The following is a 144,179-nucleotide window of genomic DNA, read 5'->3' as shown; positions in this document are numbered from 1 at the left end:
TACCTGCAAGGTCCTGGTACCCCCTTCATGAAACACAGCAAGAAGTCCAGGGATTGCCCTTGTTGGTGCCGGACAAGGGTCCTGGGGAAGCTGGTACGCTCCTAGGAATCACTGCAGAGCAGAACTAATAGGAGTTTGCAAAGGACATCAAGACAGTCACCTCCCTTCTGCAAACAGGAACAGAAGAGGAATGATTTGTCCAGAGGCAGCAAGCTGCCTGATAGCAGTGTGATGTGGTGTTGAAAAGACATATGTGTTTATATGTAAGTAAAACTGTCCTTAAAAGGACAGTTTTTTAGCTGTCCTTAAAAGCCCACACTAAGATTTTCTCTACATGGAAACAGAAATTACAAAGCTCATCCTTCTGATAATGGTAGCTCCATATCTCAGTAATTCATCTGTACTTCTAGTATTACCACTGTAAGTCCATTATTACTTTTAAAATCTGAATTAGCTATGCAAAATATCAAAGTGTAATAATTCAGCTCCAAGTATAATTTTTTCAGCTTAAGTCATGCCCATTTCAAAGCCATCATTTGCTGTCAATAAAGCAAGTTCAAAGCTAGTTGAACCTTGAATGTGTTAAACTGATGGGACGCAATCAATTGAATGAACAGACAACATCCTGATCAGGTTTTGATTTCAAAGGTGGCAACAAACTTTTTAAGTAGCGGTGAGGCATTTTTTCCCTTCAGAGCTCTATCATTTTCTCTCCAAACCATAAGTGCTCTTTTGCAGACGTCACTCTTTACCCCCTAAAAATAGCTCCCAGGGGTCAATTTAAGCTATGGACCATTGGCATAAAGCCAGTAGAGAGAAGATAAATGCCTGAGAAGTTTTCAGACAACATCTATGTAAACAATTACTGTTGTCTTGTTTTCATTTCCAGGCAACAGATCCTCAGAGACACATACATAGCATACAGACAATATCTGGACAGCCTTCCAACCACTTCTCTCCAAGCAGGCTGTATTTTCTCCATGTATAAAGGAGCAGTATTTTACAGATCAGGAATAAAATATATCTTCATTTGGAAGACAGTAGTTTTAAAGACTCCATGAAGTGATCATTTCATGTCACAGAATTAATTCCTTTTTGTGAGATTCCTGAGCAATCTGCAGTAAAATTTTAATATGGTCTAGAGTCTTTTAGACAGGAACACATAATTAACCAATAAATACACATTAATCTGCATTTGCTTTTTGTGCTGCTCAGTGGCCCAGAGCTGTCAGTGTTTTTGATACTTTCCAAACAAATCTGATCTGTGCATGGAGACTCCCAGTCTATGTGTCAACTTTGGCAATTTGAAAGAGTGATATTTGTATTTATTCCTTTATTCAGTTCTCCAAGATAAACCTGCAATTAAGACTTCTTTGATCTCACAAGAAAGGTAATGCTAATGTTTTCAGAGTATTTTGCTTTTATTTTGCTTTATTTTAACCTCTCATCACAGGAAGAATTTATCCTGCAGTTCTTGAGGCAAAAACCTCTGTTATTTCACTCATGAATATTCTCCCAGGTCAGGTTAATTTTGATAATTTCAACTGTATTTGTTTTCTCTTCAGCAGAATAAGGACAGATATCGTCACCCCTGACGCCTTCTCGCCAGCCTGAGGGCCTCATACACATTGCTGGCCAGTTAAGTTTGAACCTGTCTCCAACACCCGAGGGATTTTTTTTTTGTGAGAAATTGTTTCTTACACAAAACTAAAGTTATACTGGCATTAATGGTGAGAACATTGTAAAAAGGTTCTTTGCCAATTTGTGGGGAGCAGCATTATTGAGTTAATCGCAGTTCTCTGTTCCTGACTATGAATTCTGTGCAACCTGCTTTAGTGTATGGGATGGAGGCAGTGTGTGGATCTTGTTTTTGTAGGTGTTTTAGGGATCATGAATTGATCACAACTCACTTCTGGGAAGCTTGGTTTGATCAGAGTGTCTGCTGTCAGTCAGAGCACTTTCATAGCTGCAGTATGGTCAGGAAAAAATGGTCTGAAAGTTCACGATTCCTGCCACAGGAAAATGGAAGTGAGTTCATTCACTTGTTGGTTCATTCATTTATTCTACATTCTAGTTATTTTCTGGACAGTCTGGAACAAGAGCAGAGGCAGAGTACAGCCTTGCAGATAAGAACATCAGAAGACAGTTCCATCACAGTTTGCAAAGATAGATCTTACCAATAATAGCATGAGAGACACCAACCATGTGTCTTTTTGGTGGCATTAATGCCTTCCCTCAATCCAAATGCCACACTAAAATTTTTCTTGATGCAATATTTAGTAGAATCACCTTTAAAACTTTATTATCTAAATAAAATTCTGAAATGTTTTTACTGGACTTTGAACTTTTCTTCTCATTTTTAACGTTGAGGTCAGAGTTTATGCATACAAATGTTATGCCATGTTTAGGAGCCAGCAAGCTTCTTAAGAATGTGTGTGTCATGTAATTATAAAACATATAGAGAGAAAGCCTTTCCCTTTTTGACCTTGCTGAAACTTTATATCTGAGCCTAATTTGCAAGGATTTTATCAATTCTTTATTTTTCATGACGTGCTTAGGCTGCATGTTAGAGAAGCAACAACTACAGCTGTAACCTGCTTGTGACATTTTATGATTATAAATAAAGTAAAAGAAAAAGAAAAAAATAGTTCCTTAGAAAATGACACTGCAATGCCAAAATTGCTTGTCTATCTGAAGAACAACATTGCATTCCCTAAAAGCAGTTCTGCGCAAGATTTGTATTAGGATCCACGAAAGATTGAAGGCAAAACTGTTTCAGAAACTTGAATAGTTCCTTCCAGATATTTATATTCATCGAGTCTTCACTTGAGTGCCAAGTTTTCCTTTTGAAGGATGCTATGAAATATTAGAGACTCACAAATAAGTGTTTTAAGGTTTTTCAAGGAATCACCTGAAAGGTATTGGCAAAGCCAGGTGTAATATAAAAGCGACAGCATGCTAACATTTGTTGTTTACTACTTACTAGACAGTTTTAAAACCCATCGAGAAAAAGCAAATGAAAATCCAAAATCAATCAATCCAGACTGAAATAAGCCCAAGCATGTCTCTGTGGAGGCTGGGGGGAGAGGGGAAGGAAGAGAAAAGCATAGGAAAGGGTAAGGATAAAAAGGAACATGGAAGACCCTCTTGCTGAGTCACAAGGTTCACAGTAGACTCCCATGCTAAACTGAGCCTGGACCTGCCCAACAGTTTATGCCTAAAGGCCCAACCAACATCACTTAAACTTTACAAAACAGCACTTAACAGTATTTAACTTACAAGTACTTAATTAATAAATGAAACTAAACAATTTAGCAAAAGGTTCATATAGAATTTACCATATCACAACAGTAACTCACTTACAGGCCTGACTACAAATTTAAAGTATTTAAGAATCTGGGAAAACATTCCTGGTACATTCACTATAGCATATTCACACTTCCATGCAGGAGTCTGTACAAGGTACACGTATGTGAAAAATTCCCCTTGAATTCAGTGAAAATACTCACTCCGGATCCCTTTGCATCTTCTCAACCAGCAAAGGGTTGAACCTGAAGGAGTTGTGGCCATCAACCCAGGATCCCTTGCTGTGGTTCACCAGTCTCCAAGTGTAGCAAACTTGAGCATTCACTGGCTCTGAGAGGCCCCACTCAGGGAGATGCTGATCACAGCTCTCTGCAGTCCAGGAGAGATCAAAGGGTCTCACTTTGGACTGCTGTTTATACAGTCACAAGAGAGCTGGCTTCAGTCATAATAATTTTCCATCCTGGTCACAATTCAGGTCAATGTTCTTTCAAAGTTAGATAACAAAAATATGAATCCACTTAGGTTGTTATTCAGGCAAGAGAAATAAGCTTCCATGGCTATTCATTAAAAAGCAGGAGATAGCTGGACAGCACTAGATCCTGGGAACAGGCAGTGTTTCTGATGATCCCAAGAGGACCTGAACACAGGTTTGCCAAAGCCTAGGCCTAAAGGGCACTTCTCAGATCATAGTGCAGCCTGGGCAGGGAGGGAGGATGCACTACCACAGAGGCCTAAAAAAAGTCAGTAAAAGAGCAATGATGTGCTGAGCATGGATCTTCTGAATCTGCTGTTGCAACTTTTAGGATTGTCTCCTATAGCCTCATGCCTTAATCCAGAGGCAATGGCAAACACCTCATTCATAGATGACATGGTGAGAAGCTGCTGTCAGCCCACATTCACATGGTGGGTGTCCAGGGAGCTCCAGACCCTCAGATCACTCACCGTCCATCTGCAGAGGGTGGCAGGGAGGGAAGGAACCACATACACCATACACAGACAGCACCAAGCTTCCCTTCTCCTTCCAAACATGTATCATGGTTTTTATAAACAAGTATCCCAATCCTTCAGTGAACATCTATGTGAGAAGCCTCACGTAGACTTGTATCAACTATGCAACATCTCACAACACTTCTCACAAATTACCACTGGCAGATCAGAAGTGGAACCAAAAATAGCAGATTCTTTTTCCAGACAAACACTTCAGCAGTCACTGAAGTCCCAGAATGGTGCCAGAGCCAGTACCAGGACTGTGGAACATGAGGGTTTAAAGCTTGCAGACAGCCCCAGCATGTTGGGAGCCACTGGGTGAACTCTGACAAGACCTACATAACTTTTGAAGTCAGTGTAATTTAATTATGCTTATAAATGAGGCTCTTCACACACAACAAAAAGATCATTCAAAATAAAGAAATTTGCTGGCTTTTATGACCTTTCCAACAGATACTAATTTGAAGGAATCTTCTCTTCTTTACAAATCACATTATTTAAAACTGCAGTTCATATCTGAAAACTCAGATTTCCCACACCAAGTGAAGGCTGAACTGGCAACTTGCGGCATTTATTAGAGTCAGCAACACCAGGCATTTTATAATCACAGATCTTGGCTATTGCTGATTCCTGCATTTAGATGCTCAGTCATCCTTACTGAAGGGAAGACCAAAACAGTATTAGAGCTTTTTTTATTTCTTACAGAGTCCTCAAATAGCCAAGGGAGCTGGTTACACATACAAATATATTGAAAATGGACAGATACAGACTCAACAAAAATAATCTTAATAACCTCTCAGAAAAAATCAAGTATTACTTTACAAATTCAGAGAAAGGTCATATCACATTCGCAAGTGAGCCTGTAACCTGCATTTAAGTTCAGCATCACTTGGGAATTTTCCTTCTAGTGCAAGTTGAATATTTTCAGTTAGTTAGTGCACTGAACTTGCACAGTACATTGTTTTTCAGTATTGTGAGTGGGTAATATTGTACGTATCCAAGTAGTAACAACAGTGGCTTACTCTTCAAAAGTCCATTCACTTCACCAAAGGTGCATTATTAGACCAATAGATGTATTTAATAATTATAATTGTCACATTACAGCTTCTCCTATTTCACTGTGACAATTGTGGAGTTAAAAAATTAATTTTATAGCTAGAAAATCTGTATAAATGAGGGAGGAAAAACAATCACTAGAGATTTGTTCAAAATGAAAAATCCTTATGTTTCTCTTAAATAAACTATGATCTGCTTTTGAAGACAGATTGGCTTAACATTTGTAAGGTGGTTATCTTGTAAAAATATACTTCCTTATTCCCCAGATACAACAAAGAGTAATGGGTAAGAGGATAGTGTAAGCCTAAATATTAGGAAGAAATTCTTTAGTGTGAGGGTGATGAGGCACTGGAACAGGTTGCCCAGGGAAGTTGTGGATGTCCCATCCCTGGATGCATTCAAGGCCAAGTGGATGGGTCTTTGAGCAACCAGGACAAGAGGACATAACCTCAGGCTGTACCAGGGGAGGTTCAGGTTGGCCATGAGGAAGGATTTTCTCACTGAAAGACTTGTCAAGTATTGGAACAGACTGCCCAGGGAGCTGGAGGATTCAGACATCCCTGGGGGTGTTCAAGGAATGACTGGATGTGACAGTGCCATGGCCTAGTTAACATGGTGGTGTTTCATCAATGGTTGGACTCAATGGTTCTTGAGGTCTTTTCCAACTTAAATCATTCTGTCACCTATTGGAAGATGTCCCTGCCCACAGCAGGGGGGTTGGAAGATGATCTTTAAGGTCCCTTCCAACCCAAACCATTCTAGGATTTTATGCTCACGTAATAAAATCCCGCCCTAACACACAGCATTTAGGATTAGTTGTTGGTGCTGGGAAAGTTTAGACATTTTATGGCAAATATTGTCCTGAACTGTTGAACCCGTGGAGGGGAATCAATACTTCTCTTCAGCACAAAAGCACAACAGCAATGTAAAAACATCAAATGGAGAGTTTGCAATCTGGAAAGAAGCCAGCTACTGAAGGAAAAGGATAATCCTTCTGGGCAAAAAGATGCTTTAATTGTCAATCCCAGCTTTACTGGACGAGCACATTCTCCATTTTTACCGTGATATATGTATTAAATGTGCTTTCACTTTTCTTGTATTTATTATTGCAACAGCTCAGCCTGTAGTTTGCATTTTATACACATAGAAAAGTAGTATCCAGTACTGAAGTCCTGTATTTTGGAGAGTGCATGTGTAAGAAGTCAAGATTACTTTCTAACACCAGCTTGCACTTGGTGTTTTTCCCAGCTGTGAGTAGGTGCACAGTTGCCAACACTGTGCGATCAGGAAAACAAGGTCTTGGACTTCCAATTTAAACATGAACCAGCCAACACACCCCCTTTTACTGCCTCGCCTGCAAACCCATGGTGTCACTTTTCAGTACTGGAGTGACATGAGCCCATGCGTGGCATTTGAACAGTGACAGTTCATTCCCTTAGAAAACCCAGTAGCAAAATTCTGCAGTTTCATTTTATGAATACTAAAGCTGGACGCATCCAGATGTAGTCCAAGAATATTTTCTTTTACATATTTTTGTAAGGCGAACCACAAAGATGTATTTGGCTGTATGTGAACTCTAGAAACTGGAAGGGACCAATTAAAATAGTTACTGATCACAACATTTCTCCTGAAAATTGCTACAGAATCACAAGATCCACACCTGTTAGCTGCCAGCTAACAGAATTGAAATTTTCACAGAAGTTAAAATGTTTGCAATTACCCAGTGAATTCCAACAAAGGCAACCCAACACAGACTATTTCATAATTTTGCAAGATTTTATTTCTTTGCTGTACAAAGGCAGAAATGCAAACCATCTCAATAAATCTGCATCAGTAACTACCTAGACATGATACAGGTATGTACACAAATCCCAGTTACTTCACTTCAGTGTTGATACCATAGTTCATGCAGAGCTGGATGCAAACAATGCAAACAGCACCCACACAGTGTAAGGCATAACTCTCAGGATATTTACATCTTGTTCCTTATAGCAAAGGCTTCTGATACACCAGTTCTTTGTTCAACTTGGAACTGACAATCCTGCTTAGTAGCGCAGCCTCAGAATTGAAAAGTGCATTTCTTCATTTTATACATTCCCACAGACTGTGGACCGTTCCAGAAATAGTTTTCCAACCTTCATTTCAGAAGTAATTAATTACCTGTGTTTTTTGTCAATTAAAACTATTTTATGAGTTAAAATACCTTTTCCCCAAAGCTCTGTAGATCACATGCAATTATGAAAACGAAGGTTCTAAAAGCAACTCCAGGAACTGTTGGCTTTTGACTTGGGAAGACAAGTAATCCCATGAAAGTACTCAACCAATCCACTGCTGTTTTTTAAAAACACTTTGGAACATTTCAGATTATGAAGTCTGCAGATCCAAGCAGCTTTGTAAAAGATCTATAACATAGATATTTACATTCTGTATTAGATTTTTATGTTGTAATTAATCTGGCATGTCAGAAGAGTTCTTCCTTTGGAGATCTCACTTTGAAAGGAAATTTAGAAAGAAACATGATTATTGTCACTGTAGAAAATAAAATTCTGAGTTCATTTACAAGCAAAATAAAGTAAAAAAATGCCTAGGATTAAAAAGTCAATTTTTCCCCTCAACTATAAAACAGCACTGCTAAAAATAATTTCTCTTTTGTGTTCTGAGCTACTGCAATTCCTGCCACATTTATTTTTAAGACACAACATCCTGCAGCAGTGGGGCTCCTGAGAGACAGTATTCCATCCAATCATGTTTTAGGAGATCAAAGTACTACGTCCCCTCTTCTTAGTCTTCCCTCTCCTACGACAGGGCAGGAAGAAGCAATAGCAGCACACTCTTGTTTGAAACCGCATCGTAACTCTCATGCAACAGTCTCAGTGAGCTGGACTCTGTAGTGCAGCAGCTGAGAACTGACACACATTGTTCCATCCACAGAGTGCAGCTCCAACAGGAAACCAGTAACGAAAGAAGGAAGGAAAGGGTCAGGGGACAAGAGTGCCGTGCTGGATGTGCATGTGCCTGACTCTCAGACCTCCTGCTGCCGTAAGGTAATGCAACAGAGACTTCTCTTCCAGGCATTTCCTATACTCCCACACATCGTGGACCACAAACTATGCTCAGAAAATTATTCTTTTGTACAACAGTAGAGTTTACAAATGCATCAGAATGGTATGACAATCTTAAAAAAAATATGACACTTGGATAAAAATGTAAATGGAGGACATTACCTTCCCCAGGAGGAACTGATGGCTCACTTTCGGAAGTGACAGTATCCATATCTTCACAAGTTTTGGCACCTGGCCTCTCTTTTTCCACCTCACATAGATACACGTCAATGGGCCCTTTTGTGCTCTTCACATGTACTTCTATGTGATCCTATAAAACAGCAACTTGCATATAATCCAAAGAACAAAACTTACACATTCCTTATTCTATTTTTGCACATATTTTAAAGCCAAAAGATTAAGAACAGAACAAATACAGGAATGATGTAACTACTTAAAATTGTTTTACTACTTCCAAATAAATTATGACAATTACATGCATTTTTAAGACAATTATTAAGTAGCACTAAGCTAACGAGTTTTCTTTTTTGCTGAAAATGCACTTAAGTATTCATTTAGTCTTTCTACTGACCTGTAGGTACATGACCAAGATTTACTGTATGTTTAGAAAGAGTAACAAGATTTAAAACTTGACAAATCATGCACCAGAAATTACAGTATGCAGCATTAATAACACAGTAAAGCAACTAATCCCTGTCATTGTTACTGCTTTCCTTCAACAGACATCACATTGCACAACACAGCAAATAGAATTCAATGGACAACAGAGAGTAGATTCCATTCTCTTTAAAATACAGCTTTTTAAATTCTGTCTTTTTATTGCTTTAGGAAGCCTTTGGAATTTTATCTTTTTCATCTCCACTGGATGACAGCCAGCTCATTTTACCAGGGAAACTACTGGAGATCTGTGCATTGGATCTAAGTCTTCGTATTCTACTGATTCATTATCTCCTTTTCATAAGATATTACCACCACTTCTGTGCACACAGCAAGGCAAATCTGATGATTACACAATTAATGCCCATGCAAAAAGAAAGCAGAATTAAAGCTTCATCTGTTATCTGAAGCTTCCTTCCAGGATTTCCCCCCTCAGAGCACTACTTTCAACAGTGGGTTCTGAGTCTACAGGCCCCAGTACATGGCACATTGCTGAATGCAGAGGGAAAAGGTCTTGGCTGCTCTGTGTGACCAGAATAGGGCCTCAATATTACACCTTGGGGTGAGGACAGGGCACAGCCCCCACCTCCATGAAAAATACATCTAGATATGATCTACTAGAGTGACAAATGTTTTCTTTTTCCAACCACACTGTACATTTCATACTTTATTACAGCTGTTCCATTCTCCCTAGAAAAAACAGGTAACTAAAGCTCAGATACATTTATTGTTTAATAATTTAGGTGAAAAGAAAAATACTGCAATTAAGTTTCTAAGACTATTATCCCTACAGCATTGTATAGCATAACACAAGAACAATGAACTACCAATATCTGGATGACAAAAAAATGGAAGTCAATTACTGACTGCTGCTGCAAAAAGTCAGATTTGAGAACTTACATCTTTAGGAACTGGTATTTCCAATTTGGTTTCTTCTGGAGCTTTGATTGCAATCACAATCTGTTCTTGAAATGTTTGAATGCTTCGGATATCTTGGTATGTCACATAAGCTAGTGTGTACATTGGTCAAGGATTCTGTAATTTGCTTATGGGCAGAGGCAAAGAGTGTGATGTCAAGATATGCTGAGGCAGAATACCAACTTAAGTGATCCACAATGGTGCTGAAGTTACTTCGTTACTAGCTTTGTAAAATGAAGGATTAACTAACAGGTGGAAAAGCACTTTATTGCAAGGAAGAAAAAAAGCTTGTAAAAATATAGTCAATAATATAAACAAAGAAACCTAACACATTTGAGGGTTTTCCCAGTGAAGTGCTGAGGTGTGAACACCAGGCCCTGAGCCAGAGCTGACCTCTAGATGAACCCTCCAACCTAATGTTATATTTACACACGTATCTGCTTATTAGCCAAAGTTCCGCTTAATTACTGTGCTTGATAGGAATGTTTCTATCTTTCTGTATTTAGAGATAGTCAAGGCCATGGAGGTAGATGGCTGACCTTATTAGATATGAATGTATCTATCTTTATACAACAGTGGTTGGTTCACTTTGACTCCCTGATTTTCCTCTGAGCCATGGTCAGGCTTTGGGTGAAAACTAAGGACAGAAGAAAGCCAGATATTTTCCACAATAAGCAGGTGATGTGAGTTAGCTTGTTTAACAACATAAAAGCTGGACCCTTTCACAGCAAAGTTGGAGACCTCACCTAGGAGTGGTCACACTCATAGGATTTCCCAGTTCCCAGCAGTGGTTCTCTGATCCCTCACTGTGATCAGGGCTCCCCAGCTGATGTGCGGGTCTGGATGATGGGAATGTATTAAAGGGTAACTGGTGATGTATCTTTCTTAATCACTATAGACAGTCTTTGTAGTAATCACTGGGTACATTGCAAAGCTTATTCTTTTATAATTCTTTGCTTCTTTTGTAATTCTTTGCTGTTTTGCACTATAGTAAATTTATACACTTTAAAGTTTGTGTCTGGCTATTTTATGCTGACCCCTGTCCCCTGGCAAAACACCCAGATGCTCTCACAAGTCTACAAAGCAGAAGGAATCCTGCCCTTGAGAAACTACTTTCTGTTTTGTAATAGCATGAAAGTAATTTCCTGCGAAAATACAGAACTATTTTCTTAAATAGAACAAGGAGGTGTAAAGAAGATGGGCACATTTCATTTGAGCACAGACCTTAATATTCTGCCTAACAAGGAGCTAAGTAATATTTTATTGTAAACCTAAAGCCAAAATTCAATGTTTATGTCATATATTAAAAGAAATCTCTTTTCTATTGCCAAAACCCACCTGAAAGTCAAAACTGCATTGAGGCCTTTCTCAAGAGGCAGAACAGTATCAGGACACAACAAATATACCATTTTATCTTTTTGGCAACAGGCCACTGGGACTCTGGTTTGAGTTCTCTTTGTCATCTCACTAAGCAACTCGATCTCACTGATAGGCCAAGACTTGCCCCTGAGAAAACTTTATAATGGAGAGAACAAGGTGATGGTCAGGGTACTAAGACTGTTGTCCCACTTCATTCTTCTGCTGTGGAAAGGTCAAACAAGCAGCACTCCCCTGAGAACAGGCTGGACTGTGCAACATACTGCAAAGCAAGGCACATGACTGGCATACAAAAACATAAAACAACAAAAAAATTTGCTATTGTAAAACTCATTATGAAGCATTACTGTGCACCTGTGGTATTGGCCTACACCTACTATTAGGTATGCAAGTACCTGCAACCAAAACCATGTGTTAAAGTAATGCATGAGTTGAAAGGATATTTTGCATTTTCTTTGTCATCTGTTAGTTCAAATATCTGATGAGCACAATTCTTGATTAATTCATCCAAAGCTTCTTCCATGGCTGACAAGTCAGAAAGTTCATCTTTAAGGTTTTGCTGCTCTGATGTTTTTCCAAAAACGTGGTGAAGATTAGTACCTCTAAAAGAATACGACAGTTGTCTAGTATGTTTACATAAATAAAAGCCTGTTTATTGAACATCACGTGTACTAACAGAAAGCAGTCAGGAACTCTGACATCCTTTACTGTACTGAAATACGTTTCCAAGTGCTTTTGCACTTGATACTTGTTGACATATTAAGTAATTTGCACAGCCTGAGGACACAGAACTTTAAATATGAAAAGTAATTTAATATGCTTAAAAATACTCTCAAAGTTATAAACATTACTCAGTACTGTTGGATTTTACAGTTTCAGAAATTAGAAGTTTCAAAGCCAACTCACATCCACTGGATAAGATTCTTAGATCTTTTCTGAATTAAGTCGATTCCATCCAACACATTGGTGATGTCATACACTCTTCGTTTTCGTACCCCAAGTGTTTTTGCTACTTCATTTAAGTCAAGGACACCATCTGGAGCTTTTTTGAGAAGAGCCATAAATCTTCGTGTCAAAAGCACCAAGGATGCATCAAATCGTGGCCTTCTGACTGTCGCAGCTCCTGTAAAGTTTTGATAGGACATTTAGGGTAAGCTACAACTTAAGCATGATGTGTTTCTGAAAAAAAAAGGTGATATGAAATAAAAATGAAGTCTGGAAGCACTGCAGTTTTTAATGCTGACATTGCAATGGCATAATAAAATATTAACTACATATACTTCTGTTTGTTTGCAGTGATTGAATCTACATAGCAAGCATACACCTCTGTGCTTTCAACATTCATGACTTCACACTGTCAGTAAGGACATTAATAGCTGAGTACATGTATGTTCCATAGAACATGAGATGGGATCGCTGAACAAATACCAACGAGACCCTCAGTTAACTACAGTCAGTCAGTCAGGGGCACTGCCAGAGAAATGCTCTGCTCCATGACATTTTAACAGTGTTAATGTTTTCTCATACACTTTTGGCCTGGATTAACAATCAGATCTCCACAACAACAATCAGACATGGTTCAGGAATCAGCTTCAGGACTGTTTCAGCCTAGAAACAACCAATCTGTTCTGGACGAGAACTTAATATGTGGATGAACTGTGTTTGCACTATGGCCTCAGAGCAAAAGAACTGGTCATTCCATTGCTTGATTTACCAATGGAAAAAAGATCTATAGATACTCCAACACCACAGGTTTAAGGGAGATCTCTGTGCTGTGTGTATCTGTTACCAACATATTTTCAGAAACAGCGTAGAAGTCACTGATGGACAACTTGTTTAACTTGAAATTGTTATTTATGTATGTAAAAAGCACAAAAAAGCACCTTGTTTTTGAGGCACAAAAAAGACATGGTACACACACACACACACTCATTTGATGCCAGAGCCAATGACAGACTGTAAAATTCTGCTGTCACTTCTTTTCTCCTGTAAAGCAAACCAGGTATTTCATATCTGATCAAACTGTGTTCCTGAGCAATATTCCAGTCCAGTGCTTCAAGAAAAGGTGAGTGCAAATGTAAACAAGCCTCCCTAGAAAATACTCTACTTCAAACATTAGTATTTTTCCCAAGATGAACAACATGTACTTTCACTCATCATGTATCACACCCATTCCATGTCTGCAAATTTGTGCACTCCAACATGAAGTGATAGGTCCAACAACTCAGTTTTAAACTGTTACTGTCAAATGTGTGAAACAATTCAACTGGTGAGAAAAAAAAATCACCCCCAGACACACAGAAATTCACTCAAGCTTGTTTTTACATTAATACAAGTTGAAAACCAACATTCACCAACATGATGTTCCAGTTTTCTCTAACTCACTTTTCTCCTTCATTGCTTTCTTTATAGCAGTGGGAGGTATACTACAGAAGATTTAAAGAGGAAAAACTATGAAGAAGTATTGCTTCACAACTGCTATTTTGTGTTCAGCATTTCTCCTGCTCTGCTGATATTAGATACATTGGATACATTACAATTTCTCATTTGTTTACAGCATATACTCACATTGTAAAAAGGTATGAAATCATTCAAGAGTAATTTCCACACATGGAACACAGCAACTTACTTTTCACAAGCTGGGCATCTCTGTGCTCATTCTGGTTGATCACTGGTGCCTGGGGAAAGTAAAAAAGAAAAGTCCTAAAATGCTATTTACAGGGGAACCTTCTTAAGAAGAAACCCCCAAATCAACTTTAAATGCTACAGCCATCACAGTGCTGACAATTCAACATGTATTACTGTGAAGGAGTGTCACTAGATAGAAGGGATACACACTCATTAATTTCTATCAGAATTTTCAGCCCTTAATCTCAGCACATCTCACTCTGTTTTGGAAAGCAGGAAACAACACTGGACACCCCAGTGCTCAGGCAATGGTCACAACACAGATACCTCTATAATCTCTACAAATACAACCTTCAGCTACTCCATGTAGCAGCTCATATATGGAAGATACACTGCTATTACACAGCACTACAGTTCTGTTACAAAGACTGGCAACAGAACCTGCTCTGGGCTAGATACTGACATGATGAGCTGTGATAGTTTTGGCTTTAGTTTCAGTTTAGGCCTTGTTTAGGCCTCAGTTTTAGCAGGCCTCAAAGGATGTGACATAGATTAGAAGGGACAAACATCACCTGACTTAACCAAAAAGGTATTTCATATCATCTGACATAATCAAGAAGTGTCAAGGGGTATAAAAAGAGAGGGAGGAGGAGTTTCTGTCTCTTTCAGTCTCTGCTCCTGACCTGGGAAGAGATGCTGCTTTGACTCCTGAAATTAAGCACTACTGCCATCCACGCTGTTGTTTATCTAGGGAGGTGAACATTTTCTTGTTAATTTCTCTCTCTCTTGCTGGGAGGTTTCTCGGGAAGAGTTTTGTGGAGGTTTTGTGGGGTTTAGATGGTTGGAATCTGTGTTATTAACTTGGGGGACTCGGTGGAGGTGTTATTATTTCTTTTCACATTTATATATATAATGTGTTATATCATATTCTGTTTTAAATTTTCTTTTCTTCTGTGTAAATATAAAAACCTTACCACTTCAAAGCTTTATTTCTAAGTTTGTTTTTTTCCTCACTCCCTTTCCCTGGGAGGGGACCCTTTGACTCTGTATTGGGCAGTTGGCATTTTACCAGCTCAAAACCATAACATGAGCTTAAGCAGGAACTTCATTACACTCTTCTCCCCAGTTTAACAATAGAAGCATTTTTAAATTCGGACTCATTCCAGTTGGAAGAGACCTCAGATGGTCTCTGGTTTAAGTGCCAACTCCAAACAGGAACAGCCACTAGATGTGAGCAGCTTACACAAGGCTTTATCAGCTGGGTCTTTAAAATTACAAGGGATGGAGGCTACACCTGCCTGGGCATCCCACTCCACTGCTTCCCTGTCCTCACAGTGAAGAAGTTCCATTTTATATTGAGCTGCAACCTCTCTTGCTTCTTTCCTTTCAAATCATGACCACTTCCTGTGTCAGAGGAGGTTTAGGTTAGACATTATGAAAAGGATCTTCCTTCAGAGGATGGTTGGGCACTGGAACAGGCTTCCCAGGGAAATAGTCCCAACACCAAGCCTGAGAGTTCAAGAAGCCCTTGGATAATGCTCAGGCATATGATGTGATTCTTGGGGTTGTCCTGTGCAGAGCCAGAAGTTGGACTCGTATGATCTTATGGTTCCCTTCCAACTCAGAATATTCTACGATTCTACTGATGAGCTGCTGTGACTTACCAAGCCCCCTCAGGAGTTTATTAACACCCTTCCCATACTACTGGGCCTAAATTGGGCACAACATTCCAAGGGCAGCCTAATACAAAGAATGAGTTCCCTCAATTATACTGGCTATTCTCCTGATAATACAGCTTCATGTATCTCAACATTAGGGCACAGTGCAGGTGCACATTTAGCCCCCTGTCTATCAGGAACCCCACGTCCTGCCAGGGTGGTCTCCCAGCCTGGTACACTGCAATGTACAGGTGTAGGACTTCAAACTTCACTTTTCAACTTCCATGGCTGAGGTTTATGAGGTCTTTGATAACCCCTTCTTCCAGCCCATAAACATCCTGAGGGAGCATCTCACATTCTCCCATCAACAGGACAGGTCCTAAGATAAATCCCTGAGAAATATCACTTGTAACCTGCCTCCGAGGGACGTATGAACTACTAACCATTCTTCTTTGATCCTGATGACACATCCAAAGATGTTTTTACTCATCTGGTAGTTTACCATCTGTAACAACACAACTCCAAGAGGATGCTGCTGAAGGACACTGTTTCAAAAGTCGTGCCTAAGCTAAGGTAGTTGATATCCAACGTTTTGGATCTAAAGATGTAGACATTTCATCACCAAGGGAGTAAGCAGGTTGCAGGTACAGCCATGCTGACTTTTCAGTAACCTTCATGTGCCTAGAAATAGTTTCCCAGACCATTTGCTTCATGGCTTTCAAAAGGACTGAAGAAAGGCTGACTTAAGCTGTAGTTGACTTCTACAACCTCTCAAAAATAACAAGAGCAACCTCACACTGACATCAGCCAGCACTCAGGATGTATCCCAAGAGGGTCTTACAGACTTGTTTGGGTTGGGTTTTCTCAAGAGGTTCCTAATTTGCCACTTTTCCACTGCTGGTTGTTCTTTTAAGACACAAAGTCTAGGAGACATCAGCTCTGAAGAGCCAAGTACTGCAGCCTTAGCATGTCTATTCTTCCTAAATCACCTGTGCCATTTAGCAGCAGGCTCACCTTTTCCCTCTCCAATCCTCCCACCCCTCCTTCCCCTGCTTTTCTGTTAGGGTAGCGATAAGACGTTGCTGATGAGGAATATATTCAGTGCAGGTAGCTCAGTGAGCAGCTGCAGTGCAAGCTGCAGGTTGAGCTCTGGGGGGAAACCTCCAGGCAAGAGGCCGTGAACTGCCAACCCTTAGAATAGCAAAAGGCCTGGGGACCGGTGGCCCTGTCAGAGGACCAGACAACTGGGGACACTTGGAGACAGGGCAGGAGCCAAGGACTCCAGACTCTGGCTCCCCTAGATGGTGAGGGTATAAAAGTCCAGGGTTTCCTTTGTTTGGGGTCCCTGCTTGGAGGCACCAGCTAGAGCTGTTGTTTTGTTCTTGCACCAATATTAAATTATATTAAGGATACAATGATGTGTGAGACTCAGCTATGGGAAACCTGAGGTCAAGTCCGTAAGAAACCCTGGTCTGACTGTAAGGGGGCATGAAGGGTTCTCTGTCCCAGCTCAGGTGGTGCCAGAGTGACTCCCAGAGTGGCTCCTTGTCATCAGATGGAAATTTCCTTAACATTGTGACCCTGGACATTCCTTGCAAGTTTCAATATTACAACTTTGGCTTTTCAAGCATCATACCTACATGTCCAGCTTTTATCCTTTTATATAGTCTGCCCTTGCTTCCAACTCCTGTGTATTTTTTTCCCCTCCCCAGAGTGCAGACATAGCTGTGTCTATCTGTTATCACAAGTACTTGTCATAAGGATCAGGATGAAATGTCTCTGTCATTACTGCCCTCTACCTCTTTAGCTCCTCCAACTTTCAAAGTTGCCTCCCCTCAATTACCTGTTGCCTGAAACCTGAGTAAAGCAGAATCCAGGTTTTGTACTCTGCTACCAGCCTTCTTCACTGTACTCAGGGTCTTTAACTCCACTGTTAAGGAAACTTCCCAGTCACAGTCCCAATGCCAGAGACTTTCACTGCTGGGACCAAAGCCCCATCACAGCAGGTGGCTCCAGGGAGCCGATGGGAGCCCCACTTGACTCCCCACATGCCCCACTCCCACAGTCAGATCAGGTCTCCTTACAGGCTCAATCCCAGGTTTCCCTCAGCAGAGTCTCAGATGTTTAGCAGCCCGAGCTGGTGCCTTCAAGGAGGGATCCCCAACAAAGGAAGCTCTAAGCCTACTCATGCCCAGGTAAGTCTTGCTCTTCCTCCTCAGTCCTATGCTCCTGTCATCTCTCCCAGTGTTCATCCACCTCACTGGCTCCACCTGTCTTTGTGCACTTTTGTTATCCAAAGGATTGACCCTGAGATAGCTCAACTGGTTAAAACTTAGTTGTAATAATGCCAAGGTCATGGGTTCAATCCCCTATGTGGGCCACTGACTTTAGAGTTGGACTCGATGATCATTGTGGGTCCCTTCCAACTCAGAATAGTCTATGATTCTGTTTATAGTTTATGGCTCATGCTGTGTCCATTCACTTGGACAGTGTCACCTTTCTTCATGTCATTTGTTATCCAAAGGGTTGGGCAGCCCATGGCCTCATGTCTCTCTAGGCTCCCACCCAGAGCTCAATCTGCTGCTTGCAAACTGAGCTACCTGAACCAGGTGTGTTCCTCAACATCCATTATTCCATGGTCTAGTGGGCTGACCCTGGTTGGGTGTCAGACACTCACCAAAGTCATTTATCACTCCCCTTTTCTCAGCTGGATAAGGAAAAGGAAATATAACAAAGGTTCATGAGTTGAAATAACAACCAGAAGATCATTTACCAAATACCATCAAGGGCAAAACAGACTTGAACTGGGGATATTAAATGAATTTATTACTAATTGGATCAAAGAGGGATAATGAGAAGTAAAATAACTCTTAAAAACATCTTCCATGCCCCTCCCTCCCTCTTTCTTAAGCTCTACCTCCTCCTCACCAGTGGCCTAGGGAGATGGGGAACTGGGTTATGGTCAGTTCATCACAGGTTGTTTCTGCCACTGCTCAGAGAGTCCTTCCCATGGGAGACAGTGCTTTGTGAACTTCTCCGATGAGTCGATCCCGTAGATCCCAAGGGCAACAGTTCTCCATGAACTGCTCCAGTGTGGGTCACTCTTCCATGGGGTGCAGTCCCTCAGGCACAGCCTGCTCCAGTGTACAAGTCCACAGGGTCACAAGTCCTACCAGGAAACCTGCTCCAGTGTGGACTCCTCTCTCCACAGGTCAGCAGGTCCATTCCAGAAGCCTGCTCCAGCATGGGCTTCCCACAGGTTCACAGCCCTCTCCCTGGCATCCACATGCTCTGGTGTGGGTCTCCTCAATGGGCTGCAGGTTGATCTCTGCTCCACCATGGACCATCATGGGCTGCAGGGGGCCATCCTGGTCTGCACCAGGGGCTGCAGAGGAATCTCAGCTCTGGCACCTGGAGTATCTTCTCCCTCTCCACTGACCTTGATGTCTGCAGAGTTGTTCCTCTCACATGTTCTCACTCTGCTCTTCTTTGACAGCAATTACATCTGTGCAAGAACTCCTTTTTTGGTTCTGAAATTTGTTAATACAGAGGCATTGCCACCATTTCTGAATGGCCCAGCCTTGGCCAACAGCACATCTCTCTTGGAGACACTGGTTGTATCGGACATGGAAGAAGCTTCCAGAAGACACACCTGTAACCTCCCTCCACACCCCTGCCTCCCGCTACCAAAATCTGGCCACAAAAACCCAATACACTTGGCCATCACAGCCAAGGCTGTTAATGATTACCACATCCTTGACTTTCCTGTTTATAAAAAGGCAATTCAGGAAAGTATCACCGTAGTTGACTCATCTTGACACCTAGATAAAAAAGCTGTGCCCAACACCCTTTATTTTTTACAATCGTGAACTCCAATGATAAGAAATTTGCAGCGTAAAAATTCATGTGAACTTTTTCATGGCTATGAGAAAATACTACCAAGCCACATTTAGCCAAACCATCAAGATTAATTAAAAGAAATAACAAATTTTAAAAGTTTCACAAGGTAGGCTTGTTTTCTGTTATCTACCTCACAGCATTACTGTAAGTAGTGGCAGCTGCATGTGAAATTACCTAAACACCACAGATGCTCACAGAAGAGAATCCAGTCACATTCAATTTTTCTCGAACTTGCAAGAACATATTTAGCTCGAGAGGCTACAGGCAACAGAGGTAGGCAAAGCCATCCCCCTGCTTTCGCTGCTGCAGTGGCACAAGGGAGGGAAGCGTCTCGTGTCTCCTTTCGGGTACCACGCTGCCCGGGCCCGCGTCCCGCCCTTTCCCCATGCACAGGAAGCGCCGCCCTGCATGTACCTCACTCACGCGCAGCGCGGCCGGCTGCAGCGGCTTCAGGCGCTCCCACTTGTCGGGGCTGGCCATGTCCGAGGCTCGGCGCCGGGGGAGGGCGGGCGCTCAGCTCAGTCTCCCTCGGGCCGAGGCTGCGGGCCCGGCCGGGGCGCGGCGGGGCCGTTCCCGCGCTCACCGCGGCCCGTCATGGCGCCGCTCCCGCGCGCGCCGCCAGCGCGGGAACCTCGCGCACGCGCCCCGGACCTGCCCCCGCGCGCCGCCACCGCCCCCCCGCTACCCATCGGCCCCCGCGGCCCGGCCCGGCCCGGCCCGGCCCGGCCCGGCCCGACCCGACCCGACCCTTCCTTGCCCTGCCCTGTCCTGCCCTGCCCTGCCCGACCCGGCACGGCCCGGCCCGGCCCCGCCAGGAACGAGCCAAAGCAGCTCCTTTCCCCCCGGCCCGGCCCCGCCGCCGAGCCCCGGCAGGAACGAGCCAAAGCAGCTCCTTTCCCCCCGGCCCGGCCCCGCTGCCGAGCCCCGGCAGGAACGAGCCAAAGCAGCTCCTTTCCCCCCGGCCCGGCCCCGTCGCCGAGCCCCGGCAGGAACGAGCCAAAGCAGCTGCTGTCCGCCCGCTCTCGCCACCCTCCCAGAGCGGCGGCGAAAAGGGTCTCCTCCCCCCCCGTTCCCCCTCGCCTGTGCCGGCAGCGGGAGCGCTCGGAGCCCTGCGGCGCCCACGTGGGCTGAGGGATCACGAAATTGGAAGGGATCCACAAGGATCACAGTCCAACTCCTGGCCCTGCACAGGACACCCAATAATCACACCATGTGCCTGAGAGTATCATCCAAACGCTTCTTGAACTCTGCCAGGCTTGGTGCTGTGACCACTGCCCTGCTCAGTGCCCAACCACCTTCTGGATGAAAAACCTTTTTCTGATATCCAACCTAAACTTCCCCTGACACAACTCCAGCCCACTCCCTCGGGTTTTGTCACTGATCACCACAGAGATCAGTGCCTGCCCCTCTTCCCCTCACAAGGAAGTTGTAACTGCAGTGAGGTCTCCCCTCAGTCTCCTCCAGGCTGAACAGACCAAGTGATTTCAGCTGCTCCTCATTCAGCTTCTCCTCTAGAGAGCGACAGTCCTCAACATTTTGGTTACTACAAGGGGGAGACTTTTCTTCCTTCAGTGTCCAGCATAAGCAAGGAGAGAGTGCCCTGCCCAAGCATTGCTGTACAAATATGTCCAGGAATAATTAGTATTGCTTTCTTGCCAAATAATCTGCTTCTGTCCTGGGTTGCTAATATGAGGCAGCCAAAGCTGTGTGTGTTGCTCATGGTGCAGACATGGATAGAATGCCCGTGTCAAGAATAAGTTCATTATGAGAGGCTTGTGGGTGAAGGGCCAGGTGTGCTCCTCTTGGGCCAGACAGGAGCCAGCAAATGTGGCTTGTCCAAGCTCAGCCTGTCCTTTTACTTCCCAGCAATATCCTTACCCCATTGCTCCTGCCCTTTCTTCCACTTCTGATAACCTTTCACAAGCACTGACACTCATTTGCAAACATCAGCAGTTACCTCAAAATTTCCAATTGAGCAGGTAACTTCTGTTTGTCAGACAAAACCATTTCTTTTAAACACAGCTCCTGGTTAAAAGCCCATGTGTTGCTTGCTTGCTCTTTATGGCAATTAACTCTCCTCTACAACAGATTAGTTTGTCATGGAGTCCTTTTGCTTAAGGAATTTTGCTTCCTCATCTACACTTCAGGTGAAATTTTCTGTCACTTCCCTTCCCCAGTTTTGTCAGATGTTGTGTAAATTTGCCAGGCTGATATGAGGAATTCTGAGCCATGAAGAACTTTGCTCATATTTTAATCTGTCATTCTGAACAGGTCAAATAACACTGATACTTGAAAAAAATAGTGAAGTGGGTTTCATTTACTAGGTGTTTCATAACCCTTCCAGTTGGACAATCCTTTGGAGTAGCTTATGGTATCACCAGTGATACATCAGAAGCCTTGATAGAGGATGGAGTTTTCTTCATAGCAACCAATTTTCAGTCAAGTACTTTCATGGTCATAATTGTCCTTGGAGAAAAATGTAGAAATAAGGTGAATTGTTCTGGCACTCTAATGAATTAATAAGAGTAAAAGGGAGAAAAATATGTTACAGCTCCTTAAAGGCATGATGTGTGTCTCAGGAAACATGAAGTCTGGAGCTGTGAATTTCAAGACGTCATGTAAATGCTGATTGTCAGTATTGCAAGGCAGGTTAGCCTGCTGTGGAAGCAGAACGTTCTTCTGTCATGGAAGTGACCCATGGAATCATAGAATCAGTTGGGTTGGAAGAGACCTCCGAGATCATCAAGTCCAACCCTTAATCCAATGATTGCTAGATCATGATACTCAGTGCCACGTTCAGTATCACCTTAAAAATTCCAGGGTCGGAGAATCCACCACCTCCCTGGGCAGTCCATTCCAATGCCTGACCACTCTCTCTCTAAAGAACTTCTTCCTGATATCCAACCTAAAACCTCCCCTGGCAGATCTTAAGCCTATTCCCTCATGTCCTACTGTTGGTTGCCTGAGAGAAGAGACCACCCCCCACCTGGCTACAACATCCATTCAGGGAGTTGTAGAGAGTGATAAGGTCTCACCTGAGCCTCCTCTTCTCCAGGCTAGACAATCCCAGGTCCCTCAGCCTTTCCTCACAGGACTTGTGCTCAAGTCCCTTCACCAGCCTCGTAGCTCTTCTCTGATACACTGAAATGTAAAAATGCTCATTTTTCTATGGGTAACATAATCTAATTGCTAACTATTCTGTGGTGACAGTCTCATAAGGAATGAGTATTTCTCCCTCTGTTATATTCTGGAAGATTAATCATATCATTGCAATTACAGATTGTATAAACCCACTGTGATAAAGCAAGTTTTTTCCAGCTGGAACAGCAAACTGGTTTGGAGTAGATGTCTTTGCCCACTTCAGTTTGAGGTGATGTAAGGAGTGTGCAGTATAAAAGTCATTGAATAGGATTTGGTGACTGTTGGCTGGTCAGATATTAGGAGGGAGGCTAAATCATAATTTGAGGATTAGGATACATGAATTCCTGTATTAACCCATGTGGAAAACATTGCATCAATATTTAACTATGCTGTTGTTCCAGCCTGTCATAAGATCAAATCCTGTTGTTCCTGTGCTGCTCTGTCCTTGTCTGCCAATGTATCTAACGGAGCAAAGAAGAGCCCCACATGGATTCAGATTCAGGAAGAGTTTTCTATATTTACATGAAAATCAAAAAGACCAATTATTCTTTTAAATGAAAATTAAATTTTGAAGTAAATCACTTGAGTATCAGGATTTTTTCTGTGTCATTCTGCTGATAAAAGAGTTTGCTTCGTGTGTTATATATTTATATTTTATAAGGATGATAATTAAACACACATTCTTTATTATTCCTGTAGATGAAAATGTAAACTGTGCCCCATTTACTCTTAATTCATATGAAAATGCCTGTGCATTCTTTTTATATCTCCAGACAAGATTCTTAAAATGAAAGATTTGCTTATTTATCTGATTGGGGGTTTCATTGCATTGATTCTTAATGAGCCACCAGGGGGCAATAATTCCATTTCCTAAATTTTATCTTTTACCATCAAAACCTGCCAGAACAGTGGGTTCAGTAACATTTTTGAGGGATTATATGTGAAATTCAAAACAACTTCTAAAAAAAATTTCTTCCCTTGTGTAATTTAATATTTCATCCTGCACTACTTAAACATGTAGGTTTTACTTTTATTTTAAGCAACTGAAATTAGACTGCTTTGTAAAAGCTTTTACCAAAGAACCTCATGCAGCATTGTAATGGTGCAAGGTTTGGATTTCCTCAATATAGGATTTTTTTGTTGTTTTTATATTGCCATTGTAATATCAAAAATTTGTTTTGAGTGTCATTACTTTCCTATTATTTTTTTGATACACTAATATCCTATTAATATTTATTAGCCTATATATGTGATCCTGAAGTTGGGAATGATATCTCCTGACCAGTACCTTTATATCCTTTTATGATACGTTGTTGTTTTTTTTCTTTATGCACATAGTAGTTCCAGCTCACTGCAGTTAAAGCCAAAATTGCCTTCTGTAAAAAATCTTTACAATTCTGCATCAAATGCAATCTTTCCTTTCATAATAATAATCTCATAACTGGGTCTTCAATTAGGTGCATCTATATTGTTGAAAAGGTGAATCAGAGGAAATATCTTCCTGCAAAGATGCAAAAGTACATAATCATGAAAGATAGCAATAGCTGTAAGTATCTTTTTAAACTACATGGAATTATAGAATCATCCATAATTTTTGTATATTAATCTGTCTATCTGTATAAACTTCCAAGCCTCCCTAAGATCCTCACCACTGTATAACAATTAGGCATAAAGGTATACATTTTTATGCTGTAAAATGTAATTACTTAAATCTGTTTCTGGCAATAGTAGAGTCTTTCTTGATGTGCTCAGCTTAATCTGACTGAAAAAAAAATTGTTCCTGTATATGTGGCAAATAGTCATCCATTAATTTATGAAGACAGATCTCTTTATTTCTTCTCCTTCTTGTCTGAGTCTGAGGAATATCAAGTCAGTTAATCAGATCTGAACAGCCCAATGCTAAACAGCTTTCTTTTTTGTCTTGTCTACAATATCACTTAGAAGTCGTGGATTTGGTATGTTGGGTACACAGGGTTTGGCTCATGTTATAAACCAAAGTTCTTACTTTTTGTATCTGAAATTCAGAAAAGAAATTATATAGATAAAAATATACCCTCTCCAGGTGACACTAAGGGTTTTGTAAATAGCAAGTGCTTCCTGCATATAAACACTGGTGTCTTATTAAAAGGGTTCAGTGAATATTGTGTTTTTAGTAAGGTTTGGAAATCTGGCAGCAAGCCATCTGCCAGAGCCTGAGGTTTCTAAGCAAAGGTCTTAGCAGAGTCTGCTGAAGGTTTTCATCCATGCTAAGGAGTTTATAAACAGAAGGAGATTCCTGTTGCATAAGGGCATTACTGTATTTGTTGTTTGTATCTTTTGAGTTACAGAGGAGGTGCAAAATTTCCTGATGTATTTAATTTTGTCAGCTTTAAATGTATGAAAAGGTTGAAGTATGTCCTCGTGAAATGGTTATCTTTATATCTTGAGTTACAAAGTATCTTTGAAGATTTTTTTTTTTGCTTTTTTTGGTGTTAGTTTTTTGTCTTTTTTTTTTTTTACTTTAGGTGACGATTTCCCCATTTGTAGTTTTGTATTATTTACAATTAATTTTATTATTTAATTTTATCTCATAATATGAAAAAGTATTCTATAGCATCTACTTGAAAGTAGAGTAGCTTGCTGTTATATGTGCACTGAGGCTTTTGATTTAGCAGTCACTGTTGGTGGAGTTGTCTCTAATTGCATAAAAGTCATTCAAGCCCAACAGGGAAGTGTCTGGGTTGGCCACTGCCATCCTTTCTTCTTTCTCACTTTCTTATAGCAGTGAGAACTTGAAATGGATGAGAAACGTTGGGGTACCTGTTTGTGCTGAGGAAAGATAGAGGAGAAAGAGCTTCTGGGAAGGTGTGTTACCTGCCACTGGGAGACAAACTGTAAGTGGATGCTGGAAAAGCAGAAACCACTGGAAAAACTCGGGTAGTCTTTTTAATTTTGGAGGCATCTGGGTTACAACCATCCATGCTGTGCTGGTCCAGCCCGGTGCTTCCATGTCTCACCATTAGGGAGTAACCCCCCTTGTGAACAGGTCCCAGTGCTTCAGCAAGATCAGAGCACCTCTGACCCCAGAGTATCAAAGCTAAGCAGAATTTTTTGCCTCTCTTCTTTGCCTTCCCTTCCTCTGTCTTTGCCACTACAAACAAAATAGAAGGTTGCTATTACCACTGATAGCACAAAACGATTTGCCATTGTGGAATGGCAAAATTCAGTTTAACTACAGTACTGAGGAGCTTTAGAATCAACAAATCATTGAGGTTGGAAAAGACGTCTAAGATCACCAAGTCCAACCATTAACCCAACACTGCCAAGCCCACCACTAAACCATGTCCCTACATGCCACATTGGCACATCTAAATATCTGCAGGAATGGTGACTGAGCCTTTTCCCTGGTCAGCCTGTTCCAATGCTTGGCAACCCTTTCGCCAAAGACATTTTCCCTAATATCTAATCTAGACCTCTCCAGGTGCAACTTGAGGCTGTTTCCTTTCATCCTATGGCTTATTATTTGGGCAAAGACATCAGTACCTCCTTCACTACAACTTCCTTACATGTGATTGTAGAGACTGATAAGGTCTCCCCAAGCCTCCTTTTCTTCACCTTGGTGTGTTTCTGATCAGAAGGCGAATTCTAATAATGATAAATTATTTGATTGCAAATGATCTGATTATAAACCCTAGGAAAGAAAAGATGATCAGTTGTTACATTCTGCAGCAGTGAGTTCTACAATTTTGAGTTGTTTGAAAAGCACAACGTAATTTTGTTTCAAATATGCTCCCTAATCATGTCACTGGGTGCTCTGTAATTCCTGTGTTAAGGGAAACAGGGAGAACTTCTTTTCAGTTCACTTTTCTTCATACTATTCTCAGCATCACAGGTATTTAAAAGGTCAGTTATGTATTTTCCAATCTGAAGACTCATAGCCTATTTAATCTCTTTTGTGTGGAATTTATTTCAAATCCTTAGTCACTCCTGTATGTTGCTTTTTTTGTTCTGCTATAGCCTTTTCAAATGTGCCATTCAAAAGGAATAACACTTTAATTTGAAAGAAAAAAATAATAACAGAGGAAAAAGAACTTTTTTTTTCCCACATATGAGAACAGTAAGGCAGTGGAAGAGGCTGCCCAGAGAGGTTGTATAGTCTCCATCCTTAGAGGTTTCCAAAACACAACTGGATAACCCCCTGAGCAAACTCACCTCATAGCTGGCCAACCCTTCTTTGATTGGGACATTGGCTTAGACCCGTCCTGTGCTCCCTTTGAACATGAATTATTCCATGATCCTGTGAAAGATATCCAGGTAGAGTGCAAGAAGCCTACAAGTATAGTCTTAATACAATGTCAAACTGGTATTTCTACTTTATTCTCAATTATTTTCCTAACATTGTGTGTGCCTTTTTGATAACTAGTGAACATTGAGCTGTTGTTTTCAGAAAACTGTCTACAGTGCTCAGAAACGTCTTCACTATGTGGGCAAGAGCCCATCATTATGCACCAAGAGTTGGCAGCTGCAGCAACAGCAGGGTAAAAAGCATCAGAGGGTGGTACTGTGAATTGTGGCTTTGGCAGCAACATCCTTCCATTTTTGCTTTGCTATTTCCCTGAACCTGGACAAAAGGAGAGGAAGAAAGAAGTGTCTTTGGTATTGCCTAGTTCTGTGGCTGCTGCTGTTGGCTGAAGCAGTCGCAAAAACTGGTTCAAAGAGAAAGAGTCTGCTGTGAGGGGAAAGGATTGCACTTCATGGCACTGGTATTGCTCGTATAGTCCTGCACTGGAGAGACTGAGCAGAGCTGGAGCAGAGTTCTCTGACCATTCTTTCTTGTCCTGCTCTCTGGACAACTCTTTCTGGTAATTCTTTCTGGTCAGCTGCTTTTGATTTTCCACTGATCTCTAAATCTCTGTAAGTATCCATACTGTCAGCATCTTGGCTCTGACTTCCTACCCTGAGTGCCACTATGGCTTGTTAGAGCACACCCATTGTTTTTCATTTATTACTACTTAATGTATCCTGCCTTTTCAGTCATCTACTTCTGTGAGATACACCTGAATATTTCAGTTTTGTATTTGGGTATCCGGAATGATTTTCTGTCACTTCACTGTTCGGTGTTGTACAATGTTACAGCATTGTTGCAGCAGCATTCACTGTACCAGTCAGCCACTGGTGTTCCACTCATACACAACTCTTCTGGCACGGGTTTAAGCTATAGATTACATGCCTTAACCTTATAGCTAGTAGTTCAGCAGCTTCGTATTTGGGTGATATGTTACTTCCAAATGATCTGTCAATTCTAAAGCTTCCTTTGCTGACCATTAGAAAGTTCTGACCTTGAAAAGTTCTGATGTGACATGTCTGGAATGTTCTAGAAAAAGAATCTAGATGATTTTATAGATATATTTTAGTACCAAAAGGGATGAGAAATCTGTTTGTCTCTACTCATTTTAGCTGATTTTAGTTTCAAAGTTTACCTGTTGTTAAAATAAAAACTCTGCCTTAGTCCTTAGCACAGCTTAGGCGTGGTACTGTTGGTCCTTACGGTTTAGTAAAGGCTATTGAAAGTAGTGTGTATATTGGAAGTTGAAAGGGAATATTTCTCTACATAGTGCAAGATGGCATTAGTTTTTAAAAAGCCCATAATTGAGGAAGGAAAGTTTTGATTCTGGCAGCCTGGCTGTCAAAAGGTATCCAGTTCAGGTCTTTACTCTGGCTTGAGTTTTGAAAAATCTTTGCACTGGTTTGGAGATGGGATCTTTAAATTATGTGAGACATGCTGTGGTGCAAGTCTCTTGATCATGGAAAGAGGCAGCTTGCCTTTTTGCTGCAGCACAACACTGTAGCTCATTCTGAATTATTGTATGTATCAGATGTATTTGGTTAAGTTTAAAGTTTTCCAGGAGTTGCCCTGGCTGAGCCTTCAAGTGGGAGAGGGAATAGAATACTGCTGGGATACAGGTCTTGCTGCAGGGGAGAACATGGAAGAAGCTGCTCCTTTGAAGCACATGCTGGGCATATGAGATTTCACAAATCTGGATTATAACCTTTTCTGGGCAAAGTGACTGAGATTATTACGACAGAGTAAATAGATAAGTTTCTTAATTTCAGTTCATTAATTTAGGTTATCATTCTCAAGCTGGACAAAATCGGCGTTGGTTGCACTGGTTGCTGAGCTTGTCCTAGCACTGAATGAAGATAAAGACTATGTTCTGATTATTTTCAAATTGATCAAGAGTTTTATGAAGATTGATCAATAGATTGCTTTGATTTTGTGGATGTTGCTTAGAAGGTATCTTTTATTTGCTTGATGATCCAGGCATGGTGAGTGTTGTTTCTCTGGCCTGTGGACCACGTCTCTGCATGACCTTAGACTTGTCATGCCTCCTCCTTGTTCTATGAGGCAACTAACAATGAAGAAACCTGGGCTAGGATATCTAAAGTTTTAAGATGACTTGTAATTATTACCCCTTCACTGTGCCTGACCTTGGCTTTGCAGTAGCTAACTTGCTGCTTAATTCTAGGTACTTGGTAAAAGAGCCCTCATGAACTGAGTATCTAATGCATCTTCATACGTCACTGGGGAGAGCCAGGTGCCTCTCAAGGCCTCCAGAGGGAGATCCTTTCCACCTAACTAAGGTATTTAACCTTAAGCTGATAAGATCTTTTAGAAGTCTTCAGCATCACCTACCTCTCTCCACAGTCTCTGTAACAAACATAAACACTTCAGAAGGTCTATTTTATCATGTATCTAAAATTAGGTCATTAACAAGTACATGCTGGATAGCTGTAATTATATGTGATATTTGGGAGCCCCATGCTGGTTACCTGAAAGTGTTTCTAGTCATCATGACTTTTGAACATGAAAAAAGATCCCTTGAACACATTTGTCATTTAAGCTGAAAAGTCAGAGGACTTGTGCATGTGTTTTCTGTGACCTGATGGGATGATTTCATAGGTCATAATCTTAAAAAATACCTCTTGTTACTTTTTCACTTTCATTCTCTGTTGCATCATCAGATTATGTTGGTATTTAAGTTTGACTTTGTGGAGAAAAAGTTTGGAAGCTTTTTTTAAAAAAACAACTATTTAGAATATGGATTGAGAAACAAAGAACATAACCAATAGGTAAGCTGGATTTAAAAGATAACTAGCTATCCAGGGCACTTTTCTTTATCTGTATAGATTGCTTAAACTAATCTCCAAATGGCAGGCTTTGGCTACTGTGACTAGACTGTTTTTCACAGGCATTAAAAACCCCAAACTTTCCTATTTCTCCAGAAGACTTCCACTTTCCCTTCCTAGCCCTGGTCTTCCGTCTGCATCTTCTGTTTTGTAACTTTTTTTTTCCTCCCCCTCAGGCTGCTGAAATTGTCTGCACTTTAGACCCTAGAGCCACACAAGGCACGTCTAGTTGGGAAGATACCACATTGAGTGGGAAGCAGGGGTGAGGATACATGAGGCCGGAGAGGAAAAGGCGGGGGGAAGGGTGAGGGGTTGTATTCTTGACCTTAGGTAGCTGGTGCTGAGAGGTAGCGCATTGTGTGGGAGCACAGACAGAACTAGAGCTTGTGGCTGGGAAGGAGGGAGCAAGGAGGAGGGAGGAGGAGGCTGGAACAGCGAGGGGGGAGGAGGACGAGAGAGCAGCATCTCTATCTTTCTTTGCAGACCACGCTGCTAAACAGCGAGGGGAGGTTTATGCTTCCCTAATATCCATCACTCCCTGCTTCCAGCGTGGTCGCAGACTGAGCAACAAAGAGGGTCTCAGAGGTAAGATCCATGCAACTTGCAAAGCTGTAGCATCTGCCAAAATAAGGAGAAGCAGCAGCACCAACAATAGAGAGAAAAGATTATCAGCACCTGGGAACACTCCGAGACGGCGGGGGGGTAACGGGACGCCCTGAAGGTTAGGGAAGTGTTAGTCCCAGCACCAACAGGAACGGAGTGAGAGGGGAGCAGGTCCGAGGAGATCGGGATACCAGCCAGCAATATTTAGCAGTGGGCAGTTTGTGTCCCAACTCCTGTGTAGGAAGAGGGAATAGGGTAGCAGCACAACTGATACAGGGATAAATGAGATTTGAAAGAAGATGCAAATGGTTTATTTACCCAAAATACAGTTTTGGAGTGAACAAATCAATTAATTAATTTGTGTATTTCAGAAAAAAAAAACAAAAAAAATAAACCTTGAAGTTAAAAACTGAATATTGTTTTGAATTGTTTTTTACATGAAAGTTTGCTTTTTCATAATAGGACAATGTTTCAGTTCAGAAATGCATTTAATAGCAACAACAAAAAAAGGCAAAACTCCCAAATTAAATGTGGGAAGTTTAAAGTCAAATAAAATGGGCTGTTTGACAATTATTGTAAGAAAATATTTGTGATCCCTAAACAAGGTATGCTGTTTGACCTAAGAAAAACTGTTTCATTTTATTTAGAAAAAACCCATAATTTTGTGCTGGCCTGAAATGAAATTTCTAGTTGGGTGTAATTCATGCACTCAGACTAAACAATCAGCAATTTGGTTAGGTTTATTTATAAAGTTAACTGTTTATTTTTAGTTGTGGGTAGTGGAAGCTGAGATGAAAGAGACGGAAACTACAGCATCTATACAATAGGGACATTGATGCTTGCTGTTTGCTTGTGCTTTGTCTCATTTACTTTACTTTTTGAGGTATGGGCTGCATTGGTTTTGATGTAATACCTCATAGACTCTTCCGAATATTACTACTTAGTAAAATCTGTAGGGTCAGTGTTTGTTGTTAAACATGTTGAACCAATTACAGAGAAAATTGGCAGCGGTTTGGATGTCTTATGAATGAGAATCTTTAGAATCTAATTTTTAGATTTTTTTTTGCCATGAAAGACAGAATCATTCTGTAAAGGTGGACATTCTGGAATAATAGAATAAACTTCCATTCTTAATTGGAAGTGTCTGTGTTTTCATTAGGTAACTAGAATAGCTATAATGAGTTGGTTTAGTGTCTGAGTGAGGAAGTTGGAACCACCATTCTCTGCTTCATTGGGGAATTTGAAGGTGGGGGACCTGAGTTTGACTTGCTTTTTTGTCAGGGTAAATTTGGTGGTACCAGTGTGCATCTGGGTTCTGTACTGGTTGACTTTGCTGCATTTTTCTACCAAAAGAGGGAAAATACACATCACAGCAATGGGACTTTGCTTCCACCAGTTTTTACAATGCTCTTAATTGCTATTTCAGGGCTTATTTCATTTATATTATTATTTTCTGACAATAAATAACAGTCTGACATTGGTCACTGTGTCTGGTGTGGTAGTTGTCAGCTCCAGCTCTGAAATTTACTTAAGTCAGTAAAGAGTCAGAGGTTTTATTATAAAAGAAAAAACAAAATAACTTATTTTCCTGTCAGCCTGCCCCCTTGCTTACAAAACTAGTTTGGGTTTGTGTGGTATTTTTTAATCTTTCTTTTGTTTGACTAAATTCAGGAATGAATGATATATTTTGAAATCTCTTGTTCTGTCTTGTTCTTAATGTACAGCTGTTTAAGAAAACATTGAGTTAATTGAGACTTTAAACGTGATCTTCTGTTTCTTTAGAAAAAGTAAACATGCTACATACAAAACTGCCTATTTTTTAATTGATTTTTTTGGTTTTGATTACAGTTTTGATTTTCTGTGGCTTCTGCTAAAGAAATGGCATGTTGTCACTTTGGAAAGGTTTAACTGTGCTATGTGCATAAAAAGCCAATAACAAAACAAGCTAACACAAATCTACTACTGCAGGTAACTTTCCTTTGAAGCTAACATGCTTTTCTTGTTAGGTATTGTAGGTATTGTTCTCTTAAAACAACCTTCTGTGAATCGTATTGTTCTTGAAGTTTATAAGGGCTGGATGCACAGCTCCCTGAAGTCAGGAAGAGACATTCCATTGACTTCAAATGGCTTTGGATCAGGCCTGTCACGTGAGATTAGCTCCTGACAGAAGATGTTATAAGCACAAGCCTAGAAAAGAGTGATTTAGGGATGGAATTTCACTTATGCTGTGATCATCTTTACTTTGTTAGGCACCGTGTTTTTGAAGCAATGGTTCATTTGTTTTCTGTTAAAAATGGTGTATTTCTTGGTGTTGGAAATATATAGTTTTGCAGAAATTTTCTTCTAACTTAGATCTTGAATCTATTGTGTATTTGTGTCTGTATTTAAATACCTTGTTAAAGTAGTGTGAATACAATAGCTCAGAATCTCTTAGATGGGATTTTATAACATCAATACTATCCATGATATGCACAAAGTTAAGGAAAGACTTTTCTAATGTGAATTCACAAATTAAAAACAGTGGTTTTAATTCTGTTTTTATGCTGTTAAACTAAAAGAATGTATTCTGTATAAGAAACTAATGACTTCCATAATTACATAATTACTCTTTTAATAAAACAACACCTGCCCCCGAAACCCAGAACAGATTACTCTGTAAAATGTGAAAAGTGGCAAAGTCAGAACTGCTGCTTTTCTGCATTTGAAATGTATGGAAATTACACAATGTAAAAGTAACCACAAGAAAAACAGTATAATTTTGTATAACAAAATAAAGTGGGAGCATTTTACAGCATGAGTTATATTAGGTGAAATTTGGACTAGGAACTTGTGAACTGTCAAATGTGATTCTTAATAAATCAAAGCCTGTCAGACTCCCAGACCCTCTAGTGATACAGGGCATCATTATCTATAGGTGAAAATTACCTTTGTTTCTTATTGACTATGGCCCTTCTAATGAATACAAAGTCTGCACAGTGAATGATAAGTGATGTCACTCCTTTTTTTCACCTTCATACAAAATGAAGCATTTACTTCCAGCGGAGATCATAATTTCTTTAACTGTAGCTGAAGATTCCTTGCTTTTTTCCTCACTTAGACTGTGGTTAATGATTCAGTCAGTCAGCAACTCTGCATAACTCTTCAAAGTATCTCTAACACAGACTGTGGTTATTTACTAAGGAAATCCAGTCCTGATGTTCACTTTATAGACGTTTGCAGCTGTACTTTTATAATTATACCTAAGGATTCCAAAGAACTTTATTTTGTTTTTCAGTTTGCCTTCATTTGCCATTATCAGTGCCTTTCATGCTTGAATGTTTTTCTGAAGAATAAAGAAAGTCTAAAAAGTAACACTGCCAGTGGTGTATCTCTGAAGAAACGGTTATATGAAACTTGCCCTTTAGACATTGCATACCATAGAAAAAGTGCTGTAAAGTATTGAGTATTATATGAAGAAAATACCCTTTTTCTAGCTAAACAGCACAGCAGTTCTCTGTGTACTAAAAGCATGTAATTATATTGATGTAATATTTATGTAATTATGCAGTAGATAGAATTGAAAAATTATTTATAGAGAGTATATTAACATCACAGTCATAAAAGTAGTCAATACTGGCAAAGAATTGCAATCAAAGCTGTATGTATATAGGTATGAGAATTCATCCCAGTACTTAACTTATGATTCTTTTAACAATTTTTGTGTTGTTTTAAGTGGTTGCCTGCAAAATGTATCCTTGTTTGTCATCTAGCTGTCTTAGTTTTTAGAGTTTCTTAGTGGGAAAGTGTTTTAATGAGAGGGAGAAAATACATAGATTTTTCCTTTTGGATGGGAAGGTTTTATTTCCACAATGTTTCTTATTCCTTTTCCAAGGATAAATGTTTATTTAAAATAAAAGTAACAATCCAATCCTATCCTATCATGCCCTGTGAAGTTCTAACGTCATTTTACAGTGCTTGGATATGATAAGCAAGTTTCTAATGGTTATGACTGTTTTGATCATACAAATCCCTATTTACTGTGTGTCTGTATTAACTGGAAGATGACCTGAATGGGGATAGAGGCTAGTTTGAAAGCACCCATTTTGCTTCTATCAACGAGAAGTTTGGTGCATTAAAAAAAAAAAAATAGAATTTTCTGACTTGGAACCACATTTTCACATGTTTTCAAAATGTCTGTATTCTCCCAGTTTCTCTATGCACTAGAGATCAAGTACAAAGGCTACCACAGAGGTGTCAAACCGTACATAGAATGGTGGATAAAACTACATTTCACTGGTGTAATTGTTCAGGAGGTATGAGTAGTGAAAATACTTTTGAACACAAGGATGATTTGGAAGTTACCAAAAAATTGTAAAGATTGTTTCGTTCTTATCTGATAGCTATTTTCATTATTTTCACTCCAAAAGTAACAAAATTGTTGATTTATTATGTAAATGCATAATAATTTTTTTTTAAAGAAAACATATTTTACTTACTAGACTGCAGTGGAAAGGATGGTTTAGTTAAGTGAGAGATCCAGATCTTAGTGGCATTTTTGTGTAGGCAGAGCTATAAATGATTTCAAAGAATCACAGAATGGGTCAGGTTGGAAGGGACCACAGTGGGTCATCAGGTCCAACCTCACTGCTCAGGTGGGGTCATCCTAGAGCATGTCGCACAGGGTTGCATCCAGACAGTTCTTGAGTATTTCCAGTTAGGGAGACTCCACAACCTCTCTGGGCAATCTGTTCCAGTGCTCAGTCACTCCCACAGTAAAGAAGTTCTTCTTCATGTTCAGATGGAACTCCTTGTGTTCCAGTTTCTGCCTGTTGCCTCTTGTCCTGTTGCTGAGATAGGTCAAGAGTGGTCTAGCAATGATGTCTAAGGGAACTATCATTCCCTCACTTCTCATGGGTGCTTCCCATCGGGGCCCATGGACTTGTGAATGTCAAGTTTGACAAAACAGTCTCTTACTCAATCCTCCTTGACCGAGGGAAGCCTTCCTCCAGGGCTTCTCTCTGGTTTCCAGGGTCAGGGATTCCTGAGAGCAAACCTTGCAGTCAAGACAAAAGCAATGAAGGTGTTCAGTATCTCATCCTTCACTGCAACCTGTTTTAAGGGTCCCTTTCCCATTCAGTTGTGGACTCATATGTTCCTCAGTATTCCTTTTTGTTAGTGAAATATTTGAAGAAGTCTTTGATGGGTAGTGTTTAGTTTTCATTTTATTCTATGAAAACTCTTCTATCACAGGTGCGTATACTGCTTTACATTGTCGTTTCCCCCTTCATACTGTTATATTACCACATTTTTTGTCATCTGTCATTTTTTGTGTAAGGAAGGGCACAGCATTCACATCAGTGGTAAATATGTCTCTGCTACTGAGAGGACCTTGGAGAAACACAACCATAAAGGAAAGGAGATAAACCAAGTCTCACCTTCTCAGCATCAGACAAACATTTGACCCAATATCCAGCCCCCCTAGCTATGATACAAGCATCTTACACACTTTCTACACAGTGTTGTGGTATATATCCTGCTTTGAAGTTCATGTGATACTGAAAAAGTAGGAGAGGAATCTTGATGATGTACTGGAGTGCTCTGCCTCATGGTGGGGTCCTCATTTTGAACACAATTGATAAGGAGTATGTCCTAAGCAGTTGCATTAGTCCAATCCCATGTGTGTAATACATGGCTGAGCATTGTGGGGGTCATGAGATATCAACCAGGTCTACTCATGAAAGATGGTGGCTGAGGAAAAGCCAATGCAAAGTGCACATTCTGTATTTAGAAGACCTTTCAAAGACCTGGAAATGTCCCCCTAAACGCGGTGAAGCAAATCTGGGTGTAAATCACAGAGGGTGTTAGGAAAGCTCTAGTCTTCTACTGATACTGCAGTCCATTCCCTAGGGACAGATAGGCTTCCACAATATGAAACAAGAGTGCAGCTATAGTTTTATACAGTCTGCATAGTAGTTAAATTAAACTGACTGGGGGTAAGACCACACACAAATAGTTACATCAGGTCCATGGAGACCCAACAGAGGCCTAGAGGCACTTTGGCCAAGCACCAGGTGATGTGAACAGGGCCCTGCAGTCTGGACACAAGCAGTTCTCCATCCCTTGACATAAAGGCCAGGCATCTCTTCCTGGGTCAGATGCTTGTAGCAGTGGAGGTGTAAGGTCATGTTGACAGGCCAGTCTGGGTGTGAAGTAATGGCGTGTAGGATGGCACCAAGAAAACAAAACTTTATGGATGGTGCCATTCTCACTTCAAATTAGCTATATTGCTTCACTGTGTTTTCACTGCTAGGTGGCATTGCTTTTGCATGTAATGTTCTCTGGCTATGTCTAAAGAGACACTTTTTCTAAAGGAAAAAGGCTATCTTGAATTCAAGCTAAATCTTACTGAGTTGGAATGATCCCTTTAATCTTTGCAAATGAGGTCTTAATCTAGATGGATTCCTGAAGTTTGGGGTTTTTTTCCATTGTGTGTTTCTGTGGATGCAAGATGAAATTAATTTTTCTTTTGAAGGTGCAATTTCTGGTATATCCAATTAGAAATTGCTTTCACAGTTGTATTTTTTAGGTTATGTGATGAGAGTCTGGAAACACCTGATGACTGACAGAAGGGAGAAAGAAGTCTGACAAAGAGCAGGACTGCAAAGGAATAATCTGTTCAGTTTTATGTGTTCTACCTGCATCAGAATTAAGTGTAACTGCAGGCAAAGAATTGGCCTGTACTCAGGGCTGTGTATAAAAGCATGCACATGAAAAGCTAGTGTGCTTTACTAAGGCCTTGTTCACACGTCTTCTTCTGACTGCTACTGTGCCGACTGAGAAAGTTCCTGTCCCTCGTTACTCCTATTGCACTTCTGTCACAGGTTGTCACGGGTGCCTCTGCCAGGTGAGCTGCTCCTCTGCGTGGCTCCTAATCCCTTTTGCTTGAAATGAATGGGGTGGTGAAGGTCTATTACTAGAACAGTGTTAACCTTTTTTTACTAAAGTGCATCAGGGACTGCTCACAAGAAAAACAATGTGGGTAAAACCGGCAGGGCAGTAATTTCCAACATCAGAGCAGTAATGAACCTGTGTAAAATAGATTGTCATTGTTGAGTAGACACTGCCAGAAATGGAAGTCTTTTTTCAGTCTTTTCCTCTTGTTACATAGGTATCACCTTAGGTTTTTATGTATGTTGCCTGTTTGGGGATAGTTTCTTTTCCATGGTCAGGATTCAGTTAAATGAAAATACTTACATTCTTGTGGTTCATGAGAGCTTTTTTTACCCTGATTTAAGTTGATCTGTTTTACATTTGTGTTGGAGCTGCTCTGAGGGCTCTATACTGATTCATAAGCAAGTTCCCAGTTTTGCTTAAATACATGCAATTTATTTTAAACATAACAAGAGTAATCACAGAACAAGAATCCTCAGGTTCTGGTTTAATTCAAACCCCACCAAAACCAGAAAGATCAATTCTAACAGCCCTTAAATGGCTATCATCAGCATTTGTCTTGACAATTGTATGAATTCTAAAACTTAAAAAATGCCCCCTTTTTTTCCTTGTTAACTACACTTTTTTCCCCTGCTGGTATATCTTTTTATGCTAGTAAATTAATATAGAGGAGAAGGGAGTTTCTAAAGGTGGCAAGACTCTTGGTCATTCAAATCACACTCCATTCCTTTCCTGAATTCAGTTTCACTCTCTTCTGACAGACATCTATAAATAGTAAAAAGTAAAAATCTATAAAAAGTAAATAAACATTGGCTGAGGTGGGTAGACAATACTAGGTGATTTAGAACTGGCTTTAAAACAAGCATTATAAATCCCAACATTTGTATTATAAATTATTAATTGTTTTATTTTTAAAATGTTGACATGTATGCTTCCTTTATCTGTTGTGTTAATGCTGATATGTCATTGACTTTTAAATTAGGAGGATTATTAGTGTAGAAAAATCGTATGGGTGCCCGTTAAAAAAAAATCAATGAAAACCAATTTACTCCTTGGCCATAATTCATCAAACTTAGTTTAGAAGATTGTATACTGTGAAAGGCACCAAATTTTCGACCAAACTTCGTCCTCATTAGCAATAGAAGTGCATGGCAGGGTATTATTTTAGCCGTGTGCTGCAGAAGTTGTTGTCAAAGCACAGGAGACCACATACACTACTTTGGCTAAACTCCTATTTTGTGCATACTTATGGATTGTCAGCAGGTTGGTCTTGTTTGACTTATTACTTATATATGTGTTTTGGCTTACATATCTAAAGTGAGTTTTCAACAGGACCTCACAAGGGAAAAGGTTGTTTCTCTAGATGTTTTCCTGAGTTCCCAGTATCTTGCCTAGATATGTATTAGTTTTATTTGACCATTTTCTTCAATTTTAATTCCTCAGAAAGGGTGAAAACAAAATTGCTTGAATAAAAGTACTTATGGTACAAAACTATGCTGGTAGTTTTGTGGAAAATGTATTCTTTAAATATTCTGGGAAACAGTGGGAAACGGATCCAATTACTAATCACACAGTGTGTAGAGAGGAAAAATGCTTGAAAAATGTTAAAATCATGTTGCTGTTGGTTTTTTAATATGAATGGATAGAAATTTGTATCCGTCCTTAAAATACATCAGACACAGCATTTAACGTGTGTATTTATTGAGTGAAGTTATGTTAGTAAGCAACATCTGCATGGCAGTGGACTTACTGCATGTAAGTAGAATTCTGAATGACACTGACTGGGTAGAAATATTGTGGGCACTTGTGCACAACATGGCACCATCAAGGCACTCTAGACAGAGTGGTTTTCTTTTAGAAAGTAGATGTTTAAGAATGGTTTAAAAACCAGCAAATTGAAATTTTGCTTCTTGATACTTTTCTTTCTATTCTCTGTAAAATTTTCTCAGCATTCCCACTGGTATATTATAGGACACAAAGCAACTATGAAAAGGAACATAAATCCTTAGTTTACTGGCTAAATTTGGAAAGAATTTTTGACATTTCTGACCATCCTTCAAATAAGGATGTCAGAGTGCAGAGGTCAGGGTATAGAAGCCTTGGGATATCAAAAGGTGGTGAGAAGAATGGCTGGGATTTCCAGCAGCCTCAGAGAACTCTTTTGTCTCTAGTGGTCAGTTGTCGAGGATGATGCCTGTGGACATCAAAGAAATGTCTAAACAGTGTTATCTAGGCCTGTCCTTTGCCCCCTGCCATGTAATGGGCCTCTTTTCAGGAAAACATTGGGAAAGCTGAGAAAGCGAGTTGTCCTATCCTAGTGCTATTAATTCAGCAAGAAAGCAGATCAATAACATTTGCACTAACCAGTAAAACAATCTGTTAGTTTCTAAAAATGCAGATTAGTCAAGCCTATAAGTTAAACATTGCACATCGAAGAATCAATCTTTTTTCATAATGTAAACATAATGAGACCTTACTTTTAAAGAATTCCTTTTTTGTCCTCTTGGACATATTATGGAGAACTGTTCTGAGACAATGAAACAAAACTAACTCCCCACCTTTCTTTAACACTTGCAAAGAAGTTTGGTTTGTGGATTTTTTGTTTGTTTGGTTTTATTTATGGATTGTATGTATTGGGAGAGAAAAAGATGATATTTTATGCAATTCATGCTTAAAATATTGACTTTGATATCTGGAAGAGTTATGCCTCACTTTCAAGATGGATTGCTTTCTTCAGCAACAAGTAAAAGTTACAGTATCAAAACCTGTACCTAATATATTTCAAATCCTGTATTGCCCATTCACCCTTTTGTTGTACTGGTGAAGGAACAGCCATTGCAAGCTGTTTGTATTAAATGCAATAAAAATATTCTGAGAATGTTATGAGAAAAAAAAATCCTGTTTGCTCCTTGTCAATTTGGATTTCTTTTTAGAGATCAGAGCTCTTTAAACCCCCAGTTTTGCAGAGGTATCACAAGTTTTAGTGGCAAACAGCTGGGATAACAGTCTGGACCCCAGTCATGTGAGAGCTCATTAAACCTGAAATAGGGAGCAGCAGAGAGGAAGGCAGTCTAGAAATGGGACTGTGCTGGTGATTCCTGTGAACCAAGCTGGTTTTTTCAGCTAATCCAGAGCCAGTGATAGTGCCTGTATCATTATGCAATGCTGCTGCCATTCTTGAACTAAGTAGACAAAATGTAAAAAACATTCTTTACAGGACTGAGGGCTGAGTAGAACTTCTGGCTATGGGTCAGACTCTAGGAATATGTAATAAAACGTGTTTTTAGGATTCATTGCTGCACACATTTGGCTAAGAGTATAACATTAAATAGAATATACTTGTAATCTTTACTAAATTTAGACCACATCAATACACATAATTGCATTATTGTCATAAGGAAACTGCATGAATTCAATATGAAGATACTTAAGCCAAATGGTAATCTAAGTATTAAAAGTAAAGCTGAGGTTGAATCAATAACACTATTAAATAGAGGAAATTGGAGCTGGGATTTGCCAGCACGTAGTTACATGACATCTTTAAGTAGAGCTAAAGGTGTGATCTGTTTTTGAAAGCCTGAAATTAAAATGTTTAAGGAGCATTTGCTTATATACCATATTTCCTTTTACTGTAATTTAGGACTGAAGAGAAAACTTTGATATAAATGTATGTATTGGGATTCTGTTGCAACATTTTTGTAACAGGGGGCCTACAGGGATGGCTTCTGTGGGAAGCTGCCAGAAACTTCCCCATGTTCATCAGGGCCAATGCCAGCTGTCTCCAGGATGGACCCACCACTGGCCAAAGCCAGTCCAGTCAGGAGTGATAGTAACACCTCTGTTGATAACATTTTTAAGAAGGGGAAAAAAAAGGTTTGGGGCAGATGAAAACTGCAGTTGGAGAAAAGTGGAGTGAGATTATGTGAGAGGAACAGCTCTGCAGGCACCAAGGTCAGTTGAGAGGGAGATGGAGGAAGTGCTCCAGGTGCTGGAACTGAGGTTCCCCTGCAACTTGTGGAGGACCATGGGAGTGCAGAGATCCACCTGACCCATGGAGGAGACTCATGCTGGATCCTAACCCTAACCCTAACCCCCATTCCCTGACTCTCTGTGCTGCTGGTGGGGAGGAGGTAAAACTTGGGAAGAAGGGAGGCATGAGGGGAAGGTGATTTTAAGATTTATTTTACTTCTCATTATCCTGCTCTAACTGTTTGTAATAAATTTAATTCATATCCCCACTTTGATTCTGTTTTGCCCATGGTGGTATCAGCAAGTGATCTCTCTTCCAGTCCTTACCTCAGCTCAGGAACCCTTCATTATATTTTCTCTTTTCTGTCCAGTTGCAGAGGGGAGTGATTGAGTGGCTTCGGTGGCTACTTGTCATCCAGCCAGGGTCAACTCACCACGACGTAAGAGTTAATTTTGAGAATGTTTATAATAATATCACTGTTGCTACACTAAAGTTTATATCAAATAACAAATGGATCTTTGTGATTTATTTGGAGGGATATTGCACTTGAAAACTGGCATTTTGGGCAGCTAGATGATTCATCTTTACTTATCTTCCTATATCCTCATCCAGTAAAGAAGATGAAGAGCTACAGATTTGCTTGCATGCCTGAGTGACCACAGAGAGGCTACATGCTGTGTTCGTTTTCATTGCTATGCTTAAGAGTCAAGAACAAATGTTTTTCACTCTTATTGTATGGATCTTGAACACCAATACTGCAGCTTGTGTATTCCACAGTTAATACATTTTATAATATGTAATACAGTGCTACTTCTAGAAAAACACAAAGTATTGCATCTCCTATAATGTTTTTGTAACTTTTTTCTTACTACACCTGTGTTCTTTCTTGTCATCCTGATTTTGCCAACATCTCTGTCCCTAGCTTTTCACAAGGCAATATTTTCAATGACTGAAGAACATCCTTCTCTCTTAATTGGAGAGATATGGGTTTGATAGATGGACTTTTCAGTGCATGAGGAATTGGTCCTTTAGCAGGGCCTGTTGCCATAGGACAAGGGGTAAAAGAGGTCAAATGGAGATTAGATATAAGGAAGATTTTTTTTTATTATGAAAGTGGTGAAACACTGGCACAGGTTGCCCAGAGCGGTGGTGAATGCCCCATCCCTGAAAATGTTCAAGGTTAGGTTGTACAGGGTTCTGAGTGACCTGAGCTAGCTAAGTATGTCCCTGCTTATTGCAGGGAGGTTGCACTAGATGACTTTTAAAGGTCTCTTCCAACCTGAACTATTCTATGATTCACTGTTTTTCCTCATAAAAGGCAGAGCAGCCACTGGAGTTATCATGTGACAGAACTAAAATGAAAAATAGCTGTCTTTTAGTATTTGTTTTCCTGTGGTTTTAGGGATTTTTTGTTTGACTTCCTGTGCTTTTGCATAGTACTCTGTCCTATGCATATGCTTGTTTTCATCATAAAAGGTGGCCTAAATCTCACTTCTAAGCTATATCATGTATGAAACCTGGGTGTATGTGATCTGGCACAATTACATTAAATAGTCAATCTTGAATTTTGCAGTAATTTCTGAAAAAGTGGTCTCCTATAGTTTAACAAGTTTTTGTTCTGACAGTCTTTCAGAAGAGAGTTTTGACTGTGGACAGCTAGAGATGCATTGATTACTGATATCTTTAAATTTTGTCACAAATTTATGAGAACGAACTGTATGGAAAATGTGTTACTTTCCACAGGAGAGTGCACAGGAATTCGAGTAACATGAAAATAATAAGTGCTGCTGGGTAGTACAGGTTTCATGTTCAGAGAAGTTGCAGCCTAAGTTCAGATGATATTTTGCAACAAACTGTATCAGCTCCCATACAACAAAGAAGTTCTTATCTTTAATTTCTTTATTTTAAATTAATGCTTGTTACTACTTAGCTCTTCTTTTTTATGTGTGCTGAGTTTCATGTCTAGTCTGATTTGCCTCAAAAAATGAAGAGCAAAAGTTGAGCAGTGCTCATTGACACTGCACAATGACGAGACAGAGTAACAGATGAAGTAAAAGCAATTTAAAATACCCAAACTAATAATGATACACATAAAAAATGTGAATCTCTTTGTGAGGAGAATGGGAAAAGCCTAAAGACATTTGCTGCTGAGTGGCCTGAGCAGCATGTCACCTTCAAGTGGTGGTGTGTGTAACCAAAGGCAGGGAAGAAAGAGAAGGCTTAAATCACAGTTTGGACAATCTACTCACAGAAAATCAGGAGCTGATGTAGAAGCTTTACCAAGATAATGAATCAGATATTCAACTTTCTCATGCATTTACTTAATCTATGCAGTTGAAAGGTAAAAAAAATGATGTCTCTTCTCATGGTTGCATGGATATATGTGCAGCTGCAATATAACCACTGCAGTGCCTCTGGGTTTACAACAGTCTCAAAATGCAACTTCTTAATCATTCAGAACAATAGAATTTTAAACCCTAATGGCATCTAAGTGTCGGTATTAGTTGTTTCATTGCTGAACATTCCAGTTCTTGGAAAGGAAAAGTAGGTGGAAGTGGAGTGTGTATATCACTTTCGGGGAGGGCATTGAGAGTAAAAAGTTTTAAAAAGATGGTGAATAGAAAAGAAGTCAGAGAAAGTAGGATGAAGAAAGGAAAAGTGTGAGCAGAGTGCACATGGACTCAAAGGCAGAGCCTGCAAAACTAAGTAAAACAGTTTGTGGTGAGCACAGGGACTTCCAACTGGAGTGGTTCCTGGTGCAGTTTTGGCCTGTGGCAGGCAAGAGTCTTCCAGGCAGTGCCAGGGCTGGGAATGGCAGGCACCAGGGATTGTTTCAGAGTGGATGAACCTCACATGCTGTCCCAGCAGTCTTTTCCCCACTAAAACATTTTCACAGCCGTTCAGTTTCATGCTGTGAAAGCATCACTATGATGACTTGCAGCACAGCACTGACATTGATTAAAAATTCTGACTCAAACCATGCTTAATAGGCCCACAAAACCATAGAACACTACATGTGTCCAAAGGAGCAAGCACGGTTGTGCCACAGAACAACCAGTGGCCTTGTTTTATTCATCCATATAGACATGGCAAAGGGTCAACATTCCCTGTTTGGATGTAGCTGGCTATTGGGGTTCCTGTGAAGCTGCAATCTCATGTGAATGGGAGTGCCTGCCTTGTTGAGTAATGGCAGGGGCTTCATCTGTATAGGCCTTCCAATAAATGCATTTCTGTGGAGTCTACTGCTAAGGACTGTTGAATATGACATAATGTTACTGATAACAATAATTATATAGTTATATTACTGCGTAAGGGACATATTTTGTCTTTGCCTCGTGCAAAATCTTGTGAGGTTGTGCAGGTAGAGTCATCAGTCTCAATTGGTGAAGGAAACTACAGTATAGGCAAGTGTCATATTATGCACTAATGACTGAGCCTCAGCCTAAGAACATGTAAGACCGAGTGTGTAGATGTTGATGGGTATGTATGGTAGTACCTATCCACCTGATTTATTTTTATCCATCACTGGGATATAGCTATTGCTTAAAAAGAGCTTCTAATAGCATACTAGGACATCATTGTCTGAAAAAACTAAGGAAGTGATAAGCCTAATTTATTTAAGGGAAGCAAAGCTTCAAAATTGCTTATAAAATGAAAACCTATTCAATCAGAAGAAGGTCTATAAAGCTGTCCTTTGGTAAAGGATATCACCTTAGTGGAACAATGCTATTCATATAGTACCTATTCATGGGCTGGTACCTGAATAGAAAAGATGATGAAGCAAAGATAATATATACAATTTCTTAGTCCATAATGTCAAACACTGAAAGAAGTCATCAGAGTGTTAGAAGAAAAGGAAGGACTTCGATAACAGAATTCTAGTAGAGGTAGGGTTTGCAGTTATGTGAAACAGTTATTCCTGCCTTTTCTTCTTCACAGTTTTTGGCACAGGAGACAAGAAAGAAAATTAATATTTCTAGCAGAAAGTGTTCTGGGCCCCTTGTGGTCTTGACTCATACTCTTGAGATGATGTTCCTGAGTCCAAGACACTTTGTAGACAAGTAAAGAGTTATGATTATTCCTCAGTACTTACATAGATGTTTCCCTACATATGATGAATTCTTGAGAATTCTTAATTTATAGTTCATCCCATATTCTGTCATAGAGCTATTGTTTGGATACCTTTAATGAATTTTTTTAATTATTCTTCAAAATTTGTAATGCAGTGCTGTTTCCTAAAAGTCAAGTAGTAAGTTTACAAAATAGGCAGTACTTCAGAATCCAAGGAATTTTCTAGGAAATTTTTCACTGTTTTCAACAAGTAGAATTATCTGTATTATACAGTGAGAAACTATATATAGCTCTAGAAAAGAAAACTTGAGATCATAACATTAATGTATCAGGATGTGTTATAAAAATAAGGATAATCTTAATTCACCCCAAATCAGAGATACGGAACAAAGTATTGAGTCCAGTGTGCCATATGGTGGGCAGGTGAAGTGACCTTCTTGGAAGCAGAGACAATTGTGCCTTTCAAAGTTTGTATTAGAAGTTTAAATGTTTCCTGCTGATTTTGTTAACATTTCTGAATGCATCTTCTTCATGCTTTCAAATTATACCATAACCTAAGATATTTTTCTGAAAGAAGCTTTATCAAATGTCTAGGAAAAGCACTGTCTTTTATATGAAATATTTACTGCTATTGGACAAGTGATATGTGTGTGTAAAATATACTGGATGCATAACTACAGGGAAAATGGATGCTGTCAGATGTGTAAGAGCCACCCCCTAAAGGCAAGAAAAAGCCACCTTAAAGACAAGAATACTGCTGTTACATAAAAGCTTGTTTCTAACATGTCAATTGGTGCAATATGTCCAGTTGTGGTGTTTCAGGCATGCCATTTTGTACTGTTCATGCTCTCTGTTTAGAGGGCTGTTCCATTCTTTTGTCGAGTCACATGAACTCTGTTCTTTCTCAGTCATGAGAGACTGTTCTCTGCTGCAGGGACAATGTACAATGGGTAACACTCAAATGTGAGAGCAATGCCCAGTGTTTTTGAAAAATATGACACATGATCAACCAACTCAAATAATGGCATTGAAATCATATGAATGACTGTACTAATTTTTATACTTGAAGATACAGTGAACTGTCAGTCCTTATGCACCACTGATGTGCCAGTTATGCTTTTGTAGACTTTCAGTATATGTCTCTTAAGTAATCTCTTTTCTATTCTTAAGAATCCCAGCCAAATAGGTAGTCCTGAAGCTTGTTAATCCTTTTGGTCTTTCTTCATGTCTTTCTTTGCACCTTTTCAAGTTTTCCTGCATCCTTTTTGACACAGTGGACCTAAAGTGCACACAGTGCATTCCAGAATAAGCAGATTATAGAATCATAGAATCATTTGGTTTGGAAAAAAACTTTAAGTACATTGAGTCCAACTGTGAATCCAGCACTGCCAAGTCCACCATGGAACCATGTCCCTAAGAGCCACATCTAAATGTCTTTTGAATACCTTCAGGGATGGTGACTTCACCAGTTCCTTGGGCAGCCTGTTCCAATGCTTGACAACCCTTTCTGTGAAGAAATCGTTCCTATAATTACATATATAAACACCATAGTCATTAGGACTATATAATACATGTGTATGACAGACAGAGAGAATGTGATTGTCATTGTGTAGTATACAATTGCTGTTGTGCTGTTGTTAGATTTTTATGGAAAAAAATACTACTTGCAATTTATTTTAAAAAAATAGATCTATTGCTCTGGTTTGCCTTTTCTACTAGTACTTTTTGTGTATATGTTGCAGAGCATGCAGTAATGATTTCAAACCTGAGAAAGACAAAATGTCAAACAGGGCTTGATTCTGGTAGGTGTTATTCTGTTGTACATTCACAAAGGTAGCAGCGTTAGGATTGTTCACAAGCAGCCCAACAAATCAGAATAACAGAATCACAGACTGATCTGAGCTTGAAGGGACCCACAATGATCATTGAGTCCAACTCTTGAGTCAATGGCCCATACAGGGGATTGAACCCATGGCCTTGGCATTATTACAACCAAGTTTTAACCAACTGAGCTAATCTCGGGAGTCAGCATTTGTATTGTCCAATTTATATTGTGTTTCTCATGTTGGAGCTTGTTCCATAGCTTTCCAGATGCAAATGAAAGCAAGTGTTGCTGCTTACCTTTCCTTGGATGAAACAAGGATTTGTTCATTTTTAGTAGTTTTTGAGTGATTTTCAAGGAAGTAGTATTCAGAGGACTCTGTTGCTATCCTGCCTGTCTACTTGGGTGCCTAACACCTACTGTGACCTCATTATTGCCGCATTTTAGCATCTTTGGATTATTAGCCAACTAATTTTTATTCCACAGGTAACAGTATGTTATACATGGTACGGTAGGGCTGGGATACATGGGTGATGAGAAATATGGAGACTGCAGTGCTGGCTCACATAGTGTAGTACCAACTGGAATAGCTTGGTATTGACTCTCAGTTCAGCAGGACCTGTACAACTCATAGCAGAGTTGGGATGCTTATAGTATAGCTGTGGTTACATGGCCCACGCTTAGCCTGGTAGGTTGAATGAGATCTATGTTGGCTTTGCTTGGGAGTCACACTGAGAGCCTTTATACCTCTGGCATAACAAACACTCAAAGCATGTGAGACTTGCATGGATATTTGGGCGTTGCTAATCATTTGGTCCCAAATCTTTGTTTGCAAAGCCTAGCCATGATGATGAATCTTTTGACATTGTGTTTTGTATTGTTTCAGCATTCCATTGTTCCAATACTGTCAACATTTTTAGCTGTGAGTAATTTTTAGTGTAAAAATTTTCAGGATCTGTTCTGTTTGCTAGTGCAGCCTTATGACTGATAAGTATGATCTTGCTGGATTTTGATCTCTACTCTTATTGCAGATCAATTAAGAAACAGTAGAGGAAGACACCAGGAGATGTGAAAACTGTACTTTATTTTTCCTTATCTATAGCTTATGATTACTCAAAAGTTACAGGGGATTTCTAGCACCATTTACCTAAATAAAGAAAAAAATCTACTTTCTCTCAGAAAATTTATTTTGAAGATTATTTCTACCTGGGCATATAGTTTTCCAAGTAGAATTACAGAAATAGAAAGATTAACTTCTTCACACCCTCCAGACATTTAACATCTTCCAACATTTAAACTAAATAGTAAATATTTAATGAGCTTCATTCAAATCTGAGCTTTTCCAAAGTTTGACTTTGACTGAAATATTTTCACTTAGACTCTTGAAAGTATTTAAATAACATTACCTGCCATGGATTTCAGTTATAATTAGAGATTCAGATGCTCATGGGAGCTATGCTTATATCACTTCAGACTGTAAATATGAATGCAAATCAGTAAATTGGAGGAAGAAGAGCATAGCCTTACTTAGCTATGAGGATGATATTTATTAATCACCAAAGTGTTCAGGAATTGTGATAACATAAATTGTGTTCGGAAGGAAGAGAAACTGGAGATTTTGGTGATTCTCAAAACTAAGGTGGCACAGTTTTTATATAAATGAGATTGAAAACTATGCTGTTGTGAGCATTCTCTCTTAATGCACCCAATATGCAGCACTAAGCTCTTCAGCATTATCAAGTGACCACATGATAGAATTCTTAACAAAAATATACGTAAACCCAAGGTGAACTGAAGAGATTAAAACTCTAAGATTGACAGTAGTTAAAGTAAGAAGAACGATGGAAAGTTGTGCTGTAGTACAACAGTTGTGTGTGTGATTGCAGTGGTATATTTCTTTTGCTTGCAAAAGTATGTTTATAAAGTACATGTTCCTCTCTGATTCATTTAATACAAAAGACATCCATCCACTGGTACACATGGACATGATTCCTTCCAAAGACTATGTGGGGGTTGGTAACATGCATAAATGGCAGATTGGGAAATAGTGGAACACATGGCAATGAGTGGAAATGGTATGAGTATGTTTAATAGTTTGCAGTGGAAAAGCACCATCATGGTCTCAGTAGCTGGAGGTAGGCAGTGGGTTAACACAAGTATATCAGATCACACGCACTGAGCACAAGATTTGTTCAATTAGTTTCAGTTCACATTCGCAGCAGAATGTAATGTGCCTGTTCCCCAGGTATGAGACGGTGTCACATCTTGTCTCCTGACCTGATGTACTGTACAGTGTCCTCCATCACATGGCTTGGCATATGAGGTCTTTCACAATGAGAGAGAAGAAAGTTGAGAGTTCTTAAGAGCTGTTTTTCTAAGCACTCAAATGGATGTTACTCAGCCTGGAGGTTCAGGGGCTTTTTTGCCCATACGACAATTACTAGAGATGAAAGAACACTCCTAAGGAAGTGTTTTGAACAGTTAGGGTTGTTAATAGCTACAGAAGTATCAGTCAGGCTGTAGCTTTTAAGTTTTAAAAAAATCATCTTTGAACATACATTGAAGATTTTTACACAGGTACAGGATAATTGAACAAGTGGTGGGTGCTTTTGTGCAGCAGGTGAATAGAAATTAATTGTGGGTGAGACATGAAAGCAGGAACAGTTTCAGTGACTGTTAAGAGTGATGAAGAAAGTTGTGACATTCTGAAATATTCCTCTTGTGTCCTTAGAAAACAAAGTATTTTTCTGACATAGGTTGTGCCAGTTGGAAAACGATGTGTCTGATTAGTAATGCATTCTATTGAAAAGGAATGGGAGGTTTGCTTACGAATGAATCATCGTTGTCTGTTGCAGTAATTAAATCCATTGCTTGCCTTAAGGTCAGCATGACCCTGTGTAATTTTTCAGTCTCAAAGGTCTGTGCAATTGGTGTTTAACGAGGAATTAGCAAGAGATAGAAATTTATTGGTTTCTCTAGGTTTTGGCAAAGGTGTATTTCCTTTTTTTTTTTTCTCATTCATTATTGAAACATTTGGTTGTTTTATAAAACTAAATTGACCTATTATTGTACTTCTTAGTAACATTTTTGTTTTCTAAGAGATTTTGAAAAATATATACTCTGTTTAGTATCCTTTTCAATTCAATGGTATTGATATGAAGAACAAAAGTACCTGTATGATTTTAAATACAAAGAAGTATTTTAAAAGGATCTTGTGTGATTTTAACAAACTTGGATGTGAAAGATAATCCTATTGCAGCTGTCCTGTTACTTTATAAATAGCAGTTTGCTACACGGGCTTCCTCAGTTTCCTTCACATTTGTTAGTACTTCACAGTAGATATCTGCACATTGTTTTTCAATTCTCCTTAACATCTTTTTTTAAAATGCTCATTTCTTTAATAGCTATAAAATCTGAAGAGTAGTATCCTGACATGATCAGAGTAGCTCGCAATCTTGAGTATAACTGTTCTCTGCACCTTAGAGAAGTGATATTATCTCCAATTTACACTCAAACTGGAAGGACATTGAAGTTACAGGGAAAAACACAAAAGAAAAAGAAAAAATGCAGTCAAAAGCCTTAGAAGAATTTGAGCAGAACATCCCAAACTGAAATCCTGGTAGCTTGGATCAGCTCTTGCTCTACCTCAGGAGACTACAAGTTCTTTGCCCCACACAATGGAAGAAGTACAGCCCAAGGGCTGTGCTGTGCAGTGGCTCCTACCACACTGCTCAGGGTGGCGTCTGTCAGAATGGGTGGGCTGTGTCTGCAGTGCTCTGCACTTGGCTTTTGTGCCTCTGAGGTACAGGTGTTGTGCTGGTGTGTTCAGGTGACCATAGTGTGAAGCACATGTTTCACAGGCAACTAGTTCATGGTCTCATGGCATGGCATGTGCTGCATTCCTGGGAGCATGGAGTGAGAACAAGTGGGTGAGGACAGCTTGTGGGAAACTGTTAGAGAACTGTGTGGGGAACTATTGGGAGCAAACTTGTCACGATTGTGTTCATACTGCCTAGAGAAAGGAGTGCCATGTTCAGCTACTTGTGGAACTAACACTGGGTGCACAGTGCCTGGATGTAAACTAATGTTTGCAGTGTAGGCAGTCAGGGGATCTGGAGCTAGAAGCAAACTGGAAGCTGTGTTTTCGAGTCACAGTCTCCACTTTTACCTGCTAAAAGTTCTGGACAAATCAGTCATTTGATCATAAATAACCTTTTCTCGTCTTCTTGGGAAAAAGAAAAATTCTTAAACTTTACAATCATCTCTTACATCTTCCCTACTAATTGCACAATGGAGCAGCTCTTTCCTTGTTCTACCTTATAAATGCATGTTCTGGTAAATTATTTTTGTGATTATTTTTATGCTTTTTATGCTTTTATCTCAACCTGTGCTTTGGACTTCTGAAAATCTTGTTACCCTGAGGTTATAACCTCAGGTTATATCCTGTGTTTCACTTCTGTTCCATTGTTCTCAAACTTAGGAAAACTTGCCTTGTAAAGACTTATAAAACAGAAGATCCTTTTCTTTAATGACTAAGGTGCAAGGTGTGTGTTTTATATACCTTTTGTTGGGATAACTACATGATCAGCCTTCCCATAACAACTGTTCTGTCAATTCATCACTTGCATCACTCACTCATTTAACACAGATTCAGCAGCTCATGTCAGCAGACAGAACCCCTCTTTTCTGATGTATGTTGTATCAGCAGCTGCACACAGACCAACTCCCACTGCTTGTATAGACAAGATCTCTTATACATAACCTCCATGCTCATTGCCCATTCCTGGCATTCCTGCTCTGGCTACTAATCAAACACAATAGGCGCCTTTGTGCTCTCTTGCCCTTTCTCTTCCTCTGGAACTCTTGCTCCATGCCTATATCCAAAGCAGGCAGGGCTCTTTTACTTTCTGCATTCTGTTACTGAGTATCAGGTTAACATGGTCTTCTTTAACACCTACCCTATGCTAATATTCTTTATGATAGATGTAGTGTTTCCAGCCACAAAGCGGAGTCAGAGACAGGCACTGCAGCATCCTAGACTTTGATCTAGACAACATCATGGGCAGCATCCTAGAAAAATTTTGCTCATGAGTGCACTACAGTTGTGATGCGAGTATGTTAGGCTGTCATCAATCAAGTTTTACTTCTTCAAAATGTGAATTTTCTGGCTTATTTTATTGTTGACCCAGTAAGTTTGGAAAAGTGACTCTTTCAAAAATCAAATGCTTATACACATATGCCTATGTATTTCTTGCAGTGTTTGTTTTTATTGTGGATTTCTCTAAACTTTGGCTGCCAGTATGATCTTTTAAGTGCTGTCTGTTCAGGTTAATGTGTTTAAGTAATAACATTGCACAGTGCTGATAGGAAACCAGACAGTGATTCTGGCATTTCCTATCTGAGTGACTTTGTACCCTACTTGGAAATTACATGACTGAGCCCCCTGTATTTGGAGTCAAGTATAGAACATTCATGAAGCTTTTAGTTCACTTCCATAGTAACAGAAAAACATACCAGCCACTCTCCTAAATCATTGTTTACATTATTTACTATTTGTTTCTGTACAGTTCCTTTTTTGCATTCTTTCATACAGTGTTTTCATCTAAAATTTAAGAACAGAATTGTCTAGACTAGACTAAAGCATTTTGGTTTAAAGAGAACCCCAGCAATCATCCAGTCCAACTGCCTAAACTCTTTGGGGCTGATCAAAAGTTAAAGCATGTTGTTAGGGGTCTTGTCCAAATCCCTCTTAAACATTGAGTATGTATATAGAATATGCATTTTTTAAAGTTCCCAAATAAGCAATGAAAACTTTCCATTAATATGAAGACTGTTTTCAGTAAAAGCACTAAATCGCTGAAGTCCCCAAGCAATTCCTCAACCAGCTTTAAGATTCAATTTTTCCCCTTTGTGTAGCAGAAGAATCAGAAGGTGTAGTTTTACAATTTAGAAGTGTTATTTAAAGCATTTTTATAGAAAAAGATACTACTCTCACCACCCTCCCTAGCCACGTGTTTCTGGTACTTCTCTTATGGCCATGTATTTTATGCATAGCTAGATGAGGGATCTGACCTAGCCTGACATGACCTATAAAAATTACTAGACTTCAATTCTACCACATCACTGCCACTGAACAACAGAGGGGGAATATACAATCAACAGTGAGAGGCATTCCTTTTCAGCAGTAACTTGAGTTGAGAGTAGCTTGAGCCAGTAATGAAGCCATATCCTGAGAGGGAAGAGTGAAAACAAAGTTTCACAAGCTGTACCAAAAAATGATCTGTATTCATTGTTCAGAGTACCCTGCATATAAAGGTTATTGAGAACGTTAATTCAACTGAGAGCCTAGACAAGTGCTTGATTTTACTCGTTTTGGTGATACTTAACTGAGTTTAAAATCAAGCATGTATCTGAACATTGCATGACTTGGAGACACAAGAAAAAGAAAATTCAATTATCAGAATAACTCTTACCATCTTCTGAATTGATTTAATTTATGACCTAAGGAAACACTTGATGAATATACCTTTACTAGAAATAAATAGTCACTGTGCATGTACTCTAGATGTATCTTGAAAAGATGCAGTATTTGTTTAAACACAGTGTAACAGCTGTTTCTTTCTATATCCAGTGTTATCTTGAACATCTCTCAAATATTATTTTGATTTCCTATCCTTTTATTCAGAAGATACAGGCATAGTACCAACATAAAATAATATTGCTACATTCTTAATTTCTGTTCTCCTATTAATCTTTTCTTCTGTTAGCAAGATGAAGTACCCACAGTATACACTTTAGCTTTCTTCCCTGATCTTGATGTCTATATAATACAAAATATATAATACACCCTTATTTCTTAAAAAATCCTCATCTTCAGTCCTTCCAAAAACCTGCAACAAAGCTGTTGATGTTAATAATGCTTCAGACTGATAGATTGATGTGTGCCTGGCCAGGAGCACCATGACCCAGCACAGCACTTCTGTACTAATAAGACATAAAATCACACCATTTATCATTTAGTATAGCCAGCACACAAATTAGAGAACAGCTTGCCAGGGTATATTGTGGTCTCATTACTTTGTTTTTGCCGTAGTTGCAGAATAGATAGCTTTGAAACCTTCTTGTGCTCTACTGTGACAGGCGAGTGTTCATGTCATGGCGACCTGACTGAGTTGTTCAGTTGTGTACAGTCCTGACTCAGGAGCTTTAAGTGTGCTAACCAATTTGCCAAGCAGCAGACTCTTCTAAACCAAAAAAAAAGGAAAACTCCATATGGACATAATCACTGACAATTACCACAGGTGTAAGATGTGCAGCAGTGCAATCAAGATGTGAAACTTTGGGAGTAATTTACTGGAGGTTGCTGAGGAGCACATGCTTTCATTACGGTACAGTATGATTTTATTATATATTTTCATGCTGAAAAGTACTGTTTAATGCTAATACCTCTTAAGATAACATGCTCTCACTCTGTTATATTGGCTACTGTTCATATATTGTAGTTGACAGACATTTACAGATTATATTCATGTTTTAAATGTGTTAATTTGTCTGCATTTTCTGTTGTTTTTGTAGTCATTTGCTGTCTTTGGGGTGAGTGATTTTCTCTCAGGAAAACTTTGAAATACTAAAAGAAATACAGACAACTTGAATTTTTAAACTCTTAAAGTAGACAGCTGAGATCTCAAACTGCTAAGTTCAGTTTCTTAATTAAATTTAGTTTTGCAGTGGTACTTTTAGCTAAAGATGCTTGTTTAATGCTTTTGGATTGCATATTTATGTTTGGAAATTTTTCTTATTTAATGTATTTTCAACATATAATACATGTGCAGTTGATCTCCTGATAGAATATACCCTGAGGGTCAGATTTATTTTGCAATGTGATATATTCATCTAGAGATGTATTTGCTATCCACAGCTTGTGAGGCATATTTTAGACTGCACCCATTGTATTTGTGTCCACTCTTTGTTCATTAAATGGAAAATATGATCCAGATACAGTGTAGTGTGTTCTTCTAATACAAATCAGTGAAGCTGTCTTTTAAGTAGTGAGGCCATTTGTTGTGAATGAGGTAAAGCCTCTGCACCTGTGTGTATGCTTGGAGAACTGCCACAGAGACTGGCTCTCTGCCCCTGCTGCTCTGACAGAGACAGCTCCAGAGTGTCTTTCAGCCCCACATCCCAGTCTGTGTGTGTGTGTGTGTGTGTGGCAGCCATACACAGAGACCCCTGCTACTGCACTGCTTCCAGGAACAAGCCTGGAGGGGAGGGAAGGCTCAGGGCAAGGAAAAATAAAAGTCTGGTTTTGAGGATGGCTCAAAAGCTGACCTGTACACTCTGTGTAGCATTACTCTTTGTAGATTCCTTTTAGATTCAGAAAAGATTCTCGGAAACTGTTACAGCACCAGTAACCAAAAGGAAGAGTAATATGCCCCAAGTGCTGATTTCTTAGAATTCCCTTTGGAAAACATGCATTTCAAGATCATCTCTTTCTTGGCATGCCAGTCTGTTCCTACTGCTTTGCTCTAAGATCTCAAGTGGCTATACTTAAACGTGCAGAGCAGATATGTAAGACAATTCCTGGAAAGAGTTGTGTCTCTTTCTTGGCTAATAGTGAGAGAGCCTTTGCGCTGGAACTAGAAAAGGGAATGACCCAGACCTGTACAACTCCAGGATCATTTTTTTACTAATTTTCCAGTCACCACTTTGATCATTGCTTCTTAGCACTGATTTGTGGCACCTCCTTCCCTCCTTTCTCCTCCCTCTACTTGGCTTCTTCCTGCTGCTTAACAAGCTCAATTGGTTTTATGTATGTAATTCTTTTTTTTAAAGAGAGTTTGAAGGTGGTCTCTGAACGAATTGCTTTCATCCAAAGCCAGGAGCTGATCAAAGCAACACACAAAAGCCAAATGGGAGCCAAGGCAGAGCTGCCTGACCAGCCATAGGCCCAGAGTTTTGTGCCAGAGAAATAGTAAAACTTATCAGCTGCACTATGCTGGAAGCTGCTGATAAGGGATTTTCTCTCCAGTAACACCTGCAAAGTTTATGAGATTCAGCACGAAAGTCAAAGAAATCTGCATCAGAATATCTTGCTTCCTAAAGAGAGAAATGTGAAAGCATTGACGGGATGAAGTGCCATTGCCTATTTGTTGACATATCCTGTATTAGGCTCAGTCTGCACTATTAATACAACACTGGACTATCAGCAGCTCACATTTACTTTTATGAATTGGTTTCTTATGAAATGATATGTCTTTGAAGAGAAGGTTCGTACTGAACCTAAAAGTAACTAAATGAAAATATGTCATCATCATGTCTGAAAATGGGTGTCCAGTTAAAATTGTAATTAAGAAATAGGTTAATAATGGGTCTTAAGACACCACTAAAAAGTCTAATTAATATTTCTTCTGAATTCTTTTTGCAGATACAGTTTTTTATTAGGCATCAACACGTTGCTTATGATTATGATTTTTTAAAACTTGAATAGTAATCCAATGTATGACTTTTCACAAAGTATTTTCTGCTGTGATCAATTTGAACTTCGGCATTTTTTTCTTCTATATTAAAATAAGCTAAAATGTAGTGTCATTTTAAAACAAAACATTACTTTATCTCAGAAAAATTCAGCTCTGGTTTGAGAGTAGGCATAAAAGTTACCAGAGTGAAGGAAGTTTTAAGTTTTCTGTAGCCATAAAGGAAGACTAAACTGTGTCTTAAAACATAAACAGCCTTTCATCATTAAATAATTAGAGGACTCTGATAGCAATTGGACTTTTTTGTTTCCCCAGAAAACCACAATGTAGGCTGTCACAGCTTAGATTCCTTGCCCCTAAATTGCCAACATGCTTTAGTCTGGATCTCTCAGCATAACTGTTTATTTTAATGGGTTTATGACGACTTACGTATCTCTGGATTTTGTCAAGCTTTATTTTTTTGGTTCAATGTAAAGTTGAGTTTGTATGAGAAGTAGTTGAGTTTTGCTTTCATTTTGTTTGTTTTGTTTTGTGGTTTTGTTTGGTTTTTTTTGGTTTGGGGTTGTTTTTTGGTCATATCAAGAAAATATTTTTCCTTTTTCTCCAGAAAATATTCATTTGCTATTTTTGCTACTAAATGAACTGTAGCATTTTCATTGACAAAATGAACACTTCGTTCTCAAAAGTAATGCTTTTTCCTTTCCAGTTGAAAACCTTTGGCAAAAAATAGAAAATACTTGGTTTTAGATGAAGTTGCCTTTACTGTGACCAAAATGGATGTGAAATAGTTCCATGTTAAGATTGATCCATTAAAATTTGATAGGAAAAAAGCAACAACTTTCTAATAGCATTTTTATCGAGGTGGTTTAACATTGATTTATCCGAGTTTGTTTTCATCCCTTTTGATATAGGTCAGTTAAGAAATGGGTTTAATTTTTTAGTAGTTGGGGGGAATTTTCTACATCAGATTTCATTGCAGCAGTGTCCACATGAATCTCTGCAGCAACCTTCTGAGAATAAAGACATTTCCCAGTCATTTCCTTCTGCAGTGAGTGAGAGAAATTATTCCAGTGATTAACAGAAGCAATTTGACATAGAATCTAAAGTTGCCAAAAAACCTTAGTGATGTGTTCCTGGTTCCCACTCTTCCCAGTGCACTCAAAAGCTCAGCCCCTCTCCTTCCACCTTCCTGTTGCTTGGAAACATGAATCATCAGAGGAAGTCACCTCACTGTTAATGCAGGAGAAAATCTGTGTCTGTAGTCAGCCTGATTTTCAAAACCAAAAGCAAACACAAAAGAAAAAGAAGAGATAGAGAGGTCCGAGTAGTCTTCTTGCAGTATTTTCACTTTATGGAAACAGCAGCAAAATTGTTCTTGGCTGGGTAACAGTGGTAGGATTAACTTCTCTGTGACCTGTCATCAACCTTTATCAGAGTCTCTATGTTTAATCCTTTCCAAAGGGGCTTTATTAGGAAATCATTAAGTTTAATCTGGACTGGTCTGTAGGTAGCATTTCTCATGTAATTCCACAAGAGATGGTATGGAGGTTCTAAGATCTGGTAACAGAGAATGAGCTAGAATTTCTGACAAAGGTTTTATTTAAAGGTTTTATGTTGCTTTTAAAATGTAATGGTCAAATGGGGTTTAGTGAACTGCCAAACTTTATTCATATATGAAACACAGAATGACTAGAGACTTTTCAGTCATCTGACAGCTTTACTGCTGAGGAATAAATTACTTCCCTGAAGAAGTGGATTTCAATCAGCAGATCCATTAAGAGACTACTGATTTTATTCTTGTTGGTACGATAGAGCTGAGCTCAGTGGATCATAATTTCATGTCTCAGAATCTTTTGAAGCTTGAAAATTTCTCTTTCTGGGTAAGACTGAACAGAAGGAAATCAACCCCATTTTTAAGATTCTGGTGAAAATCTTTGTTAAAGCATTGGTCTGAAAGTGATCTCAAGTGAGGAAATGTTTCCCGCACTCCAGTATTATGCCATAAACATCAACCTTCTGAGACCTTTTTTCCTCTCTCTTACTGCCAATTCATTCTGGCAGGACAGTTTGAGGAAACAGATCTAACTTCCAGAAACTAATATTTTTGGAGCAATTGGCAATGGTCCACCTATTTACTATGCCTGTAGATGGCTTTGTACTGACAAAGAGAAAGCTCTTAAAATTATTTCTACAAGTGATAATTTTGTGGTACATGAGCAACTAGGTATAGTAGAATAATTTTTTTCTTTCTCTTTGCCCATATGAACTACAGCTGTATTTGTAAATAAACGGTTGAAGGAAAAATTCCTGTGTGCCAGAAATCAGTTTTCCCTTATGTCTTGGCATGGCTGACTCTATGGAGTAGTTCCCATGCACACTTTAGGAGTTACATTGTGCCACTCACTGTTCCCAAAAGGCATTTTGGATGGAGTAAACATATTTTGAGGTTAATAGTAAAGATATAACCTGTAATACTATATGGAGTCTGGTGGGAGATGAATATCAAAGTGTCTTTTAGTTCTCCTGAATCAAGAATTTTATATAACCTGTCGGAATAGATTTACCACACAGCATCACTTCTACACATGACACACACTAATATAAAATATTAAAAATAATTTATTATTAATCTAAAGCTAGAGGAAACACCATAATTACGGATAGCTTCATGGAAATAAAAGTAAAATGTGATGTGGCTGAACTGAATCCACAAAGAGTATTTTGCATTATATCACTGCAGTTGAAGAGAATCAGTTTTGTGCTGTCTCCAAATTTAATTTTCTTCTTAAGTTATATTTGCATGCAAGTCCTTACTCCAGAACTTCTTTCTTCTTATCCAGACTGATGCTTTTACTGCAGGTTTTAAAGAAATACTAGAGACTTTACTGAACTTTAGAAATATTGATGGATTTTGGATATTACTGGATGAATATAACTCATGTTTAAAGAGCAAAGGGATCATACTATTTTCTGGTACTAATCTGTAAACAAATTGTTAACCTGCAGTACAGAATGCTTTCTCCCTCCTACCAGACAAATTTTTATAGATAGTCTGTTGGATACCTAAATCCATAGTCCTTCAAAAAAACCCCTCTCATTTTATGCAAGTGATAGACTGCCTCTTGTCATAGCAATAACAAGTTCTTTTTGGAGGGCTTGGGAACATCTTACTATTCTCCTTTTGGAAATGATACAATAGAAATTAGTCAGTGAAACTACTTCAAAAGTCTGAAAGCTGACTGCTCAAACTGGGAAAACATACCAATTGCTTTACAGTTTTGTTGGAAGGATTAATATATTAAAGTAGCAATGTCGATTATATATTATAATGCAAAAAATCTGCCACTTAATATGAAAGATTTCTTCCTGTGATAATTTGCAAGTTGTATCTAAGGTTGAATTTCTTAATAATCACCTGCGTCTTCTTGATTTCTCACTTAAATACTTTGATTATTTTTTCAAGCCTTCTTAACAGTCCACATACACTCTTTAGTTTACTCAGTTTCTGCTGAGGACACTTTCTCAGTCTATTTCACTGGGAGTTGTCAAAAGCCCTGTATTACTTTCCATGCTCCAAAGTCCATAGTATTCCCTGGGATACTCAGTCTGCCTCAGGCATAGGATATATTTGCCCAGAATTGCTGAGCTAGATCTTCAGTCTTCACAAAAACCTGAATGCAACTAAGAAGTCACCCTCTTTGTCCCACTGTGCAAAAGATCTCCCTCCAAGACCTGGGTGATGGGACTGTGTCCTGCTGCTGCAGGGAATTGCCTGCTGTTACCTTGACCAGTCACTGTCATGTTTTCGGTGTAGGTGTTGCCCTCATGGCCGAGAGGGAACTCCTAAATCACAGCAGTGGAACAGAGGCTCAAAGCAGAGCAGTGCAGGTTTTCTTCAAACCCTGACTAGTTCAACTGCACTTGAAGTTGACAAGTTGTCTATATGTGACAGACATTAACCCTTAAGAAGATCCCTGTTTTTCTTAGTCATATAATCCCTGCTTTCACAGGAATCCTGGCAGTTCCTTGTTTGGAATTTGAAGAATTTTAGAGACTAAAACACTTTTGCTCTCATTTTCAGATGCCCGGACTTGGCATCTCTCTTTGCCAGTATTATCAATAGGTTTCTAAGACATTGGCTTGACCTGCTTCATTTGTATTTGTGATTGTTTCTTAGGCTTCCAAGTTGCTCAGAGTGGTTTTTGTGTTTTTATTATGCTTTTATGCAGCTCTTCCAGGTCTGTCTCTTTCCCTTTTTTCTCTTTATATTGGCAACTATTTTCCTCTGCATGCTCTGCATGGAAACTGACCATGTGATAGGGAGACACACTTTGATTTCTCAGTAGGTGGGGCTGAGGGCCATCCTTTCTGTGTTGGTATGGTTTGTTTTTTGTTTTGTTTTTTTTTTTTTTTTAAATATATCTGGTCACCAGCTATGTTCATGTCTTGGAATTTCACAAGCATTTTAAAGGTTAGCCTGTGCCACCCACTTGTATCCAAGAGAGACATAAATCTGAGCTTGGGACACTGAATTAATTGAAGCAGGAATGTAGGACTCAAAGCTTTGCTTCCTGATGTCACGGAGTCAGCAACTGACAATTCAGATACCAGAGTCTGAACAGCTTTAAAGAAAAGACGGAACGACAACCATTGCAGAGTAGGCAGGAAATGGCTTCTCCCTTGCTTGCTTCAGAGAAGTAATTTCTCTTGCAACTGAGAGTGACTGGGACTCTGAACAGCAAAGGCTAATGCTGGCAAAAAAAGCTCCTGCAATGCCCATTTTCTGGTTCCGGTGGTTATGTTTCTTGATGAAATATGGTTGTAAAATACTTACCATGTCTTTCAAAATAGGTTTCTGCATTTACGATTGTGTTTATACTGTGTAAGATCTCACAAGTACATGAGAGCATACAAATCTAGAAAGCATATTTTTGTTTCATTTTACCAACCCATTCACAGATTTAAATTAGCAGCCCAGTGGATAAACAAATATACTTGTGTTGCAAAGGATCCCAGGACCTGCCTCTTGCACAAATAGTTGAATCTTAATTCAGTGCTTGTCTTTAACATCACATTGATAAAGTGCTGGTTTTGGCCATCCTTTGGGTTAATAGAAGGTTTCTGTTTTAAAGGCTAGCAGGCTCTATAAATCTCGAGCAAAAATGTTAAATCCCTGTAAATGGTATCTCTAGTTTTTTTCCTAATAAAATGTGCAGAATAATAGCTGACTCTGTTTGTGGAATAGAGTTTATAAACATAAATATTATAGTGTTTTCTCATTCATTGCAATTACAGCCAGATAGTTATCAGCAGAGTAGCTAAACCTTTATTGCATAGAGCAGTCCACATGCTTGTTCATCTGTTAATGCTTTTGAGTCATCTCAGAATGTTTTGTATCACTCTGGATGAATTAAAAAACTTCCTATTTTTCACATGCTTTAATAAAGCATTTAAAGAAGTAGGTTTGAAAATCATTTAGGCTAGTCTGCTCTGCATGGTCATATTCAGAACAGGTAGAACCCAGCCCTTTGTAAGACATTCAAACTTTTGGATATTCTCTTCGTGTTGTATCAGTGGACTTTTTAAGTGCAAAAAGTCTTTTGGATTTTATCTTAGTTGTTCATGTTTTGGCTCTGTATTTAAATGAAGCAGTCAGTATAAAAAGGTGTGTGGAACGGATGATAGCTGAATGCTCTTTCCATTCCTGAAAGTGTAACTTCTAATGTTAACATGTTGGGAGCATTTTTATTTGTCTTTAGTCTGGACTTTCAAGACTGTTAATCAGTCATGTAGAACCACATTGTACCTGCCTCTGACAGAGATGGATCCCTGAGCCTGCAGATGTCTGCAACGTAACAAGAGAAAATATGAGTTTAGAATGTGGGAAAGAATTTAAAAGAGCAAAGAATAAAATAGGTATCTCTTTGGTGTTTTGATAATTATTTGTCCTTGTTACATTAATAAATGTAATAAAACATCATTGTAACAAAGATAAGTCATAGAATGGTTGAAAGATGGGTTAGAATTAGAACTAAACATTATTTAGTACTTTTGTGTGGAAACATCATATAATATAATTAATTTTAGAGCCTGACCTTGGATTTCCTGCATATACCTCTGATAAAGCTTGTTAAGGGCACTGCTGATGTCAGACTTTCCTCGTTGTCTTCAGTTGTATTTGGTGTACAGGGCAGCAGTACTTAAAAGAAGCCAGAGGGTTCCTATCATTGTGGAAAGGGAACTGTAATCTGTTTTCTGTGTTGGAAAAGAAGATGTATCCTGACTTCCATATTAGCACTGAATATCACCAGCTCCGCACTACAGCCTTCTGTTTGATTTACTGTATGTGCATGCATATTTCGTCAGGAGTGCTTGCTTTTAATACAAATCATCCTTAAATACTGCTTGCATTATTTTATAATTCTTACTGTGCTTCTATTAAAATTATATAGATATTTTATCAGTGTTATATCATGTAGTATTAATGCTACTCTCTATGCAGCATTAACATGATACAAACATACAAAAATATGATTTTATATGTAAATGCTTTAAAAAGTCATAAAAGATGGCCAAATCAACAACTCTGTATGTTTTTCCTTTCAACCCCCTTTTTCCATGAAGAGCAGTATGTGGTTTCACAGTAGTTTTCCTTTTGCTTGACTGATTCCTCCAGGACGCTTCCCAACATGCTAATTCCCCGAGCAGTACCCAGAGCTGAGGAGGAGCTGCTCAGTGTTTAGGAATTACTGCACAAACAGGAAGCGTTTCATGCTTTCTATTCACAGTTACTTGAGGAGGGAAAGGACATGGGGCCCAGGGCAAGAGCTACTTTGTAATAGGAAAGGAAAGCTGACATGGCTTTTGGCTACACCAGTTCATTGTGCTCCCTGTGAAAGTGGGCGGCAGTTAAGTGTGTGGGATATTGAGCTGGAATAGACTGCCTGCTCAATGACAGAATGAATAAATGGTATGGTTTCACTAAAAGTGAAGTCCTAATAAATATATGCAATATCAAATAGTTTATTTATACTGTCTTATTCTAAAAAACAAAACTAAAAAAAACGCAAGCATGTTTTCAGGGGAAAAAACTGCTTGGGGCGAAAAAGAAAAGTCACTATATTTTTTCACAGTCTCTGAGTTACAGCAGTGCTACCTTATTTATGTTTAAGATACGTGGAACTGCTTTAGTCATGAGTGTTCAGCCAGGATGGACCTCGCAAAGATAGATACACAAAACTGTGCTATTACTCAGATTCTGCAACATGTATTATGTTCAAATAATTTAAAACAGAAAGGCTGTTTAACAATAGATTGCTGTCTACAGAAAATGCATCTACTCAATTGCTATATAAACCAAGGAATTACTTGAATTAGATTTCTGGTCACATTTTCAAGGTGTCAAAGCTTGCTGCCTTTCTGCTGAATTACAGAAAGCTGTTACTTTTAGATAACTTCCTGTAATTTACCAGCAGGATCTGCTCAGTGACTGCTGCAGTCAATGTTCTTTGCCTTTCTTTGTGGACAATGAAGCGTCTCTCTTTCTTGAGAAATGTTGAGCCTGACATCAGCATGCAGTGATTGAGTTCTGAGTGCTTAAATTCTAAATTTTTTTTTCCTTCTTGTATCTTTTTCTTTTTTTTTCTTTTTTTGAGAAGATGGGAAATTCTTATGCTGGTCAACTCAAGACAACACGGTTTGAAGAAGTGTTGCATAATTCTATTGAGGCCTCTCTCCGCTCAAACAACTTAGTTCCCAGACCAATCTTTTCTCAGTTGTATTTGGAAGCTGAACAGCAACTGTCATCACTGGAAGGTAGGAAATAATGGAATTTCTATGTCTGCTCAAAGGCAATTCTGCTGTTTGCTCTCCTAAGGCTCAGCATGAGCATTTCAAGTCATAATATGGGAAACTGTCAGTTTTTATTTGTTTTCTTTTTTATGATCTACATATATATATATATATGTATTAGAATTGGGTTAAAAGTACAAACTGTATTGTTTTTTACTCTGACAAAATGAAGCCACTTGCTTGCTCAGATTTATCTATAAACAGAAATTAAAGTACTAGGAATTGTTCCATTAAATTTGTGGAGAAGTCTTCAGAGGTACAGAACATAAAACTGTTATCCTATAATATATCATATACTGCTGAAAGTTATGCAGCAAATGATAGTAAACTCATGACAGATTTATAAACCAGACATGCTAAGACTGATTTTCAATTCACATAAGAATGATTTTCAATTCGCATAAAGACAGCAAAAATATTTTTTAGCTTTTGAGATGATTTTTAATTACTTTGGGCATAATATTTGTGGTTATTCTGTGCTTGCAAAGGTAAAAATTTAGGATGTGTACTCTCACAAACCCTGCAGAAGTTGGTATGTAGCAGATAGGGTTTCTCACTGAGTTTGTGTCTGTGTTTCGACAAACCTGCTTTCTGAGTTTCATTTGCTCTTTTTTTTTGGAAGTGCTATAGTTTAAATGAATGGGATGGATCTGATAAGCAAAGTCATGATACAATTTGGTGTTTGGTGTGTTATTATCTGTGGTGGTTCATTGCTTCCAGTGAGTTTCCTGGTGTGGTCATAACATTGGCATGTTTGTGCAAGGTTATGTTTAATAATTTGATTGTTTAGTCTTTTCTCTCATAGTGGTGGAGTTTCATGTCTTTTGTCAGCATCTGCTTCCCCCGTCATACTTTGCTATAGGTGTAGTGAGAAATGCATAATGGTTACCAATCCACAGTAACATACAAACACAAGTCATGCTAAGGAGCAGTAGCAGATAAAATTATTTTGCACAGATAAAACTCAGCTATTGCCTCATGGTAACAGCTGAGAAGACATTCCTTGAAAAAAAATCTGTTCACGCATCATTAGTAATTTCTTAATTTTTTTTCCCCTAATATAATATACATTAATTATTTAAATATATATGCTGCTTATTTCCTACACAAAGTGATACTTCTGTCAAGCCTTTCCATAAGGATTTCATAAACTCTTCCATGGCAACCAACTGTGATGTCACCAAATTGATTATGACATCAATTGGGAAAGGTGCCACAGGAGCAGATGCATTGTTCAGGAACAAAAGTGCAATTTCACACTTTTGTAACTTCTTTCTTTCAAGGTTTTCAAAGAACTTTCCAAACCTTGAGGGACTGATTCTGTTGTTTGTTTTTTTTTAGTTAATGGAAACAGAATTGAACTGTAATTAAAAGTCTCATAACAATCTGTCAGAGAACATTCTTTTCACAAAAGTTTCAGACAAAGTGGCCTGTGGAGGGACCTGCAATAGAGTGTCCTAAGTTGTTCCTCAGGTGGGGAAGGTCTGCCAGCTGGTCTCATGTACTGCAGCTTTGTCATAAACTGAATTTTCCACTTCCAGCTATATGAATCCCTATGCTCTGAGGTCCAGGAGGCATCTGAAGCAGAGAGACATCTTTGGAGGCTTGTGCAAGCCCCTGGCCTCCTCTCTGTGTTACCTTGCCTTTGCCCTGGTGCTCTGACCCTTGGTCATACCTGTTCCTTGGTCCTCAGTACAGTGTTTCCCTGTGGTCAAGTAGACATGATATAAATATAGACAAGGTGGGGCAGTGGGCCAGTGCAACCCAAGTGTTCTGGCTTTCTTTGAAATTTTGAAGGTTTTTTCTTTGAGATTTTTTTGAGTGCTTTGAAGGGTCCCTGCTGTAAAAGTAAAATGGAAGCAGAAACTGCAGGTCTTTTTTAAAAACAAGTGGCAGAAACCATAACAATGCCCTTTACAGGTGGCAGCAGCTCCTGCTTGTGTACATATTTGTTCTTTTACTCTTTCCACTTTCAAACTGGAAGTGCTGTAGCTCTCTTATTTCTTAGTCTCCACTTCCATTTTTAGTATCTCTCCGAAATCACCTGTTACGGTTGAACAAACCTCAGAGTTTACCAACGTCCAAAGGGGAAATACCCACATCCTGTTCTTCTCACTCCGTATGTTCCTATTTTCTGTCTTCCACCAATTTTGGCATCTTTTGGATCTTCCATTGTGCTAATTTAATACATAAACCCAGCACACACCCACCCCCGCTCCCGCCCCGGCAAAAAACAACCACCCCCCCCCCCCCAAAAAAAAAAAAAGGGTCACTTTTGTTTGCTCAGTGTTTTTGTGGTTTAGCAAGCTGGGATGTCTCAGTAAAGGCCCCAGTGGGTGTCAGAGATGGCACAAAGAAGACGGAAGAAAGGAATTTCATGTCTGGAAGCAGGAAGGAGAGGAGAGCCAGATTCAGCCCTTTTGCATTGCATTTGATTGTTAGCCAAGGTTAAGTCATAATTTACGCTTTACTTAAATAGCAGAAATGGAGAGCTTCACTTTTCCCTTCATTCACTTGCATCATTTTTTTCTTTAAACCATACCCTTATTTGTTTAGCATTATGTCCTGAGTTGTATGCACCAGCATTGGAGCTTGATGTTCAGAAGCTTAAAAGTAAACATACTCTTAAAATCGTCTTCTAGACTGGGGTATAAGTCTTAATGACCTTTACAGACAGATCTTCATATTCCAAATTTACTTTCTTTTGCCTCCTCCCTAGTTCTCATTTACCCTGTAGTATTTGTCTAGCCCATTGTATAATAATTTGTCAATAAAATAAAAGGTTATTATGAGGAAGGTCATAGGAAAAAAGAGAAATTCTTGGTGGTACACTCTGGAATTCTGAGTGCATGGTCCAAAGTCAGTTTAAGCAAAGAGAGCATGTGCAGTTGACACTGAGCTTTGGAGCATCACAGCACTGTGTTTCATTGTTTTTCTGTTTCAAGACTGAAGACTGGATCCACAGAATGATGTCAGTGCCTGACCGGTCTTGTATTTGCCCGAGTACAAACAGATATTTGGCTCCCTGCTGATCCTTAATCACCTGCAGCCCTTCACAGGCCAGTTTGGCCAGTGAGAGAGCTCTTTGGGATGTGTTTGCTGCAGGCATGTCCCAGGCATGTCTCTACCTAGAAGACTGTAAGCTTAAGACATAAACTCCACTGGGTTCACTTAGTACTTTTGTCCTATCTCTGTCCTATGTAAAATTTGCCTCAGTCGTGTCTGTAGAATATTCTGCCCATTTACCATTTAGTTGCACTCCTCTGCTTGCCACATTTTTCCCGTTTGCCATGCATGTATCTGAGCCATAATCAGGGATGGAGTCATTGGTTTTTGCTGGAGTCATTGGTTTTGCATGTTTTGCTGGAGCTGATGTATCATGCATGAAAAAAACATCGTCCTGTGCGGGGAGAGAAGGAAAGAAGTAGTCTCTACTTGAAGAGCTGAAACATACACCTGAATATGTGCCTAAATATACACCTAAAGCTCTCTAAAAAATGAAGGTTACATCCTGTATTCCTCTCCAGCATTCAGTATTGCCTCCATATTGCCTCCTAGACTAGCACAGTCCATTCACGGGCTGCTGTGAGTTGCCATCCTGGACATCTGCCTTTCCTTGACATTGTACAGGAAGCATCAGTGCACTACTCAGAGCTCTGGATTCTAGTAGGAGACAGACGGCCTGAGAATTAGGTGTTCTTACTGTGGTATCATCCATGGTGAGCCTAGTTTCAAGCAGGAACTGTTTTTTCAGTTTCATGTACAAAATCAAGGACATGGTCAGTACCTAATTAATAAAATCTGTACTTGGGCTGTAGCCAGGACATTCTAAAGGGCTAAGAAGTAATGACTTTGGGTTTTATTGGCTACTAATATTATAAACAAAGGATGCAGTTACATTGTTGTGATCAGTAAGAGTTCAAACACTAGAATTTAGGCCTTTAAAAATTGTGCAGTTAGCTTAAAATAATGAGATTTTAAAAACTAATAAATTGAGGCTTCTTAATATTTGTCCTTTAGTGTGTTTCACTTTCTCAGGTGCAGTTGAATCAATCTTTTGAACTTTTTTTGCATGTGAACTAACAGCTTTATTTTTTTGATGAAAGACATTCTAAGCATGACTGAAAGTTCGAGTTTTAAGGACAACAAATTTCAAGAGTTGGCGACAGTAAAGTCATTGTCAAGAGAATACAGTTTGCTGTAATACTTTCTGTAACTGGGTCACCCTGTTCATTTATGGGTTTGTTGCCAGCATTTTCTGTTGTCTAAGTCATTTATGCTATGGTAATTTGTAGCAGGCAGCAGAGCAGATAATGAGGAAGAGGAAGAAGAAGAGGAGGAAGAAGAAGGCTCCGAATCAAGTAGTCCTCCTGTTTCTTACCAGATGAAGCCTCCCCCAGAAGGGTGTTGCACTACTGATGGTAAGATAACCATGCTGTCAGAATCCTTTGCCCTACTGAAAAGGGTAGAATTGAGGCCATTTCCTCTATAATTCATCAGAATGAGATAATCTATGTGATACAGAAATCCTAAAAATGTCAGTGTTCATTACCTGCCAGATAAAGCAGGATTGCTCTCCATTGCTCTTACGTTTGACAGGGTCTTTGCTTAGTGTGTCAGAGAAGCATTTGTGTTAGAATGCCTGGCACCTGTTCTCTAAGGCACCACAACCTTTAAAAGGTTGAGTTTGCAGGCATGGCATTTGCTAAAATGAATGTGATGCTTTATCATCACTCTTGTGTGTTTTTAAAGTGTACCTCATTTTATGTAGCTGTAAAAAATATTTGAAAACCCAGGAAAAGCTGGTGAAATCCACCAGATACTGAGAATTATTATGTCTGTTTTTGAATGTTTGACCTAAGTTATGATGATGTTAGTGAATAGTCCCTTAAATATGTAGGTTGAAAAATACCATAAAGAGAATCTTCACTGTACATTTTCAAATTTTTGTTTGTTTATTGTACTAGTAGAATCTTTATGTATGACCAAAATGCAGGGAAGAAAATTATTTTTGGTATCCCTTTGATTTTAGACAGTAAGACCTTTGTTTTCATTAAAAATATAGGAAGTCCTTTAATGAAGGATTGTGAGCATTAAACAAAAAAAATTACCAACTTAAAATAAGTAGAATTGATCTTTTTCTAGGTTTCTGCCAGGCTGGTAAAGATTTGAGACTGGTTTCTATTTCCAATGAACACATTGAGGTTCCATCTGGGTTTTTACTTGTTGGTGCAAAGTCACCAAATTTACCTGATCACCTGTTAGTGTGTGCTGTGGATAAAAGATTCCTGCCAGATGACAACGGGCGTAATGCCCTGTTGGGTAAGTGTCTGTAATTGCAGTAAGTGGATTCTTCTGTGGTCTTCAGTTAATAGCTAATTGTTTTTTACAGGTCTGAGTTCAGCAGATCTTATTTCTATTCCATGTCTACAGTAATGCTCAGAGTTGATGCGTAAGAAGATAACTCAGAGTTGGCTGTGTTTGCTTTGAAAGACATAGAGTGAGCCAGTTCATTAGAGATGCTTCATCACCTTCTGTTCTGTAGTCCAAGGCTAAAGTCATTGTCTGACCAGTTTATATCCTAGTTGCTGGAATTCTGCAATTTGTAACTGGACTAGTTGAACTGCTGCTTGTCTCTTTTAGCTTTCCAAATACTGATGTGTGCAGACTGTAGGTCTGTCAAGTGGAAATTGTAGGCTATTATACACATGTAAACAGTTTAAGGGTAATTTGGACTACAAAAATTAATGACCATGTTTATTTGTTTATTTGAGATAGGGATAATACTCTCCACTGTGTTTGAACAATAGCCGGGGTTCTGGATCCCTACCTATGACTTTTTGCTATTATCATTCCATAAAAAAAAAAATGCATGGTTATAAGTTGAAATTTTTCCTGTATGTGTAATCAGTTAATACTGTGTGCTTGAAAAATACTGTTACTATGATGCTTCAGTTTCCTGCATTTGATCTATTTGGAAGTCTAACTTCTGTCATAAAAATAGATCTATTTTTATTATAGTCTTTCTGATTGCTATTACCTTCATCCAGATCAAGCCAAATGGGGAAAATCTTCATTCATGTGAATTAATGATCTGAATATTAATATTACTAAAATGAAATAGTTATTATACCGGAAAAACTGGTGCACAGTTAGAGGGGGAACTCTTCTTTCAATCAGACACTCAGGTTCTTATGTATTGTTTTTTTAGTGTACCAAAAAAAAAGCATCTTGTATCTGTGCACCAGTCTGAGCTTTGAATAGCAAAAAGAAATATTTGTCAAGTCTTTTAAGAGGTTTCTTTCACAAACACTGAAGGATATGATGTGAACTCAGTTGTTATCTCAGTTTGAGCAACTTCAAGGCATTTGCGCTGACAGTGTAGTGTGAAGGTGCATAATGTGATTCTGTGTACAGTAACGTCCTTCCTCATGTGATCTTGCAGAATTGGATTGGTCACAGTGCATTTGACCAGTGATTGTAAAAGAATTAGGAGGGTTGTAAATCACCCACATGTTGTCATTTTAAAGATAAAGACAGGAATGTTGTACCACTCAAGTCATTCAGTGCTAGCACTATTAACAGCTTAAGCTCCTTAGGCTGTTAGCAGAGAGGAAGTAGTGTATTTGTTAATTGCATGCTAAACAAGAACAGAAAAAGGCAACAGGAGCATAATTGGGAGGGCTTTATGCTACTTGCATCCTCAGTTTGCTTATTTCATACATTTTAGTTTCCTGAAACCATTTAAATGCTTATTTTTTACTGTTGCTATACACTTAAACCCCAGTTAATCACATTCTTTTGCGGAGAATTCTAGTAACTCTTTTATGTATTCTATGACAAGCTTAAATATAAAAGAACTTACATACTGTAAGATCCAAAGTCTTCATCTCAAAGCTGGAGATAAAATAGTAATGTCCCTGGTCCCTAATCTAATGAAAAAAAATTGTGTATCTTACTAACATGAGAATAGCAAACTATTTGTACAATAGATCATACTATGAATAGAAATGATTGTTTGATTAAGGTTTTCATACCCTGATGCAAGTCAAATCATGGTAAGTAAAATTAGAAGCAGACATGAACAATCTCATGATTTCTGACACAGTGGGATAAAAGACAGAACCGTTATTGCTTCAGAGTCTATTACTATAGCACAGTGACCTCTGTCTGTGGATGGATTTATAAACTGAAAACATGTCATATGAGGAAGGGAAACTCCTTTTAATGTCGTGCCTTTCAAGACATCATAGAAGCCTTATTTTGGTATTCTGAGTTTAGGCAGTTCTCCATCAAACACATTGGCCTTTTGGATCAGCATGGAAAGTTGTCCCTTCAAGCCTTTGTAAGTTTAGAGGGAAATTGAAAAGGATTCATTTTTAATTGAAATGAGCTGCCTTGAGTCAGAGTATATACCACACTTTTGGTAAGGGTTATTGGTGATACAGACACATAATTTATAACCCTTCAACTCCATTGGTTTTTGCTTACTTTCATGCTTTTTCCTCTTAATATAATGTATTTTTGTAAGACAGCTGTTACTGAGGTTTTTTCAGTTTATTTGAAGGAAGAAGACACTAATGAGTTACCCAATAATTTCTTGATTTCTAGTAGTCTACTTGTGTATGTATTCTACAAAAATTCCAGGAGAAAGGAGGAAATGTCTCAGTGTTGCCAGGCCAGGTTTGGACTTGTGATCTTGTTCCTATTAGGAGTTGTTGATATGTCTCTGGGCTATGAGCCAGTTTATTGATTATGCTAATAAGTTGTCTCACCATCAAGGCATATGTGCTTCTGATTTGAAAGTAATTTCTGTTGGAAGTTGTTTTTACAATTGATGTATTATTCCTTTGGGGAAAAAACCCAACAAAATTTTCTGAAAAAGACTATATTTTTGACAAGCAAAAAGTTCTCTGTGCTTAGGCATGTTCCATATATAGAGTCATAGGATTCTATATGATTGTGTTTATCATGTTAGATCAGAGGTTTAAGCACTCTGCAAAAGAGATTCAACTTTTTGCATTTAGGGAGCTGTTTCTTGGCTTTTATGCAACCTAAAGGAATGCTTAGATGGTGGAAGTGATATGTGATAATACGATATTTATTGTTTCCTAATTAAAACAGCTAACATGTACCACTCCCAAAGGGTTTTTTCACTTCTTGGTTGTTTGTTTTTTTTTTTCCCTAGTTCTCACTCTTCAGGAGGGTCTCTCATGATAAACAAAGCAGCTATTCACCCATCATTTTCCCAAAAGACCAAACAGCTGTCTACTTTCCTAGCAGGGAACAAGAAATCCTTTTTTTTCCCCAGTGAGTCCCTGTGGTCAAAATGACAGAGGAAAAGATTAGTTTGTTTGTATTGTTGGCTGTATGGAAGATGAAAAGATTGAAGTATAAAATACTGTGACTGCTTCTTATAAATATGCAATGTTCTATTGGGCTTTTCAAATAGTGCTGAGTTTCTGTACAATGGAGCTCTCCAGCTAGACCATATTGATTTTATTCAATTTTTTAAATTTAGAACCAAGTGGAATGGTATTAAGTAGGTGGGAAAAACATGGAGCATTGTCAGTGTTTCTGTGCTTTTTCTTGTGAGTAGAACTGAAAAGAAGAAATATTTGTGGTGAAAAGTTGAAAATATAATCATTCTTTCTTTAATCAAACTGCCAATGTTCCACTAAAATATTAATGTTAATTAAACACCTGTTATTAGTGTCAAACAGAAACAGGATGAAAATTTTCTGCCAATTTATGAAAGATTTGCTTATGAAATATTAAGTGGATATCCTTCCATCCAGAAGTCCTCTGTTTATCCCTAGCACAAGCTCACTGTTGATCCAAAGGAACTATTTTCCCAGGGAGAAGGTAGGTCAGGTTTCATATCCTTTTGGTCCAAGGTCCTTCTTTGGAGCACAAGGTCTCTGCTGTGGAAGAGCTTTTTAAATTATAGACAATTGATCATTGTGATGTGAGCAAATTCAAGCAAATGCATATGATAAAACACAGATACAATCAAACACCTTCTGATTAAACAATCTTCTGAGGCTAACAGCCTTAAGTCACTACCAAACAGAGCTGAGTATGAACTGGTGACCTAAAGGTGAAAGGCTTTTAGCCCTAAACTCCAGGCATTGATTTCTAATTCTCTTGTGAAATCAATCCCATGACATAGATATATTGATTCACCTTATGGCTGCCCCGACTCCCCTGACCTTTGTCCTCTCTATAATGTATGGAAGAATATTTAATGCAGCTTGTTTATGAAACACGCTGTCCTCTCCATCAGCTGCTGCCTCAGGCCATGGCATGTGAACAAGGCATTCAGAGAAGGAGGAGGATGAAATGTGTGGGTTCTCAGTGTTACTCAATCTGCCACGTAAAGTGCCATGAGCAGGGCTGGCAGAGGCCTGTAGTAAGTAATGATTGAACAGCATTTTATTGCATCGGAATTATAAGAGCATGCTGTGTTCTGTCTGTGATGTCAGGGCTGAGCTGCATCGTTGCAGCAGTGGCTGTTGTCAAAGAGTGTCAGTCAGAGGGAACAGGATGGAAAAGAGTGTTGACAGGAGCGTGCAAGAAAGGAATGAGTCTCAGAGAGGCTGGGGAAGCTTGAGGGGAAAGATGATAAATTGACTTAAAAGGAAAATTAAAAATGATTTAAAAGTAAAATTAAAAAATAAACTTATAAATTATTCTGTAAGGACTTTTCAAAACAAGTGGACAGTTTAGATCTGTTTATTCTTTGTTAGGCCTCACCTGTATGCTATATGTGGTATAAACTGTTTTTCCAGTAGGTGCTGCAGAGTTAAAAATAGGTTATTAGGACAAAAGGTTACTTCAGGTGGAAGTTACGGCTAAATCTGGTTTATACAGATGATACTTTACAAAAGTGATCTGAAGATCTGAAGTCTAAATGAAAATATTTGGTGTCCGCTGTACAATCCCAGTTAAACAGATACTCCTACATGTGGCTTTGTCAAGTTGCTGGACACTCCCAGCAATATGATGAAGCAGAAAAAGTGTACATTTGGGAAAAAAGGTGTAAATTTGAAAACATGTAAGGTCTTGTAAGCGGCAACCAGGCAAAAAGTTCAGTGCTGCTGCTGCTGGTGAGGCTCAATGTGTTGTCAAAGGTATGGGAAGTTTTCATTTACTGGCAGAAGCATTTTTCACGATTTCTTAATTGGCATAAAATGCATGCAAACGCTACAGCTTTTTCCACATCCGTTCTTATTTTGTTTCCTTTTGTTGTTGCTTTTATTGCAGCTACTCAAGGCTCCGTGATGTTAGACAGATGCTTTTGTGCTGACTGATATAACACAGAGGATTCTGCAGAGTCATGACTTGTACTGATTTTATGAGTCATAATGACCTTTGTCATCCTACTGACTAGGATCAGAAAGATCATAGGCAGCTTTCAGTAGTTGTTAACCACTTGTTCCCACGGATACCACGGCAATTCCCACATCAACTTTGTTTTTTAACAAGTTCTTCTGAGCCTTTTGAAAAAATGAAAGTGCTCAGGTTGTAAGCCAAGAAACAGGTGTTTACAGTACACTATATTTTAGTGCTTGTACTTTACAGAAGGAAGAAAGTATTCACTATTAATTTGTAAGCTTAATTCATTTGAGATATGTGATTGAAATAATTTTTATAAATGGCACCTAATTTTATTTACCATATTATTTATCCCTTATTTCAGTTCTTTACAATAGTACTGTCCACATCTTATGTGAAATACATTTTCTTTATTATTGACATGTTTCAGTTCACTGTTATGACACATAAAAATGTTCATTAGATGTGATTAAAATGAAAGAAAACATCATGCTTTGAGTCATGTGTAGGGATCAGAGAGAGTATTTCTATGGGGAAGATCATCTTCCAATTTCTCACTATAGGATTTCTTTGTAGATTATATTTTCAGATAGTTGCATTAGTCTGATGGAAGATGAAAATGTCTTAGGAAATACATTGTAAAAGAGACAAAAAAGTTGTTTAAGAATTTAAAGGCAGCTGTGTGAGGAATGCCCTTTATTTATGATGATAATGTCATCAGCACCATAAGCCCCTTGTTGAGGCTCAAGCTGTGTATCTCAGAATGAGAGGAAATGGCAGTATCCCTGGAAATGCCTCATCAAGCTTGAGTACAAAAAGCTTTACAGGGAAGGACTGTGTCTCTGTCGTGTCTATAAAGTTGCAGACACTTTGTTCCTGTAATCATAAATAGTTTCAACTGCTGTGAAGTGCTGACACAGTCCAGCCATAATTTGAGAGAGCTGCTTTGGATTAATAGCCCAGGAATCCTTTAGCATTTTTCCTCTCTAAAAAAGCATTTATAGTAGGAACTTGGTACTTAAATATACTTAAAATTAATTAAATATATTATATTAAATATATTTAATTTCTTGAGACTTAATTGCGTGTTTCAATTAAGTTAAATTGAAATTCAGTGAAATGAAGTGCATTTCAATGAAAAGTGAAAGAGAATTGAAACATGTTCATGCTGTGGTGTTGAATAGGGCTGGGGTTCAGCATGTGATTCAGTGTTCTTCGGTCAGAAACTTTTCATGGGTATATAATAAATAGGAATTGTGGTCTTTGTGGGAGAAAATGAAAAATATGGCCCATTTCAATTGTTCTGTAAGTGTGGGGCAGCGTTTTTGCAGTCAGGTATCCAAAGTGCTATATACATTTTGCATAAAGTGTAAATGCTTTTTTGGAGGAAAATGTTAATAAAAAATTCTCTATGAAACCCTCCCAAAAAACCCACAAATCATAGACACAGCTTTTTCTCAGAAAAGAGTAGTGTTTTAATGTTATTAATAGTGACTCCTATCTCATTGGATTATATGTATTGTTTATTTTATCAGGCTTCTCTGGCAATTGTGTTGGCTGTGGCAAGAAGGGTTTCTGCTACTTTACAGAATTCTCAAATCACATTAATCTTAAACTGACCACTCAGCCCAAGAAACAGAAACACTTAAAGTATTATCTGGTCAGGAATGCGCAGGGAGCTCTGACCAAAGGATCTGTAATCTGCTGGAAAGGGGCAGGTAAGATAATGAAGCTGTCTTCCTCGAGCTCTGGTTTTCATCATCCAAGCTATCATGGAGACTGGTGTCTGTGCACAACCTAACACAGATCAGTTGAAGGAAAGACTCTTTTTAAGGCTAGGTGATTGCTAGAGCAGCTGTAAAAACCCATTGTCTGACCTAATAAGAGGCTGGTATGTCTGAAGACATTGGTTCCTTCATTCCATGTGCTGTAGCCTCTAAGCAATTCCTGTCTGAAATCATCAAATCGAATAGGCTGGGAGTAAGCAAATGCCACTGTTGTCAGGGGTTAAGAAGGTTCTTTTTTTTTCTCTCAAGAGTTCAGAGGCCGTCAGTCTTCAACCAGTACCTGCTCCAGCACCTTGTTCCAACTGCCGGAAAGTTCAGGCCTCTCTGGAAGTGCCTCCAGTGATCCGCTGCCAGCTGCCACCCCCAGTGCTGCAGCCGGGGCTCAGCAAGCAGGTACTGCTCAGGAGAGGAACACGCTGGGTGGGGCTCCACCTGCTCTGACTCTCCTGTGCACCTGTGTTTGCGTGTCCTTGTGTGAATGCAAGGACAAACAGATGGGCATGGTGCCACATGAAACAAACCAAGTTGAATAGAATTAGAGATACATTATGAACAAGGGAGGCAGTCATTCTTGGAAGGCTTCTCGCTGTCCATTTTCTCCCCTCAGGTTTATGTATTTATGTATTATGCTTAGCGAATAGAAAAATAGGTGTTCTGCAGCTTGCTCATAGCTAAAGCAAACCAAAATTTTTTAAAACGCTATTGTTTGCTCCAGCTGTTGCTTGTCTGGTAACACATGACAACTGTTGCAGAATTGATCCAATGTCATTTCAGCTTTTTCTTCTGATCCAGTCTGTTTTATGTTATGACCAGAATCCTGTTTACTGCAGGCATTATATGGGCATCACCTTAAAAGCTCCTTTTTCCTTCTGCTGAGAAAAGTTACTTTAATATTACAAACAAAACTAATGTTTGGTAACTTTTTTTGTAATAAAATTTTTTCTGAGACCTCTACTTTTCCATTAACTTGACATAAATGAAAGGTGATGGTTGATAGAGGCTTGAGTGATCTCTCTGAGCTTCTTAATAATGAAAACAGCTCTTCAGTGTCTTGTGAGCATTACCCGAATTTGCACAGGAGAGCTGAGGCATATTTGTTGGTGGTTATGTTCTGTTTTCTCTGTGAGATAGAGGTCTGTTAAATAGTTGTGATCTGGAATACTGGTGCCCGTCCTGAACAAATCATCAATAGCACATTGGGGTTTTTTTAATTTTTTGTTTGGTTTGGTTTGGGGTTTTTGTTAGATGTTACATATTTTAAAAAGCTACATTAGTTACAAGCATATTAATTTTGAGAACACCTCTCTTTTTTTCCTGCAACATAGTTAAAAAAAGACTAGAAAGGACCCCTGTCAAATTGAGATGGAGGCTTAGTAAATATCAGACAACTCCTCTCTTTTAGCTGGTTCTTGAGTAAACTTCATATAAGAACCAGGATCCTGCAAAGAAGCTACAGCTTCTGACATACACATTTAATTGGGAATATGAGATCAGAAATGGGTTTGTTTTATTCAGCATTGCATTGCCCATTGAGCAGATGCTGTCAGCTTTATTAAATGATCAAGTGATCAGTTTATCATATCAACTGCAGACCTAGAAATGTTTAATGTAAATACTTTGAGGTTTTTTTTTCTTCCCAGCTGCAGCCATAGATCACATCCCTTCAACAGCAGCATTCAGCTCAACAGTTTATAATGGCAAGGAATCACCTAAACAGCAATTGATGAAAAATAATCTGTCTGCTCTGACAAGACCTTCGGTGTTAGGTATTTGCATGGATTTGTTGTTTAATAACCCTAAACTCTGTATTACATGGGTATAATAGAAGCCTCATGCAAAGTCTATCATTATTATAATTTCCCGTTGAGTAGAAATTACTATTTCCTTCCAAGTCCTTTCTGACCATAATGCTGTTTTCTGTGTGAATTTCCAGGAAAAAAATTGTTGATATGTTTTCAATCCCAGTTTTGTTACAGTTCATAATATTAACTGGATGTTTTTCCTTATATTTACAGTCCATTCATTTAATAGAGATACAGATAAGATTCTGGATCCAGGTTCTTAAAGAATGTGTCAGTTTGCATCCATTTCACCAACAGGTTTCCTGAAGGGAATTAAGAAAGATTTATAAGTAATCTCTGATAGGATAATTCCCGTGTTGCCTTTCCCCTTGGGTTGGAGCTTCAGACTTTGACAGCTGGCTTCAAATTCAAGAAACTATCCTCACTGTACCATTATTATAATAATTTGTGTTAATTGTTTTCTCTCACAAACTGTATGTCACTTGCTTGTTTAAGGAAGAAAATTAATCTTCACTATGGCTAGAAACAAGCAGTAGCTCTATTTTAGAATGTCTTCCCGAGTTTCCCTGCTGGCATCACAGACAAATTATTTTTCTTTGCCACTCAGGTTCTTAATCTCTTTTTTCCATGCAGCAGCACATTGCCAATTCATTTCAGATGGATTATTTTCACATAAATTATCTGCTGAAAAGAGCACGGCATTGTCAAATAAAAAGCCCTTTGTATTCCTACAAGTATTTTGTGACTTTTGTCATAGCATTGTGCCGGGAAACCAAGTGAAAGGATGAGCAGCACAAATGACCAAAGGCTGCCCTCACGTGGTAAAAGTCTAAGGGACAAAGTCATTGAAAACCTGTGTGTAAGGGTCTGCAACTGAACAAGCTTCTAGATCTGAAGATTTCAGATTTATCTTTCTTTTCCAACATTCTTTATATAAAATGATTATTTTGTCTTGAATTTTATGTGGAGATACAACCTTGCCCGTGTGAAACAATGTCAGCAACCTCTGTGTAGTCACATCCAGAAACAGAAATAGATCAATCCTGCAAGTTGCTGAGCAATTCCTGGAGAACTGCTGCCTCTCAATAATTAGAAATACTTGAGGTCAGTGGAACTTCATAATTTTAGAAGTTTGTAGAAGTGCAAAAGAAGACTGAAGAAATTAATGATAGAAAATTAATGAAAGTAGTCATCAGAAGCTTCTGGAAAAACTGTGAGAAAGTTATGATTTACAGGCAAAGAAGTTGAAGTTATATGTGGGTAGGAGGAAGGTGTAGAAGTAGTTTGATTAGAAGTTAATATGGAGTAACACAAAACCAAAGGTGGAAACCAATAAGAAGTGGCAAAAATGCTGTAAATGGGAAAATTGTTGAAGAGGACTCATATCTTTATTACTCAATGCACACATTCAGTCTGTTAAAATATATTGAATTATCATGCACAAACCTGAATACATTTTATTCTAATACTTCTCTGAAACATTATTCTTATTCAGGCACGTTAACAAATTCAGGGCCTCCAAAAAAGCGCCATAAAGGCTGGTCACCAGAATCTCCATCATCCACTGAAACTTGGAACTTGCAGCTCAATCCACAAGCTCCAAACAGAGTTAAAAATGGTAAGCTATACTTAAGGTAATGATTTTGTTTGTTTCATTGTTCAGAAGATTATGAGGGGAAAGAGGCATTATTTTAAAGACACAGGCAAATTCATATTAGAGGTTTGAAAGGTGTTTATTACCTCTGTGCTCATCTACGTGCTTCATTTCCATTGATTTCTTTTCGAGGCTCTGAGCTTAACTCTCCTTAAAATCCAATCATCAAGTCATTGACAAACCCCAACAGATGTCCATCTTTAGCCATCCAAACACCTTTGGAATATTAAAATTAGCATATTAACTTAGATCAGAGTACCATCTGTTGTTTAAATTATTTGTCATAGCATTCTTGGCATTGGATTTTATAGTCTATACAGACAAGAGTGACATACATTGAAAAAAAAAAAGTTTCCCCAGAATGTTTTCTTTTAGTGTAACATTGTCATAAAGAAGTTATGATTGAGCAAACATTGTGTCTTATTTTTTTCTTTGCTATAGCAATAAAACCTGTTTAGAACCAGTGAAACTAAATAGAGAACTCACAAATCATAACTATAGAGAACTCACAAATCATAATTATAAAAGCATTGATATCACATAAGTCTCTCTATTCTTGCATTCATACTTAGAACTGTCTGTTTATAAACACTTCAAAATCTTTAGATCCATGTGGGATAGTCAGGGCTGCAATAACACAATTAGTTCTCCAAGCCAGTTAGCATAATAGTATGGGTTATAGTAGCCCTTGTGAATGTGTGATGGAGCCATAAAAAGCAGTTAATACTGATAGGAAATGTGGCTATGAGATGATTTCAAACAAATTTTCTCTGAGTAAATTGTTACTAGACCTCACTCCAGTAACAATATGTCTAAAATCTTAGATGCAGGAAGCCTGTCATCTTTACCACATTCTGCTTTGGTGGGACCAGCTTCGTCTCCAGTGGTGGGCTCGGGAGAACCAGTCTCAGTTCCTGACAACTTGCTGAAAATCTGTAAAGCAAAGCCAGTTATTTTCAAAGGTAAAACCCCTCACCCTACAAGGTCCGAAGTCTGTTTTGTAAGAACTGTAACAACATGTCCCACTGCTAAATGCTGCTAAAGCTGTCAGTTTTAAGAGGTTTACTTCAAATGCTTTTAAGTTTAATGCTTACATGGGAAATTACAAAATTAATATTATGTGTGCATACATTTATTTTGTAGGTCATGGAAACTTCCCATATCTTTGTGGAAACATTAATGATGTGATAGTGAGTCCTTTGTTGTACACCTGTTACAGAAATTCACAGTCTTTATCTAGAGCATATGAGCAATACGGTGCCTCCACAATACAGCCTATTTCTGAGGAAATGCAGCTCTTACTGACTGTCTACTACCTTGTTCAGCTAGGTAAGGTTGCTTTACATCCAGATAAACTGCAATGAATGTCTTGCATGCTGGCAAAAGAGAGAAGGAACATTAGGGCAGGACAATATTAAACGTTGAGAATTATGAAACAAAATAAAATATTTAGGTCTTGAAAACCAGACTGATGATGGTATTATAATCATATAAAATTTATTTTCTGCTTCAATCTGGGACCTCGCCAGGAAAAACAAAGGAAAAGAGCTGTAATTCACTGCTCTTGCATAGTCTTTGGTTTAGCAGTAGTACTGTTCTGAGACAGGCACAACTCAACCTCTTAAATATTTCTAATTATTGATACTTAGGTTCCAATTAGGGCAGCTTTGCCTGGGTATCACAAAGGCATTTCAAAATGAAAAATTGGTTCACATCTCCTAAAGGCAATGGAGTCATGAATGCATAAATCTGAAACATGTTCATCTTTAAAAAAGAACAGATTTGAAATGAATTTTTTTTAACTTAACAGTTTTGTTTAATTGTTTCATAATATTTCCGTCTTCAATTTTTTTAGCTGCAGACCAGGTCCCTTTGATTGAGGATTTGGAACAAATATTTATGCGCTCATGGCGGGAATCACACCTGTCTGAAATCCGTCAGTACCAGCAGGCTGTTCCCCAGACTTTCCCCCAAGTGCCCAGCCAGATCACCCCAGTGACTTCAGCCCAGCTTCCCTGGCTGGCAGGCCTGGCAGCCAGCTCCTGCAACAACAGTGTCCACATCATTGAGTGCAGCTACTCTCTGGCAGAAGGGCTTTCAGAAATGTTTAAGCTACTCATTGAAGGAAAATTAATAAAGACAAACTATGTTGTGATCATATGTGCCAGTAGAAATCGAGCCATTGATTCCTGCATTGTGATAACAGGTAATATCCCAAGGGTGTATCTCCAGGCAAACCAGAGTACTTCAATGCTATGCAGGCTTTGGTTTGAGTTCCAGTAAGTTGCCTCACAAAGCAGAACTTTGATAAACCCAAGCTGACACTGCACAGTCGGGTCTCTCCCCATATCCTACATTCTGCCTCTGTTGCCTGTTTTCTCACCAAGGCATCTCAGCCAACACAGCTACAAACAAATAATAGCGAGTTACGACACACACAGTGCGTAAAGCTCTCCTGCTCTGTGCAGCTGGGATACTACTGCAAGCAGAGGACTGAACCTTTTCTTGGCTTCTAAAAGATGGTCTTTCAATGTCGTTCCCTCCCAAACACCTGTTGAGGGCTATGCTCACAATTAAATAAATTACTTGAATAGCCATTCATTATGAGTGTAAGATAATTGACAGTTTCTTTGAATATTATATGGTCTTATTATATACTATATAAAAAAAATTTCTAAATTGGAAAAGAAACACAAAGAACTGTAAAACATGAATCTGTTTTACAGATGTCTGGTACATACATGTGTTGGAGAGGGAAAAGATTAGTCTCTGCCATTTTTGTGTGTGTGGTATTCATTTAGTTGGTACTATTTTTATTGTGACTTAGAACATTTTTAACTTTAGTTTGAAGTGCTTTCAAGGTTACATTTTTTTTTGTCTTTTAGGAAAGTATCAGGCAAGAATTCTGTCTGAGAGCATGCTCAGTCCCTCAGACTACCAAAAAGAAGTTAACTATCAGCTGGTCACAGGGAAGGTGGAAACTCTGGGGTCCTTCTTTAGCACACTCTGCCCAGGTACCTAACAGATTATAAAGCATGTTTCCCAGTCCCTGAAACTTTCAAGTCAGAGAAAATAGCTATGCTCATTTCTTTTCCAGAAGCAAGACATTATTAGATATATACAAAAAATGCAAGACAAAATTGAGAAAGTACATTGAAATTTCTCCTAAAGGTATCACTTTCTAAAATCCCTTGGTTTCATAAAAATAGGCTGGCAAATAGCTGAGCATATTATTCTTAGCTATGCAAATCCATCCTTATATTATGCAAGTCCATATCCATATGAATATATAATTTTTTCTCCCTAAGCACAGAATTTTTTTAGGCCATGATAGAACAGAGTTATTTTACCAAAGGTAGGATTTGCCCTTTCAACTCCTCATAACTGTGAACTTGACATAACGCACGGGCCAGAGAGGAAAATTGCAGAGAGCCAGGGTTACTGGACCATTTTTAAACTGAGTATGCTGAGGATTACTACAAGCAGGATTCTCTGGGGGTAGATCCAGCCACATGAAAAGTTAAACTTCATCTCAAAACTAGAGCAAATGCAGCATATTTGTCAGCGTTAATGGGATGTCATGTTCCCTTTGCTATTCATGTCACATTAGTAAATAGATCACAAGAACTCTTCTTAATGTGTTGTGATATTTTGAGTGGCCACTTAAGAGAATCTCATTTTCCTTGAATCATCTTGGAGTTATTTTAGTGGTTTTGCTTTTAATATCTTCAAAGTATGGTTCTCAAAATCACTTTTGCTATTGCTACTGTTTGAGCAGAACAAGTAAATGAGGATCCTAAAGATAATTGCCACCAATATCCACTGGGTTGCACTTCACAGGGCAGACCATGCCTTTCTGAGCTCAGTGCAGACATATTCAAACATGTTTTCAGCTGCTGAGGAAACACTAATGCTTAGGTCAGGCATATTGTATCTCTGCATAGCTTTCATCTGTAAGCAGAGCCCCTGCTCGGTAGAATAGGATGTGTTTGCAGATATGCAATAGTTTGGTAAAACATACCATGTTTTATTCCTTCAGCATTGTGTGTAGCTACAAAACTCATATTTATCTTTCATTATTATAGGAAATTATTTTTCTTTCTGCCTCTCAAAGATGTTAAAGATCTAAAAATGTTTATCAGATTTTTCTGAAGTTTCTTGTAAGCCTTGTTAGTGAGCACTCAGCGAGTTTCATGTCTTTGTTGTTGCTGCTTTGGATCAGGGCCTTGAGGCTAAGTTTTCCACCACCCTTCATAAATACCCTAGCCAGTGTCTTCAGCACTGGTCTGCCATTCTCTGGCCTGATTTGCATTTTATTAGTGATATGCTGTAAAAACAGATGCACTAGAAAATAACAAGAGGGTTCCTGTATAAAACAGCCAGTAAGCCAAGGGCAGCATAACTGGCTAACATATATAAAGGCCTTTAAGATCTACAAAACAGAATCAGTATGAATCACAGCTCTTATTAACATGGATGTCTATTCCACTATCCCTTCAATTTGATAGAAGGTGACATTGATCTTTTGCTGGAGAAATATTATCAGGAAAACCAAGGGCACATCTCTTCATCACTTTCTGCTTCAGTGAATAAACCAACAGCAGTGAATGGGACTGGAACAGCTGTGTGTACAAGTAAGTAACATGGATTTTCTAAAGAGGTAACAGAGTAGGGTACTGGAGACCTGGTCTCTGGGTGCACAGTTTGATTCATCTGGGCAGCGACCTAGGAAAGGTCCTGAGGCAAACAGCAACTCATGTGTTAGAATATTCAGATTTACACTGATGGATGCCCTGCTTCATTCCACTGGGTATTACAGTTCTTGAAGCTTTCAGTTGTACTTCTGTTGTAGAACAATGATATTGCAAAAGTTCACTTTCAGCTCTCAGATATTTAAGACTTACAGGACCAAGAAGTCCAAATACAGAAGGATTTCTTTGCATATTGTATATGGATTTTCATAAATAAACTGTTCATAAGCAAAACACCTTAAAGAGTAGATCAGTCATTCTTTGATGAACTCTTAACATTCTGCATTAAATTAGACTTTGGACATATATCTAAACAGAATTTTGCCTTTTTTCAGGTTACGAGATTGAACGACATCAAATTCGTCCATTCCAGCTAGCAGTGGCTCAGAAATTGCTGTCTCATATTTGCTCAATTGCTGACTCCAGCACTCAAAATCTTGATTTGGGTTCCTTTGAGAAAATTGATTTCTTGATTTGTGTTCCACCCTCTGAAGTGACGTATCAACAGACTTTGTTTCATCTCTGGCACTCAGGTGCTCATTAGTTAACTTTATTTTGGATTTACAAAACATTCATAAATTTATTTATATCTGGAGATACTGACGTTTGTTCCTTTTCTCTAGGTATTTTATTGGAACTTGGGTTAGAAAAGGAAAATCTTACAAAGCAGAGAGTGGAACAGTATGTTATGAAACTAGATGCAGAAGGCCAAATTAAATTCAAAGTGTTTTTGCAAAACTCTATGCAGAATCCACATACGCTGTTTGTCCTAATCCATGACCATGCACACTGGGATCTAATGAGGTAAGAAAACTGTAACTTCTTTTTAGAGAAATTATTTCAGATTTATCCCTTCCTTCATCTTTGTTTGCATCATTCTGCTAACTCTGTCTTCCCATGCATTGGATAAACATGCTTTCTTTTAATATCCTTCATGATTTATTCTTACCCTGCTTATTATATCATGCCTCTGTGGAATATTTCAGCTTTTCTTGATCACCATTTTTATCTACTTTCATCCACAGCTATTCTTTTCTTGGCTGGTTGTCATTTGTTCAGAGAAAAGCTTCCTGTGAAAGTACACAGAGCTCATTACCCTCTGTCAGTGTCCTCTGGGCTGTAAAACATGTAAAACCCCCACCCAGTGAGCAGACAACCAGTGAGCCAACACTACTGCCTGTTTTTTTAAATTGGTAATTTTCCATTACAATATTTTTTCTGTCCCGAATCACTGATTTTTAAGAATTGAAAGCTTCTCTGAATACATAGTGATGCCAGGTATTCTTCTTAAGGAAGCGGGGAGGTTTCTGTCCAATGTTTACCAAGTTCCCCATCAGCTCACTCATTGCTTCCCTCACAGCTTCTCCTTAGCTTGTCAACAGTCTGCTGCTGATAAGTGGGACTGCTTTTGCTGTCTGGTTCCTAAGGCACTTGGTGAGGTTGGAGAATGTTTTGAGTTCCAAACACACCAACATATTCCAACTTTGGGATCATGGTAGTGTTTCTGAAACTAAAAATTATGGAATCTTACTTGTAAATTAAGTGACAAGGTCTTGTCTTTTACACTGGTTAAGAATGATGATTTTCAACAAAAATTTATTTTTGCATCTGGGGGTTTTCTGTTCAGCTTCTCTGTATCTTGAGCTTACAATGTCTTTTACAGCTGTCCAAGCCTTTAGGGTATTTATTCATATAACATTCTTGGGTGGTAGGGAAGTACCTGTATAGCTTAAGCTATAAGTATATAAGTAGAGCTTAAGCTGCTTAAGTCTGTTTCATATCTAATAAAGATATATATAAAATAAACAAATCTTTAAGTGTATATTCTGCATAGAAGGATTCATGCCACCTAACAAAACAGTTAAAGGAGTGCCTAAAACAGGAATAGAGCTGCCTGGGATTGCCCACATAGTCCAACAGAGACATGGGTATTGCTGAGGGCGGACTTAGGTTACAGGTGGACACAACCAATTTCTGGAGTTACTTGTCATTCTCTACTGGTAACAGAAGGAGCTTTTAGTGACTAGACTTGTAACGTAGTCACTGAAGGTAAATAACAAAAATTAAATAGCATGAATTTGAACTGAGATACTGCACAGGACTAAGGAATTGACTGTCGGTTTTCCATGATACTGGGATTTGCTCTGAGAATAACTATTCTTCCTTACATAATAGCTCTATCACAGGTAGTTTTCCTCTGGTTTTCTATCATGCTGACTTACTATCTGGTTTTTTCTATCCTAATTTCTGTAGGTTGCAATCATATTTTGTTAAGGGCATTAACAATCTGGTCAAAGTCAGTACAGGACTCTGTGTCTATTGGTACCTGTCACATCAGCTTCCTTTCAGACTTTATCTCTCACATGCTGGTAGCTGTAAGGGAGTGGTAATTTTCCAACTGGAGAGCTTATCAGACTCACAGAAATTTTTAGTTACAGTGAAATAATTTGCATTTCTTTTCCTATCCTTCTGTGCAAAAATTTCAGGGTAAAATAATAGAGTCCTAGGTTCCTTGTATGTGTTTAACTTTGATTTCACACCAGGTTTAAGCTATTCCACTGACACAAATGCTCCCTTGTGCTGATCACTTTGGAGAGTTTTGGGTTTCTTTTTTGCAGTGCTATGCATAGTCTTTATCCTCAAACAGAGCTGTCGACAGGACTTGTTGATAGACTGCTGAACTGCAGGGAGGTGAAAGAGGCACCAAATATTGTGACTCTCCATGTGACTTCCTTCCCCTATGCGCTGCAGACACAGCATACTCACATCAGCCCTTACAATGAGATCCACTGGCCTTCTTCATACAGCAATGTAAGATGGATGCTTTGAGGTGCTTTTGTGAGCTTTTCATAAGTTGTTTTCTGTTTACATACTTGAAAAAACCATGAAGTCCCCATGATTTTTGTAAACAAGAATGAAGTTTGCATGGCATCTTTTTCTTGTTCAGGCTGTGGCAAGTTCATTTCCCCTTTGCTTATCCAGTAACTTCTAGGATTTGGGGTTTTTTTCTATATTCCTTTTATACCTTCTATAAACTTCAGTTACTCTGCTAAAAGTCTTTTAGCTACATAAATGGAAATGATCTGAAATTCTTTTAATTACTGCATAAATACATGCATTTTATTCATATGTGTGCATATTTATTCCATACACAGCTATTCTGTCTGTGTATATGTGTATGTGGGGAGAGGGAAAGAGAAAGAAACAAGGAAAAATTGGGTCAAATTTTCATTCTTAAAAAAAATCAAATTCTGTTTCTTTCTCTTTTTTGTTTTAATATGTCTGAGTACATGTATGCTTATTAGAAAATGTGATTGCAAATATATCAGATCAGTTGTAAATTAATAATTAATAATTGCCTTTATATTTTTATTTCTTTATTTGCTTTAGGGTGTAGATTTATACCATGAAAACAAGAAATACTTTGGACTCTCAGAATTCATTGAGTCAACTCTCTCAGGACATAGTATTCCACTGCTTCGGTATGACAGCTCTTTTGAAGCAATGGTCGTGGCTTTGGGAAAGAGGTATGGTGCTCTTCTTTGTTTAACAGTGGAAATTTATCAAGTACCTTCTAGTGACTTGAGTTGCTAGCTAGAAGCCCAGTTCTTTTTTCAGTGTCTTGCTGTCCTACTCATCAGCTGCATACACAAGGGCATTGCACTTGTTATTTTCTCCTTCCATCTGTTTTATGTAAATTTGGTCCCCAGTGTCATCAGTCTAGGCTGCTTCTTAATGTGAACATGCATGCTCAGTCCAATTTACAGTGTGTTCTTTTTGAGACCAGTAGCTACTTCTGTATTACAATAATCTCTCGTCGCATCATCATATAATTTCAAATGTATTACTACTTTTGTCTAATGTTATCACTTGCTGACCCTGGCTGATTTTGATGTGTAGAATTAGTATACACTGCACTTGGACCACAAAGAGAAGTTAGACATATCACTGTGGTAGGTACACTTAAATCAGAAATAAAAACTTCAGAGCATCCTCAGAGCTTGAAAAATATATCCTTAGCTTCCCTTGGTCCCTGTGGAACAGGTGCAGAATCACTGCAAAAGAGTAGTGATACATTATGTGCCTTTATCCAGCTGTGGAGAAACACTTTGGGATCTGTAAAATAATGACACAGGACAGGTAAAATTTTGTGAACTTGTACTGCTAAGTGGGAGACTGAGCACCTCCACACTTGATGTGGAGCTGGGGTTTGCTACAGGGTGCTTTGGAGCTCTGTTCACACATTTCAGGTGCTTTTTCTGAGCAAGCCACAGTCACTCTTTTTACTCTGTACCTGGGTTTCATTTCTGTGAAATCCAGAGCACAGGAGGCTGTTGCATATTCATGGCTCTCCTTCCCATGAACTGGGAATTGAGAAAGGGTGTACCTGGGCTTGGGAAGCTGGGAGTGCTTATTGAATGCTGCTTACATATTCAATCCTCTTGAACATAAGAGTAAGTAGGTTCAGGGCTTCAGTAAGAAAACAAGAGAAGCACCTCACCTCCCTTCTGCCTCTTAAGAGTGACATACATTGAAGAATACTATTTTCATTGGTAAGAGAATATAATTTTGATTGATGATATTATTGAGTGCCTTAGCTAATATTCTGTGATAAATTTTGTAACAGCAGTGAGGTCTTGATAACTTAAAGTGATGTAACCTTACTGGACTACTTGCTTAGTAAATCTTTACTAAAAAAATGGAGAGACAACATCAGTTCTGATTGTGAAATGATGCCTTGCAAAGACTATCCAATTACACTGTGGTGAGATTCTGTTTTGTAGTAGATATGATGGAGTCTTTACAGGAGAAAATACTGAGTTTACTATATTTTATAAAAAATAGCTTTTTCACTTCAGCCTTTAATACTTCACTATTTAACTCACCATTTATTTCAGGTTCCCCAGATTACACAGTGCAGTGATACGGACTTTTGTCCTCATCCAACACTACTCTGCAGCTATGATGGCAGTGTGTGGTCTTTCTCAGATGAAGAATTACACCTCAGTTGAAACTCTGGAAATCACCCAAAATCTAATAAACTCTTCAAGACAATGTCCTAGTGGCCATGGCCTCATGGTAGTGTTGAGAATTCCATGTACTCCGCTGGCTGCAGTGGCATATGAACGTCTGTATAATGTGAGGGAAAGACTAGCCCTTGAAGATAACTTTGAAATAATCTTGGGAAATCCTAATTCTGGAATCACAATAGGGAAGCACTTTGTGGAACAACTAAAGGTAAATTGCAGAATGGCACATGGTGGGAAACTTCATTAGATTGGTAGCGGGGGAGACTTTACTGATGAGAGTTATGGTCATGAGCTGAAGTGTGGGTCTTATAGTAAAAATGCAAACTACTGTAAGGAGCATGACTTTTATCTTTTAGACATACTGGCTGTGACACCTCTCCTGTCCTGTGTATGGTTAATATTCAGTGAAGTATCAACTAGTATGACTAGAACTTGACTTCCAGCAGCAATCCTTGGAAATAGTTGAACTGCTTTTATCTAAAGGGACTATGAGAAATACATTTAAAAGCCAAATAAAATGTTCGGGTTTAGCTGAATTTTCTCACAAGTATTTTATTCAGTGACCAGCAGATGGCAAGAAGGCACTGATGTACCTACTGATCAGTGATGGTAGTTAAAGATCCTAGAGTGCTTTGGTGTTCACAGCTGTGGACTTCATGCTTTCTGGACCATGTGTTGATTTATGGATTAATTTATATCCTTTAGGTCCAGATTCGTGGGTCACCTGTTTACCAAAAGTCTCCCTTGTTTCTCATAAAATTACTACCATCATCTGATTGCCAAAGCAAAAATGGGTTTACATTCTAGGATGTTGTCATATATATATATATGGTACACTGTTTACTCTGATTCAGTACATGTTAGATGAATTCATTTGAGATCGATGACCTATTACTGATCTCATTATGCTATAAATTAGAAATAACTTACTCTGAAAAATCAGTGGTAGTTCTGAACTGCATCCTCGTTATCTTCTCTGACATGCATGATAGTGTAATGTGAATAGATGTCAGAGGCTGAGTAGTTGTACTATTGATCCTACTGTAGATCCTCCTCATCTGTAGATCAGTCTTACAGCAAGAAGGACTGACTGGTGTGAGTAAAGAAGCATAGCCTCATGCTAAACAGTCAAACCATAGATCAGTTATCAAACTTCTCATGAAATTATCAGGAAAACTGATAGCTTTAGGGAAGAGTGGGAGACTCCAAAAGGTTGCAGGTGGGGACTGTGGTGGGTGTGTGTGTATTGAGCACTTCCAGCTTTCTCCTGTTCTTCCAAGTTGAAAAAGTCTTGTTCCTAGCTCGTTTTCTTCCTTGGATTCAGGTATCCATACATTATTTGCCACAAGAAGCAACCCTCTGGATCTTTTCTCTCCCCTGAAACTCCTGCTCAGCTTTACTCTCCATTGTACCATATCCACCTTATGCCCTGACCTCAGTGCTATGCAACTGGGACACTGTGAGGCTTTTCAGACTGTAACATACTGTCCCAGTGTCCTCAGACTACAGCAGTCAGATTGCTGCCTGCAATGTTCTAGGTAGTGTGAGATCTATCTGTATCTCTGCTGTATGGCTTCCCTTCCACTGTACAAATGGATTCGTAGAATGGATGATAAAAGTATGTATTTCTGTATTTTTATTTGTGCTATACAGATTTGTCCAGCAGTGTTTCTCTACCTTATACAGGTCTGGCAGAAAATTGAGGATGTAGACTGGAGGCCACAGACATATCTGGAATTGGAAGGTTTGCCTTGTATATTGATATTTAGTGGGATGGATCCACAGGGGGAGTCTTTGCCACGGTAAGAAGATCCACTGTTTTCTCAGTGGCAGTTTTTTATTCATTGCTTACCAAATGGCTAAAGATGAACTGTGTAATTACTTGTGTAGAAGAAAACAGATTTCAGTGTCAAGATTTTTTTTCCATTTTTTTGACAGCTTTGACAAACCTCATATGACTGATGTTAATCTGTTTTAGCAAGATATAAATAGCTCTGAAAATATTATGAGGGTTGTTGCAGTTTAGAGGAGAGAATAGGTGTGTTATAAAAAGAAGTATAGCTGCTACAGGCACCTTAGGGTAGCTGAGAAATCTGCATGATGCTGGCATATGTGCTCCAGGATGTGTGGAGAGATCAGTGCCTTGTGGAATGGCAGCTGGAAGCCAGACTGGATGCCCTGGCGCACTAAGTGCTTTTCTACATTCAACTGAATCCCATTCTGTGTGTTAGGTTTAGAACCCAAGTGATTATTCTTTTTCCTATGCTGATGCTAATGTTGAGTGCACTGGATTAAACTGCATAACTGTATCAAGAAACACCACACTGTTAAACTTTAGGACACAGTATTTTATGCTTAATGTCTCATCTGTAGTCGAATCAAATAATGAAAAAATTCCACTTTGCCTATGTTTGTAAAAGAAATAAGAGGATAGATTACAGTGAGTTTTCATACTAGTACCTCTTGTTTCTCTCTAGATCACTGAGATATTGTGACCTACGTTTAATAAATTCATCTTCTTTGGTAAGGACAACATTGGAGCAAGAACTTGGTTTGGCAGCATACTTTGTGAGCTCAGAAGTTCACACAGAGAAGGCAGTTGTGAATGATGTTTTAGAAAGTGACCCAGAGAAACTAAGCAGCACTGATAATGAAGATGAAGAAATAGCGACAGAAGGTATTATTATTAGTGATAATAAAAGAAGCTGTAAAGTGATTGAGCTGTATTAGAAAAAGCAGAATTGTATGAGTGAGGATTTCTGGAGTTAGTTGTACTGAGTGAGCTCTGCTCCTTAGTTTTGTTTTATCACGAATCTATGTTTTCTTGCAGTCCATGCCTGAGAGTGCTACTGATGAAGCATTTTAACCTCTTCCAGTTCTGCTGCTGCATCTGTTCTCTCTCTCTGTTTTCTGGCACCCTTCCCTCTCTCTTGCCCTCTGTCCCTCCTTTGCCCTGTATGTTCTGGCAGCCACAAAGTGGAGCTCGGGTGGGTACATCTAGTGACACCCACTCTTCAGAATACTTTCTGCACTCACCCTCCCCAGCAGGGAAAGGTGTGATATGGCCATCTGAGAAGCAGTAACCTCATCCCCCCCCCTCACAGCAGTGGCAACTCCACCTAAACTGTCCCTGACTGATGCTACCGCATTTATGCTTACATACTGTCAGTAATAAAGATTATTCTAAAGAAACTGTATGTAGTACAGATAAGTAGTTTCTAGTTTGTAATGTTTTAAATAGTATTGGTATATATCTGAACATAGTAACTTTTAAGTTCTCCTTGAAAATGCCCATGAATTCAAACTGACAGTGAAAAGTTGGTGAATTTATAATTTCTGAAGAGAGTGATTTAAGAACATATAAATGGGTAACCAAATAACAGTTATTTACCCAGAAATGGTTCAGTTGGTTTGTTTGGTTATTTTTCATTGCTAGTTGATGGGCATTGTCAATTATCAATATGTTCTTTATGCTTTTCTTCAGTGTCTGTTGTGTCTTGTAACTGTGGAAAACAGAGGATTTTTATCCCTGTAGGTTATTTAAATCTCAAGCAACTTGCCTTCATTTCCTTTTCTATACTATGAGGAGGAAGAGAGCTGATTACTGTTCACCTGTGAACTGAACACAAATATTTTCTTTAATCAAATACATACTCTTCACAGAGGAATGAAATACCAGAGGTCATACTCAGACTGTCTACAATAGATATTTGCTTTAGGTGTAATGAGTACTTGGTGTCCCTTTAGGTGTGATGAGTACTTCTGTTCCTTTAGGTGTGATGAGTACTTGTGTCCCTTTCGGTGTGATGAGTACTTGTGTCCCTTTAGGTGTGATGAGTACTTGTGTCCCTTTAGGTGTGATGAGTACTTCTGTCCCTTTAGGTGTGATGAGTACTTGTGTCCCTTTAGGTGTGATGAGTACTTCTGTCCCTTTAGTTGAAGTATGCTGAGATTGTATGTGATCTGAGTCAAATGGGCACCTAAGTTTTTAGGTGTCTAAATTGTAAGGCTGCTCTCCTAGTCCATAAAGTATGGTATGATCATGTGATCATCCAGAGTCCAATTCAGAACATGTGAGATGGAATTACAATCTAAGTTTTCTGCTGGCAGTGCATATGTCTCTATTTATGACAGTAAAACTCTACAGAAACAAGCCTTTTAACTTAGAAGCCTGAGCTAGGAACCTCAAGTGAATAGCCTTGATGGCCATTCAGATATGGATTTTCATCACCAAAAGCTGAGATATAATCTGGCTATAAAATTCTATGGGGTAGGAGGTAATTTCATAACATACTGACAAATTGGGGCTTGTTGCCTGTTGGTTTCCCTGACACTGAATTAGCGAGGAAAGTAAGACGTGGGTAGGAAGTGAAATCATGCTGGATAAATCATGGTTGAGACAGGCCTAGAAATTACCAGCTCCTGGCTGCAGCATTGATTTTTATGAAGCTATTGCAGCTCAACATAAGTAAATTAGATCATAGGCTGATTCAATATTGCATGTGAGGAACAAATACTCTCCATACTGCAAAGAGTGTCAGAATCAGGAGAAACCCCACACAAACCCTTGTGTAGTTTTCCTTATTTTGACAATGTAGCTGTGACTTATTGTAGGCTTACTTTAATTATATTTGGGTTTTTTCCTCACTACCATTTATGAAACAGGTTCTACTTCAGAAAAGAGAAGTCCTATGAAAAGAGAAAGATCGTGTTCCCACGACTCTGCATCTTCATCTCTCTCTTCAAAAGCTTCCAGTAAGACCATAAGATCATCTCTATTAATTTAAATTCAGGACATAAAATTGACATTTTATTCAGCCTACTAAAAAATAATAAAAGGGATAATTCACTAAGATTTCTGATAAGGCTATTTTAGTCAGAACACTTCAGGTAACTAAAAAAAATAAGGATGAGACTTCTTAAATAGAGGAAAGAGAATATTTTCTTGCTTCAAAAATAGTCATGTGATGGTGCACCTAATCAGGCACTTCTTTAATATGTGACACAGAAGTGTAAATCCTCACTTAGTACTGTGATGGCTGGGTGTGTTCACTGAAGTTGTGACAATTTATGGAAAAGGAAATATATTTCACTTTCATTTTTTTTAATCTGAGGGAAAAGAAACATACTCTTTCCTACTGGTATTTTTACTTTTGATTTGCTGTGGAATGTTCACTTATTAATTTTGCACTGTTTTAAAGCTCTTTTGAAGGTAAATAATATTTTTATACCATCGGTTTCTTATTAATCTGCAAACTGATGTAGAATGCATGAGGCAATGTTAAGAACTACTACAGCTCTTTTGTGTGATAACTTCATTTACTTTCTTTTGATGGAGATAATATTAAGAGGACAGTTGAATAAAAGTGGGCAATATAAATTGTACCATAACTTCCTAGAAGTTGCAATGCCATGCAGCTTTTTAAAACATGGGGGTTTTTGTCAGTGACAGTGAATTGGTTTTGATCTCACTGTAGTTTTCCACATGGTGACATACCTTGATTTCTTTTCTATGGGCACAGTGGTGGTTAGAAAAAGAAAAAAAGCTTGAAAACTCTGCATAAGCTTCATCACTTTAATTTTCAAAATGTTAAAGTTGGGCTGCTCATCATTTCCACAGTGTTTTTGTGGCCTGTCTGTGGCTCTGTGGTCTCACATTGCCTGTGGTTAAAGAAATCTTTTTTTCCTTTTTTTCCTATGCTCTTTGATACTGGTATTTTGGTGCACATCACAGCAGGGTTACCTGAAACCACTCATAGTGACAGTGATGCTTTTGTATTTATTGCTGATGTCCTTTACTGACTACTCTAAATTAATACATAGCTAGAGTGTATCTTACTATTTCTTGAGATCAAAAGAAACTACAAGCTTTTCTTTGCTCAATGTGTAGGGGTTTCTTTAAGAACCAATACTCTCATTTTCACCATGAGAAAAGAGGTGGTTTTATCTATGTTCAACTTTAGTCAGATATATCTAGTACCTTATGTAGACCTGTTCCACAATCAGTTCTCAGTCTACTCTCAAGATTGTGGAGTATTTGCATGTCCTCTTCCATTAAGCGTTGAAGATGCTCAGGACCACTTAGAATGTGTTAAACTTCCAAGAAATCTCGTAGTTAAAAAATCCAAGGTAAAATATACCACTTTGAGAAAATCAGTAGTTATCTATGGGGTGTATTTGCGTTACATATTCATGGCCAACATTTGTGTATTCAGTATGTTCTCTGATCTAATCAGAAGCTGTATGAATGCACTAATGCATTATGTAGTACAGGGACCCAAGAGCTGCCAGGCTTTATTAGATCAGACTCAGTGCTGCAGTGACACAGACATGAGTGTCAGAGCAGGGCTGACTCAGAAGACTGTTTTGAGATGTCAGTCTGTGCTGACGTTTCTGTAGTTTGATGGGGTAATAGCCTGGGAATACTTAATTTCTTCAATTCGTTGAAATAATGGTTTCCATAAGTTTGCATTTGTCTTGAGTGATGATATTATCTGGTGAATACCTAAAGTAGGGACTATATGAGGGAAATAGAGGCCAGGACTATCACTAACCTCTCTCCTATACACTTTAAAAGCCACTCTCTGCATTAAGATGAATACTCCAAACTAGTCTCATTTTGGCTTCCTGTATGAGAAAGTTGAGAGCGAGAAGAGAACAGGATTGCAATGTTTGTGGACACTCTGTCTAGATGATTATTTGTTGGGTTTGTTTAACTGTGGCATTACTAGCAGAGATACTTGCAGTGTGTTGAAATAAAAATTTTCTTTTAGTTACAGCATTCTGCACTGAGTCATCTCCTCCCCAAGTCCCAAGCAACAGCACTGAAGAAACTACAAATAACTATGAAAGGCAGAAGCAGAAAGTAGACAAGGGGGCACAAACAACAATCAGCAAACACTTGCCACCAGTAACTGAACAGCTGGATACAAAACAAAACATAAAAAGTGCCCAAGTCTCCATCACCTCATCATCCTCCTCACCTTTCTCCTCCTCTTCTTCTTCCTCTGCACCTACTCATAACTCCTTCATCCTACAGGCCTCTCAATGCTCCATGACCAAAGCATCAAAACAACCTCCCATAGTTTTCCTGCCCAAACTGGTTTACGACATTATTACTTCTACAGACAGCAGTGGACTTCCCAAATCCTCTTCCCTCTTGCCCTACCATTCTGTTATGTGGGCAAGTTCTTTCCGTCCTCTCATGAGTAAAATGATGACTTGCACAGAGCAATCTCTATACTACCGCCAATGGACGGTTCCCAAGCCAATCCATATGGACTACAACAATAGAAATGAGGGCAGAATGGACACCTTTCACCCAAGGAGGCTGCTGCTGAGTGGGCCACCACAGGTGTGTAAAAAGAAGATATCATCATTGATTTATTTAGTTCAATTTTATCATAATATATAAAAAAATAATTTTTACTCATACTTGAAGAGGTGGTTTTGGTGGGGAGTAAATTGCTTATATTTTATTTCCTAATCCCTTCTAATTAAATAATCCCCCTTTCTTTACTGTGAGCCTGAATTCAAAGACAGAGAAGGTACAGCAATGTTAATTTTCTGTCAGTTTCCCTCCATTAAAATGTTTTAAAAGATAGTTTGCTCAAGAGGTAGGTTTTATGTATAATTTCAGTTTGTTAAAGTTGAATATGCATTTGCATTTTAAATAAAGATAAAAGAGCTCTACAAAACCACTTTGTCATCAATCTGAAGACAGCTGGGAGTTTGTAATTAAGTTATTTTCTGTTTCCTTTGCACAGCAGACAAAAATAGAAGCTGTTGTAAATACATGCAAGGCCAGTTGAACGTTAGCACAGCCATATTTACAAAATGAGTAGCTGACCCAGGAGTTTTTCTATTACTTGGAAAAGATATACAGAGGATGGGTCTAGTTCTAAGAAGTTCATTCTCTTCTAAATTCTCTAAGAATGTTTAGCACTTACTTCTGAGCCAGGTATCTCCTAGTTAAGTGCACATATTACATGTCAAAGGTAATACTGTGTCTTTCATGTTTTGCTGAAGTATGAAGCAACAAGCTGTGAAGAGGCACCATGTCTCCTGAGAGCATATATGTTCCCTGGGGGCCTCAGAAGTCATACAGGACAAACCAAGACAAAGACTAATGTTTCCCTTTATTGTACTGTCAACCCAAGAATTAATCTAAAGATATTTACTGATTTAACTTGCCATTCTTACAGGCCCATCCATGGCAAAAGGAATTACTCTTTGCTAAATGATTGCATTCCATTGGATACCTAAATTATTGGTGCAGCAGAGTAGAAAGAGCACAAATTAGCTTTTCATATTAGGAATTCCTCCAAATGTTGCTGTAATTCATAAAGGATTCCAGAAAATATTCGGATGATCAGTTTTTCACTGTCCATTCCTTTGGTCTAAATAGTTAATGTTTACCAAAGGTTGAGGTATTATGTGATCAATAAACTGAATTTTCATGCTCAGCTGTAGAATAAAAATGAATATGTTCTGGAGAGAGAAGTGAGTTTTCATCTCAAAAACCTCCACAGTGGGTGAAGTGACAACTTCTGTTAGAATTTTATATACATACAGGTCAAACCCCATAAAGATACTCTTTCCAAAGCCACCCTAAATGTCCAAATTAGCCAACAGGGCATTCAGAGACTTTATACCAACATGTAAGAATAGTAAAGTACTTCTGGTCCTGGTGCCCAGTGTCTGGAATGAGTTAAAAAGTGAAAACTTACTGCTATTAGATCTGCTATAACGGAACTTTTGGATGTCACTTCCATGAATATGTGTGGAGGCACATATGTAGTTTATCTGACTGGAATATTTCTCTCTCTGATTCTTAGATAGTTTGTTTTCACCTTATCCTTGATATCTATGACAGGCAGAGTTCAGTGGTCAAAATCTTTCGAGTGCTTTCCCCTCCTGTTTGGTAATGTATGTATTTGAGAGAAAAACTAGATCTTCATAGCCCCTGAATTTTCTGCAGGATGAATTTGAATTCATATTCCTTCCTCTTGCTGCATCTACGCTCTTTCTGAATGAAGAGCTGCAGGGTAAGCATATTCTTGGTATTTTATGGGCCAAATCATCGCTGGCAGTAAGGATGAAAATAGAAAAAACCTAAATCTTTGTAGGCCCCAAATTTCTCAGTTATCATCAGTTTTCATGAGATTTGAGATTTCTACTTCTTAGTCTTCTAGGCTTTTCTTCTTCCAAGTCTGATTTATCAGACTTCTGTCTTCCAAATTCAGCTAGATAGAAACAAATTAGAATATTTCCATTATTTGGAAATACTGCCCTCAAGTGCTTTTTCTTATAAAGCACTGAAGACTGCCATATATGTGAGGAATGTTTTTCTGGGAAGTAGAGCTGTCTGTTGTAGCAGCACCCCTCATGGACATTATGTTTCAGGAACTATGAAAATTCAGCCCTATTCTAGGTTTCTTCAGTGTTTTAATCTGCAGCTTTGTCATCCAGAACAATGACAGGATATGGGGAAAAACACCTTGCTCAGAATACATCCTTTCCAGTTATAATCATTGTTAATATATTATATAATGCTTAGCCCAGAATCACTAATGAGGGTCAGCATAGCATTGTACTTGGCTTCCCTACACTGTGTAAAGCTGCAGCCCAATTGGGTATCCAGTTTAAAATTTCTTTCAGATCTTCTATTTGTTGCAGTTGGGAGATGGAGGATGGGCAGATATGGAGATTTATGCTTCAAAGATGTGCATATCCTGCTTGTAGGATCTTTTTACAGCTACTTACAAAGCATAAACTCTCAGAATAAAGGGTGATAGATGGGGCAGGAGCTCTTTGGAGAGGTGTGGAAGTTGGATTTTTTGACAGCTATTCAGTATTTTCAAACAATGAAAGACTGTGCTATTCCATTTTGCCTAGAGATGGTGCACATAGAAAATAGTACAATTAAAAGTCTTCTCAAAATTACCTGGAAAAGGTGTTTTCTCTTTCACCACTTCATTTTGTTAGAAACAAATGCAGGCAAATGTGCAAGTGAATGGAGTCCAAATACGAATGTGACGTGCTCAGCCCCATCTCTCTCCTGGCAGAAAAACATTCTGAAAACCTGGAGAGATTCGTGAAGGTTTCCAACAGCTATTTAGATACAGTGTTGCTAATATCCAACAGTTCATAAAGCTCACAGTACTGAATTGGAACTTTTAATGTGACAGATAATGAGATTAGGTAAGAAATGATGCATGCAATAATATAAGTGCATATGTTTTAGTTTAGTGGTTAGGGACTAGCACTTGTCATCCTCTGGTTCCCACCATTTTTCACTCATGACCCTACAGCTTTGTGTGTATTTGAGTCAGTTGACTGATGCCTTTCATCTAAGCACCACACAGCAATAGTCTGGTTACTGCCACATACATTGTTGAAAACCATCGGTGAAGACTGGACACCCCAGGAAAAGAAACATACATGATTTTGATAGAATAAAATTTTAATGGATATCAAAAAATAAGGTTTTCAGCCTGTTGTTCTGTTGATAATCCTATATATATACTTCAAACAGATTGGGAATTAATTTTTACTTAGATACCTGATATTAAGGGAACAGGCTGTGTAGTTTTGACAAATGATCTCTCATTTGTTTGAAATCAGGGAACTGTTAATCTATGAGGCCACCCTGTGTCTAATGAAATGAAGATCAGAGGAGCTTTAAAAGAGTATATTCATAGGGGAATATAAAGATAATCTCAGATATGAAAGAAAACAAATGAAAGTATTTTCTTTGCCTCAGATGTGGGGAGATAAGATGGATTTGTTATAGCTCACCAACCAGTAGCCATTTCAACCAAGTTTAGAACCTTGTTTTGTGGTAAGAAGAAAAGCTCTCATTAGTCTCAGTGGATTTTACATAAAATCCCAAATTGGGAGTTAGGAACATCTGGTCCATGGGCTGACTATAGTCCCTGCTATCATTTTCTCTATTCAAAGTCACCTTTTTTATTGTGTTCCTCCTGGATAACAGAGAGTTGTGTGCTGACATTTGACCTCAACAGGCATAATGGTACCCTTGTCTGCCCTTTTTGCAAGCAACTGTTTCAAATGATTTTTTTAAGAACAACAGAAAAAGAACAAAACAAATGTTTGTTCTGCTTTGAATTCAAAGCTCCTGCTTCTCAAATATTGAAAGATAATGAAAATTTTGCTTGACATAGATAGAAAATAGTAACTTTAATACTCTCATAATTTAGCACCTTATGCTTGACATGTCCTAGCAGTAATGGAAGTGAAGCTGGGTTTTCAATTCAGTAGTAATATAGATTTAATCCAAAATCTGATGCCACTTTGTGAAATTAGACAGTTGCAGCAGAATGTGTTGTAGTTGATCCATATGCTACCCTTCCCTGTACAGGGAATACACACACAGAGTCATGGTTTGTAAAGCTGTATGCATAGACATGGCCTTATTTACTTGATGTTATCATCAGCATATGAAAGACATGGAACAATGTATTAAGTAAATCATTGGCTATGGCTTATACCTTCCAGCAATACCATTTCATGTAAGAAAGAGAAAATTTATATAGTGTGTTGGTGGGGTAAAAAAGAAGAAAGTTATAATCTTAAAATAACTTTAAAATGGACTTTTAAAAGGTAATTTTAAAAAAGTGGAAGGGAAATAATGTCTTTTCAGCACAAGAGGTGCAGTAACACAGTGCTGCAAATGCCGTGTCCTTCAGGAGTGGCAGTGCCCTGCACAAGCTTTCCCAGGGATGCCTGTGCCACTTTGCCCCTCAGGATAGTCAGTGTTCTTCAGCAGCAGTCAGTGCACTGGTGCATAATGTGAGGATGAAAGGACTGAGGTAATTCTTTAGCTATCTTGTAATTTGAGGAGGCTTTTTGAACATTTTAAGAGTTTGTATAGATTTTTAAATGTTCATTGCCTATGCAGAAACTGTGACATTAGGAGAGAAAGTTCTTGTCTGTGGGCCGTTAATTAGACCTGAGATATAAAATGCATTTTCCTGCACAGAGAGAACAAAGCTGTTCTTCATTAAGCATTTAATTTATGCCAAGAAATATACAAATACAGGGATCTACAGGTGCTAAATATTAATATTCAGTTTCACTGCAGCTGCGATTTCCAGATATATGGAAAAGTAATGTGTTGAAAAATGAAAATTTATTTTTGTATTTTTAAATTTATTTATTTGCAGATAGGGAAAACAGGTGCCTATCTTCAGTTCCTCAGTATTTTGTCCCGAATGCTGATTAGACTAACAGAAGTGGATGTTTATGATGAGAAAGAAATCAACATTAGTAAGTGCCTGATATAAAAATATTCTAGAGAAAATAGAAAATTGTTTTGCTAAGTTGAAAGGCAGTTGTTTGTATATACTATGTCCTTCACCTTTGTAGTTACTTTACATTATTGAATTATTATAAGAATCATTTTCTGCGATCTTCAACTGACATTTAAGAATATTTTATTTTACTTAGCATTTAAATTTCCTCTCAGTAACAAAACAACATACCTCTGTTTTTCTTGGGAAGTGATCAGCAGAATTTATGTATATAAAATGATATCCAGCCATTGAGATGGAATTTAAATGAACTTTTGTGATAAAGTGTATAAAAAGAATCAGCGAAATTCTGGCAGATTTATACCATGAGTAGTAATGCCATAGTTTGTAAATATGTAAGAGTACATGAGGGAAGAAAGTTTCTGCTCTAATTTTAGTCCTAACTTCTTTTATTTGCAGTATATTTCTCCCCTGTGTTTCCAGATGTATTTCTGTAACTAAAGGCTGGATTACAACGAAAAAGATGGTTATATTTTATGGACTGTGTAATTCTGCACTAAATGTATGCCCACAGTCAGCCATGCAGAGTCTCAAGTGGGTGTTACCTGCCTGTAATCTGCCTCCATCAGCCCCTGGCTGGAAGATGTCCAGTGACTGTACTCTGGGACTGTGCCTCAGCTCTAGTCTCTGAGGGCTTTTTGGGGCAGTACCCAGGAGTCTTCCTCCACAGTGAGCTGTGAAAGAGAAAGAGGCAGCTATCCCCCAAAGTTTATGGGAAAACATGTGGAAAAAATGACTTATCTTCTAGGGGAGAGGTTTGTGCAAGCAATGCTTTGTATTTTTGGCAGGAATTTAGAGAAAGCTTTCAGTCAGCAAGTGAAGATAAGGCAGAGTTATATTGAGGTATGAGGTACATTTGTGCAAAGGTGTACCTCTTCAAGCATAATAATATTGCTTCATCAGAGTAATGAAAGTAAAAATTAAGCAGGAATAATAGACACAGCAAAACCATCTATAGGAATATAAAGAATTAAAAAAAATTAAGAGCTCTTCTTTTTCAATAATGTGATAGATGTAAAAGAAGAATCTGATCAATACTACCATCAACCTGGAGATATGTGGCCAGATTTGGAGACATTTAAGAAGATGTCTTTTGACTACACCATCCATGATCCAAAATATGAAGATGCAAGTCTGATTTGTTCAAAGCTTCAGACTATAAACAGTGAAGGTTAGAATTTTAAAAATCTATCTTGATACACATATATGTATTTATTTGCTTTTGATGTGAGAATCCTGTTAAACTTTTAAGCAGAGTTAAAATGGCAGAATTTCACTTGGCTAATATTGGAAAAAGATTCTAAGTTTGCTAGGGGAAGTACCAGAATATGAACCCTATAAATGTTTCATGGAATATTACGTTATTTCATTTAAAAACCTCTAATTCAACATATGTTTGTGTATTTGAATGGTTTTGTCTAGTAGCATTGTTCAGCTCTGTAGCAATGAAGTGACTTATGTGGATAAAGTTAGTCATGCACTTAAAAGTGTTTATAGGTTTATTTTTTAGGCTTTGGTCTAGTTTTGGAAAGCATGAGATGCATATGTCCAGATCGAGATTCCTGGAGTACTGAGGTGTGAATTAGTGCTCTGAATTAGGCAGCTAGACATACACAAGCCCATGGGACTGGGTAGGATGTATCCCAGCATGTTGCAGGAGATGGCCAGCATAATTGTAAGGCTATTGTCTATCATTTTGAAAAGGTAACAACAATTGGAGGAGGTTCCTGATAGTTGGAAAAAGAAAAATGCCATGCCCTTCCTCCACAGGACAGAAGGAGGACTGAAGTACTTAAAGCCCACTCAGCCTATCCTCAGTCCTCAAAACAATCATGGAATAAAACGTCCTGTAAGCCATGTCCAGACCCAGGAAAGAGAGGAGAGTGAGTGGGAGCAGCTAGAATGGATCATCATAGGCTTATTGTGATTGGTAAATATGACTGCATTTTGTGATGAGGTGACTGGCACTATGGATGAAGGAAGAGCAATGGCTTTATCTTGACTTCAGCATAGCTTTTGTCACTGTCTTCTGTGACACCTATACAACCAGAACTTGACAGAGATGGTTTGGTTAGGTGGATTGTAAAGAGAATAGGAAATCAGCTGGACCACTGAATTTAAAATTTGAGGAGTGCCACCAATTTGACTGACAGCTGGATATGCCTGGAAATACTCAGAATCTGATAGGGAGGCAAATGCTGTTTAAGATTGCCTTTAATAACCTGGTCAAAGAATGGAATGGAATGTCAGCAAGTTCATGGATGGTACCAAGGTGGGGGAGCAGTCAGTAAGCAGAAGGTCACACTGCCATTCAGAAAGAACTTGGCAGGCTGGAGAAGTGGAACCTTCATGAAGAAACCTCGAGAACAAGAAACTTATGTAGTGCACCTGGAACTTGGGATAGAATAATTTTTTTCAACTGTACAAGCTTGGGGCCAACTCTATGGAGAGCAACTTGATAATCAAAGTGACTTGATGGTCCTGGTAAGCAACAATTTGAATGTGAGCTACCAATTCTCCATTGGGTTAATGGCTTAGTAGTAATCTAGCAAGCAGATCAAGGGAAGTGATTGTTGTTCTGCATACAGCACCTCTGGGTATTCTGTCAAGTTTTTGGCTTGCTAGTGTGAGAAAGACACTGACATACAGAAGTGAGGCTGGTGGGCAGCAACCAAGATGTGAAGAAAATTGCAAAGGATTGGGTTTGTTTGGTCTGGAGAAGTCTAGAAGAGGCATCTGAGTGCTGTTTTCACCTTCCTGATGGGAACTAATAGATAAAAAATATAGATACACAGCATAAAGACAAGAGACAGCAGATAAAAATTACAACATGAAGAATTAGAAGTAGATAATATGAAAAATATTTCCAGAATAAAAGTAGTCATGAAGCAGGTTGCCCAAAAAGCCTGTGGAAACTGCACTCTCAGTGATTTTCAAAACTTGACATGACAAGTTGGTATGACAATGCGGAAAATCCAAGTGTAAGATCACAAAGGTATAACTAAGTCCTTTTCAGCAGAAATTACACCTCATCTTCCTTCAATCTCTCACAAAGGGAATCCTTTTAAAAAGAATGGATATACTGTAAAGATCAACTAAATTGCCAAGTTCATTTCATGTAATCTACAATGATTTCTGTCACAGAATAGCAAATGTCATACGGCCCTTTTTTGCTGTTTATTACTTTTGTAAACATTAAACCAATAATAGCAACAGCAGCAATGGTCATTTTAGTAATCTGGCTTTGCTTACATGTCAGCCTTATGTGAAATCTGTACAGAATTATCATAATCATGAATTTTCAGATACTCCTTTGTGGTTCCCTTTGGTATACATAATAATTTATAAAACAGACTATGCTCAGAATGAATTCATAGTTTGTTTTGTACACGTTCAACATGGCCATTTTTCCGAGAAGCTAAATACAGTGACAGAATCCATTTGTCACAAGGGAATACATTCTACCCTTGAATATATGTTACATTTAAGTGGTTTCTTTTCTTAAATAGACAGATCAATGAGCAGGAGACAGGAGGACATGTATACATGCCGTCAAACAACTAGGATGAGATTGTCCAAGTATGCAGCTTATAACACCTACCATCATTGTGAGCAGTGTCATCAGTATATGGGTTTCAATCCCAGGTACCAGGTAAAGATTTCCAGATGTTACTCTGCAGCTCAGAAACTGAAGCAGGCATAAGCCAAACACAGATTGTGTACATTCACTGTATTTAAATTGTCTTAGAATTTGTATGTGTGTGTTAAAAACAGCTGATTTACAGAATTCGTTATCTCTTGAGGCTTGCCTGCCTTGACCAGACTGCAGATCTGGGGACGTCAGAGGACTGATTCTTGCTTAATTTACACTAGTTTATTCAGTGCTGTAATCTGCATTTATACTTACCAGTTAAAACTACTTTCCCAGCAAACTTTTCCACTGATACTTGCATATATTTTCACCTCTGGAACTGCAACAGATACTACTTCTGACGCAGGAAAAGTGCAGCATAGAGTAGTCTATACAACTTGTTATTACTCAGAGTAACCCTCTAATGTCCTGCCTATTAGAATGTGAGGAAGAAGGTGTCAGCAATGCAAATACTGGTTTTTATGTGTACCAGTATTTCTGAAAGCTGAAGAGTGGCCTGTAAATAATGGTGCCTTCTACAAGATGAAGTTGAAACAATGGATTCAAAAGAGGGAACACTTTAATGTGTTGGTTTTTTTTTTTAGTGTAAGCTGTAGCCTGGGGGTTATTGCTTAACACCTATGAATAATGAAGTAAAGCTAATACATACAGTAGGTGATTGTGTTCTATTTAGCAGTGTTACAAATGTATTTAATTTACACTGAGACATTGTAGTTTGACTCTAAATGGAATTCTATTTTTTCTCATCCTCAGCTTTATGAATCCACTCTGCATGCATTTGCCTTTTCCTATTCTATGCTTGGAGAAGAAATCCAGCTGCATTTTATCATTCCAAAATCAAAGGAGCATCATTTTGTCTTTAGTCAACCAGGAAGACAACTGGAAAGCATGAGGCTACCACTAGTCACAGATAAGGTAGATGGATAATTATATTTATGGCCATATATGGGAGAGAGACACCACCAATTTTAAAATTTGTTGAATTAGTTTTCTTTATACTACTACTCCTACTGTCAAGAGCTACTGAACATATCCTTATACTCAGCTTGTATCTTCTCCCAAAAACGGACAGGTGAAGCAAAACTGTCAAGCCACCAAAAATCTGTTTCTTTTGCTCGTTGTCAAGGTTGATCCTTTGGTATAAACATGTGTGACAAACGATTTTTGGTTATGGGTTTAAAATGCTAAAGTGAGAATGGTTTCAGCAATGAACCTCAGAGACATGATTTCATTTATCATACCATTACTAAAAAAATGGCATTTTTTTTCTGTAGACAAAAATAAGACTTTCAAAGAATATTGTGGCTTCAAGACTGTATAAAGAATCACATGTCACACTTGTACGGAACACTTTGTGAGGTCGTCCATCTGGCAGGCCACACAAACTCTGATGTTGGCCTTTACTCCTGATATCCATGTCTAAGGTGAAGCTGTGCCTTGCTCAGGCCACAGTGCTTGGAGTATTGAAGCAATTCGTGGAACAGTAGTAAGCAGTAGCACTTCTATCCTGGAGAAAATAAGATGTTTCAAATGAACGGTAATAAATCAATACCACCTCCACTTCAAGTTTTAAATGGAAGAAATCAGGCAGCAACACAGCAGCAACTGTGCAATGTGAGGGTGAAATCTCCTGCTCTTCCTCAGCCAGTAATCTTGTGCTTGGCTACAGTTAGAACTGTGCATGGGGTCCTTGTGGATTCTCTACCTTCTTCTGCCATTGACCTGCTTTGAGGCTTTGCCAAAACCTTTTATTCTCCCTTTTCCTTTTTTTTTAATAGTGCCTGAAGTCTTGCTGTGAGATTGAAGAATGAAGCGGGTTATAAACCTAGATTATTAAACCATTATAAAATATTTTTCTTGATCCACTTCAAATTCCCTTTTTGTGAACTCCACTGGCATCAAATGCACCATTTTTGGCTTTGGCAGTTCTAATTCTGGAGTGCTTAATTGCCAGGTCCTTAGAGAGCCTCTGTAAAAAGGCACAGTTTCATTCCGTGTGATTAATGACCTTAGTAGGAACCAGGCTATAAACAGTTTCCCAGACTGAAACAGTCCTGGACATCTGTAGAAACAGGGCTTTTACTGTACTACCAAGCTTGAAAACACCTGGAGAGTTTCAATGCATTCAAGTTTGGGAGCTGTCCAGTCAGAAGAGTTTTGGAGTAAGGTGTTTTTTACTGTCTTATGTCATATGGACCTAAATCCTTTTCCAGGTGTAGCCCCCAGGTCCATGAGCACTCACAGGTCAGGATTAGCAGTCCTGTCCACTCTACCACACGCTCACCAATTGAATAAGCTAAGTGATAGAACTTCTTTTTTCCCAGCTCTTATGAAAGTTGTTTATTTTCCTATCAAGGTAATTTAAAATGTGTTAGTTTGTCCAGTGTCAGTGAATCTGATTTAGTCTCCTGAAGAATCTGTTTCACTTCCTCTTTTCTCTCTCCAGGTTAATACAGAAACTCACACTTGTTTTTACTTACAGAGTGAAGATTACATAAAAAGCCCCACTTTTACGCCCACCACTGGTCGTCATGAACATGGACTTTTCAATTTATATCATGCAATGGATGGAGCCAGTCATCTTCATGTTTTAGTTGTCAAGGAATATGAAATGGCCATATATAAGAAGTATTGGCCCAACCACATCATGCTTGTTCTTCCAAGCATTTTCAACAGTGCAGGAGTAGGTAAGTATAAAAAAAATTCTAAGAAATATAGACACATGACTTGGACCCTTGAGGTGTTTATCAACAGTGAAATGTAGATACACACCTGGTAACTAGCATGTCTGATCTAGAGATTTGGATTCCCTTTGGAGACAACGAGTCACAGTTGAAGATGCAATTAGCTGAATCCAGGTCACCTAAAGAAAGCTCAATGAATTGCACCCTAGAAATGCTCATTTCCTTCTATTGATTTTAAAAAGGAGCTGAGGTTAATTCAGATGGAGTAACCAGCTCTATTTCCTCATGAAAATAAGTTATGTGCTATTTGCATGGGCAGTGATGCACCTATTAGGTACATCCTTTAGGTGTGTGTGTGTGGCTTGGCTTCGCAAATGAAGATTTGGGAAGGGCTGTCCCCACGACATCCTTTAGGTAGGTTCTGCTAATATAACATTGTGAAATATTCAGCCTTTCTGGAACAACTTATATGTAGTGGTGACAAAAATTCAAATTAAATCATCAGGGAAAATTTCCCATGTCATTCAGCTGGTCAGGCAGCATCTCTAGCTGTTTGCACTAAGGGATGCTTATGCATGATATGAGACCCAATATATGTCAAGTTAAAAGAATTAGTCACTAAACTCTTAAGACACTAGCAAATCTTTACTGCAGAAGTCAGAATTCATTTTTACATGCTTCCCAATGTGGTTCTGTAAGTCACTTGCTTTACAAGTGACAAACTAAGTAGGCTTTGGGGAGTATTGGGGTATTAAAATCTTCAGGATGATTTATACCCTTGTCTGCAGAAATGCTCACTTCCAAAGGCTTCCAAATTAAAAGCAAACAATTTCTGCCCTACTTTTAACCTGATGGTTTATGTCCTTGGTTTCAGGTGCTGCACACTTCCTGATAAAAGAGTTGTCTTATCATAACCTGGAGCTTGAACGAAATCGGCAGGAGGAGCTGGGCATAAAGCCCCAGGATATTTGGCCTTTTATTGTCATTTCAGATGACTCCTGTGTTATGTGGAATGCAGTAGAAGTTGATTGTTCAGGAGACAGAAAAAGGTAAATAGAGTAATACATGCTTTCTCAGCTGATTTCTTTTGACCTTTCACTGCTTATAATTTTGACATTTTGTTTGGGAAACTACAAATTTTACCCTGTACAAGCAGAGAGTTATATCTGCCAAACAGTCCTTTCCTAGACATCTGCCTTCACATAGCACACAATGTAGTGCCTGTTTTTCACTCCTTTCCCTGAGGATTTATGTGCCCTGCAGCCGTTGCTGTTTTGCTTGACTCTGGTTCAAGCTGGAGTTACTTGGGGTGCAGACTTCAGACTCTGTAAACAATCCCTGATACACTGGACAAGTATGGGCATTCACATGTATATTTTTCACCAGATTTTCCTAAGGAAGCTAAAAGACAATTCTGTGCAAATTGTGCAACTGATTTCCTTTGGCTTTTTTTGTCAGTCCCAGTCTGTGTGGCTCCTTTATGAGCTCCCTAAGTTCTCAAACTAGTATTTTTGTTTCCTTTACTTTGGAATGTTGTTTGTACTGGATATTTGTATCTATTCCCAGAACAGGGCTATGCAGGATTTACAACAAACCTTCAGAGAGAATGAAACTCAGTGATAACTGAGTTTTATGGACTTTAGGGTGGGCTAGATGGATCTTAATACTTTGTGCTTAAGTTATGTCATGAAGTCAGCAACCCTCCCAGATTCATTGGAATATTAATAGATAACTGTAGAAGTTTAAATATCTGACTATTTTGAAAGTTCTAGACAAAGTTTCAGGTCTTCATACCAGTCCCCCCACCACATAAGCACCAGTTCATTTTAAGTTTTGATGAAAAAGTGAGAGACAAAAAAATGCAATAAAGTAAGACAACACTGGAGTTATTTACCTGACGTTGATAACAACTTTTAACTGTTAAGAATTGGTCTTCAGCTGAATGAGATTCTGAATATTCTCTGTATACTTTAAAATTAACACATTTTTGTCATTATTGTAGTGACTATACGTGGACTGAAAGGAATGTTTCCTTGAAGCAAATTCTACAAAATATTGAAGCAACTCCCAATGTTACTCATTATGCCTTAATTGGGATGAGAAAATGGTCCAGTAAAACAAACAGTGCTGAACTCAAGGAACCATTCTCCTGCTGCCATGTGCATGATTTCATTATGCTGAATGTGGATCTGACACAGAATGTACAGTACAATCAGAACAGGTAAGTGAATTAGTAGCACCTTTGAATAGAGAAAATGAGCCAAATAAAGGAAGTTTTACAAAAGCTCTTGGTTTTTTAGGGAAGTTGTGAATGGGTTGCAGACAGATTTTGTTTACCTACTAGTGATCCTTCTAAAAGTTGTCAGTTTGAAAAAGACATTAGTTTCCATAGTTCCAAATAGAAGAGTCATATTTGAATTACAGGGTAGACATACTCAGCAGTGTGCCCTGCAGTACTGGTCTGCTCCAAGTGACCTTTTGGTAAATGCCATACTTCCCCTTCTGCCTGCTTGTATGCAATCCCTTTCAAAGGAAACAGTGATGTATGAATGAATGGTGCATTACCAATTCTTGTTCTGACACATACCTGGGCTTTTTACCCTGAGTAGCACAGCAGTGGAGGCTACCATGTGTGTGCTCATCAGGAAAATCAGAAGACAAGAATAAATAAATCTTGTTAACATTGGTGGTTGTTTCTCACATTCAGCTGACTCAGAAATCCCATTTATTGTGCCACTTAAGATTTATAAAATTATAATTTTGTCATACACAGCATCACCACAGTTACCACAACGGTATTCACTAGGTACATAATCTTACAGCATTTCACTGATCTGTGGGAAATAAACTGTGGGTTTGGCCCCACTTTTGTGGGACAAGAATTTATTACAACAAAATGAAGTATGTATCACTAGAGATGAGATTTGCTTGTCTAAAGCTGGCACTTGTCTGAAATTTAGGCACCTCAGGATATGTAAGATGTCCATATGGGGCTGGCAGGTCTGACATGAAATCTATGCCTGTTTTTCTATGAGCCATGTGGGACACCCCAGATAATCTAAAAATTCAGGTAACAACATCAGTCACCAAGCTTCTCAGAACTCTCCTAACTCAGGAAGATATCTTTTCAAGTCCAAGTTCACTTATAACTGTAGAGAAGCATTCTGCTTTCAGTATTTTGCGAATAGAGATGATTTTTATTTCTACTGTCACCAGCCTGGTACTTTAAAAGAGTGTTTTAAACTTGCCCCTGGGCATCTCCTAGTACAGAACTGTGCTCCCAGACTGCCTGACTCTATTATCTTATGGAGCATTATGAAGGGCTAATGAAGACAATGACAGTAAAGCAAAGTCATATTATGAGTACAGGCAGCAATGTTAAAATGTCAGGAATGCCAGATCACACCACCCATTTCCTGCACGTGTCTTTAAACCACACATGGCTCACCCTAATCCTTTGTGTGGGTGCTGTTAAGCCTGAAGTATTGTATGACATTCCAAGCCTGGGTTGGCAAGGAAAAAGGTATATTTTAAAACATAGAGACACTGAAAGTCAGGGATATGAAATCATCATTTAGGTGTTGATAAGATCAAAGACACATTTTTCTCACTGATATCAACTGGCACACTAATTGCTCAGAACTCTTAAATTAACACCCTGGATGTCAGTCCAATGGTTCTGCACGTCATCCTGTTTCCTTTGTAATAAATATTTTCAAAATGGAGACCTGAGAGAATTCTCCAAACACCAGAGTATTTGAATTTAGTCAGCTTTAGGAGTTTACCTTTTATTCTGTTCCATTATATTTTTCAAATTTAGCTCAGGGATGTTTGGTCTCTTTCTGCTTAGTATTTTCCCGTGTTTCAATGGTTCTTGTGTATTAAGAAAAGATTTCTTGTCTTCAAATAACTTTCATCTCTAACATAAAATGGCATTTCTGTATAGGCACAATGAAAAAACTACTGGATATTCGTATTCTGACAGCAAAATGAGTGGTCAGATACTTTTGTGCATTGGCCAAATCAAATGTAGGGCCTCATTCATTTCCTTGGAAGTCAAAGAAAATAATTTCCTTGATCTTATTTGGGGTAGTAACATATGAAACAATCTTTTACAACTGCATTTTTGTAGTAAGAGGCAAAGAAAATATTTTAACTCCTAGGTATTTTCCCTGGCAGTTTACTGCCTTTTCATTTTATGTTTCTGGTCCTTTCCTTCCCTAGGTGCTTCCATTCCTCATTCTGATCTCCTTGAACTCATTCTAGCCTTGTTCATTATTGCAAAGCTCTTTCCCTGACTGATAGGCACTGGTGGAAGGTCAGCATGTTTGTCACCTGTCCTTTCTATGGTGCTAATCAAAGACCCTGAGTGATTGTATTTGTCAGTGTGTGATAAGAAACATTCCTTTGACTTGCTATGATTTTATTCTTTCCAGATTTACGTGTGATGATGTTGACTTCAACTTGCGTGTCCACAGTGCTGGCCTTCTCATCTGTCGGTTCAATCACTTCAATGTAATGAAAAAGCAAATTGCAGTAGGAGGACAACGATCCTTTCACATTAAGTCTAAGGTGGGAACTGAGACCTTCTGTAAAAATTCCATTTTCCTTTTTAGTACTTTTTATCCAAGAGACCTGAGGTACTTTGATGCATTTACTGTTGCGTGTAATGGTACATGTCTGCCACATAGGGCTTTTTTTAGTTATTTATTTATGAAATCCACGATATTTTTGTCATAAATGAACCTGTACTGAATAATCTTCCCTTAAAACTTTGAAAAACCCTTATGTGTCTGTTTATGATCCAAGTAACAATTCACTGTATGTTTTTTATCTATAGCTGTTGAATTGCTCATCTTCATGTGACTTCATATGTAGAAGTACTTTGAGTTCAAAGAAGAAACCTCAAAGACTACAAATATAAATATAATTCTATGAAACTCTGAGTCTTTTCTGGTAGCAGATGTTTTTGGCTGAATGATTTTGCTTGTTATATAAATCTTAGAATTTTAGCATAGAGACATGTTTTATACAAACCAAAATTCAGACAAGTACAATTTGATTGGTCGAGATTGATGTGTACCAGAAATATTTTTCCCTCATAGGTATCTGACACTCCAGTTTCAATCTCCCCTGCTCAGTACATTTGTGCTCCTGACAGCAAGCATACCTTCTTGGCAGCACCTGCTCAGTTGCTCCTTGAAAAGTATCTCCAGTATCACAGCCATCGCTTCTTCCCTCTCTCACTGAAGAATTACAGCCATCCAGTGCTATCTGTGGACTGTTACCTTAACTTAGGACCACAGGTATTGAACAAAATAGTCTTCAAGCAGCTCTGGAAATTTATAGGCTATGTTTTGGATGGGTTCATTGATGCATTCCTTAATAGTAGTTACACAGCCTTTAAAGAATCAGGTATTAGATCCCTACAATGTTAAAATCACATTCTTAGTCCCATAGAGGTATTGTCAGAGCCTTCAAGTAAAGTACATGGAGAACAGTCCCAGAATTTTCCTAAATACTAATATAGTCTGTGGATTATATGAGATTCTGAATTAATACAGAGCACATTTTTCTTCAAGAAGTGTTTTCTCAATCTGCTATTTGTTTCTTTCTACAGCGAATTTTTTCCACAAGAAGGTTTTACAAATACTGGCTAACCCTTAGAAAGCATAAATGAAAATACAAATGGTTTAGTTCACTTTTGTTTAATAAGATGAGCAGAGAAGCAAATACCAAAAAACAGGCAGAATGGGAGAAGCTGATATAAGATCTCAGGAGCTGTTGGCTCTCTCTAATGCATTTGAATCTAAGGCCAAGGTCATATTTCTACTCAAATTAGGTCAAATAGAAGTGTGATACTAAGGTGATGTTCAGGAGAGAGAAACTGTTTTTACCTCTTCACCTGACTTGAATACTAAATGAAATTCAGTCTTGCTGAGTTTACTAAAGTTCTGTACAAAGTAACTGTGTAATGAGCTTCCCATATATGCTGCTTCCAGAACATTCTGAACATTCTTTTCATTTTCTTTCTTGCTGAGTTCTTACAGGCCTAGGTTCCCACCATTTGGGAAAACAAACTATGGAAGGGTGTTATACTGTTACTGTCTTCCTCCTTTCCATACTTTCAGCTCTATATGAGCTGGAATATGATACAATAGGATTGAAGGAATATGGAATTAGGCATCCTGGGTCAGAATCTCAGTTACTGTGGTTCAATATTCCTCCACTGAACAATGTGATTTATGCCAGATGAGGATCTGCCCCAACTAAGTAGTACAGTGACACTTCGAAAACAAACTCTTGCATGGAAGATTCCTCAATTTAAATTTACAAATCTTTAAAGAGTGCTATAAATATTCCCCGTTCCTAGGGGATTTTGAGAGTAGCCATAAAAACAAAATAGACAAGAGGAAACCTCATGCATTCATGTATATGCCCACCTCTACTGACTTGAGTAATCCTGTTGTAATGTAAATGAGATTTGGAATTTATAAGGGTTCTTTTCGTCTCTGACTGCATGGTTACTGTATTTACTCACATATAAATAAAATTTGCTGGACAGGTCACAGTATTATGGTTGTGGGGAGCTATTCTTACTGCAGCTTTCAAACTATCACATCTAAACCTCATGATAAATAAGAGTGATGAATAGTAGCAACTAATACATAGTTACGAATAATGCTTTATATATATTTTTAATAAGTAGAGAAATATCTTGGAAAGAACTGTATAGTTCACAATATTTGGATTTGGAAAGCAAGTCTGAATTTGAATCAGGTGAAGATACTGGAAGCTTGATATCAAGTCTTAGCCCTATATAGAAGCTCGAAAAATGCTAATTTTTTTTCCTCAACCTCTTCCAATCAGATTGCAGTTTGCTACATGAGTTCTCGGCCTCATTCTCTGAATATCAGTTCTTCTGGTTTGACATTCAGTGGTCTCCTGCTGTACCTCTGTGACTCCTTTGTTGTAGCTAGCTTTTTGAAGAAGTTTCATTTTCTTAAAGGTGAGCTGCAATAACTTTATTGCAAAGAATTGGATGACATGGTCTCTGGGAACCTGGGGAAAATCTGTTTTATGTCGAAATGTATATGTATGTGCATGTATTCATATTCATCTTTATATGCCCCTCACGACTTTGATGCTTGATCATGCTGGCTCTGTATTGTAGTAAACTGGTATATAATAGTGCTATAAGTTCTGCACATTTCTAAGTGGGGAGGAATGTTGGGTCCATATCATTATGCTTCATGTATGTACACAACTCCTTACTTTATGCTTGAAAATGGAATATTGTAGATTTATGCATTAAGCATTTATTTGTTGTGTTTGTCCAGGTTTTCTAATTTATGATAAAAATTGGATTATGGTCAAGTCTCTATCCCAAATCTAATTACTATTTTTTGAAATAGAAGCTGGCTCATTTAAAATCTATTCCTAATAACCAGCTTCTCCATGTAATTCTTTTGATGGTGTATTGCAGAGGAGACAACTAACTTCCACTTACATTGCAGGCAGTCACATTGCAGACTTCTTTTGGATCGTTCTGCTTCTATCTTAGGCATTTAGTGCTCTGGGGACTTGTTTCACTCACAGCTATAACTGTCACTGGAAGAAGAGCACTGTGGTTTAGTGCCTCTTGAAACCAGCAGAGTTGTTATGAACTGCCGTGTTCTCTGTTGCAGTTAACACAGAGGCTGTCAGTCAGTCTTATTTTGCATAAACCAGGCAATGTTTATAGAATGTAGCACAAAGTGTATTTGCTTTGGGATTTCTCCACCTCCCCTGGCAGTGTACTTGATTTTTGAACTGTCCACATGAGCACTAAACACCACATGACTGCCAGTCTTGTTTCTTTTTATTATATTGACAGCTTTATTTTTTGTCTTGGGCCTTTCCACTTACCTCACTATCTCCTATTCAGATTACTGAATGCTGGCTGGGTAATTATTTCTTCTTAATTGAGCATTTTTCTCAGAAGCCAGGAAGCCATCCATGCAAGTTAAAATAGTATCAGCATGTCAGTCAGGACATTTGGTACTTGTGACTAAAATATATGATATTTTTCACTTTGGCATTTTGGTTTTGCCTGCGTCCATAGCCATATAGGCCAGATTGTCATTGGCAGCACATTAGCATACCCATCCAAAAACCACTGAAAGTTTGTGAGTAGTTTTATATCATTTCTGGCCAGCAAAGCACAAAGAGCTTAGTCAGCCGTCACAGTGATTGACTTTTGTGTTTTGCTGAGTGAGGGTTTCACTCAACAAAGGTAATGATGAGAAGGGCTAAAACAGGAATAGCTGTAGGGCTTTATCTTGTTTATCTTGTTGGTGCTGGGACCCATCACTACCTTCACTACCTGTCAGTTTTATCCTTCCTTACCCTAAAGAGTAGGGAAAGTACTGTTAGTCCTGTTTACTAGGTGAAACTACATACTTCAAGTTACACAAGAAGCTCCTGACAAATAGGGAGCTGAATGTAGCTCTCCTCAGTCTGACTTGAGCAGCTTAATTTTCTCCCAAACCCATTTGTAACTCCTGATGTGAAAGTGGTGGAGTTCTACATGCCAAAGGTTGGTGGGAGCTGGATGCTCTGGGAATGAAGGGGATACTTATGTGAGTTTCTGTTTCACCGTTGCTTAGGTGCCACCCTGTGTGTGATTTGCCAAGATCGCAATTCTCTTCGTCAGACTGTTGTCCGGCTGGAGCTGGAAGATGAGTGGCAGTTCCGACTGCGGGATGAATTCCAGACTGCCAATGCAAAAGAGGACAGACCACTTTTCTTCCTGACTGGACGACATATTTAAAAAGAGACACATTTCCTAAATGATACAAGAGACTAATTGCCACCATCTCATGAAATTACTTTTGAGAGGCTCTGCTTTCTGAAGAGAAACAGGATTGTTTTCCACGGTTTATTAGAATGATCTATGATCAGACAATTTAAGCTCATATTTCCAAATCTTTGAGTTTTCTAATTTAATTGTCTGATGGAAGTCATAATTCCTGATTCCTGAGGGAAACACAGAGAGTTACTACTCTATATGGTGGAAATAATTTCAGATCAGAAGAGAGGTCAATGAGTGCACTTCCTCTGTGACAGAAAAGACTACATGCAAATTCATAAGAAAAAGTTCTAGGAAACTTTTTGTACATTCCAGAGTTAGGAAATGTAAATTTAGTAGCAGATTTTGGTTTACAAGTGTTATTTATCTAACAGTTGGCACAGGGCAACAGGAGTTGTAACAGTTTTGTAGTATATTGCTACTGATTGATCCAGGTAAGCTTTTTATATGAAGATTTGTAAAGGATATTTCTTTAATAGTAGGAACTCAGTTGGAGCTTTATTTTTTGGAATAGGTGCCACCCTGGATAGTTTTACCATGCAGGACTCTTGGAATAGAAGCATGATTATATGTCTGGCTTTATAAGCATAAGGAAGAGAGTTAAGAAGGTAGAAGTTAAAATGAGATCTGAACATTTAAACCTGAAACGGATATTAACTTGAGTAACTGAAGAGATCAAATGGTGAGATTGACCTGCAAGTGACTTATTACATCTAAAACAGTGATGCTTTGTGACTGAATTGTTGAACTGGCTGCAAACTTCCAGCTGGGTCCTGTGCACTCAGGAAAGCAGATGAGATGGTTCTATAACACTCCCAATATGCTTTCTGGGGATATTTTCTTGCCAAGGTGCTTCAAAAGACTGAGAAAAGAAAGACTACATTGCTGAGAAATTCAGGTGAAAATCTGAAAAGATGTTCTAGAATGGCACCAGGCGTCATGATATTTTGTACACTCTAAATGTGAAATCAGTGATCTCCATCTTTGTCTAGTTTTTTGAAATACCACCTAAGTTGCAAACTTCCTGTTTATCTGTATAGAATCAGTGTTAACTTGACTCAGTCGAGGTGTAGGAAGTGTCTGGGTTGGCCTTTATTGCTGGATACACAAGTGGGAGGATCACTGATTTCATGCTGATGAAATGCTATCAGGTGGCTCATACTGCCCTTGAAATGCAGACATCAGTATGACTATACCAAAGAGTTGATTTAGGTTCATTTACAGAGAAAATTTAAGTTCTGTAAGTTTGAGAGACATGGATTGCTGTCTACAAGGTAACTGCTAGCAATCAGTGTGTTTCTATATATCAGAATGAGAATTCATGTTGAGTTTTGGGAAGGAAGGTGAGCATTGTCTTATATAAATAGTATTACCTGTTCAGTTTTCAGCAGTTGATTAGTTAATTTAAACTTTTTAAAAGAAGTGTGACATTTATGTCTAATCCATCCTTTATAAGAATAAAGTTCATGCTGCATGGACATCTGTTTTGGTGATGTACAGGACCAACCAGTACACTTTTGTAATGGGCAAAACAAAAGAAAAGGATTAGTTGAAAGGAGTTAATATAATTTAGCAATGACCTGAAATGATCAAGAGAAAATACAGTACTGTTTAATGGTCTCCAGCATAACACAGCTTCAAAGGACTCAAATCAAAAGAGAGTGGGTTGAAATCTCCTTTCCTGTAACCAAATATTTAAACAACATATACCAGGTGTCTGTTACATTGTTGTTGTGTTTTAGATCTGATATATACTTGACCATTCTTTAGACATCCATTTTCTCTAAGAAACTAAAAAGGGCCTAAAGTATATATAAAAAATAAAACTTGGCCCATGCCCTGTATGTACTCAATGTTAAACAAACTAAAGGGTGTTGCCTGCACACTTTTACAGACTTTTTATAGCCTCTACCTTCTTCTCTAGTGCCTTCCATGCTTGCTGATTTAGTCATCCACTGTTATCACCTGCAGACAGTATTATTAGCATGTTCTGTATTGCGTGTCAGAGAGTGAAGTAGTTCATGATTCAGCTTCTGCAAAAGACAGAGTCCAAATATAGAGGTTACTGGGAAGATGATTTTATTTCGCTTCTTTATCAAAGCACTATTCACAAGCACTTAAGCACTAAGGTCTGGTATCTAATCATCCGAGCATTACAGATAATTTGAGCACTAGAGGATGTAAGGGATTTCATCCTTTCCTAGCAAGTGCTTCCTGTTATGGTGATACAGAATGTACAGATCCTGACTCCCACTCTACATCTAGAAGCAGTTGCTAAATATTGTTTGAGAGGGGGCTGCTTTTCAAAGGCTATATCTGTGACACTCTGTCATGAAATGTGTCACTCACATGAAAAGAAAGAGGTACAAGTAATAGACAACCAATCCAAAGGGAGGGTCAAATGAGGGCTTTACAGAGTGGAGAACAGTGGTACAAAGTGTTTGCAGGAAAACAAGGACTGTGGGCGGGGACTGTGTGCAGTGTGAAAGAATCTGGTTTTCTGTGGCAGCTGGAATTCATGTGGGTGGCATGAGCATCCAGCTCAACAGGTTCCAACCATGGGCTACTGGACTGGGCCAGCTGCAGGGCTTGGTGGGTATTCCAAGACTCACTGCTTCTTGAGGTCCATTCCCCAGTCACTGCCACAGTGTCTGTAGCAGAAATGACCGTGCCAGAGCTGTTTCTCTGCAGGGTGGGAATACATTGCAGTTGTTGTAAAGTCCAACCTCTGCTCGCATCCCTCTGCCAAGTGTTGTTTGGCCAGTGAGCACAGCCCCTCACCCACAGCTGCCACACTGCCTTTCAGCTCTCCCACCAGAGTCCTCTGCTCCCACATCATCCCCCTCACCTGAGGAACCAGTCAGTATTACATCTGCTATCACTGAAATATGGTGGATATGCTGGCATGAAATAAAATCCATATTGTTTTCTTTTTCCTACTTTTTTAAGGGTACAACTTTTTAAAGGACATCCTCTGACATCCTCTGCCTGCTGACTGTCTTCTGTCCCTTATACCTGCTTCTTATACCTGCACCTGAAGAAATACTCAGTAGTTCTGGTAGTTTGCAAATGCTTTTTATAACATTTTCAGTCCTGTTTTGACAGCTCCCAAAATGGCCACTGATGATTGTGAAGGACACAGCTCCAGGAGTTTTGAGGCAATAGTCCAAATGCTGGCATTGCCCTTTGCTGACATATTTGGCAAGGGAGTGATGGGGTCTTGGATGTAACAGTGAGGTTCTTGTGCAGTGAGAAAAAGGCTTTGGGGATCAACTGCCATGATTTTAAGAGAGATTTCATAAAGCTGCTTCATACAGAAATGTGATTTTAATTAAAATCCTCAGGAAAACTGAAATTTTTGATTTATATTTATATAATAATATAAACAGAAGGAAGTTTCTCCACACTTGTTCCATGACTGATATACTGATCATGCACTTAAACCCTGAGCATATTATGGATTATTATTCTGCCAGTGTGTGCTGTGGTGCTGTAGAAAATGATGAGTGGTGCTGTTGACAGCAACTTAACAATTTTCTTTTTACTGAGAGACAACAGGATTGACAGGACAGTGAGTTTTTACTCAGAACCAGTAACAGTTTGGAGAACAGATATTGCCTCACAGGTTAGTGCAGCAGTCACGGAGTTGATTCTGTGTTGTAAGATACCTTTGCATGTATGTGTTTTTGCAAACAAACTGATTTTTAATTTTTTTTTAATGGTGTGATTTCTTTCTCCTAGAACTTAATTTACTTTTGTATGCACTGTTTATTTATCAGCTATAAATCTCAAACATCTTTCCCAAACAAGTTGGCACCTGTTGGTAGCCCTGTGTACTTGTCTGAAGTCCCCCACTAGTCATATGGTTGGTCTGAATATGCAGCCTCTTGAAGCCTACCTCTAGACATGCAAAACAGGGAAGTTATGGCTCAGCAGCTGTGTTGGGTAGATTTGAATTTTGCTTTCTCAATTTAGCTTATTTCAGATATGTGGTGCTATGATTTGCCATGGATGTTTAGTTCCATATTCTTTGTCTATGGCAACTGCAGCAATGTGAAAAAACTGGAGAAAGAAAAACTATTTTAGGAGAGTGATGCTGTCCCAGTGCAGTAGAGTTGTGATTGTATTTAAAAATATCTTAATCTTTGCATTGAACAATTATTCTTTTGAAAACAAGAGAACATAATCTCATCAGTTAAAAAAAATAAAGTTCATGAAAAGATTACCATGAGCTAATATTAATATATTTAAATATTCTGGAATGATTACATTTTTTTTTCCTTCTCATGATACAGCACTTGCAAATACAGTTTATAAAAAGAACTTGGCTCCTGTTTACCCTGTGTCATCATGTAGTGAAATCACTAGACACGGTTTAAAACTGACATCAAAACTTGTGTTTACACTGTCTGTTTACCCAGTGAAACTAGTTGCTACAGTATCTCCCAGAGGCTGTGGGCTAAGTAGGAATTTAAAAACCAATGTGAAGTCTGTGTGAACTGTCAATCTGAGAACATCTGTGAGTTTTGTGTCAGCCCCAGTGTTCCACACTTGTCTTTGGTTGAAAACAAAACTGGGGAAATCGCAACAAATTTATGAAGTCATTAGAGTGGGGGAATGAGGAGAAGGGAGAGAGGGAAAAGCAGCTGCTGGGGTTATGAGAGAGCACTGGGAAGGAAGCAAAGAGAAGGTGGCCTGGCTCAATGGGCATGACAGCAGGGAGATGGGATGGGACACAGGTAGTGTGGGCAGCAACCTTGGGAAAAGTCTGGGAACCATTGTCCTAATTTATGAAAACTATGGAGAAAGTTCCTTTTTCATCTGGTTATTATTCCATTTCTGGATATATTGACCAGAATTGTTTGGTGATGGTCACTGCTGGACATAGGATACCAGATGCACTGATCTAGACAGTACAGTGTTTGGATACATCTAAGCTGCACAGAAGAAATGCTTGCACTTAGTCCTTCCTGAAAGCAGAAAGGTCCTGAAGTTAGGCAGTACAGAAAATGACAAAGGCTTCAGAAATATAGTGGGCTGGGAAAGATGCACACCCACTTCTTGAAGAATTTTATAAATAAACATGATGCAGCAAATTACAATTAGTTAAATGCTATTTCTGATAGATTGTTATACTTACCCTTCACAGCTTGAAAGTAAATTTTTCAGAAGAAATGGGTGGGACAGTGGAAAATTCCTCCAACATACAGTGTTTCCTAACTTCTAAATTTCATGAATAGATCTTTTGCCAGAGTCAGGAATGCCATTGAAATTCATTAGGTGTGGCATTTCCCTGTTTAGCTGAAATGAGAAGAATTGTATTGAATTTCCTTCCCCAAAATTGTTCCAGAAAGAAAATGTGATCTCTCAGATAGCTAATAAATGGGTTTCTGTGCTTACAGTCCTAACTAACATTTGGTGTACAACAGAAAGAAGTAACTTGAGAATCTTAGTAACTTAAGTCCTGTGCTATTTTCTCTTGGAAGGCTTAGCCTGCAGCTTGGGGGTAACTTGACTATTGGGCCACTTCAGGTTCAGAGTTTCTAATGTGAAATGTGAAAGAGTCTAAATAAGCATCCTTTTTTTCTGAAAATACGATCTCTTCCAGATGTCTTCCACATCAATGACCTGTGATCCTAAGACACTCATCAGGTGAAGTCCATCAGGGACTGGCACCAGTGGGCCAGAGTGGCGGAGTTTCAGGGGCAGGAGGAGGTCAGAGGCAGCAGCATAAGGCAGTGTGACACTGCTGGAGGGATTCTGAGGACAGCCCAGCAGAATTTCACAGGCCCATTTAGTAACTGGAGTGCATTGAGAGTGTATTGCCTGCACCTAATGCTTATCCTGTAATATAAACTGGTATTTCCTTTGCCATGTCAGACATTCACAGTGGTTTGGCAGCTGTGTTAGTTTTGGTTGATACACAGGAGTAACACTCCTTCCCAATACTCCCAGAGCTTAAAGGCAGCCCCACATAGCAGTAAACTTCCCTCTCACAGCTCTTCTTGAGACTCGAGAATAAATTGTTTTATAAAACTGTTTCAGACTTTAAAAAGTCCTGCATGTTGCACTTTGGGATGAGGAAGACAGAGGCATGTACAGCTGATGCTGATGTTGCTGTTGAAAACAACACACTGTCAAACCACAGCCTGTGTGACTGTGGTACCCTAATCCTCAAGCTGACAATGCCTGGTGGGCTGTGAACTGCCAGTGGGGGCTTTCTAGTCCTCTCTGTCTTTACATGCTGCCCAGTTTAGTGACATGATAGTGGTGAGAAACCACACAGTAGCAACAGGCTTTTTATCCTCTCAATGCCATTAATGCCAAAGATTTCTTTTTCCATCAATTGATAATTTTCCTACTCACTGAATTTGCGCATAGCTTAAGGTGAAATTTGAAGCACAGCTGGGCATATTTGTTCATTCGATAACCATTATCAGCTCATAGCTAACGCTAGGACTCTCCTGCAGTGGGCTGCTATAAATAGCCTGTTGTGTTATATAACTCAGTGGAAAGATTTAGAAGCCTTTGACCAAAGTCAGACATAACAGAAGGTTCAGGGGTTTTGATAGTAATTATATTTCACCAGCTACTGCAGCTGGACACCTTGTAAGCAGAGAAATAGTAAATAATAAATTTCAAATTACAGGTTCTGAATTTGGCAATGTGCCATAGCTGTGAATTAGTGATCAGTTTGGCACAAAACCTCAGGCCTGATCTTGGAGACAAAACTGCCATCCCTGTCAGCTGCCAGCAGTGATTTCAAGATGCTGGATTCAGCTGTCCCATCAAAGCCAGAAGTCTCATAGGCATCAGGACAAGTTTATCTGTAGTTACATGGGGTGCAATCTATGCTAATTGAATTATACATGCTGGTACCAAACTAGACACAAAGAGAAAACCAAAAGGAAATATGGAAAAGAAAATGGTTCTCTTTCAAATGTTGTTGCACAGAAGAACAGAAAAGCTGTGCTGCCTTCATACATTTACAGTTATGGTTGTGGAGCTGTGCAGCTTTGCAGAAAGGCAGAATTAGATTTCGGCATGAAGAACCTGTCTTGAAAACAAAATCAAACAATTAGAATTGACACAAAATATAATTAATGATGGTAACAAAATGTTGGCAGTAAAAATTCCTTTATAACTCAGCAAGCTGTCTGACCATAAAATCTCACATGCAAATAAAGATACCAACTGCTTGGGAGTGAATTTGTGTTTGTCAGGCTCTAATTTTTCACTGAACCTTTTGACTGAACCAGGACACTTAAGGATTCAGTTGCAAGGAAAGTGTGCTCTGGTTTACTGAGCTCAGGTTTCTTGCTCTGACTGTGCTTCCAAGAACTTCGGCAGGTAAAATTAGCAAGCAAACATGATCACTGGGAAATTATATTCTCTGGAGCTTTGTTGTCTACAGCTAAAATTTGAAGGCAGCTTCTTTGTATATGGCAGAAACCAAGAGTGGTTTTAGTGGTGTATGCGAAGAACAGGGAAGAATTACCGGCACAGGATGTCGTCTGAGGAGGAAGACCAGCCAGAGACCCCGATTGGCTCCCCTTGGTCTTGGGTAAGAGCTTATGTTGCATAAACAACTCTTAGAACTTAAGAAAAAATAACAATCTGTATTGTGTGACTCTCAGTAGCAGGGAGTACCAGCAGCTGTTTTACTCTCCTGTTGAAGTTTGAGTTTCTTTAGTGATTAGATTGTTCTAGTTCAACCTGTGGACATTTTAAAAAAGATTTGATTGGGGAAAACCTTTTGCTTCTGCTGTGTATGTCAGGTGCTACAGGAAAGCCTGGCTGGTTCTATGCTGCCTGCTTTGTTGTCTCCCTGGCCATATAAAGCAGCACTGTTGAAAGGTAACTTTCAGGTATAATATAGGGAAAATTATGCAAACAGTAGTGTAAATGTTTTTTTCTGAAGATCTACATTAAGAAAAGAGCCAGTGAGACTCTATCACAAATACAGAAATGTCTTGCCATTTTCTTCAGTAAGATTGATGCTGCCTTAATGAAATACAATCTACACTGATGGTCCCCTAACAGTGGCTGCATGTTACTGTGTTTTAAGTTCTGGGCTCATGCCTAATGCTGCTGAAGAGGATTTGGGTCAGTACAGTTTCCTGGCATAAAGATAGAGAATGAATTCACTCTGAAAGGACTTTCAGTAGAAATAGGAACATCTCCACTGAATGGTCTGAGAATTCTCTAAGTTTCAGGAATAGGCAGGGGGGTTACAAACAAGGCTTTCAATTACTTTTAAAAAATCACTGAAGTGTTCTAAAAACAGTTACATGCTTTGAAATTAGCATATATGTTTTCATATAGGGTTTCCTTATCTGTTGACAGACATATATATCCATGATTTTTCGTGGAATGACAATGTTTGAAATAGTTTCTTAATGTTTGTGCTTAGGCACAAATGTGTGTGATAGCACAGAACTGATATGTCCTGCAGGTACCCAAGGAATTATCTGAGACATTTGTTTCCTTGGAGGAACATGCAGGGAGGATGAAAATGAGCACCAGTTGTTGTCACTATCTGGACATAAGCTGTGTGTTGGTAGATGTCTATTTTTGATGGATAAAAAGGCAATTTATAGGTTGTGAATTCTTAATTAAACATAAGTGGAAACTTTCTATTTCCACTGAAAATCCCCTACGGACTGAGCGGAATGGAGGCTGGGTGGGGAGAGATGTGTACTTGTTGGTTTACAGATGGTTGGAGAGCTAAAGAACATCTAGACAGCGTTCAGTATAAACCAATCTGAGTAGAAACAAAGGAGGCAGGGATTTTATTTTTTTTTCTTTCAACTTCAAAGGTCAGTGAATTTCTGGCTATCATTTTTAGTAAAAATTAAGATGTCCTACACAATAGTTTAACTATTGCATTTGTATAATGTGAAATTTAGCTTAAATTTCCTTCTGAAATTTCCTTCACAAAGAAGTCTCTTAAATTGCCCAGGGATCCCATTGCTCCTTGGAACAAATGCGTAAGCTGCATTACAAGTTAAATAAACAGTGTTATTGAACATATAAAGGATATTGGATTTCTGATAGAAATAGATGTGCTAAAGATCATTTAAAGCTGTTGCTATTGGCCTCTAGGAGTTGCTGACTCTGGGCCTCTGCTAAGGAGGTCAGAAAGAAGGACTATTTGCCTCCAGAGACTTACTAAAGTGCTTCAGCGTCACTGTATTGTAGACTACAGAGAAAATTGTGGTCCTTGGAGAGGGTGACGGACTACATATATTTGAGAATATTAAAAGCTCATAATAGATCTTTGATAAAAAGATTCCTGAGGTATGCAAAGATAAACATATGAGCCCTAGACTTTGATATGTAGCATGTGATTAAAAACTTACATGCTTCCGGAAGCAAACATTTATTTTTGTAAGCATATAGACCTCAAACTTACTCTGATTTACCAGGATCTTGCAAGAGGACCACATAAATATGATTTCATGCAGACATTTTGTTTCCCTAAGGATATGAATGAGATTGTACACTTCTGTTCTTTCCAGAGTGTGAATAAATAAAAGATAACAAATAAATTACCACTGAGAGAAGCTGATAAAACATGGTGGGGATGGTGGTTCTAGAATTTAAAAACAAGTGTCCTTAAATTTGAAACAGAAATTGTCGTTGTCAATATGATGACATGAACTGTCAATGGAAAATGTTGTCTAACCTGTGTTTTTGGGAATGGGGATGTTTGAAAGGGAGGACCCTGCAAGAACAGTGTGACCTGAAGCCCAGGTTGCTGCTGCACTATTTAGGCTATGCTATCCTTAAGTACTTACCTTTCTAAAACTCCTGGAAAAGTAAGATAAATCCTCTGCTATTGTTAGAGTAAATTGCCACAACTTTGCATGGATCCACAACAAAGATGGATCCCTCTTGCACTAGCTTAGCCCATATCTAAACTGGGGAGAGGCTGCTGTGTGCTCCAGTCCTCTCTCCTGCTGTGGAGGGCTTTGTTCATCATTCTGAATAGCTTTGGGAAGGACAGGGTAATGCCCTCCCTCCCCAGTGCACCCCTGCCCCCTGAAAGCACTGTGCTGGCAATATCCCCAGGCTGCAAGGGTGGGAGGACATGATGGCTGAGGAGGTGAGAAGTTCATGATGTACTTGCTGTTCATGAAAGAGTGGTAGAAAGTAACCTTGGGAAAATGGTCTGGCTGTGAGGGAAAACACTGCTGTGCCACTGGTGTTTTCACCAGTGTGTATTTTTTCTTCCTCCTCTCTTCCCACTGCCTCAAAACCTTCAGTGACAGACTCTACCAACCTGCAGACAGTGACATTATCTGCAAGTATCTGACAAGCTGGCCCATATGTTAGTGATGAGGAACTTATCCCAGCCCCACCATTGGCATAGGGCTGGCACTGGCAAACACATTTGAGTGTATTTGTCAAATGAGATGCCTGAGGGAGCTGGAGAGGGAGGCACCATTCCTCCCTCACCTCCCTGAAACAATGCTCACCCCTGTTCCCAGTGGTCAGACATAGCTGTATTGCAGAGTGGCCCTGTGCTGCCCTGTTTGCTGTGCTCTGCTGGGGCAACCCAACAAGGTGGTGCAGCCACTTGTGACTTGTGCCCATACAACATCAAAAAGCCCAGCCAGGCCATAAATAACAACAGCAGCAAAGGGTGTCATGGTTGGGATGGGTATGTGCTGGGCACAGAGGCCTGACTTCCCATTTGTGACCACGACAGGGCACGGGGCATGTGGTGGCACTTGGGCTTGTGTCACAGGCTGTTGGAGGCAGCCAGATTTGAGGGCTGTGAAGCTTCTCTTTCAACTAAATACTGTCCAAAATGGCCACTGGTGGGTCATGCGTGAGAATGCTTTTGCTCTTCCAGCCTGTGGCAAAGAGCAATCATATTCAGCAGGGTGATCAGATGGTCGCAGATGGAGACAGGGTGCTTGGCCTGACTTGACCTCCGGCATTCCTGGGCGCTGCTGCCCTCCTGCTGTGTTCCCCAGCAGGCACAGCACCTGAGCCATGGCGGAGATTTTCTGAGTTACACTTTGTGGTGGGCACTGAAAATCACTAACATATTTAGCAAAAAAAACCCCCAACAAATTGGAGAAAAGAAAATATTAAGACTATTATTATAACATCCCCAGGATCTCCACATGGTAGTGCTTCTTTCAATTTGACCTCACAAAGATGGGATTTTTTTTACCTGATAACTAATAAAATACTGTGAGCTGTGTAGCTTAGCAAACAGGTGCTGTCAATACTGTTCACATTTAATTACAGAAATATCTAAGAGGGACATTAACAGTACTCACCCATCCTCATTACCACCAATTTTAGAGAAGGACTGGATCTGTCAAAGAATAGCAGACATCAAGAACTGTGTGAATTCCTAAATGAAATACAAACCTCCTCTGCAGCCCTAGGCAAAATTCAGGTTTTACTTGCTAGTGTTTTCACTTATTTTAGGTAGCTCTGCTCTGAGATCCCAGCTGAGATCTTTATATTCAGAGGAATTTCTACAACCTTCCCCTGCACCAGAGGGACTGAGCATCTGTGAAAATACCCCCTGAGCCCCTTGCACTATGTGCCCAAATCAAACAGACATGCTTGAAAATTGTAACATTAATTTTCCTGCTATCTGCAACATTTTAAAATTAATTTAACCTGAATTTTATGTTGTGTTTGAGATCCTCTGGAAGACACTTTCCAGAAATGCAACACCTTGCTGCAGAGGGACTGGTTGGTTTCGCAGGGAAAGTTTCTGTCAATCTCTGCTCAGTCCCAGGCCAAACCACTGGTCCTTGATAAAACACTGTCATTTCTTCGGGGCTGCAGACAGTCCTGGATTTACCAAATTCCAGGGAGGGGATGGTAACAATTTAATTAGCACCAATTTCTTTGGAAAGCTAAGAATGTCTTAGAGACTGTGACATTTTACTGTATTAAAAAGCTTTCCTGTGTAAATCAGAAAGAACAGGCCAGAGCCAGAGGGTGGTCTACCCCCTCTAAACCTGTTGCAACTCAGAGCTGCCAGAGAGCAGAGCCCACTTGTCCAGTGGCTGCAGTCCTGCACTTCACACCAAGGGTGCCCCCAGCAACTCTGGTAGTAGAGCTGTTCTCCCCTGTTACCACAAATGGAAATGGTCTGGACTCTGGGACTACCGCATTTCTTAGACCTTTTCTGGTGAAGGATCTCTCATAGAGGGCCTGATTTCCTCATGGCTTTCTGACCTGCAGCTGATCCGTACCACTTCAGGCACAGGGATTCAATTACTGCCCTATGCACAGGGTCCGTGGCAAGGACTCTTCTGCTTTATTTTGGTGGCCTTTTTGCAGCCATCTCCTGAGCAGACTGGGCAGGAACACCTTTCCCTCACAGTGGCCTTACCCCACCGTGGCTGGCAAGTCAGCAGCCCTAGCAAGGAGAGCAGATGCTGCCTAGTTGCAGCTCCCATTTTGGAGGGCTGACACTTCAGAGACTGGAGGATGTATTTTTGCAAGGATAAATAAGTCTCAAAGGTATTCACTGCAGATCTGTTTTCCTCCAGCATCCAGCACGTGTACTGCTTTCCAACCTACTGAAAAACAAACAGTAAATTGAACCCAGACCCTTCCCTGTGGTTCACCCCAGAGTTCACAGAGTACCTCTCTGGGGAGCTGGTTGGAGGCTGAGTCCTTTTGCATTTTATTTAAGGCATATTGCTGAAGGTCAGTGATCCTTCTGTATGTGGAGGTCATGTCTCAGACAGCCTGCCCTGTCTTAATATAGATCTGAAAGTGCAGCTTAGTCCATGGAGATGAAAGGCTGTGAGGGCAGTAAGTGGTTGGCCAACAGTATCATGGCTGTCAGCTGCTTTACCCCCCAATTCCTGTTGCCTCCACTGCCTCTGCATTATGAGTAATGTGCTAATAACATTTATTTATCTTATGCTGCTCTAAGTGTGAACAGAATGTTAACCTCTCTGCTTCCTACTCTGCTTCCTACTCTCCTACTCCTTAAAGTGGTCTGTGACACTTCAATCTCACTCAGAGCAGGAGTTTGCACAATGACAAGGCCACAACCGAAGGACTGGTCAGCCCAGGCATGACCTTGAGCAGCCTCAACCGAGTGGCTCACCAAAACCTGCCCTGAGATCTGGGCTGCAAGTGCAAAACACTCCGAAAAGTGGAGCACATAAGAAAAACCCAACCCCAACAGGCAGAAAGCATAAACACATCTCTAAGGACCAGGGCTGTCTGAAAATCTGAGATTTTTGAAAGCAGTGATACATACTAGTTTCCTGCTGCCTACTTTTAGATATCTGCATTTAAAAATTTATCAAGCTCTTACCAGTCATGGCAAAGGTTAAAATTCTTTTTCATTTTAAGTCTCCTGTCACTGGGAGGTAAGAAGCTTCCTGAAAAGCAGCAGCAATCTGACACTTCCACTGCAGCTTCTGCTCCAAATCATGAGCAGATAAGGGCTGGGCTGTCATCAGCTGAGCATTTCCCACTATCACCCAGGGAGCCAGGAGGGCATGGGTGCCATAATGAGTTGCACATAGAGAGGGACCGTCATGTTGGCACCTCAGAATGTATCCCAACTGTTTATTATGGGCACAAGCTGGGGACATCATTGAAGAAAATCCTTCATGGCAAAATGGTTCAGGCAATGCAAAACTGTCTTCTACTTTGCTTAAAATTATGTATATGGGATTGGAACTGTGTTAAGGAGACAGGACCAAATGATTTTCTGTATCTTATTGCTTTTACACAGCTAGAAATAATTAAGAAATATCAAATGGAGCTGCATATGGCAAAGGCTAAAGACAGGCATGGAAGTGAGCATGGGAGCAGAAAGCAAAGCTGTACTTGCCTGTGGAGTAAAGGAGCAATGAGAAGAGAAGGATGTGTTTTACTACAAAGCCTTGCATGTAGCCATCCTGTCAGGGCACGCTGCCTGACAGCTCAAGCTTCCTGAAGCACTGCCATGGTCCTTGAGGGCAGGAGGCAAAAGCCTGTTTATCCCTCAGTAGTACTACTTAGAAGTTATGGCTCTTTAAATCTTCAACAAGTGGCAAGCTGTGGTTTTTATCTTTACAGTCCCTCAGGAAGTTCATCACCAAAACCACAGACCACAGCATGGAAGGGCAATCATTTACTCACAGCAGGTACAATATTACAGGCACTGTGGAGGCTGTGGAGACATGCTCATTCACAATACCTGTGCCATCCTTCCTTCAGAAAGGACAAGAAAATAGCTGATCGAGGTGTTTATGTGTTTTCTACATTATCTTGCCCTCTTCCTTTTTTCCTTTCTGCCTTCTGAATTTCACAAAAACCTTGGTCTGAACTTGGAGGAATGCTGGTTTTGTGTCTGAAAAGCTCTGCTGTAATGGTTGAGCAAATTGTCCTTTGCTCAAGAGAGATGGTGAATAGAAGGGGCCAAGGAATCCCCAACCAAGGGAGGCCAGAAAACAGCCCTCTTTCATGAAGGCCTGGGACAACAAGAAAAAAAACCTGCAAAAAGAGAGACTGAACACCGGCAGCTGGTCTAAAAAAAATCTTTTTTTTATTCAGACACAGTTTCTCTCTGAAGTCAATTGAATCAGTCATCTAAGGAACATCCCTCAGAGGAGTAAGACTTTGCAGGATTAGTCTAAACATTATTCCTGTCCACTGAGTATTGCTACTTTTCTTTGCTCTTTCTTTACTCCTTTAATGATAAAAGCAAGAAATTTGAAGCCTTTAAACTAAGTGGCACATCAGTCCACAGATCAGGTGAATAGTTTAGAATATTCTTTTAGATGCAGAGCCAGTGTTGTGTCTGTACAGCCACAGAGACAGAAAACATAGCCTTTTTATTCTAACCCAATCCTATAGTTGTTGTTTCAATTAATTTGTTCATTAATGTTATTGTGTTTCAGGCCAGAAATTTGCTACAATACCCTGAAGCCTTTCTAGGCTACAAAATAGACAAAAATGAAATAAATATTTTCCAATGAATTTGGCTCCCTCCTGCTCCTGCAGAAGTTGTATTGCTGCCAAAAGGCCTTCAAAATGAGGGATTCTTAGATCAAAAGTGCCCTCCAGTGGTCCCACACATTATTTATGGCTGATGCCTGGTATTTATCTTCCCCTTCTTAGAAATGAGGCCATGTGATATTTAACAGTTTGCAGTAAGTATGGCCAATTAAATTGGATGTACCCTTTAAAAAAAAGGTTTGTTTATCTGAATGTAGCCTTATATCCAGATATTTTGTATACCTTCTAACTAGTATGAAAGTTTTTAGTTTATTCACTTTTACATCAATGTTTTAAATCTTAGGAGTGTTTTCTCTGCATTGTGCTGGGTTATAAGGTCCTAATCTCTTTGCTTACCCTTTGCACGTAGCACAATTTGATGTCAATAACCTCCTTATTGCAATCTGCTACAGGATGGAGATGACCTTTTAAAAGCAAATAATATATCATCAGGCATCCCAAAGGGAATTTTTACTTACACAAGCAATTAGGAATTCTGCATAGCTTTGCTACTAAAATAATTAATTCTTTAATATCTGGATATCATGATGGACTGCCCTATCTTTTCCTAAGTATTTTAGGATCTCATGGGCTCATTATTTCTTGAATATTTTATGAAGGGAAAAGAGGTAGAGGTATAAACTAAGACTTTGAGGGATTTCCATCCCAGTAAATATCTCTGAGAAATCTGTAGAGTTCACGGATTTCCTTTCATTATAAATTTCTGAGTTCCTCCACCCTGCCAGCTTTTGCTTAGAGGTTTTATGAGTCAAAGGCATTTGAGGGCTAGCTTTCCTTTGGAGGGACATTGTGAAAATGCAATGGAAATACACTCTTTAATAAATAAATAATTTGCAATAAATATTTTATTTGAAAACTCTTTTGCAAAACAACAATTTCCTTAATCTGTTTTAGCCTTATTTAAAACAAAACAGATTAAACTTGAAGGAGAGTTTTCCAATAGGTATTTAAATGTCCTTCATCTTTATTTCCTTAGCTAAATTGGATTCACTGGCTGAGTCTCTGTACTTTTGTAAGGTCAGTGGAAATGCAACAGTCATTGTAACTGAGCTAATGTAAAGCAATTACAGAGTTGACCTTTGGTTAAAAAAGTTTTCATACTCATAAATCCCTTCTCCTGGAAATTTTATGTTATGTGTGCAAGAGAGGCAAAAACTCGAATATAAGTCAAGGAAGACTTGACTCTCAGTTAAGATTGAGAAATGAGCTGTAGCTCTTGGCTTAATCAGTGCAATGCTGGCCTGAGACAAGATGACAAAGCTATTTTCCCTGGTGCTGCTGGATGAGTTTCAATAACCCTCTGCAACTTTCTCAGTTGCAAGGGGATTATGCTAATAACATCTTTTGTAATACACTGTGAGATTCATTGAGGCTGTGGTGCATGTGAGCCGGGTAATGCAGGTAATAAACAGGTTATAAACACAATAAAACTTTTCTTCCCCTTCTATGTAAAAAATAACTTTAAGTGATCAGAGTTTAAATAAAAGAAGGATGTTATCTCTATTTTTCATCTCATTTCTCCCTTCTGCTTCCCTTCAGGATGAGTAACAGACTTGTAAAGTAGGAGCCCATGAAAATGGACACAAACCATTTCTGAAGCAACACTTTTGGATATAAACCATGCCATAAAGCTGATGTTTTGCTTAGAATTAATATACTTTCTCTCTTTTTTCCCCTCAGGGTAGCAGGTTGTGGATAGTCAGACCCTAACAGTATAACAAAGAATAAGTAGTTTTCTTTAACTCTTCTTTGTTTGACTGTTCACTAATTTTACATTCTTCCTCCTCTTAAAAGAGCTGCACAAGCCTCTGTAGATCAGCAAATAGTACAGAAAAGAAAGCTCTGCCAGCACTTGTGGAACAAAAGAAGTTGGATGGTAGAAGTGGAACAGCATTTTATCTTGGCATAAGTCTGTGACAGACAAAAAGGTGGTTTATTAATAGGGTTTTGGCAGACATATTATACCAACACTTAATGACTGCAAGAAGAGCAAAGCAGGTGTCTAATTTCCTGCAGGCAGCCTGTGCCAGATGGGTGGCAGGTTAGTGCAGCAGGAGAGGCAATGGTCAAGTTTCCTAATTCAGCTTTCTTGGCAATTCTGTGCATCTGGGTAGCAGAAGGAAGTTTCTGCAATGGACTGAGAACTATGAAAATGTTCTGGACTAAGAATTAATGCAATACTCACTGCAGCACCCAAATATTTAGCTTTTGCATGGGCTGGACACTTTTCTTATAGCCTGTAAGTAGGAAAGGCCTATTGGCAGAAGAGCCTCTGGTAATTGCTCCAGATTTGGAAGAAAGGCTGGAAAGAGGTGAGGGTTAATGGCGATAGTGAAGCAGAGCTGAAGAGTGAGAGATGACAGATCCAGGGGCATGGGGACACCAGCCAGTGGAGAAAAGGTTTCCCTTCCACAGAGCACCCATATAAGCTGTGTGCAAGAGCTGGGCTGCATCCAGCCCAGCAATCTTTTCCCTTAGTTTTTGGCAGGAGCTGGAGGGAGCCTTCACCCTCCAGCGAGGAGGACTGCCAAAGGCCAGAGGCATCAGCTTTTAGGTCTTCCTCACATGGCATTGGGGGACAAAGCCTCAATCCCAGCCACTCCAGGGACACCCACAGATTCCCTCACCTGGGGCTCTCACCTCCTGCTTTCCTGTGGACTCATTTGATCTTCACCCATGTTGGAGGGAACAAAATAGGATACTGCAAATTTTTTACCTCATTTGTATTCAGTGGAAAGAGAGGTTTTGTTTGAATCCACTGAAGGATTTGTTTCCACAATCTAAAGGCAACAATCCCACTGGAGTAACTCAGTCCATGGAATTGTCTCTACCTCTCCACTGCCTACAGAGGGAACTTTGAGCTTACTTAGGCTTCCTCTAAAGTTTGGGAAGATGCTTCTCACTGTGGATCTGTGCGACATTTACAAAAGGGAGAGGTAGTGCCTCACTTTAACTGGCCTGTGCCAGTCTGAGACTTTGAATAGGGATTTTTTTTTCGCTTGGTAACACCAGTGGCGTATTTTCTGCTTTGTAAAAGCACTTTATAAATCTCCAGACAAGCATCCTTGAAACAAGGACATGGGGATTGCTAGAGCAGACACACTTCCTGACCACTTGCTGTCTGTGTCATAGCTGGGTAGCATGTTCCTCACCTGCCATACAGGTCCAGCAAAGTTTTCAGCTCATCCTACGCTGCTGACATTAATGATGACTTGTTAATTATTATATTAATAAAGCTGATCACAAGTAACAGACAGTGAATGCTCAGACTTTTGAATGTTAAGATTTGGGAAAAGTTCACTTTCTTAATTAAGGAGAATTTCACAAAACAAACAACCTGGCACAATATTTTCTTTTTGTCCCTGTACAGCATGTGACAAAGTGAGCCACAATTAAAGTTTCTAAGCACTACTAAAGGCCAGGAAACAGCAGTATAGACTGTGAGTGTTACTGCACGTTCTTTTCATTTACAAACCCTGGCATAATTTAATACTGAAGAAAAGAAAGCTCTTTTTACTGTTGTACTGATTTTCAGTGTGTATTTGCATTTGTTTTCACTTTTCCATTGACTGTGAGAGCTCTGCTGAAGCAAAGCTGACTATTTTCACAGAGCTGCAACCCCCGATGGAAGTGGTATGCTTTAGATAAGGTACAAAAGCAGATCTATCCTTTGGGGAAAAAAGGTGAAAAATGTAATGGAAAAACAATAGCAGGCAGTTACAGAAATGGTCTTTCCAAAACTGGCCAGAGATACTTTACAGAAAACAGGATGTATTTGAGTTCTCTATGTCATGGTGTCCAAAGGGAGCTCAAATGGATCATGGTCTAGCAACTTCTTGTTGATTAGAAAGGGAATCCAGGCATAGCCATCTTCATCATGAATATCTAAGGTAAATGGAGCAGCCCCAGGAACTGACCCCACTTAAGAAATGTGACCTTGAAGTTAAGGGTAACTATTTTCTGTCCCTAAAGACAGACAAGTACATCTGGGCTGAATAGTGGGGTTCTTAAATTAATCTTCAGATTATATGCCATTGGAACTCCAAATCTAGTGCCATCTCACTAACATGAGCACTAGCAATCCAGCTAGAGACAAGACATCTTTCTTCTCAAATGATGCCACATACTGAAGACTGTGATCTACATGAGAATGGCTCTGCAAGCATAAAGTCCTGTGTTGGCAGCTCAAGCAAAACAAGAACAGCTGTACATGTGTGCTTGCCCTCTGCAGGAATCCCTTCACATATGAATAATTACATTATGGGCATTGCATAATGAAGAGACAAGAAGTAAACATACAAGGGCCTGCTACACAGATTATCTCTTGCCATCATCTCTCTTTTTACTAGCTACTTAATCTGTGAAGTTAATTAAAAAATGAATCCTGCTAGTCTGAAGTATCAGGACATTTTAGTTTCTCACAGACCAGGTAGTAATCCTTCATCCATCTGAATGCAGAATTGCCTGTAGTGTACTAAGTACTCAAGAAAAGATTATTCACAAAATGGAGCTTTGAATGTTCCCTTGATTTAACTTCTGGGAAAAACTAGCCCTGTCTGGGCAACAGAAACAGTACTCAGGATCCTCCCAGTGACAGAAGTGGATCTCTGATGTCCTTGGATGTGTTGCTGGATGCTGGGTGAGGTTTGTGGCACAGATCTTGCAACCTGTCTCTCCATATTATTCTTAGGCTATAAATCCAGAAAACAGAGTCCCAAAGCATTCCTGAGGGCAGCTGGTTGTGCTCTGTCAATCTGGCACTGCTTCACTGCCAGCCTAGCTGCAGTGCCATCTTCAGGAGCATTAAATAAACATTTGGAGTTGCTCTATTTTTGAGTCTGTCAGCCCCATGTGGTGACATAAATTGGCGACATAAACTTCATTCTCTACAGGCAGGGATCTGTGAAGTTTCACCCATTGCATTGTGCTGCCTGGGTATATGACATTTAACACAGAAACCAATGGCTGCCAGGTCACTGAGCCTGGTTTAGGAAAAACACTGAAGGAAGAAGAAGAGGCAGGGAACTTCTAAAAGTGTGGCATTGTTATATGGTGAAAGAATTTCAAAGCCAATGCAATTATTTTAGTCTTAATTAAAGTTCAGTTAAGCACAAGGGATTATTGACATTTAAAAATATTTCTAAATACTTTTAAAGCTTTCTGTGTGAACAAATACTAAACATGCACCACAGAAATAATATATTCCTGCCCCATTGCATTCTGAGATACTTCTTTCCAAGAACTTGATTCAAAGCCTGCCTCTTGTCCTGCACATGCTGTTTTTATTAACATTTAAAAATATTTCTAAATACTTTTAAAGCTTTCTGTGTGAACAAATACTAAACATGCACCACAGAAATAATATATTCCTGCCCCATTGCATTCTGAGATACTTCTTTCCAAGAACTTGATTCAAAGCCTGCCTCTTGTTCTGCACATGCTGTTTTTCTTCTAGTCAGCAACGTTCCAGCATATGTTGACTGGGTTTTATGACTGCCTTCTTCCTAGAAATAGTCCTGAACAATGTGTAGCGCTAGTGAGAAAAACAAATCCCTTCCAAAGAAAAGGCATACTTAGCTTTCCCCTCCTCATTCTTTTCTGCCTTTCTGGACAGAAGCCAGTAGGGAACTGCTTTCAAAGTCTATTTATGAACATGTGTTTACTTTTGCCTACACACAGTCTTTACTACATGTGAGCCCTGTGTACTGGCCTGAGGAACTCAGTATCATAATAGTAGTCTGAAGTTGACAATGTTTTCTCTGATTTAAATTGAAACAACAGAAGCAGAGTGAGGTTAGCTAGACTGTGCAGCAGAGCAAGAAAGCCTGCAATAGTGTCAGCCACAATGGAAGTTTCCAAACTTCCTGACCTATCTCTCAGATGTGGGATTATTTTTCCTCTCCTGTTGTTTCAACTCCAGAAATCTGATCTTGGGACACAAAGTCTGTCCTCTCCATATTACTAACATACCCATGTTCCACAAAATTACCTAAACTTACTCCCTAAAATGCTGTGGCTAGTAAATCCCTTTAAAAACTACGAAAACTACACTTTTTCCACCTGGTGTTAGTAATGTACATGTACATGTGAGGCTTTAAGATTTGACTGTTGAAAGGTTTAGCATAACTATCTGTAATTTTGTCCTAGATGGACAGAAAAAGTGGAAAAAAAAAGTGTATTTTAATTCACTTGTATTTTAGTGCAGGCTTGTTATGACTGTTCCAAACCTATCGTGAAGCTATATCTTAAAACCTGATGTTCCCATTAGTGTTGATGCCCTTGCTGACTCTGGGCAGTGACTTATATGAAAGTACTTAGATATCAGTACTGACTTGACAGAACTTCCCTCTGTGGCAAAATTTAATCTCCTCTGAATAAATTGCATTCTGATGGGAGGATTACCACAAATCACTGTCCATGAAGAAGGAAAGCATCACTGGCAGCCTAAAATAGCCATGATACCCATAGGGAAGACCTCTGAGTACAAGCCTACAAGCAAACAAAGTGAGTGAATAGAAAAAGTAAAAAACCCAGCTGATTTTTAAAGGTCAGACCCAGATATGGCCATTACCTCCCACTTGCTGCGACATTTCTGCTGCACTATGGAGGCAGCTGCAGAGAACAAACAAAGGGTTCATTTCGCAATACGAAAGGCTCGCACAGCTTTTCAATGTACAGCACACAGTTTTGTGCTGTCATCTTCCTAACCCCTCCTCACTCCTGAAACTCATGCCTGAATTTGCACAGAAAACAAACAGGATCAGGGAAATGCCCCTTGCCAAAAGCTCCCCATAAGCTTCCATGAGGGATTTGTATGAGACCTATGGCAAAGTTTACTAGCAAGCAAAAACACAATCTGTGCCCAACACTAAAAAGCAGGCACCGCACAGCAGTAATAGCAGTTTTACTCTGTGTACTGCTGGGTGCTGCTGAGCCTGGTGATCCAGCATGTGGCACAAACCCAGCTTCTCAAGCCTGTAAACAAACCCGCTGCTGGTTCAGTTCCGCTGCCTTACCTGTTTGACCAGAATCCCTTTGAACTAAGCCAAGGGCTTCTTAATAGTTCCTGACATTTTTGCCTACCAAGGGTCCTCTGTTTACATGACTGAAGCACATACCTTGTGTCTCCGACTGAACATCAGTGGGGCAGCATCAGCTTTGTCTGCTCTACAACATGAAAACCCCAAATTTACAGATTCTTCCTGGTTGAAGATCTTATTTTCTGCTGGAGTTCAGTACTCTGAACTCCTTTGCCTTGTACTTAACAAGGGACTGGATGACCCAAAGCTTCCCCCAAGGCTAAGCTGAACGTGCAACGGCATGTGCAGTGCAGATGCCATGGTCTGGTCGCGCAGCTCCACTGCCTGCCAGCTCTCTGCCCTGGGCTGTGAGGAGAAGCAAGCATTTTAACCCTTCTCTGGTGAAGGGCATGTATGGCCTCCTTCATGGTCTGGGGAAAGGTGTGGCCAGCAGCCTCCATTTTCAGGGCTTACGGCGAAGTTGTCCTGTGAAGGAGAGAGCTGGGAAGTCTCAGTCTGGAAAGGCTGATGCTAAGAGAGAGGGTGTGAAGATCGGGTGATGCGGAAACATCACCTCATGAAACACCTTTTGGTAGCCTGGGGTGATTCCTAAGAGAAACATTCCCAGGTGCAGTGTTAACAGCAGCTATTAAACATCCCGCAAAAGCAAGCTCAGGTGTGGTGGTGGGGCCACCACTTCTGCCAATGGTGGTGAAGGCCAAACATGCTCCGCCCAGCTGAATGGGCTGTGGGAGATGACAAAACAGCCTTTATCAGCCTCTGTCACAAGATCTTAGATAAACAGCTGATAATTCTTTCTGTGAGTGACTAAGGTGAGATTAAGAAATGGGAGGAGCTCAGCAGGAAGAATTCAGACCTGGCATGAGGATCCTTCAGGGAGTATTTCAAAGACCAGAGCTGGAGTCCCCTATGTTAATCCAGTGCTGTGATGCACTTACTAAGGTGTCTGGCTAAATGACCTGCTTTGTAGGGTCTTGCCTGCAGTTCTTATTTTTGCCTTTACTAAAACTCACTTTCAAGCATCCCTAGCAAACCATCACGACTGAGCCCTGCTGCAGGTTGAGCAAACTGACAGTTCCACGTCTCCCACTGACACTGAGCAAGAATATTGGAGCTCTGGGACTGAAATGCCATGTATTCTTTTTTTAATTTAGTGGCTGTATTATTACAAAGCAATTAGTATGAGCCTGGATTTCAAAATAATTTAGGATCTTGAGGTAGTACAGACTGGGAGATGAATTCATTGAGAGCAGTCCTGCAGAGAAGGACTTGAGGTCCAGGTGGGTAAAAAGCTGGACATGAGCTAGTAGTGTGCACTCTCAGCCCAGAGCCAACAGGACTCTGGACTGCATCAAAAGGAGATGTGGTGAGACCCCATCTGCAGCACTGACTTCAGTTCTGGGTTCCTCAGTACAGGAAAGATGTGGACCTGTTGGAATGGGTCTAGAGGAGGGGCACAAAAGCACTGGAACACCACTGCTATGAAGACAGACTGAAAGGGTTGGGGTTGTGCGGCCTGGAGAGGTTCCAAGGAGAGCTCAGAGTAGCCTTCCAGTACTTGAAGGGGGCTTATAAAAAAGAGGAAGAGCGACTTTTTTCATGAGCAGGAAGTGATAGGACAAGGGGGAATGGTTTTAAGCTAAAAGAGGATTTATATTAGATGTTAGGAAGAAACTTTTTACAGTGAGTAGTCAGGCACTGGCCCAGAGAAGTTGTGGATGCTCCATCCTTGGAAGTGTACAAGGCCAGATTGAATGGGAATTTGAGCAACCTGTGTACTGGGTGGCATCCCTCCCCACTCTGGTGGGGGGGTTGAAACTAGATGATCTTTAAGGTCTCTTCCAACCCAAGCCATTCTATGATTCTGTGATTAAAATGCAGCTATTCATATTTTTAGCAGTGATAGGGCAGGGAGAACACTGTGTTTGTGCTGCCAGAGCTTCCCTGGCTCCCAAGCTGTCTCTAGAGCAATAGAGGCTCTGACAGCTCCGCAGCTACAGAGACTCCAAGCTGCTTGTGATCTTTCCACCCTACAACTGTTCTTCTGTCTCCGTGTGATGCCTTGGGACCCTGGAACTACCAGACTCCTTGAGCATAATGGCTCCTTTGACTTGGAAGCAATGACATGGGCCAGGTTTGAGTGAGGTGATAAAGCAGAATCAATTTCTGGTCGTGCCTCCTCTGCTCTATACATTAAAACTTGACTATGGCTTCGATGTTGTAAAGTACTTAAACTTTGTGGTGATCTCCATGGGCTGCAGCCCTCATGTGGCCTCCTACAGATCAGTGGCTATATTTCCATAGCCTCTTGTAGAAGGTAAATGTAGATAGGAATTTTTTGGCTTAGTGGCTTAAGACATCAGGCCATTTAACTAATAAATCACTACTGTAGTTTCTGACAGAACTCTCTCTAGTTACATTTTTTAAACATTATTTATTGTTGTCCCAAGCTTTATCTGACTCTAGTTACAACTTCTCCAGGAAAATTAAAGGTGTCAGTCAAACCTGACTTACTCCAGATACTAGGAAATGGTTTTCTCATCCTAGGTCCCTTAGAGAGGTAATTCATGTGCTTTGCCTAAATTAGATTGTTATCTTGAAAGAAGGTGGCACTCCCTTTTCTTTGTTGCTTAAAATTTCCTCTGTAGTGGAGATAGCATCCTCTCACAAAACGTACCAGCTCTGGGTCACTGTGAAAGAACAGACCAGCTGCTCTGCACTAGGCACCCACATTACAGAGAAAATGTAACTCACCTCTGGGCATCAGGGGTGGCTCTTGTAATTGTTTTGTTAAATGAAATGCTCCTCAAGGGAAGCAAAGGATGTTTCAATCTGATATTAGCAGCAATGAAGCATGCATACACCGTGTACTTAACTACATTTAGAGGTGTGATTACCTAAGTAATTAACAAATGAGTAACTTTGTTTACAACATCTGTTGCATCAGTGGGATGAGCTAAACACCAGTCAGGTGATATTGTGAGACAAATCAGGAGTGTGAGACAGAAGATCTGCTTAGGTCACCCTGCCCATCCCTTGACTACTCTGCCATGCTTCCCTATAACTTGTTTCTGCACTGTTTTCTTAGTCAGATTCAAAATATTTCATGTAACAGGATTTTCACCACCAGTTTCTGAATTTTTTTTCACTGCGAGATTTCATTGTTAGGAAAGAACTGAAAATACACCCTCATTCTGCTGTGTCATTTTGTCCCAGAATAACAGAATGCAAGGCTGGAAGAGACTCAGAGATCATCTGGTCCCTTTCTATGCCTGCAGGCAAATTCAGCTATAATTAAAACATTTCTGACAAACGCGTGTTCAGCCTGCTCTGAAAGATCTCAGCCTCTTCCGGCAAGCCATACCAGAGCTTGTGCGCTCCTGGTATTATAAAGTTTTCCTAATGCCTAAATGTTTCCTGTTTTATTTCATGCTCACTGCATCGCCAAATCTCTCCCAAGGAAATATGAATTACAGTTGCTACCTTTTAATTTTTTTCCTTGAAATATTTTTATATAAGCTGTATTTTTCCCTCTGGTGAGAGTATGAAGTTCTCCTGCAGGTATCAGGCCATATATGTTATCTCTTAATCTTCTGTTTTATTTCACCTTCTATCAGCTATAAGAAATACTTTAATTCCTAAATGTTTCATATTTAGTCACAAAAAGTACAGCTCCGTTTAATGCTGCCAGACTGGGCAATATGGAGTCATAAAGATTCTTTTTAGGAATCAAATCAAAGGCAAATTTTGCTTTGCATAAGAAGTTACAGTTTTCTTATAAATATTATTGAATTTACCCTGACAGTTTAGGAGGGTATTATTAATTTTAGCCATCAGAAGAACTGAGCAACAAGGCTTGTGACTTGCTCACACTCCTGGAAGGAAGAAAGCTCAGGTAGCTCCAGAGGAGACCGGGATCTCTTTGCCACACTGGTGCTGGTCAACTAAACAGTGACTGCCGATTCTCTGGCTTTGGTGATACCTGGTGTGATCTTGACATGCTATTAAGCTCTGTCAGCACTCAAAACCGGTTGGCCCCCTTGAGACGCCTGTTAGAAATGCTGTGTGCTCATTCCCAAGCCGGGAGCTGCCAGCTGGCCGCGGCAGAACCCGTGCCAAGTGCTGTTCTCCCAGCGTCAGGGCACGGGCCAGAGCGTCCCAGTGCCCCCGCCTGTGCCTTGACTCTGATTGTCTTGTACAGGAATAGCACTTGTGTCCTATTTCACTAGCTTAAGTGCAAGGTCATCTTTTCCCCACATTAGCTTGTTCTCTAAGGTCTGCAGGGTGCCTACAGAGGCTGGCACAGCTGAAGAAAAGATTTAATGCCTTGTGTCTGCTTTAAAATAATTTTTGCTCATGTCAGTTTGCATTTCCAAGCCCACTAAATAGGAAAGGCAGACAATTGTTTCACAACACTCACTCTTAAAATGGACAAACTATAATTCAATAAATACTAAATTTTTCTATTAATTACAGGACTGGAGGAAAGATCCTTAGGGTTGTTTTTCAAAAGTGGGCAGGAGCAGAGATTAGACAATTCTAAAGATCAAATACTTAACTGCAGCATTAACTGTACTTTCAAACTGCTGGCAGGAATCCTGGAGAGTCGCGTGGTTGTTGCACCAGTACACAAAGAATGTTTTACTGGACTGTCTCTGATTGCTGTTTT

The 144,179-nt window shown here is 39.1% G+C and overlaps 2 protein-coding genes across 2 annotated transcripts; one reads left to right on the top strand and one right to left on the bottom strand.

Moving 5' to 3' along the window:
- Nucleotides 1-7,117: 7,117 nt before the first annotated feature.
- On the bottom strand, nt 7,118-20,215 carry E2F6 (E2F transcription factor 6). Its single transcript, XM_071548337.1, has 7 exons — nt 19,964-20,215; nt 13,993-14,041; nt 12,270-12,486; nt 11,807-11,965; nt 9,969-10,083; nt 8,574-8,721; nt 7,118-7,839 (listed from the first exon to the last, which is right to left on the bottom strand). The coding sequence occupies exons 1-7, from the start codon at nt 20,027-20,029 to the stop codon at nt 7,811-7,813; spliced, it is 783 nt and encodes a 260-aa protein (XP_071404438.1). The 5' UTR covers nt 20,030-20,215; the 3' UTR covers nt 7,118-7,810.
- A 10,138-nt stretch (nt 20,216-30,353) lies between these two features.
- GREB1 (growth regulating estrogen receptor binding 1) lies at nt 30,354-117,560 on the top strand. The gene is made up of 33 exons (XM_071547802.1): nt 30,354-30,442; nt 64,385-64,541; nt 68,873-68,998; nt 69,723-69,899; nt 76,451-76,633; nt 76,952-77,095; nt 78,343-78,468; nt 80,000-80,122; nt 80,983-81,120; nt 81,302-81,487; nt 82,014-82,364; nt 83,044-83,172; nt 84,667-84,792; nt 85,245-85,442; nt 85,533-85,713; nt 87,528-87,720; nt 88,300-88,436; nt 89,808-90,147; nt 91,626-91,741; nt 92,417-92,616; nt 94,605-94,694; nt 96,713-97,293; nt 102,128-102,230; nt 103,287-103,445; nt 105,784-105,926; nt 106,680-106,841; nt 108,409-108,613; nt 109,485-109,659; nt 110,613-110,831; nt 113,047-113,182; nt 113,716-113,916; nt 115,481-115,619; nt 117,259-117,560. Exons 2-33 carry the CDS (start codon nt 64,385-64,387, stop codon nt 117,420-117,422), a joined length of 5,808 nt encoding a protein of 1,935 aa, XP_071403903.1. The 5' UTR covers nt 30,354-30,442; the 3' UTR covers nt 117,423-117,560.
- The last annotated feature ends 26,619 nt before the right edge of the window (nt 117,561-144,179 follow it).

The sequence above is a fragment of the Pithys albifrons genome, chromosome 2, assembly GCF_047495875.1.
Source record: "Pithys albifrons albifrons isolate INPA30051 chromosome 2, PitAlb_v1, whole genome shotgun sequence".
In the NCBI taxonomy this organism is placed as follows: Eukaryota; Metazoa; Chordata; class Aves; order Passeriformes; family Thamnophilidae; genus Pithys; species Pithys albifrons.
Note: the sequence above shows the minus strand (reverse complement) of the source record. Positions and strands in the feature narration are given on the sequence as shown.

Coding starts and splice junctions, on each gene's coding strand:
- E2F6 (XM_071548337.1), bottom strand. CDS start 20,029: ATGGCCAGCCCCGACAAGTGGGAGCGCCTGAAGCCGCTGCAGCCGGCC. Junction 12,487..13,992: donor AGATGCCCAGCTTGTGAAAA/GTAAGTTGCTGT, acceptor AAAACTTTACAG/GAGCTGCGACAGTCAGAAGG. Junction 10,084..11,806: donor GATGACAAAGAAAATGCAAA/ATATCCTTTCAA, acceptor ACCAATGTACAC/ACTAGCTTATGTGACATACC.
- GREB1 (XM_071547802.1), top strand. CDS start 64,385: ATGGGAAATTCTTATGCTGGTCAACTCAAGACAACACGGTTTGAAGAA. Junction 77,096..78,342: donor AGCCGGGGCTCAGCAAGCAG/GTACTGCTCAGG, acceptor TTTTCTTCCCAG/CTGCAGCCATAGATCACATC. Junction 91,742..92,416: donor CAGGGGGAGTCTTTGCCACG/GTAAGAAGATCC, acceptor GTTTCTCTCTAG/ATCACTGAGATATTGTGACC.